The sequence below is a fragment of the Lolium rigidum genome, chromosome 6 (assembly GCF_022539505.1).
Source record: "Lolium rigidum isolate FL_2022 chromosome 6, APGP_CSIRO_Lrig_0.1, whole genome shotgun sequence".
NCBI classification, from domain to species: Eukaryota; Viridiplantae; Streptophyta; class Magnoliopsida; order Poales; family Poaceae; genus Lolium; species Lolium rigidum.
The window spans coordinates 7,296,938-7,441,116 of record NC_061513.1 but is presented as its reverse complement, the minus strand read 5'-3'; the positions used below and the strand labels follow the sequence as shown (position 1 = coordinate 7,441,116).

Genomic DNA, 144,179 nt, shown 5'->3' with positions numbered 1-144,179 from the left:
TGTCAATCTCACCGGCTTGCTGTAACAAAGGATTAGATGTATAGTGTGGATGATGATTGTTTGCAGAAAACAGTAGAACAAGTATTGCAGTAGATTGTATTCAATTAAAAGAATGGAGCGGGGTCCACAGTTCACTAGAGGTGTCTCTCCCATAAGAATAAGCATGTTGGGTGAACAAATTACAGTTGGGCAATTGACAAATAGAGAGGAAATGACCATGCACATACATGATATGATGAGTATAGTGAGATTTAATTGGGCATTACGACAAAGTACATAGACCGCTATCCAGCATGCATCTATGCCTAAAAAGTCCACCTTCAGGTTATCATCCGAACCCCTTCCAGTATTAAGTTGCAAACAACGGACAATTGCATTAAGTATGGTGCGTAATGTAATCAACAACTACATCCTCGGACATAGCATCGATGTTTTATCCCTAGTGGCAACAAGCACATCCACAACCTTAGAACTTTCTCGTCACTCGTCCCAGCATTTAATGGAGGCATGAACCCACTATCGAGCATAAATACTCCCTCTTGGAGTTACTAGCAAAAACTTGGCCGAGCCTCTACTAACAACGGAGAGCATGCAAGATCATAAACAACACATAGATATAAATTGATAATCAACATAACATAGTATTCTCTATCCATCGGATCCCAACAAACACAACATATAGCATTACGGATAGATGATCTTGATCATGTTAGGCAGCTCACAAGACCCGACAATGAAGCACAATTAGGAGAAGACGACCATCTAGCTACTCGCTATGGACCCATAGTCCAGGGGTGAACTACTCACTCATCACTCCGGAGGCGACAATGGTGGTGAAGAGTCCTCCGGGAGATGATTCCCCTCTCCGGCAGGGTGCCGGAGGCGATCTCCTGAATCCCCCGAGATGGGATTGGCGGCGGCGGTGTCTCTGGATGGTTTTCCGTATCGTGGCTCTCGGTACTGGGGGTTTCGCGACGAAGGCTATAAGTAGGCGGAGGAGATAGGTCAGGGGGCCACACGAGGGCCCCACACGACAGGCCGGCGTGGCCAAGGCTTGGGCCGCGCCGACCTGGTGTGTGGCCACCTCGTGGCCCCACTTCGTGACTCCTTCGGTCTTCTGGAAGCTTCGTGTGAAAATAGGCCCCTGGGCGTTGATTTCGTCCAATTCCGAGAATATTTCCTTACTAGGATTTCTGAAACCAAAAACAGCAGAAAACAAGAATCGGCTCTTCGGCATCTCGTTAATAGGTTAGTGCCGGAAAATGCATAAATATGACATAAAGTATGCATAAAACATGTAGGTATCATCAATAATGTGGCATGGAACATAAGAAATTATCGATACGTCGGAGACGTATCAGCATCCCCAAGCTTAGTTCCTACTCGTCCCGAGTAGGTAAACGATAACAAAGATAATTTCTAGAGTGACATGCCATCATAACTTCTATCATACTATTGTAAGCATATGTAATGAATGCAGCGATCAAAGCAATGGTAAATGACATGAGTAAACAAATGAATCATATAACAAAGACTTTTCATGAATAGTACTTTCAAGACAAGCATCAATAAGTCTTGCATGAGAGTTAACTCATAAAGCAATAAATCAAAGTAGAGGTATTGAAGCAACACAAAGGAAGATTAAGTTTCAGCGGTTGCTTTCAACTTATAACATGTATATCTCATGGATAGTTGTCAATGCAAAGTAATATAACAAGTGCAATATGCAAGTATGTAGGAATCAATGCACAGTTCACACAAGTGTTTGCTTCTTGAGGTGGAGAGAAATAGGTGAAATGACTCAACATAAAAGTAAAAGAAAGGCCCTTCGCAGAGGGAAGCATTGATTGCTATATTTGTGCTAGAGCTTTGGTTTTGAAAACAAGAAACAATTTTGTCAACGGTAGTAATAAAGCATATGTATCATGTAAATTATATCTTACAAGTTGCAAGCCTCATGCATAGTATACTAATAGTGCCCGCACCTTGTCCTAATTAGCTCGGATTACCAGGATTATCATCGCAATACATATGTTTTAACCAAGTGTCACAAAGGGGTACCTCTATGCCGCTCGTACAAAGGTCTAAGGAGAAAGCTCGCATTGGATTTCTTGCTTTTGATTATTCTCAACTTAGACATCCATACCGGGACAACATAGACAACAGATAATGGACTCCTCTTTAATGCATAAGCATGTAGCAACAATTAATGTTCTCATAGGAGATTGAGGATATTTGTCCAAAACTGAAACTTCCACCATGGATCATGGCTTTAGTTAGCGGCCCAATGTTCTTCTCTAACATTATGCATGCTCTAACCATTGAATAAGTGGTAAATCTCCCTTACTTCAGACAAGACGGACATGCATAGCAACTCACATGATATTCAACAAAGAGTAGTTGATGGCGTCCCCAGGAACATGGTTATCGCACAACAAGCAACTTAATAAGAGATAAAGTGCATAAGTACATATTCAATACCACAATAGTTTTTAGGCTATTTGTCCCATGAGCTATATATTGTAAAGGTAGAGGATAGAAATTTTAAAGGTAGCACTCAAGCAATTTACTTTGGAATGGCGGAGAAATACCATGTAGTAGGTAGGTATGGTGGACACAAATGGCATAGTGGTTGGCTCAAGGATTTTGGATGCATGAGAAGTATTCCCTCTCGATACAAGGTTTTGGGCTAGCAAGGTTATTTGAAACAAACACAAGGATGAACCGGTGCAGCAAAACTCACATAAAAGACATATTGTAAACATTATAAGACTCTACACCGTCTTCCTTGTTGTTCAATCCTTACTAGGAATTATCTAGACCTTAGAGAGACCAATTATGCAAACCAAATTTTAGCAAGCTCTATGTATTTCTTCATTAATAGGTGCTAAGTATATGATGCAAGAGCTTAAACATGAGCACAACAATTTCCAAGTATCAAATTATCCAAGACCTTTTACCAATTACTACATGTAGCATTTCCCGTTTCCAACCATATAACAATTTAACGAAGAAGATTCAACCTTCGCCATGAATACTATGAGTAAAGCCTAAGGACATATTTGTCCATATGCAACAGCGGAGCGTGTCTCTCTCCCACACAATGAATGCTAGGATCCATTTTATTCAAACAAAACAAAAAACAAAAACAAACCGACGCTCCAAGCAAAGTGCATAAGATGTGATGGAATAAAAATATAGTTTCACTAGAGGAACCTGATAATGTTGTCGATGAAGAAGGGGATGCCTTGGGCATCCCCAAGCTTAGACGCTTGAGTCTTCTTGAAATATGCAGGGGTGAACCACCGGGGCATCCCCAAGCTTAGAGCTTTCACTCTCCTTGATCATATTGTATCATCCTCCTCTCTTGATCCTTGAAAACTTCCTCCACACCAAACTCAAAACAACTCATTAGAGGGTTAGTGCACAATCAAAATTTACATGTTCAGAGGTGACATAATCATTCTTAACACTTCTGGACATTGCACAAAGCTACTGAAAGTTAATGGAATCGAAAGATCCATCAAGCATAGCAAAACAGGCAATGCGAAATAAAAGGCAGAATCTGTCAAAACAGAACAGTTCGTAAAGACGAATTTCTAAGAGGCACCAGACTTGCTCAAATGAAAATTCTCAAATTTAATGAAAGTTGCGTACATATCTGAGAATCACTCACGTAAATTGGCATAATTTTCTGAGTTACCTACAGAGAATTCTGCCCAAATTCGTGACAGCAAAGAAATCTGTTTCTGCGCAGTAATCCAAATCTAGTATGAACCTTACTATCAACGACTTTACTTGGCACAACAATGCAACAAACTAAGATAAGGAGAGGTTGCTACAGTAGTAACAACTTCCAAGACTCAAATATAAAATAAAAGTGCAGTAGTAAAATCATGGGTTGTCTCCCATAAGCGCTTTTCTTTAACGCCTTTCAGCTAGGCGCAGAAAGTGTGTATCAAGTGTTATCAAGAGACGAAGCACCAACATTATTTTCACAATTTATCCCATTAGGTATCTTAGATGCTCCCTTATCTATAGTGGTTTTAAGAGCTTTATCAATTTTAGGCATATAATAGTTTTTTGGTTTAGGCACCTTAGAGACATACATGAACTTTTGCTCCTTACCCACATAAGCTTTCTCTCTAAACTTTATAGATGAAAAGGTTGAACCCAATGTTCCCATAGCCTCTTCAAGTTCACTAATCCTTTGGGTTTGATTATCATTAATAGCACAAGATTCTAAGATGGAAATTCTCTCATTAATTCCTCCTAAAGATTTATCAAGTTTATTAGTGATATCAAGTAATGCTCCCAAATTAGTATTAATACTTGGAAGGTTTTGCTCTATGGTTTCCAACTTTTTCATGACATCTTCAAGAGAGGTTTCAATTTTAACTTCATTAACAGGTGGTATTCCAAATAGACTCTCAAAAATGCAACTAGATTCTAAAGCAGGAGCTCCTAGGAAGTTACCTCCCGCGAGACGATCAAGAACATACCTATTCCAGCTAGAGATACCAACATAAAAATTCCTGAGTAGGATAGTGGTGGAGTGTTTCTTAGTGCACCTATTATGGGCATCACTAATTCTATACCAAGCATCTTTTAAACATTCTCCCCCTTGTTGCTTAAACGAACGAACTTCAACTTCAGGATTACTCGCTTTAGCAATAGTAAATAAAGCAAACTAGATAAAGTAAATGCAAGTAACTAATTTTTTTGTGTTTTTAATATAGCAACCAAGACAGTAAATAAAGTAAAGCTAGCAACTAATTTTTTTGTGTTTTGATATAATGCAGCAAACAAAGTAGTACATAAAATAAAGCAAGACAAAAACAAAGTAAAGAGATTGGATGTGGAGACTCCCCTTGCAGCGTGTCTTGATCTCCCCGGCAACGGCGCCAGAAAATCTGCTTGATACGCGTACAGCACGCGACCGTTGGGAACCCCAAGAGGAAGGTGTGATGCGTACAGCGGCAAGTTTTCCCTCAGTAAGAAACCAAGGTTTATCGAACCAGTAGGAGCCAAGAAGCACGTTGAAGGTTGATGGCGGCGGAGTGTAGTGCGGCGCAACACCAGGGATTACGGCGCCAACGTGGAACCTGCACAACACAACCAAATTACTTTGCCCCAACGTAACAGTGAGGTTGTCAATCTCACCGGCTTGCTGTAATAAAGGATTAGATGTATAGTGTGGATGATGATTGTTTGCAGAAAACAGTAGAACAAGTATTACAGTACATTGTATTCAATTAAAAGAATGGACCGGGGTCCACAGTTCACTAGAGGTGTCTCTCCCATAAGAATAAGCATGTTGGGTGAACAAATTACAGTTGGGCAATTGACAAATAGCACTACAAGAAAAGTTGCCATGGCCGACGAAGTTGAAGTCGCGCCGTGGTTGCTGGTGTACCATGGCCGACGATTTTGGGTCTGTCCGTTGTGCATGTCAAAACATTTTTTTTCTCATTTTTGAGGCCACCTAGCCCGACGAAACCGGCCAAAACGTTGCGTATGGTGGCCCGGGACGTGGTGCATCTCGAATTCTCGGGTTCGCCGGCCGAGTCAACGCAAATCCGCACCGCCGAGGGATGTAGGGCCCGGATGGCAGCCTCTCCGGCATTGTTTTTTTTCTCGATCGCGCCATCTCGTTCAACGCTCTCCGATCGAGCCGTTTACGATGCGGGATCATGGGTCCCGCATGTCATCCTCTATGAACCAAAATTCTTTCTATTCTTGGATTTTTTTTGACCCCCGATTTCTGGCTACTTCCTTTTTCTTTTGATCCCTTGCCGCCTTGGAAACGTTGACACCGCCGCCGCTAATTGGGACCCGCATGTCATCCTCTATGAGCAATCAACTTTCTTTTCTTGGAGTTTTTTTGGCACCTCAAATTTGGTCACTTGCCTTTTTCTTTCGATCCCCTGCCGCCTCTCAAACGGTGATACCGCTGCTGCTAAATGGGACCCGCATGTCATCCTCTATGTACTATAAAACTTTCTTTTCTTGGATTTTTTTGGCACCTCATATTTGGTCACTTGCCTTTTTCTTTCGATCCCCTGCCGCCTCTCAAACGGTGATACCGCTGCTGCTAAATGGGACCCGCATGTCATCCTCTATGTACTATAAAACTTTCTTTTCTTGGATTTTTTGGCACCTCATATTTGGTCACTTACCTTTTTCTTTCGATCCCCTGCCGCCTCTCAAACGGTGAGACCGCTGCTGCTAAATGGGACCCGCATGTCATCCTCTATGTACTATAAAACTTTCTTTTCTAGGATTTTTTTTTGAACCTCATATTTGGTCACTTGCCTTTTTCTTTCGATCCCGTGCAGCCTCTCAAACGGTGATACCGCTGTCGCTAAATGGGACCCGCATGTCATCCTCTATGTACAATCAAGTTTCTTTTCTTGAATTATTTTTGGCTCCCGATATTTGGTCACTTGCATTTTTCTTTCGATCTCATGCCACGTTGAGGACCCCGCAGGCTCATGGGACCCGCATGTCATCCTCTATGTACAATAAAATTTCTTTTCTTGGATTATTTTTGGCTCTCGATATTTGGTCACTTGCGTTTTTCTTTCGATCCCGTGCAGCCTCTCAAACGGTGATACCGCCGTCGCTAAATGGGACCCGCATGTCATCCTCTATGTACACTCAAGTTTCTTTTCTTGAATTATTTTTGGCTCCCGATATTTGGTCACTTGCCTTTTTCTTTCGATCTCATGCCACGTTTGAAACGTTGAGGAACCCGCTCGGCTCATGGGACCCGCATGTCATCCTCTATGTGCTATAAAAGTTTATTTTCTTGGGTTTTTTTCACCCTCTGATTTTTGGCTATTTCCTTTTTTCTTTTGATCCCCTGCCGCCTTGGAAACGTTGAGTAAGCTGCTGACTCATGGGACCCGCATGTCATCCTCTATGTACAATCAACTTTCTTTTTCTTTTGATATCAAGCCGCATTTGAAACGTTGAGACCGCTGCTGCTAATTGGGACCCGCATGTCATCCTCTATGTACAATAAAGTTTTTTTCTTGGATTATCTTTGGCTCCTGATATTTTGTCACTTGCCTTTTTCTTTCGATCTCATGCCGCCTTTGAAACGTTGAGTAAGCTGCTGGCTCATGGGTCCCGCATGTCATCCTCTAAGAACAATAAAAGTTTCCTTTCTTGGAGTTATTTTTGACCCATAATTTCTGGCTATTTGCCTTTTTCTTTTGATCTCCTGCCCCCTTTGAAACGATGACGACGCAGCATGGCAGTGTCGGTCCCACATGTCATCCTCTCGTGAACAATAAAAGTTTCCTTTGATGGATTTATTTTGAACCCCTAATTAATTTCGGGATATTTCCTTTTTTCCTTTGATCCCCTGCCGCCTTGGAATCGTTGAGGATGCCGCTGCCTCATGGGTCCCGCATGTCATCCTCTCGTAACGGTAAATGTTTCTTTTCTTGGATTTTGTTGACCAAACGATTTTTGGCTTATTTTTTCTTTCGATCTCCCGCAGCCTTTAAAACGTTCGTGGCGCCGCCGGCTCACGGGTCCCACATGTCAACCTCTATGAACAATAAACGCCGAGGATGCTCGCTCATGGTCCGCATGTCATCCTCTCGTAACGAAAATGTTTCTTTTCTTGTATTTTTTACCAACAGATTTTTGGTTTATTTTTTCTTTCCATCCCCTGCCGCCTTTAAAACGTTGACGACGCTGCTGGCTCATGGGTCCCCGATGTCAGCCTCCACGTACAAGAAACATGTGATATCTTGATTATTTTGCAGACAATAAACATTGTATTTCGCTCTGAGCTATTGCAAATAGATAAATTAAATCTTTATTTTTACATAAACAAACTTATATGTTGAATCTCCTTGTTTTGTGTTTTTGTGAAGCATAGGACTTTCCTGTTTTTTTTAGAAAAATCCGAACTTTCCTGTTTTGGAGTGGGCTGAAATTGTACGAGTCAAAAGGCCCAGCAGGATAGTTCGAAGGCCCAGATGTCCAGATGCAGCCCAATTGAAATCTTTCTTTTCTTGGATTTTTTTCACCCCCTGATTTCTGGCTACTTCATTTTTCTTTTGGTGCTGTGCCGCCTTGGAAATGTTGAGACCGCTGCTGCAAAATGGGACCCGCATGTCATCCTCTATGTACAATAAAATTTCTTTTCTTGGATTATTTTTGGCTCCCTATATTTGGTCACTTGCCTTTTTCTTTCAATCTCATGCCGACTTTGAAACGTTGAGGAAGCCGTCGGCTCATGGGTCCCGCATGTCATCCTCTATGAACAATAAAAGTTTCCTTTGTTGGATTTATTTTTTACCCCTAATTTCTGGTTATTTGCCTTTTTCTTTTGATCCCCGCCCCTTTGAAACCATGACGACGCAGATGGCAGTGTCGGTCCCACATGTCATCCTCTATGAACAATAAAGGTTTCCTTTGATAGATTTATTTTTTACCCTAATTAATTTCTCGGCTATTTCCTATTTTTATTTTGATCCCCCGCCACCTTGGAATAGTTGAGGATGCCGCTGCCTCATGGGTCCCGCATGTCATCCTCTCGTAAAGGTAAAAGTTTCATTTCTTGGATTTTGTTTACCAACCGATTTTTGGCTTTTTTTTTGTTTCGATCTCCCGCCGCCTTTAAAACGTTGACGACGCCGTCGGCTCATGGGTCCCCAATGTCAGCCTCCCGCATCGCAAATCCTCTTTCTACAAAGGTTGTATTTCTAGCTAGATAGCTAAGGTGGATTCGACCGCCGTGGTTCAGTGCAGCTCAGTAAGCCTTCTTGCACTGATTAATGGAACTAGTGTATAGCAAGGTCAAGACATGTGGCTTGGTATAATGAATCTATTTGAATCATGTTGTGGATTCAATCTGATAGTTCTCTAACAGGTCAGCCAAAATAGAAATTAAGTTTTTTTCTAAAATAGAAATGCAAATTAAGATGAACACAAACATTAGTTATCATAATAGTTGATCATACATACATACTTGCTAAGAGCAAAAGCTTGCCAGAGTTTTACCACCCATACAATTAATTAGCAGTTCAGATAAGATAATCTTATATAAGTATAACTACAAATGCATTTGCTAAGGGCTCATGGGACAATAGAACTAGACAACCGCAAACTTGATGACCAGCATGTCACAGCAGCATCGAAAGATCTTGACCTTCAACTTTGATCCAATGCGAAGTTTGGCACCGTCAATGAACTTTTTCCACTCGGAAGTAACAGCCTAAGCGGCCATCTGTGGGACTGACGGAGTACCGTCCCTCCACGGTGAGACCTTCACTCTCCATGATGAGGGAAATCTTGCCCCTTCGGCCAGCATTGAGATCCTTGGCGATACTTTTAGGCAATTTCTGATTCAAAGCAAGAGATACCAACAAAAATTAGTCAATGGCACCAATGCACTGAAGACTGAACCATGTGTGAGACTTTGAGCAGAGAAGACATCAAGATAAGAGCAGTTATGCTGTCATATACTCACGAACATAGCCTTCGGATGCGTCCCGGTCACCACACGGGTGGCCACAAGCAATGAGCCGAGACCTCGGTGATCCGGCCGGGGCAGGTGCAGGAGCCTCGGGCTGGTACACGAGCCGGTGCCGATGCAGGAGACCGCCGGGCAGGTGCAATAAACGGTGCCTCTAGAGGAACCGGTGCCGATGCAAGAGACTCGTTGGGCAGGTGCAGTAAACGGTGCAGCTAGAGGAACCAAGTGCCGATGCAGTGAGCCCGCCGGGCAGGTGTAGTATATGGGGCCTCTACAGGAACCAATGCCGATGTAGGGGCCTCGCTGGGTAGATGCAATAAACGGTGCCGGTACAGGAACCGGTGCCGATGCAGGAGAGTGGGAAGCCGGTGCCGGTGCCGGTGTGGGTGCCCTTTGTGACATCCGCTCCTGTTCCATCGTGGGATCTGCAGCTTTGATCATGTTAAACCCAGCAAGCTAGAACAGAGGGAATGGTTTAGAACAACTGCTCGTAATGCAGTAATCAAAGGATATGAGTACAAAAAAGTTACATATTATATATTTGGAAGTGTCTCCAACTCGTAAGCAGCTACGTATATCCGCCCGTTTGAGTTTCGATCCTCGCCTCGTCGCCCTTCTTCAAACCGTAGTCAAAAGCAAACTTTCTCCAATCATGTCCATACAAATATGTGATGGCCTCGCGTCTTGTAGACATACACCTCATAGACCGTGTAGGTGTTCATCAATTTGCCATTGCCATGCATAGTGAAAGACCCTTCATGCGGACACATCCGGTTAATCATTGGACGAAGTTCACAAGGTACAATCTGCAGTGAAAATTGATACTAATGTAAGAAGCAGGAAGACTAAAAACAAGACTTTACTATATGCCAATTCATGCTAAACCACCGAGAATACATACCTGTAACTCTGTGAAGGAGTTATTAGAAAGGTAGATAGAGCCATAGGAGGTGTTATATGCGGGGTATGTACATGGGCCCGCCATATTCCCGCAAGCTCGGCATCGGGATGGTGAAGGAAACATGGGAGGTACTACCGGTGCGTAGCGCTGAATGTAAGTGGAAGAATTAGGTTGTGTAAAGTGCATAGTTCAGTAGCAATGCAAATGTTGACAAGCGAGTGCATAACACTATGTTACAAACCGAACAGTCAAAATTTAGTGTATGATGAATATAAGCATGCTAATTTGGCATTTCCGAATTCCAAGAAGCATGAGACGAGCCGGTGATAATATCGTAAATAAATCATGGCATGTATATGTGGCTTAAGAAAATATACCCGAACCCTTGGATGGTTACGGCCCGGCTGGTCCTTGGACTTGAGCTTATATAAGCATCCGTAAGGTGGGGCCGACAAGAACTTGGTGGCAGCCTCTGCAGATGCCTCATCAGCAGCTAGCTTGCAATCCTTTTGACCAATGAAGGCTTAGCAGCTTCAGTCCGCATATGAAAATTGATGAGCAAATGTACATCAGCAAGTGATATATAAAATGAATCTATGAGACACCGATGCATATAGTGCTGGATGTAAGTGGAAGAATAGGGTTGTGTGTGTTTCGAACTATTGGTAAGCATAATTAGACAAAGCCGGCAATAAACAGTATAAATCAAATCATGTATGAGGATTAAGAAAATATACCCGCTTAAAAAGGATACCACCCAACTGGCCCGTGGCCTTGTGCTTGAGGAGGTTTTCGAAGATGGTGGCGGCACCATCATCTTCACAAGCAGCCTCATCAGATCATTTTTTATCCATTTGAGTAGAGGCACGTAAGCTTCATCCCGCATATGAATAGCAACAGAACTCATCATTGATATTTAATAAATCTATGAGATGGACTGATGCAAAAAGTGCGGATGTAAGTGGAAGAATAGGGTTGTGCATAGACAACAGCTTGACAACAATGCAAATGATTACAAAAGAAGCCAACGGAACTCAACAGCTTATATACTGGATGAGACAGATCGAAAAGTGAAAAATTAGTGTATGATGATTGTAAGCAAACGCAAGTTGTTTCGAACTTTTGGTAAGCATTAGGCAAAGCCAACAGTAATTAAACAGATAATAATAAAATCATGTATGTGGATTAAGAAAATATACCAGTATTCATTAAAAGGTCACCACCCAACTGGCCCATGGCCTCGTGCTTGTAGAGGTTTTCGGATGATGGTGCCGGCACCATCGTCCTCACAAGCAGCCTCATCAGCCTCATTTTGCATCCACTTGAGTAAAGGCGCAGCAGCTTCAGCCTGCATAAGAATGGGAACAGATCTCAAGCAGTGATATTGAATGACTCCGAGACAGCATCGATGCATATAGTGCCGGATGTAAGTGGAAGGGTATGGCTGTGTATGGACAACAGTTCACAACAATGCAAGGGTGTGTTCGGTTCGAAACAGACGTGGAATGGAATGGAATGGTTCCATTTCGGAGGAATGGAATGGTTACATTTTTTCGGTTGGGAAAAATGGAGAGCGGAACAGATCAAGGTTAAACTAATCATTTGCCTCAAAATTGTAATTAGCAATTGCAAATGACATTTAATCTCAAAATCGTAATTAACAAGCGCCTAATGGTGCTCTTTTAATCTAAAAATCGTAATTAACATCATTTTTTGTTGGGTTAGGGAACTGGAGAGTAGATGAACATTACCGTATGATGATTGTAAGCAAACGAATTTGGTGTTTCTAAACTTTTGGCTTCGAGATCTTATGGGCTTCAACTATAGCCTACCCCAACTTGTTTGGGACTGAAAGGCTTGGTTGTTGTTGTTGTTGTTGTTGTAAACTTTTGGCAAGCATTAGAAAAAACCGACAATAAACAGACAAATATCAAGGCATGTTTTGTGGATTAAGAAAATATACCATATTCATTAAAAGATCACCACCCAGCGGGCGCGTGGCCTTGTGCTTGTAGAGGCATTTAGAAGATGGGGGCGGCATCAACATACTGGCAGCCCGATCAGCCGCAGTTTTGATCTTCCTTTTGAGTAAAGGCCCTAAAGTTTCAGTCCGCATATGAATAGCAAAACAAAAGGCAGACCTCAAGCAAGTGATATTGAATTACCGTATGAGATAGACCGATGCATATAGTGGATGCTCTTAGCCTTTTGCACCATGAACACTAGCTATGGACAGACAAAAAAACTACTCCAGCTTGACTCAGCTTTGTCTAGATACCTCCATCCCAAAGCTTAAGGCTTATTTATTTTTGAGAAATCAAAACAAGTAAAGTTTGACCAAAATTTTAGAACATTCTATCAACAAATATAATATTGTGTAGATACCGTAGGAAAATATATTTCACAACCTATTTAATGATATTAATTTTGTATTTTGCATGTTAATGATTTTTGGTAAAAGCTTAGTCAAACATGGTATAGTTTGACTTTCTAAAAATAATATAATCCCTAAGCTTTGGGATGGAGGTAGTAGTATCTAGAGCTAAAAACACATCTAGATACATCCGTATCTACAGTATAGTTGAGTCAATTAATTTGGATCCGAGGGAGTATCGATTCAGACTACATCATGGTAAGTTGGTTAAAAAAATTACCCTCGGCGGTCCCCGCCCAGCTCGGCAAGGGCATTTCGCTTCTTGTGCCGCAGATCGGGCCATGCTCCCGCAGCAGGTGGGGCGCTATTCTCGTTCCCCATAGCCTCAAGCACGGAACCCGGAGGTACCAACCCGATACGTAGAATATAGAGCATGGTGTCACAGTAGGCTTTATGCACAAACAACTGAAGACATGTGCTACTTTAAGCATCTTCCGCAACAGGAACAGATTGAGGATGCGTACGTACGTAGTGGATAAGCAAACGGAGTACCCGCTTTGTGGGCCGGGGACGCAGCTCGTGCTCAGCCTAACCGCCCACATGCGTGGTGGCCTTACGCTCCATTGCCCCCCCCACCACCACCGAGGTATTTCCTTTCCCGTACAAGCCGACAAAAGATACATTGAGGATCCGCAGTAAACTACAAAGGTTGCAAATGTCGACAAATAAAGGAAGAACACCCCAATCCAAGCAAAGGTAGCCCCCGCCCCCACCCCCATCAATCACTCCCAGCCGCGAGGGTGACCAGTAAAGACACCCCTTCGCCCGTAATAGGAAATAGTAGATGCGCAAGATATCGAGGTGAGGAAAAAAGAACCGATCTCGAGAAAGGAAAGAGCATTACTAGTACTACCTAATCCGCTTGGTCTAGATGCAGCTTGCCCCTCCAAGCTGGATGCCTGGACGGTGGAGGCGAAAGGAGGGGATCGAGCTAGCGGCTTGCATCCGTCGGCTGTCGGCACTCGATCGGGAGAGACAAAGGGGGCTACATAAAGGGGAGGGGTAACATATTTTATTACACAGTGAACTTACTGATGTGACTAGTCATTACATGTCTCACTGAAACTGGGGCCCATAGTGTGCCACCCCAAATTCACTTGAACCTGCACGGCGGGACGCATTGGCGCGTCAAGAAAACCCCCGAATTGTAGCGGGGAAATGAAACATTTCACAAAAATTCGAAATTCAAGCACACTGCCACGCGCCAAGCACGCGGGCTGTTCCTTCCTCTTCCTCGGTTCCTCCTCCCCTATCCGAAAAACCCCAAATCCCAAGCTCAAACAACAACAACAAAAAAAAACCCTGGCCGCCATGCATGTCCTCGTTAACCCGCTGGAGATCGTTCCCGACGAGGCGGACCCCCGCCCCGAGATCCCGAGTTCGTCCGTTCCGTCCACCTCGAGGCACCGCGTGCTGTCTCGCAGCCGGCGGCTTGAGGGCGCCGCAGAGGAAGTTCCGCCGGAAAGTGCTCATGGCAACCGTGCAAGCTCACCGGCGTGCCGTATCCCGAGAGGAACTGGTCAAAGCTTTGCTATTCGCAAAAAAAGCGGGCCAAGATCTGGTCAAAGCTTCGTCGATGGCTTGCCGCGAGAGGCTTGGAGTCCAGAGTCAATAAACTAGCCGCTCGGAGGACTTAGGCGAAGTTACACCGATTCATATTAACCGACTCAAGTTTGTTAGTCTAGTTAACAAATGCATCTAGATACATCCATATCTAGACAAAATTGAGTCAATTAATATGAATCGTAGGGGAGTGCCCGAAAGTGTTTCATGCTACCAATTAATGCGCCGGCAGGACCGGCTGTAGAAGTAATTGTGCTACTACTCATACGATGAACCGATTGTGTGGGTGTCAAATTTTGCAACGCGATCATCCACCGAATGCTTAATTATAGTTCTAGCGCCAAAGGCGTACAAATCATAACAAAGATAGTACATACTACAAGCACCGTAACATAAGAGTACGAATCATAAAGTAGCTCAACATTTTGCATCGTGGCTAGGTGGTCCCGAGACTACCGGGACGCCCCGATGATCTCCGGCGTGCATCCGCTTCAACGCAAAGCTGTGTACTCGGTCCACGGCCTCCTTCTGTAGGCTGGATAATCTCAGGTGCAGGACCTTCGTCTATGAAAGGCTCGTCATCGCACTCATCCACAGTGTGCATCAGTGGCTGGGTGGTCTTGAGACTACCCGGACGCCACCGATGATCTCTCGGGCGTGCATCCACTTCAACGCAAAGCCGTGTACTCGGTCCACGGCCTCCTTCTCGTAGGCTGGATAATCTCAGGTGCAGGACCTTCGTCTATGAAAGGCCCGTCATCGCACTCATCCACAGTGCATCAAACCGAGATTCATCTTCAAATCTCCCATCAAACCGAGAGACCTCTTCAACTCTATGCTTCGCAATTAGTACATCAACAGATTAGACAAACATCTAAGGGATGCAACCCGAACAAATGCCGTTTTACATATTTACCTTCTCATCCGGCACAAGCACATGTCCCGCAGCTGAAACCCGGTTCCCGAAGCAAGCGCTTTTTCTCTCCTTCCCGTCCATCCATCTCGCAACAAGTTAAATTTGAGTACGTAACTTGCACAAAGAATGCAAACTATTGATCGAAACAACGGCAAGCATCAATATAAATAATTAACTACATATGCCAAGACACATACAAGGTGAGCAAGATCTCGCTTCTCCCGCTGAAGGATCATTATGTGGTTCACCATGATAAACCCACCTAACATATGTGCGGTCCATCCCAAAAATGTGTAAATGATCTTCCACTACATGGTGAGGCCTCTTCTCACCATTCATACATGTGCAGCGCGGGCAATACACGTCCATGTCGTGACCTTCATGAGCTCTAATAAACCCCATAAAGGGTTGAACACCATTTATATATGAAGGGGAACATAAGTGTCCATGCAAGTATCCAAGTTCTGTCCATCTCGTTTAATTATGAGATACAATGGTTGGTGATTAATTTAAGGCGAAGTAGGAAATGTATATCCATCGAGTACAAAACTATACTAGTACATGATTATGCATTTCAGCAATCATGTCGAGTACAAAACAAAAAATGCCCATCGACATTTTAGCAAACAGATCGTGTACAAATCTCTGCCATGGCATTTCAGCAAATTAACTGGATCGAGTGCAGAACCGACTCTATATGCCCACGCAAATGAACAAATTGATCGAGGACAAATCGAGCGGAAAACTATAAAGTGCCAATTAGTTCGAGCATACCGACGATTTTTTTAGCAAGCATCAAGAAAATATAAATCGTTAGGCCGTCTTGCCCGATGCATGATTGAGCTAGAGATAGCAACCCTACCGTGGATCAACTTGACCGCCGGTGCGTCTCGAGAAGAACGACGGGGAGGGGAAGCTTCTTCTTCGCACGGACGGGACGGGGAGGGGAAGCTCTTCGCACGGACGGGGATAAGTTGTGTAGCGGTGGGTGGGGGTCATGCGGCCGGGCCGCCCGGTAGGTGGTGTTTAATGGAGTTGCGTGTGTAATTTGCCGTGCACAAGGTTGAGGAATAGGCGGTTCCCTTTGCCGCGCGCACAATTCAAACTATCCCGCCCATGTAGTTTAAATTCGCCCTATTTTCGTTAAATCGACATAAAGTCATGTGAGTGGGTGGAAATTAGCAAAGTTGCTTGAAAAATAGTAAAACTCTGGAATTATCCTTTAAATATGCTCTACTTCCCGTGAAAATCGGGGTGTGGAGGCATGTTGAGCTGTTTTATTTGTACCTTCTTCATTAAAACTCCCATTTTATGCACTTTGGATGGAAAGAAATCATTTGTACATAAATTTTGACAACGCCATTTGCAAACATTAATTGTTTTACATGCCAAGATGCACCCATCCACCAAATATGGGGCAAAAGTTTATCACAATCTAGATATATATGTATAATTAGTGAGGGACCCTTTTGATTTTGTGCAATTTCCACTAATTAGCTAGAGAGAAGGGGTCAGCTTAATTAGGCCATGTTAGGGGCTATGTGTTTTAGATTAGGGTTGTGTGGATTCAAATACAACTTCTATATTTGTGTGCTATGATTAATCAAAACTAGACCGATCGACTGCGCACACATTATTAGAGGCACATGCCTTTGCGCACAAAGTGCATGTGTGTGTTGTTGGCCACCAACGAGAGATCGGCGAGAGAGCGATTGAAATCTCCAAATTAAACACATATATAAGCATACATGGTTAGGCCATGCATGCATATTTATTATATATATTGTGAGGCAAATAAATTAAAGTACATGTGTATATATATAAGTGTGTTTCTTGGCCACCAACGATATATAGATCGAGAGAGAGAGATTGAAATATATATATCCCCAAGAATATCTTCAAACATGTATTGAAATATATGCACGAATGATATGCAAGGTATGCCATGCGCACATGCACACTAATTATATATATTATGAGACAACTTAATCAAATGTGTTTTCATTGGAGATCGAGAACTTGTCAAAAATCAAGTTAATTAATTTATCAGCGCTAATTAGTTAATTGGTCGCCTACTTGATGAGCAATTAAGTGTCGTTGGCCTATATATATATATGTAGGGTTTAATTAGGGTTTAGGGTTTAGGGTTAGCTAGCTAGGGTTTTAGGGTTAGGGTTTACGGTCTAGGGTTTAGGGTCTAGGGTTTAGGGTTTAGTGTTTAGGGTGTTTAGGGTGTACATTTAGGGTTTATGGTCTAGGGTTTAGGGTCTAGTGTTTAGGGTGTTTAGGGTGTACGTTTAGGGTATAATTAGGGATTAGAGATTAGGGTTTTAGGGTTTAAGGTTTAGGGATCAACGATCGAGTGCACACACACATTATTAGAGGCACCCGCGCCTTTGCGCATAAAGTGCATGCGTATATATATAAGTGTGTTTCTTGGCCACCAACGATATATAGATCGAGATAACGAGAGATTTAAATATATATATATCCCCAAGAATATGTTCAAAAATATATTGAAATATATGCATGAATCAAGTTAATTAATTTATCAGCGCTAATTAGTTGGTCGCCTGCTTGATGCGCAATTAAGTGTCGTTGGCCTATATATGTAGGGTTTAGGGTTTAGGGTTAGCTAGGGGTTAGGGTTAGGGTTAGGGTTTAGGGTTTAGGGTCTAGTTTTTAGGGTTTAGGGTTTAGGGCTTTAGGGTTTAGGGTTTAGTGTTTAGGGTGTTTAGGGGTGTATGTTTAGGGTATAATTAGGGATTAGGGATAGGGTTTTAGGGTTTAAGATTTAGGGATCATCGATCGAGTGCACACACACATTATTAGAGAGGCACCCGCGCCTTTGCGCATAAAGTGCATGCGTATATATAAGTGTGTTTTTTGGCCACCAACGATATATATATAGATCGAGAGAGAAAGAGATTGAACTATATATATTTAACCCCAAGAATATGTTCAGATATATATTGAAATATATGCACGAACGATATGTGCAAGGTATGCCATGCGCTCATGCACACTAATTATATATATATTATGAGGCAACTTAATCAAATGTGTTTTCATTCGAGAGAACTTATCAAGATTCAAGTTAATTAATTTATCAGCGCTAATTAGTTGGTCGCTTGCTTGATGCGCAATTAAGTGTCGTTGGCCTATATATATATATATATGTAGGGTTTAATTAGCTAGGGTTTAGGGTTTAGGATTAGCTAGCTAGGGTTTTAGGGTTAGGGTTAGGGTTAAGGTTAATTAATTAGGGTTTAGGGTCTAGGGTTTAGGGTTTAGGGTTTGGGGTTTGGGGTTTAGTGTTTAGGGTTTAGGGTCTAGGGTTAGGGTTTAGGGTTTAGGGTTTAGGGTGTAGGGTTTAGGGTTTAGGGTTTAGGGTTTAGGGTTTAGTGTTTAGGGTGTTAATTTAGGGTGTACGTTTAGGGTATAATTAGGGATTAGGGATTAGGGTTTTAGGGTTTTAGGTTTAGGGATCATCGATCGAGTGCACACACACATTATTAGAGGCACTCGCGCCTTTGCGCATAAAGTGCATGCGTATATATATATGTGTGTTTTTTGGCCACCAACGATATATATATAGATCGAGAGAGAAAGATTGAAATATATATATTTATCCCAAAGAAATATGTTCAGATATATATTGAAATATATGCACAAATGATATGTGCAAGGTACGTATGCCATGCGCGCATGCACACTAATTGTATATATATTATGAGGCAACTTAATCAAATGTGTTTTCATTCGAGAGAACTTGTCAAAATTCAAGTTAATTAATTTATCAGCACGCTAGCTAATTAGTTGGTCGCCTGCTTGAGGCGCAATTAATTAAGTGTCGTTGGCCTATATATATATATATATATGTAGGGTTTAATTAGAGTTTAGGGTTTAGGGTTAGCTAGCTAGGGTTTTAGGGTTAGGGTTAAGGTTAATTAATTGGGGGTTAGGGCCTAGGGTTTAGGGTTTAGCAGGGTTTGGGGTTGGGGTTTAGGGTTAGGGTTTAGGGTTTAGGGTGTAGTGTTTAGGGTTTAGGGTCTAGGGGTTTAGGGTTTAGTGTTTAGGGAGTTAATTTATGGTGTACGTTTAGGGTATAATTAGGGATTAGGGATTAGGATTTTAGGGTTTAAGGTTTAGGGATCATCGATCGAGTGCACACACACATTATTAGAGGCACCCGCGCCTTTGAGCATAAAGTGCATGCGTATATATAAGTGTGTTTTTTGGCCACCTACGATATATATATATATATAGATCGAGAGAGAAAGATTGAAATATATATATTTATCCCCAAGTATATGTTCAGATATATATTGAAATATATGCACGAATGATCATATGTGCAAGGTATGCCATGCGCGCATGCACACTAATTGTATATATATTATGAGGCAACTTAATCAAATGTGTTTTCATTCGAGAGAACTTGTCAAGATTCAACAAGTTAATTAATTTATTAGCGCTAATTAGTTCGTCGCCTGGTTGATGCGCAATTTAGTGTCGTTGGCCTATATATATATATGTAGGGTTTAATTAGGGTTTAGGGTTTAGGATTAGCTAGCTAGGGTTTTAGGGTTAGGGTTAGGGTTAAGGTTAATTAATTAGGGTTTAGGGTCTAGGGTTTAGGGTTTAGGGTTTGGGGTTTGGGGTTTAGTGTTTAATTAGGGTTTAGGGTCTAGGGTTAGGGTTTAGGGTTTAGGGTGTAGTGTTTAGGGTTTAGGGTCTAGTGTTTAGGGTGTTTAGGGTGTACGTTTAGGGTATAATTAGGGATTAGGGTTTTAGGGTTTAAGGTTTAGGGATCATCGATCGAGTGCACACACACATTATTAGAGGCACGCGCGCCTTTGCGCATAAAGTGCATGCGTATATATAAGTGTGTTTTTTGGCCACCAATGATATATATATAGATCGAGAGAGAAAGATTGAAATATATATATTTATCCCCAAGAATATGTTCAGATATATATTGAAATATATGCACGAATGATATGTGCAAGGTATGCCATGCGCGCATGCACACTAATTGTATATATATTATGAGGCAACTTAATCAAATGTGTTTTCATTCGAGAGAACTTGTCAAGATTCAACAAAGTTAATTAATTTATTAGCGCTAATTAGTTGGTCGCTCGCTTGATGCGCAATTTAGTGTCATTGGCCTATATATATATGTAGGGTTTAATTAGGGTTTAGGGTTTAGGATTAGCTAGCTAGGGTTTTAGGGTTAGGGTTAGGGTTAAGGTTAATTAATTAGGGTTTAGGGTCTAGGGTTTAGGGTTTAGGGTTTGGGGTTTGGGGTTTAGTGTTTAATTAGGGTTTAGGGTCTAGGGTTAGGGTTTAGGGTTTAGGGTGTTGTTATCACTAGAATTTAACCTGATCAGAAGGTGGGCCGTGATTTAAACGGGCTTGAAAGCTATGTATGTAAAACGGTCATGAATCGGCCTTGTACGAGAATTTGGGCCAAGTGGCCCGTGTATCTGTAAATTATAGTAGATTCCGTGTCGGTTAGGATTGAGACAGAGTTTAGCTCGTGCACGGTTGGGATTATTCCCAAATTAGAAAGTCTACGGACTATAAATATGTATCTAGGGTTATTCGAGAAGGAGGACGATCACGCTCACAACAAATCAATCTAGGCGCATCGCCACCCCTTGTTTCGAGGGTTTCTCCCGGGTAAGCAACATGCTGCCTAGATCGCATTGTGCGATCTAGGCAGTATCGGTTTATTCGTTCTTGGTGTTGCTCGTGCTGAAGCCTTTTTGATGGCGAGCAACACCCTTATCTCAGGTGTTTTGGGGTTGACGTCGATGCTTTCACGATGTACTTGTTTAGCTACGCTATCCCTCAATATATGGCTGCCCTTACACCTATACTAGGTGTAAGGGCAGCATCCTGCTTGTTCTTTAGCTAGTAGATCTAGTCTGTTATAGTTGCTCCTTGTTCTTCAAGGATTGGTTTGATATCCGTATAGTTTGGCCTTATAAACGGGTTGAACGATCCGGTAGCGCGTAAGGTGTGGTTAATGAAGTCCTAAAGGGATTGTTCCGGGGATCAACTTCATGTTGGTTTTTAGGCCTCTTTAGGGCTAGTTTTCCTATCATCTTACGTATCTGCTAGGCTCAACTACGCATAGGATGTTCCGGTTATGCGGTGAAAACCCTAGACTGTCGTAGATTAGTTTAACTTGATTTTGATTAAGCAGGATCCCCATGTTAATGTAAAATCTAACGTGTTCCATGGGGCAATCGGCTCTTAGAGCCGATCCACAGAGTAACCTAAGAGCCGATCGGGGTTCGTATTTAATGTTTACGTGTTTGCCATGCAGGAAACTAAGTCGAAGCAATCCATCACCTTCCTGACCAGGTATAGGTCAGGTGGCACGCCCTTGCATCAGCATCGGACGTGCGTACCAGGAGCATTGCGGGCCGTCGCCCGAGGGACCAGGGCCAACCGCAGTCCTGGGAGCCTCCCGGCTCTACGGTGTTGCTCGTCGCTGCTCGCCGGCGGGTTTCTGACGGTAACACATTCTGGCATGCCCGGTGGGACAGTCAACAACAACGGCATCGACATCTTCCTCTGAGATGGCGGACGAGCCAGTCAAGTACGAAGAACTACCTGAGGATCACAAGAAGAAGTATGACGAGATCAAAGCCATCTTTGAAGCCGATCTCATCAGCTCTTTCACAAAGACCCGTTCACATGGCATCAGGTGGAAAGGGTTCTCACCCGATGGTCCTCTCGATGGAGTAGATCTGTCTACCCCTTCAGAGGAGCGCACCAGAGCTCTGCGCCAAGAAGTTAATTACATGGCAGCTCATTCTCTTCACCGGCACTCTGAAAGCCTGGTGAACACTTTGGAGCGCATCGCGGTCCGCGTGGTTCAGGAAATAATGAAGCACCAATACTCCCCGTCAGGCCCGGTCCTAGGGACTCACCAGGGAGAACTGCCGTTCCAGACCAGACCGCCGCTACCGTTCGCGCTCGCCGCTCCAGAGCCACGGGGTTCGCCGGCTTTCGTCGTCCACAAGATTGGAGGCAATCCTGCTGATTACCAGTTCATGTTGGAACCACCTAAGGAAATCCCGCACGGATACACATGCATGTATGTGCCAGATTGCAATAATTTGGCGCGCACGAACCAGTTTACAGCAGGAGCAATTTCTGGAGTCACAGGAGGAATTACTGGAGGGGACGCCGATAAACAGGCGTGGCTAGCCAAGTACGCCACTGCAGCAGATCAGCAAAGTTCATCCCCTGCAGCTCCTACGGTGGACCAGATCAGTGCGATCTTGAGAGACCAGTTCGGCATGGTGCCAAAGAGAAGGGCAATCGGCTATTCCAAGCCGTATCCTAATGAGTATGATCTAATACCACTGCCACCTAAATATCGGCTCCCGCAGTTCTCAAAGTTCAGTGGGTCAGAAGGCTCTAGCTCAATCGAACACGTGAGCCGATATTTGGCACAGTTGGGTATGATCTCAGCATCAGACCAGCTACGCGTGAGATTTTTCGCGCAGTCTCTCACATGATCGGCTTTTGGGTGGTACACCTCGCTGCCCCCAGACTCAATCCGAACGTGGAAGCAGATGGAAGAACAGTTCCACATACAATATCACTCAGATGCTTCCGAAGCTGGCATTGCCGATTTGGCACAAGTGCGACAGAGGCGTGGAGAGACAGTGTCAGAGTACATTCATCGCATCAGGACTGTGAGGAACCGATGCTATTCGGCTCATTTGAATGAGAAAGAAGCCGTTGATCTGGCAGTGGTAGGTCTTGCGTCGCCAATCAAAGACATAGCTTCTCAGGCGGAGTATACCTCCCTGGCGCATATGGTGCAGAAATTATCATTATATGAACAGCGCCATCCAGAATTGTACCAGGACAAGTTCAAACGCCCAGTAAGCCTGATCGAGGTGGAAGAAGATGAAGATTCGGCAGGAGATCAGGAAGTGGCTGTAGCTGAATGGACTCGGGGGGCAAACCCCGTGTCCTGCAAGTGGGTTAAACCACAAGGGCCTGCAAAAGGGTTCGACTTCGACGTGAGCAAAGCTGAGCAGATTTTCGATCTCTTGCTTAAAGAGAAGCAGCTGAAGTTACCCGAAGGCCATAGAGTCCCTACGGCCCAAGAAATGAACGGAAAGCCATACCGCAAGTGGCATCATTCGTTCACACATACCACCGACGACCGCAAAGTGTTGCGTCGGCGAGATCCAAATGGCGATAGAACAAGGCCGTCCGATTTTCAGCCACTATGCCATGAAAGTGGACACGCAACCGTTCCCTGCTCGTCAACATGGTGGAGTATAGTTACCCCACGAGGCGTCGGCCAGATTTCTCGTTCGGTGTCAACATGGCGGGGCTCGTATACCACTACGGCAAGGACAAAGAAGAGAGCAGTCGTTCTCGTGGCAAGGACAAAGAGGAGGCCGGTTCACGCGATCGGCCCCGATACGATGACAAACGGTACGTGACCGAGGATCAAGTGAGAAGCGTGCGGTACCAGCGACCACTCTCAGAACACCTTCTTAACAAATATGAACATCAGCATGATCAACGCCGACGGTATGATACAGCCGAAGACATAGCTCATCGGCCTAACGTAAATGACAGAAAGTATCGTCGGTATAATAGAGATGACGAAAGATATGAGCGCCGTACCAGGGGAAGGTCAAAAGAGCAAGAAGACATGGACCGTCACTGGGACTGCCCGTTCTTCAAACACTGCTGGGATTCAGGAATGAGCCGATTGCCGACAATCGAAAGCTGCCCAGAGTGTAGATCAAAGAAGAAGGACGCGGCAGATGTGTCAGTGTTCAAACGTCTAGGACCTCTCCCGCGTCGGAACAAACAAGCTGAGTCCTCTCGAGAGGAAGATCTCGAGGAGTTAGACGACGATGAAGAAGAAGAAGATAGATACCACCGGCCAAGGTGGTGCCCTGACGGACTCAGTCATTCTCAGAAACGCAGGGTACAGCGGCTACGTAGCTTGGAGGACGCCGAGAGGTTATACCTGCACACGTTGAGGAAGGCACGGCCCGATCTGGCCGCGAAAATTCAGCAAACTTTGGACGAGGAGGGCCGCCCACAGAAGCAAGAATGGCGTCCCAAACCGAAGAAAGCCGATGATAAGACATCGGCTGGCGCCAACATGGTGTTCATACTTCCGTCAGAGTTTTGCGCTCCAAGATCAGAGGAGGCATCTGTGGCACAATTTGACTACGGCCCACGGCCAGTTGTCTTTGAAAAGCCGCGAGAAAGAAGCTACAGGCATTTGAAGGCTTTGTACGTGAAAGGATATATCAACGGGCAGCCTGTCAACAAGATGCTGGTTGACACGGGAGCGGCAGTCAACATAATGCCGTACTCCATGCTACGTCGCCTGGGACGCTCTAGCGCGGATTTGATCAAAACTAACGTCACATTGAGTGACTTCAACGGCCAAGCATCAGAAGCGCAAGGCGTTCTAAGTGTGGATCTGACAGTAGGCCGAAAAACCATCCCTACGTCATTCTTCATCGTCGATAGCAAGAGCACCTACGCCGTCCTGCTAGGGAGAGATTGGATTCACGCCAATTGCTGCATTCCATCCACAATGCACCAATGCTTGATACAGTGGGATGGCGATGAGGTGGAGGTCGTCCATGCAGATGACAAAGCCGAAATTTCAACGGCTGGCATGAACATTTGGGACGCGGTGGACCAAGAGCCGCTCTCTGGAGTCAGTCTGGACGGTTGTGAGCGCATTGAGGTTACAAAAAACGGGGTGAGGCTGGTCTTATCCACTGGCCTGACAGTGTAACCACACCAAGGTCACTAGACATGTGTAGCAAGGCCGATCCCTGCGATCGGCCCCAAAAAATAAAAATAAGTTGTAAATCCGTATTAAGCAGTGCAATGAAAAAGGAGGCCGATTCAGGCAATCGGCCCATATTACCCTTATCATATATTTTGCCTGTGTTCAGCATTGATCTAGCAGGTGATGGAAAGCTAGGGTATGGGTTTACATCGGCTGATGAGCTAGAAGAGATCGACATTGGTCCTGGGGATAAGCCACGACCAACATTTATCAGCAAGAAGTTGGATCCACATCTGAGGAGTCTGATGATAGCTCTGTTGAAAGAATACCCAGATTGTTTTGCCTGGGATTATACAGAGATGCCCGGGTTAGACAGGAGCATCATCGAGCATCGGCTCCCTCTTAAGAAAGGATTTCGGCCGTTCCAGCAACGAGCACGACAGATGAAGGCCGAAGTCTTAGAAGAAGTCAAAAAGGAGATCGAGAAAATGTTGGCTGCAGGGTTTATCAGGCCATGCAGGTATGCTGAGTGGATTTCCAGTGTCGTACCTGTGGAGAAAAAAGACGGCCGAATGCGCGTCGCCATAGATTTTCGGGATCTCAACAGAGCCACTCCAAAGGATGAGTATCCTATGCCGGTAGCAGAAACGTTGATCAACGCAGCTGCTGGTCATAAAGTGTTGAGTTTCATGGATGGCAACGCCGGTTACAACCAGATTTTTATGGCCCCAGAAGATATACATAAGACTGCATTCAGAGTACCAGGATCAGTGGGCTTGTTTGAATATGTGGTCATGACTTTTGGATTGAAGAACGCCGGCGCAACGTATCAAAGAGCCATGAATTACATCTTTCATGATCTGATCGGCAAATTGGTGGAAATCTACATCGACGATGTGGTAGTCAAGTCTGTCTCGATAGAAGGACACTTGGAGGATTTGCGACGTATTTTGGACCGAACTAGGAAGTTCAGACTAAGAATGAATCCCAAGAAGTGTGCTTTTGGTGTGACGGCCGGTCAATTCCTGGGCTTCTTGGTTCATGAACGAGGAATCGAGATCGGCCTGAACAGTCAGGAGGCAGTGCGCACAATGAAACCGCCTACCACGAAGAAGGAACTGCAATGTCTCATCGGCAAAATCAACTTTGTCATAAGGTTCATCTCCAACTTGTCGGGACGGATCGAGCCGTTCATGGGATTGGTGAAAATCAAAGCCGATGAGGAATTTCACTGGGGGACAGAGCAACAGCAAGCGTTCGACGAGATTAAGGAGTATCTGACGAAGCCACCTGTGTTGGTGCTGCCCCAGCAAGACAAACCATTCTTTATTTATCTGTCAGTAGCCGATACTTCTATCGCCTCAGTAGTGGTGCAAGTCTACGATGGTCTGGAGAGAGTCGCGTTCTACCTCAGCAGAAGGATGTTGGATGCAGAAACCAGGTACCCTGAGATTGAAAAGTTGTGCCTCTGCCTGTTCTTTACCTGCACCAAGCTTCGCCACGTTCTGCTGAACGCAGAAATTATCATCATATGCAAATCAGATGTCATCAAACACATGTTGTCGGCTCCTGTGTTAAAAGGCCGACTCGGCAAATGGATGTTTGCATTGTCAGAGTTTGATCTCCGGTATCAGCCTGCGAAGGCAGTCAAAGGACAAGCATTGGCCGATTTAATTGCTGAACGAATCAACACTGACATAGCCGCACTATCTGTACGTGCATGGGCCATGTTCTTCGACGGATCGGCTTGTAGTGATGGTTGTGGCATCGGCATTCTACTCGTGTCGCCTCGGGGGGCAACCTACTCCTTCTCCATCAGGTTACCCACCCCTTGCACCAATAATGTCGCTGAGTATGAGGCAATATGCAAGGGAATGGAGTTGCTTTTGGAAGCCGGGGCAGAAGCGGTGGAAATCTTTGGAGATTCAAAGTTGGTGATTTCCCAGCTCACAGAGGAATACAAGTGCGAAAGTGAATCACTCTTTCCATTATGGGTGCAATGCCGTGAGCTGATGGCACAGTTTAGGAACATAAACTTTAATTGGATCCCAAGGTCACAAAACATCGAGGCCAACAACCTTGCACAGGTAGCATCAGGCTACAAGGACGTGACAGATGAAGACGATGTACAAGTGCAGTTCCTGGAGCAGGATGATTGGAGAGCCGATATCTTCAATTACTTGAGAGATTCGGCTCGGGGGGCACCTAAACGGATAAGGTACAAGGCCATGAAATATGTCCTTATAGGAGACGACATGTTCTACATGACTTTGGAGGGATTACTTCTCAAATGCTTGGGACCAACCGAGTCGAATCGGCTCTTACACGAAGTACATGAAGGCACCTGTGGAACTCACCAATCGGCTCATAAGATGAAGTGGCTAATCAGACGATCAGGGTTTTACTGGCCCACCATGCTTGAGGACTGCTTCAGGTACTATAAGGGATGCCAAGCGTGTCAGATGTTTGGTAAGATGCAGATGGTGCCCGCATCAGCAATGAACCCCATCATCAAGCCTTGGCCATTTAGAGGTTGGGGCATGGATATGATCGGCAAAATACATCCTGCATCAAGCAGAGGCCACGAGTGGATTTTGGCCATTACAGATTACTTCACTAAGTGGGTGGAGGCCGTCCCTATGAAGAAGGTAAAATCGGAAGATGTTGTCAATTTTGTGAAAGAACATGTCATTCATAGATTCGGAATTCCCCAGACTATTATGACCGATGGAGGTTCGGTCTTTATTTCTAAAGAGTTCAGAAAGTTCTATGACAACATGGGAATTAAGTTGATCCGATCGTCTCCATACTATGCTCAAGCAAATGGGCAAGCTGAAGCGTCCAACCAGAGCCTCATCAAGTTGATTAAGAGAAAAGTTGACGAGCACCCTAGATGATGGCATGAAATATTGTCAGAAGCTTTGTGGGCTTATCGTATGTCATGTCATGGGGCTATAAGAACTTTGCCATACCAACTAGTTTATGGACAAGAAGCCGTATTGCCTTGGGAAATTACGGCTGAATCGAGACGTGTTACGTTTCAGAATGACCTAACATCTGAAGAATATGCGGCCCTGATGAGTGATACTATTGAGGATTTAACGGAACTAAGACTTTGGTCATTGGAGAAGATTAAAGAGAATAAAGCCAAGGTGGCTCGCGCATATAATAAGAAGGTGAGACCAAAGGAGTTTCAGGTTGGTGATCTAGTATGGGAAGCTGTGTTGCCATTAGGAACTAAGGATAAAGCATATGGCAAATGGTCTCCTAATTGGCACGGTCCGTACAGGGTCGACCAGATCTTGAAGGGTAATGCATACATGCTCGAGCAGTTGGACGGAGTTCAATTCCCGGTAGCTATCAATGGACAACATCTCAAGAAATATTTCCCAAGCATGTGGGATGACGGAGAGTGAAATATGAGGGCCGATGCATAAAATCGGCCGGTTAAAAAAAAATTTAGTCGATGCACGGACATCGACTTCAGACTAAAAAGCCGATGCGCAGCCATCGACTCTAGAGGAACAAGCGCAACAGATTCTGTTCAGACCAGAGACCGTGGCATTGGGATGATTCTCCCATTCAAATTCGTGGAGGGGTTGGATCTATGCGTTTGAGATTTAAAGTTTGCACGGTCGCGAATTGGACCTGTTCAAACACGATTTGAGGGATCTGAGTTTATTTTCTCAAACGGAGGTTGCAGATTATCGTGAGAATAAGCAACTGGATCGGCAAGTTGGCCTGAATCACGTGTTATGAGAAAAGCCGATGCGCTGCCATCGGCTCTTTTCACATTCACTTACTTGGGCAATCGGCGCAATTGATGAAAGCAGACTCGATATAGGAACATTTTCTTCATTAATAAAGGGATTCCTTACAGGGGAAGAGCCGATTGCTCGAGGGAGGAAGAACAAAAGGAAGGACTATTGACCAAACTACTACTACTACTAGTCCTATACTAGTAAGGGTACGTTGATAGCGTGTATACACACGTCCGTTGGGAACCCCAAGAGGAAGGTGTGATGCGTACAGCAGCAAGTTTTCCCTCAGTAAGAAACCAAGGTTTATCGAACCAGTAGGAGCCAAGAAGCACGTTGAAGGTTGATGGCGGCGAGATGTAGTGCGGCGCAACACCGGGGATTCGGCGCCAACGTGGAACCCGCACAACACAACCAAAGTACTTTGCCCCAACGAAACGAAGTGAGGTTGTCAATCTCACCGGCTTGCTCGTAACAAAGGATTAGATGTATAGTGTGGATGATGATTGTTTGCGAGAAAATAGTAGAACAAGTATTGCGGTAGATTGTATTCGATGTAAAAGAATGGACCGGGGTCCACAGTTCACTAGAGGTGTCTCTCCCATAAGATAAATAGCATGTTGGGTGAACAAATTACAGTTGGGCAATTGACAAATAGAGAGGGCATGACAATGCACATACATGATATGATGAATATTGTGAGATTCAATTGGGCATTACAACAAAGTACATAGACCGCTATCCAGCATGCATCTATGCCTAAAAAGTCCACTTTTAGGTTATCATCCGAACCCCTTCCGGTATTAAGTTGCAAGCAACAGACAATTGCATTAAGTATGGTGCGTAATGTAAGCAATAACTATATCCTCGAACATAGCATCAATGTTTTATCCCTAGTGGCAACAGCACATCCACAACCTTAGAACTTTATGTCACTGTCCCAGATTTAATGGAGGCATGAACCCACTATCGAGCATAAATACTCCCTCTTGGAGTTACTAGCAAAAACTTGGCCGAGCCTCTACTAACAACGGAGAGCATGCAAGATCATAAACAACACATAGGTAATAGATTGATAATCAACATAACATAGTATTCTCTATCCATCGGATCCCAACAAACACAACATATAGCATTACGGATAGATGATCTTGATCATGTTAGGCAGCTCACAAGATCCGACAATGAAGCACATGAGGAGAAGACAACCATCTAGCTATCGCTATGGACCCATAGTCCAGGGGTGAACTACTCACTCATCAATCCGGAGGCGACCATGGCGGTGTAGAGTCCTCCGGGAGATGAATCCCCTCTCCGGCAGGGTGCCGGAGGCGATCTCCTGAATCCCCCGAGATGGGATTGGCGGCGGCGGCATCTCAGTAAGGTTTTCCGTATCGTGGCTCTCGGTGCTGGGGGTTTCGCGACGGAGGCTTTAAGTAGGCGGAAGGGCAACGCGGGGGGCCACACGAGGGCCCCACACGCCGAGGCCGTGCGGCCTAGGGCCGGGCCGCGCCGCCCTGTTGTGGCGGCGCCTCGTGGCCCCACTTCCTTTCCCCTCGGTCTTCCGGAAGCTTCGTGCAAAAATAGGACCCCGGGCTTTGATTTCGTCCAATTCCGAGAATATTTCCTTACTAGGATTTCGAAACCAAAAACAAGCAGACAAAGAATCGGCTCTTCGGCATCTCGTTAATAGGTTAGTGCCGGAAAATGCATAATAATGACATATAAAGTGTATAAAACATGTGAGTATCATCAAAAAAGTAGCATGGAACATAAGAAATTATAGATACGTTTGAGACGTATCAAGCATCCCCAAGCTTAGTTCCTACTCGTCCCGAGTAGGTAAACGATAACAAAGATAATTTCTTAGTGACAATGCTACCAACATAATCTTGATCAATACTATTGTAAGCACATGTAATGAATGCAGCGATTTGAAACAATGGTAAATGACATGAGTAAACAATTGAATTATAAAGCAAAGACTTTTCATAAATAGTACTTAAAGACAAGCATCAATAAGTCTTGCATAAGAGTTAACTCATAAAGCAATAATTCAAAGTAAAGGTATTGAAGCAACACAAAGGAAGATAAAGTTTCAGCGGTTGCTTTCAACTTGTAACATGTATATCTCATGGATATTGTCAACATAGAGTAATATAACAAGTGCAATATGCAAGTATGTAGGAATCAATGCACAGTTCACACAAGTGTTTGCTTCTTGAGGTGGAGAGAAATAGGTGAACTGACTCAACAATAAAAGTAAAGAAGGGTCCTTCAAAGAGGAAAGCATCGATTGCTATATTTGTGCTAGAGCTTTGGTTTTGAAAACAAGAAACAATTTTGTCAACGGTAGTAATAAAGCATATGAGTTATGTAATTTATATCTTACAAGTTGCAAGCCTCATGCATAGTATACTAATAGTGCCCGCACCTTGTCCTAATTAGCTTGGATTACCGGGATTATCATCGCAATACACATGTTTTGACCAAGTGTCACAAAGGGGTACCTCTATGCCGCCTGTACAAAGGTCTAAGGAGAAAGCTCGCATTGGATTTCTCGCTTTTGGTTATTCTCAACTTAGACATCCATACCGGGACAACATAGACAACGAGATAATGGACTCCTCTTTTATGCATAAGCATGTAGCAACAATTAATGTTCTCATATGAGATTGAGGATATATGTCCAAAATCGAAACTTCCACCATGATTCATGGCTTTAGTTAGCGGCCCAATGTTCTTCTCTAACAATATGCATGCTCTAACCATTAAATGAGTGGTAAATCTCCCTTACTTCGGACAAGACGGACATGCATAGCAACTCACATGATATTCAACAAAGAGTAGTTGATGGCGTCCCAGAAACATGGTTATCGCTCAACAAGCAACTTAATAAGAGATAAAGTGCATAAGTACATATTCAATACCACAATAGTTTTTAAGCTATTTGTCCCATGAGCTATATATTGTAAAGGTAAAGAATGGAAATTTTAAAGGTAGCACTCAAGCAATTTACTTTGGAATGGCGGAGAAATACCATGTGGTAGGTAGGTATGGTGGACACAAATGGCATAGTGGTTGGCTCAAGGATTTTGGATGCATGAGAAGTATTCCCTCTCGATACAAGGTTTAGGCTAGCAAGGTTATTTGAAACAAACACAAGGATGAAGCGGTGCAGCAGAAACTCACATAAAAGACATATTGTAAACATTATAAGACTCTATACCGTCTTCCTTGTTGTTCAAACTCAATACTAGAAATTATCTAGACCTTAGAGAAACCAAACATGCAAATCAGATTTTAGCATGCTCTATGTATTTCTTCATTAATAAGTGCAAAGTATATGATGCAAGAGCTTAAACATGAGCACAACAATTGCCAAGTATCACATTATTCAAGATATTATACCAATTACCACATATATCATTTTCCGATTCCAACCGTATAACAATTTAACGAAGAAGAAACTTTCGCCATGAATACTATGAGTAAAGCCTAAGGACATATTTGTCCATATGCAACAGCGGAGCGTGTCTCTCTCCCACACAATGAATGCTAGGATCCAACTTTATTCAAACAAAACAAAAATAAAAACAAACCGACGCTCCAAGTAAAGTACATAAGATGTGATGGAATAAAAATATAGTTTCAGGGGAGGAACCTGATAATGTTGTCGATGAAGAAGGGGATGCCTTGGGCATCTGTGACGCCCCAAAACCGGTACCATGAGGATCCCAGCGAACCCGCCGAAATCCGCACGATATCGATTTTAGGAGACGCACCACCAAGCGCCCCGTACACGCCGAAGCATGCACGCGATGCGGGTGGAATCAATCACGAGAGGTAACATTACAACGAGATTACAATAGAGCCCACAAGATACGGATATATTACAACAACGACTCCAACGAGTCAAGATACAAATATACAATACAAAGATCCAAATCATACGGAAGATCAAATACATCCGAGTACGGACAAGATACAAATTTGGACTAAGAGTCCCGAAGATAACCAGATGGCGTCCATAACCCCGCCTGATGCCAAGCCGGAAGGGTAACCTTGCTAGCGTCGTCTTCATCGAACATATCTTCATACCCGCCCGGTTATATCCCGTAGAAGCGCAATAAGTACGGGTTCGTACTTAACAAGACTTCAAGACGTATAAGCATTCGTCAACCGCTCGTCCTTTGTACTTGAGGCACGCAGGGGACTTAGAGGACGCAAGAGGAACGTCATAGGCAATATGGTGGGGTTAAGCGGCAGCGCGCAAGCACTAAAAACCTATAGAGACACTCTACAACAGTCGTCTATCAGAGAAGGTGAGAGAGCGCATAAACTAACAGTTCTATACTCTGCAAACATAACACAGCCGATGTGTTCCCCCCTCGCAAGGAAGTACTTACAAGGGCACTCACACGGTGGACAAGTTTTAACCATTTATTATTGGAGTTGTGCTAACTTACTACGCAAGTTATTATTAATAAACAACAGGTGTAAGTTGTCTATGGTCGAGTCATACAGCTCCAAGTCGTCCATAACCGCGGACGCGGCTTATCGATAAGATTTTACCTGCGAGGGGTGCCCAAATGTGCCCACACGCACGATCAACCCACTTGCGACGAGTGGATATCACGACTCGCACTCTCCTTCACGACAACAATGTCCAGGAAGCCACCTAACCAAGTTGAACCCGAATCGAAGTCCGGCCGTATCTCCGAAGCGGACCTAGCTGTTTGCGACAGCGTACTAGGTGGTTTAAACACTCACTGGGGCGATAAACCACTTCGCAGCGGCTCCGCGACCTATACGTGCATACCGTAAACAAGGGATACAAGGCACCCGGGGGCTTCCCAAAGTAAATAAGTAACAGTCGGCATGCACGCGAACAACAAAAGGTAAAATATTGCAAACTAGTTGTGGCCACTGGACAAAGCTGTAGATTCCGGCAGTGGTCGAGGGGAGACCCAGAAACATACCCACGTGTGGTTAGAGCGCTCAGTCTCGGAACAGATAACAAGAACTCGGGATCCTAAGATATTTAGGAAACACAAGTGAGCCGTCATAAAACGAGCAACTGATCCACCGATGTCTCCGCTAACAACTATTAACAAGTAACCATGATATCCACAACAGATATATCCATAAACCATGTGTCATGTTCCCCAACAGATAACCCGATAAGATAGCAGTATCGGTAACGAGATATAAACAGTACTAGCATTGCACTATGACTCGCAAGGCAGACCCGATAACCAAACAACAGCTGTAGGAGGTTGGTGGTTGGTGGTGGCAATATGGGCGGCTTGAAGTAACAAGTGGAAGGGACACGTGACAAGAACGCAACTTAAGGATAGCATGAGGGAGAAGGCAAAATAAAATAGGTGAGCGACTTCGCAGGGGCGGGAGTATAGGGGAAATGCTTGCCTGTTAAAGCTTGCCGAGGGACATCCGAAGAACTCGTCGTATCTCACCGCACCACTTCGTGATCCTATCCGGGAAGAAGCAAATGCTGGAACAAACAATGGGTGCAAATCTTACTACTACGGATAAAGAAGATCCAGCATGATCAAGATGATATGCATGACATGGCAAAGATGATGCGATGCAATTTATCCAAATTAAGCGGGATCGGAACCCGGACAAACAAATTATTAAGTTTGAATTGCATTTCCTACCGACAAGTTAAGTGTTGATAAGCATGGCATATCATGGCAGGGGTGCGCTACTTCAATATTAACCGGAGCGGGGAAACCTTAGTCGGTATCCGAAATACTCCGCATTTAGGTTAGGTGATCATGCATAACTATCACGGTTCGACATGATACGAGATGCAAACAGGTGAATGGATGGCATATTCATGTTCCTTATGTTTTTCTGATCAATATTGATATAAAACTCATTTTGATCCGAGTAACGGTTCAGAAAATATAACATTTGCAAGATTTGATCACTTTCAGCAGTTTTCAGAAATCAGAGAAAGAAAAACAAAACGTGGGACTGTTCTCACCATGTGGTGGAAACTAGTCTGGGCAGCTAGCCAGCGGAACCTGAACATCTTTCACCAGAGAAAGAGCCAGCCTGAGCGCTACTTACGAGATCGGTCCACCTGTCAGCGTTTCAAAATTAAATACAGCAAAAGAGATTGATTTGCTCTGTTCGGGATTTGACCATAGGACCTGATGGATTGAAGATCGACCTGCTGGACTACGCTGCGGTTCTTGTCAAGGTAGAGCAGCGTGGATTTTTTTGAACGAGATCACACGGGACCTGGAGGTCGTCGGTGCGGACGTACACGAGGAAGACGTGCATGGCGATACTGCCGCCGGAGGTACGCGGAGAAGGTGCAGAGCAGGCGGGTGGAGGCACGACCACGAGCAGACGAGGCCGGCGGCCGTCCAAGCCGGAGAAGACGGAGAACGGCCGGGAACTTGGACCACGTCCGACAAGGCCGGGCGCAGCTGCATGCATAGGACGTGAACACGGCGACGGCGTTAGCGCATGAAAGTGACCGGGAAGAACAGGGATGGAACGAGGACTCACAGCAGAGGAGATTAGCGCACTCGTGCGTTGATGGAGGAGGCCGGGCGCTCGCGTCGGGGGCGGAGGCAGAAGCGGACGGAGGAGACAGCTGATGTGGCGCGCGGAGCAGAGCTTGGCCAGGACGCGGGCGCGAGAACGTGCTGGTAGCAGTGGTCGACGACGAGGCCGCGAGCGAGCGGAACGGATGCAGACTGCTCGCGGTCGAAGAGAGGCATGCGGGAGTTTGGCTGCTGCGCGCGGAGACGGACGGCCGGTGCAGACGAAGATGAGAAGAACAGCGAGGAGTGCTGCCGGCGAACGACGACCTTGGCGGAGGCGGACGAAAAGAGGACGCTCGCGCGTCGACGACCTTGGCAACGAGACGGAGGAGAGCGACAGTCACCGAGAGGTGAAGGTTCTCGCTTGCGGCGGAAATCGAGCGCCGCGGCCGGTTGCAAGAGGAGAAGCGAGCGGGCGGAGTGGCGGCGCTTGCTGGAGCAAAGAAAAAAATGAGAGAGTGGCGGCGGGGAGGAAGTAGATGGAGACTAGGGTTCTGCAGGGGAATTTTATAGGAAGGATGGCGATGCATGGTGGCCGTCCCATCGACTTGACAGCGACTTGCCGAGGCACGGATGCTCAGCCGTACGTAGGAAGAAGAAGGACGCAGAGAGGAGGTGGGCTAATAGACTTGGACCTAGTGGATTCAGGAATGGGCTTCTTCGTTGGAGGGAGTTGGGCTTGAGAGAGGATTGAAAAGAAAATAAGGACCAGGCAGCATTTGGTGGCAAAATGGAGCGATCTGGTTGCTCTCTCTTCTTTCTTCTTTTCTTGCTGAATCTTCCAGGGCAAAGGACAAGATGTGAGGAAGGTTTTGAAATATTTTGAAAAATTAGATTTGGGTTTTTGGATCATTTTGCGAAGTGCCAAAATATTTGTTTTGGTTTAATTAAAATAAGAGAAAGGACAAGGAGGTTTTATTAACCCATATGAGAAAGAAAATAATTAGCTAGGATTTATAAAATAATTTTATGATGTTAAATAAAACATGAATGATATGATGCATATGTCATGATGATGCACAAAAGAAAAGAAAAACAAACAAATCTACTAGGGGTATTTTCTTGGGCCGCTACAATCGACACCACTAACAAGGGATCGCGCCCCGAGATCCCACGTCATGGTACGGGGAAGAGAGGTGAACTATCGGATCTTCAGGCGACGTGTCGATCTCCTCGACACCAGTAACAAGAATTCTTGCTCCATGTAGATCGGTCGACACCACTAAGAAGGAGTTGTTGTTCCGCTGTCGATGATGCGCTTTCGTCGGGACCTCCGAAGATCGGACCTAATAGGTGAGGGGCAAAGATCGTCCAACCCACGTCGGAACCTAAGACTCGGAAAACTCAGATAAGAGAGAAGACTCAAAACTCGCAAAGGTAAGATGAGAAAGAATATAGGTAAGAAGAAAAATCAGAGCTAGTCAGAACTATCCAACGAGTTTTAGAAAATAGTTTGGACTCTCTAAACTCAACAACCATTGGCAAGGTTATCCTACAGACTGGACTAGTGGGGTATCGACAACCTATTGCTCTGATACCAACTTGTGACGCCCCAAAACCGGTACCATGAGGATCCCAGCGAACCCGCCGAAATCCGCACGATATCGATTTTAGGAGACGCACCACCAAGCGCCCCGTACACGCCGAAGCATGCACGCGATGCGGGTGGAATCAATCACGAGAGGTAACATTACAACAGGATTACAATAGAGCCCACAAGATACAGATATATTACAACAACGACTCCAACGAGTCAAGATACAAATATACAATACAAAGATCCAAATCATACAGAAGATCAAATACATCCGAGTACGGACAAGATACAAATTTGGACTAAGAGTCCTGAAGATAACCGATGGCGTCCATAACCCCGCCTGAGGCCAAGCCGGAAGGGTAACCTTGCTAGCGTCGTCTTCATCGAACATATCTTCATACCTGCCCGGTTATATCCCGTAGAAGCGACAATAAGTACGGGTTCGTACTTAACAAGACTTCAAGACGTATAAGCATTCGTCAACCGGTCGTCCTTTGTACTTGAGGCACGCAGGGGACTTAGAGGACGCAAGAGGAACGTCATAGGCAATATGGTGGGGTTAAGCGGCAGCGCGCAAGCACTAAAAACCTATAGAGACACTCTACAACGGTCGTCTATCGGAGAAGGTGAGAGAGCGCATAAACTAACGGTTCTATACTCGCAAACATAACACAGTCGATGTGTTCCCCTCGCAAGGAAGTACTTACAAGGGCACTCACACGGTGGACAAGTTTTAACCATTTATTATTGGAGTTGTGCTAACTTACTACGCAAGTTATTATTAATAAACAACGAGTGTAAGTTGTCTATGGTCGAGTCATACGACTCCAAGTCGTCCATAACCGCGGACGCGGCTTATCGATAAGATTTTACCTGCGGGGGTGCCCAAATGTGCCCACACGCACGATCAACCCACTTGCGACAGGTGGATATCACGACTCGCACTCTCCTTCACGACAACAATGTCCAGGAAGCCACCTAACCAAGTTGAACCCGAATCGAAGTCCGCCGTATCTCCGAAGCGGACCTAGCCGTTTGCGACGGCGTACTAGGTGGTTTAAACACTCACTGGGGCGATAAACCACTTCGCAGCGGCTCCGCGACCTATACGTGCATACCGTAAACAAGGGATACAAGGCACCCGGGGGCTTCCCAAAGTAAATAAGTAACAGGTGGCATGCACGCGAACAACAAAAGGTAAAATATTGCAAACTAGTTGTGGCCACTCGGACAAAGCTCGTAGATTCCGGCAGTGGTCGAGGGAGACCCGAAACATACCCACGTGTGGTTAGAGCGCTCGGTCTCGGAACGGATAACAAGAACTCGGGATCCTAAGATATTTAGGAAACACAAGTGAGCCGTCATAAAACGAGCAACTGATCCACCGATGTCTCCGCTAACAACTATTAACAAGTAACCATGATATCCACAACAGATATATCCATAAACCATGTGTCATGTTCCCCAACAGATAACCCGATAAGATAGCAGTATCGGTAACGAGATATAAACAGTACTAGCATTGCACTATGACTCGCAAGGCGGAACTCGATAACCAAACAACAGCTGTAGGAGGTTGGTGGTTGGTGGTGGCAATATGGGCGGCTTGAAGTAACAAGTGGAAGGGACACGTGACAAGAACGCAACTTAAGGATAGCATGAGGGAGAAGGCAAAATAAAATAGGTGAGCGACTTCTGCAGGGGCAGGAGTATAGGGGAAAATGCTTGCCTGTTAAAGGTTACCGAGGGACATCCGGAGAACTTGTCGTACCTCACCACACCACTTCGTGATCCTATCCGGGAAGAAGCAAATGCTGGACAAACAACGGATGCAAATCTTACTACTACGGATAAAGAAGATCCAGCATGATCAAGATGATATGCATGACATGGCAAAGATGATGCGATGCAATTTATCCAAATTAAGCGGGATCGGAACCCGGACAAACAAATTATTAAGTTTGAATTGCATTTCCTACCGACAAGTTAAGTGTTGATAAGCATGGCATATCATGGCAGGGGTGCGCTACTTCAATATTAACCGGAGCGGGGAAACCTTAGTCGGTATCCGAAATACTCCGCATTTAGGTTAGGTGATCATGCATAACTATCACGGTTCGACATGATACGAGATGCAAACAGGTGAATGGATGGCATATTCATGTTCCTTATGTTTTTCTGATCAATATTGATATAAAACTCATTTTGATCCGAGTAACGGTTCAGAAAATATAACATTTGCAAGATTTGATCACTTTCAGCAGTTTTCAGAAATCAGAGAAAGAAAAACAAAACGTGGGACTGTTCTCACCATGTGGTGGAAACTAGTCTGGGCAGCTAGCCAGCGGAACCTGAACATCTTTCACCAGAGAAAGAGCCAGCCTGAGCGCTACTTACGAGATCGGTCCACCTGTCAGCGTTTCAAAATTAAATACAGCAAAAGAGATTGATTTGCTCTGTTCGGGATTTGACCATAGGACCTGATGGATTGAAGATCGACCTGCTGGACTACGCTGCGGTTCTTGTCAAGGTAGAGCAGCGTGGATTTTTTTTTGAACGAGATCACACGGGACCTGGAGGTCGTCGGTGCGGACGTACACGAGGAAGACGTGCATGGCGATACTGCCGCCGGAGGTACGCGGAGAAGGTGCAGAGCAGGCGGGTGGAGGCACGACCACGAGCAGACGAGGCCGGCGGCCGTCCAAGCCGGAGAAGACGGAGAACGGCCGGGAACTTGGACCACGTCCGACAAGGCCGGGCGCAGCTGCATGCATAGGACGTGAACACGGCGACGGCGTTAGCGCATGAAAGTGACCGGGAAGAACAGGGATGGAACGAGGACTCACAGCAGAGGAGATTAGCGCACTCGTGCGTTGATGGAGGAGGCCGGGCGCTCGCGTCGGGGGCGGAGGCAGAAGCGGACGGAGGAGACAGCTGATGTGGCGCGCGGAGCAGAGCTTGGCCAGGACGCGGGCGCGAGAACGTGCTGGTAGCAGTGGTCGACGACGAGGCCGCGAGCGAGCGGAACGGATGCAGACTGCTCGCGGTCGAAGAGAGGCATGCGGGAGTTTGGCTGCTGCGCGCGGAGACGGACGGCCGGTGCAGACGAAGATGAGAAGAACAGCGAGGAGTGCTGCCGGCGAACGACGACCTTGGCGGAGGCGGACGAAAAGAGGACGCTCGCGCGTCGACGACCTTGGCAACGAGACGGAGGAGAGCGACAGTCACCGAGAGGTGAAGGTTCTCGCTTGCGGCGGAAATCGAGCGCCGCGGCCGGTTGCAAGAGGAGAAGCGAGCGGGCGGAGTGGCGGCGCTTGCTGGAGCAAAGAAAAAAAAATGAGAGAGTGGCGGCGGGGAGGAAGTAGATGGAGACTAGGGTTCTGCAGGGGATTTTTATAGGGAGGATGGCGATGCATGGTGGCCGTCCCATCGACTTGACAGCGACTTGCCGAGCCACGGATGCTCAGCCGTACGTACGAAGAAGAAGGACACAGAGAGGAGGTGGGCTGATAGACTTGGACCTAGTGGATTCAGGAATGGGCTTCTTCGTTGGAGGGAGTTGGGCTTGAGAGAGGATTGAAAAGAAAATAAGGACCAGGCAGCATTTGGTGGCAAAATGGAGCGATCTGGTTGCTCTCTCTTCTTTCTTCTTTTCTTGCTGAATCTTCCAGGGCAAAGGACAAGATGTGAGGAAGGTTTTGAAATATTTTGAAAAATTAGATTTGGGTTTTTGGATCATTTTGCGAAGTGCCAAAATATTTGTTTTGGTTTAATTAAAATAAGAGAAAGGACAAGGAGGTTTTATTAACCCATATGAGAAAGAAAATAATTAGCTAGGATTTATAAAATAATTTTATGATGTTAAATAAAACATGAATGATATGATGCATATGTCATGATGATGCACAAAAGAAAAGAAAAACAAACAAATCTACTAGGGGTATTTTCTTGGGCCGCTACAGCATCCCCAAGCTTAGACGCTTGAGTCTTCTTGATGTATGCAGGGGTGAACCACCGGGACATCCCCAAGCTTAGAGCTTTCACTCTCCTTGATCATAGTGTATATCATCCTCCTCTCTTGATCCTTGAAAACTTCCTCCACACCAAACTCGAAACAAACTCATTAGAGGATTAGTGCATAATCAAAATTCACATATTCAGAGGTGACACAATCATTCTTTATACTTCTGGACATTGCACAAAGCTACTGAAAGTCAATGGAACAAAGAAATCCATCTAACATACCAAAACGAGGCAATGCAAAATAAAAGGCAGAATCTGTCAAAACAGAACAGTTCGTAAAGACGAATTTTTATCAGGCACCAGACTTGCTCAAATGAGAAAACTTAAAACTAATTAAAGTTGCGTACATATCTGAGGATCACTCACGTAAATTGGCATAATTTTATGAGTTTCCTACAGAGAATTAGACCCAGATACGTGACAGCAAAGAAAACTCATTTACGCGCAGTAATCCAAATCTAGTATCATACTTCTATTAGAGACTTTACTTGGCACAACAATGCAATAAAACTAAGATAAGGAGAGGTTGCTACAGTAGTAAACAACTTCCAAGACTCAAATATAAAACAAAAATACTGTAGTAAAAATATGGGTTGTCTCCCATAAGCGCTTTTCTTTAACGCCTTTCAGCTAGGCGCAGAAAGTGTATATCAAGTATTATCAAGAGATGAAGCATCAACATCATAATTTATTCTAATAATAGAATCAAAAGGTAACTTCATTCTCTTTCTAGGGAAGTGTTCCATACCTTTCTTGAGAGGAAATTGATATTTAATATTACCTTCCTTCATATCCATGATAGCACCAACAGTTCGAAGAAAAGGTCTTCCCAATATAATGGGACAAGATGCATTGCATTCAATATCCAAGACAACAAAATCAACGGGGACAAGGTTATTGTTAACGGTAATGCGAACATTATCAACTCTCCCCAAAGGTTTCTTTGTAGAGTTATCAGCAAGGTTAACATCCAAATAACAATTTTTCAATGGTGGCAAGTCAAGCATATTATAAATTCTCTTCGGCATAACGGAAATATTTGCACCAAGATCACATAAAGCATTACAATCAAAGTCATTGACCTTCATCTTAATGATGGGCTTCCAACCATCCTCTAGCTTCCTAGGAATAGAAGCTTCGCGATTTAGTTTCTCTTCTCTAGCTTTTATGAGAGCTTTTGTAATATGTTTCGTGAAAGCCAAATTTATAGCACTAGCATTAGGACTCTTAGCAAGTTTTTGTAAGAACTTTATAACTTCAGAGATGTGGCAATCATCAAAATCTAAACCATTATGATCTAAAGCAATGGGATCATTGTTCCCAATGTTGGAAAAAATTTCAGCAGTTTTAGCAGTTTCAGGCAGTTTTTCGCGCTTTGCATTAGAAGTGGAACCATTGCTAACACCAATTCTTTTACCATTATTAGTAGGAGGTGCAGCAACATGTGGAGCATTAGCATTACTAGTGGTAGTAATAGTCCAAACTTTAGCTACATTATTCTCTTTAGCTAGTTTTTCATTTTCTTCTCTTTCCCACCTAGCATGCAGTTCAGCCATTAATCTTATATTCTCATTAATTCTAACTTGGATGGCATTTGCTGTAGTAACAATTTTATTTTCATTATCCCTATTAGGCATAACTTTCAGTTTCAAAAGATCAACATCAGCAGCAAGACTATCAACTTTAGAAGCAAGTATATCAATTTTCCCAAGCTTTTCTTCAACAGATTTGTTAAAAGCGGTTTGTGTACTAATAAATTCTTTAAGCATGGCTTCAAGTCCAGGGGGTGTATTCCTATTATTGTTGTAAGAATTCCCATAAGAATTACCATAGCCGTTGCCATTATTATAAGGATATGGCCTATAGTTGTTACTAGAATTGTTCCGGTAAGCATTGTTGTTGAAATTATTATTTTTAATGTAGTTTACATCAACATGTTCTTCTTGAGCAACCAATGAAGCTAATGGAACATTATTAGGATCAACATTTGTCCTATCATTCACAAGCATAGACATAATAGCATCAATCTTATCACTCAAGGAAGAGGTTTCTTCGACAGAATTTACCTTCTTACCTTGTGGAGCTCTTTCCGTGTGCCATTCGAGTAATTAATCATCATATTATCAAGAAGCTTTGTTGCTTCACCAAGAGTGATGGACATAAAGGTACCTCCAGCAGCTGAATCCAATAGGTTCCGTGAAGAAAAATTCAGTCCTGCATAAAAGGTTTGGATGATCATCCAAGTAGTCAGTCCATGGGTCATGGCCCCACTTCCTTTCCCCCTCGGTCTTCTGGAAGCTTCGTGCAAAAATAGGACCCTGGGCTTTGATTTCGTCCAATTCCGAGAATATTTCCTTACTAGGATTTCTGAAACCAAAAACAGCAGAAAACAAGCAATCGGCTCTTCGGCATCTCGTTAATAGGTTAGTGCCGGAAAATGCATAATAATGACATATAAAGTGTATAAAACATGTGAGTATCATCATAAAAGTAGCATGGAACATAAGAAATTATAGATACGTTTGAGACGTATCAGCCGTCGCTGCCCTCGTCGTCGTTGTCGAAGCTCTCGTCAGCACTACTGCCGGCGGGCTCCTCGTCGCTGCTGCTGTAGCCCTTGGCGGGGGCTCCGTACTCCTCCTCCTCGTCGTCGTCGTCCGACCCGGCGCGGAAGCGCTTCGCCGGCGGGTAGTCCTCGAGGGAGTCGTCCTCCTCCTCCTCTTCTGCCTCCTCGTCGGAGGAGGTGAAGTCGTCCCAGGAGAAGCGATCGTCCTCGCTCTCCGCCTCCAACTCCCCTTCGGCAAGGAATTGGAGGTCGTCCTCTCCATCGGTCAAGGATTTGTTATCCTCGGACCAGATGGAGGAGTCATGGGACTCTTTGTCCCATTCCTCTGGGGCTTCAATGTCGTACGCCGCCATCCAATCCCATTCCGGCGTAGGCGCGCGGGAGGAGGAAGAGGAAGACTGGAAGGAGAGGCCCGATGAAGCGGAGGAGGAGGAGGAGGAAGACATGGCTACAGAAGAAGGGGGTTTTTTGGGCCGATGGCTAGTACAGAGCAAGGGGATGAAGAGGCGAACTGTTCGGCGCGGTTAAATAAAGGGGATATAGTGGAGATTTAATGCCACAGCAATTTCCGAGGAAGTGGTGCCAAAAAACTGTCAAATCGTGCAGAGAAGTTGAGAAGGCAAGGCATCATGATGAAGGATACTGCAACGGTTCTGCTCTGCCACGACATGACCCGACGAAAAAACCAGAGTGGTTTTGGAATTACCATTGCCAAAACCAGGGGGCATGTGTTATCACCAGAATTTAACCGGATCAGAAGGTGGGCCGTGATTTAAACGGGCTTGGAAGCTATGTATGTAAAACGGTCATGAATCGGCCTTGTACGAGAATTTGGGCCAAGTGGCCCGTGTATCTGTAAATTATAGTAGATTCCGTGTCGGTTAGGATTGAGACAGAGTTTAGCTCGTGCACGGTTGGGATTATTCCCAAATTAGAAAGTCTACGGACTATAAATATGTATCTAGGGTTATTCGAGAAGGAGGACGATCACGTTCACAACAAATCAATCTAGGCGCATCGCCACCCCTTGTTTCGAGGGTTTCTCCCGGGTAAGCAACATGCTGCCTAGATCGCATTGTGCGATATAGGCAGTATCGGTTTATTCGTTCTTGGTGTTGCTCGTGCTGAAGCCTTTTTGATGGCGAGCAACACCCTTATCTCAGGTGTTTTGGGGTTGACGTCGATGCTTTCACGATGTACTTGTTTAGCTACGCTATCCCTCAATATCTGGCTGCCCTTACACCTATACTAGGTGTAAGGGCAGCATCCTGCTTGTTCTTTAGCTAGTAGATCTAGTCTGTTATAGTTGCTCCTTGTTCTTCAAGGATTGGTTTGATATCCGTATAGTTAGGCCTTATAAACGGGTTGAACGATCCGGTAGCGCGTAAGGTGTGGTTAATGAAGTCCTAAAGGGATTGTTCCGGGGATCAACTTCATGCTGGTTTTTAGGCCTCTTTAGGGCTAGTTTTCCTATCATCTTACGTATCTGCTAGGCTCAACTACGCATAGGATGTTTCGGTTATGCGGTGAAAACCCTAGACTATCGTAGATTAGTTTAACTTTATTTTGATTAAGCATGATCCCCATGTTAATGTAAAATCTAACGTGTTCCATGGGGCAATCGGCTCTTAGAGCCGATCCACAGAGTAACCTAAGAGCCGATCGGGGCTCGTATTTAATGCTTACGTGTTTGCCATGCAGGAAACTAAGTCGAAGCAATCCATCACCTTCCTGACCAGGTATAGGTCAGGTGGCACTCCCTTGCATCATCATCGGACGTGCGTACCAGGAGCATTGCGGGCCGTCGCCCGAGGGACCAGGGCCAACCGCAGTCCTGGGAGCCTCCCGGCTCTACGGTGTTGCTCGTCGCTGCTCACCGGTGGGTTTCTGACGGTAACAGGTGTAGTGTTTAGGGTTTAGGGTCTAGGGTTTAGGGTTTAGTGTTTAGGGTGTTTAGGGTGTACGTTTAGGGTATAATTAGGGATTAGGGTTTTAGGGTTTAAGGTTTAGGGATCATCGATCGAGTGCACACACACATTATTAGAGGCACCCGCGCCTTTGCGCATAAAGTGCATGCGTATATATAAGTGTGTTTTTTGGCCACCAACGATATATATATAGATCGAGAGAGAAAGATTGAAATATATATATTTATCCCCAAGAATATGTTCGGATATATATTGAAATATATGCACAAATGATATGTGCAAGGTATGCCATGCGCGCATGCACACTAATTGTATATATATTATGAGGCAACTTAATCAAATGTGTTTTCATTCGAGAGAACTTGTCAAGATTCAAGTTAATTAATTTAGCAGCGCTAATTAGTTGGTCGCTTGCTTGATGCGCAATTTAGTGTCGTTGGCCTATATATATGTAGGGTTTAATTAGGGTTTAGGATTTAGGATTAGCTAGCTAGGATTTTAGGGGTAGGGTTAGGGTTAAGGTTAATTAATTAGGGTTTAGGGTTTAGGGTTTAGGGTTTGGGGTTTGGGGTTTGGGGTTTGGGGTTTAGGGTTTAGGGTCTAGGGTTTAGGGTTTAGTGTTTAGGGTGTTTAGGGTGTACGTTTAAGGTATAATTAGGGATCATGGATTAGGGTTTTAGGGTTTAAGGTTTAGGGATCATCGATCGAGCTAGTGCACAGACACATTATTAGAGGCACCCGCGCCTTTGCGCATAAAGTGCATGTGTATATATATAATAAGTGTGTTTCTTGGCCACCAACGATATATATAGATCGAGAGAGAGATTGAAATATATATATATATCCCCAAGAATATGCTCAGATATATATTGAGATATATATATGCACGAATGATATGTCCATGGTATGCCATGCGCGCATGCACACTAATTGTATATATATTATGAGGCAACTTAATCAAATGTGTTTTCATTCGAGAGAACTTGTCAAGATTCAAGTTAATTAATTTATCATCGCTAATTATTTGGTCGCCTGCTTGATGCGCAATTAAGTGTCGTTGTCCTATATATATATGTAGTGTTTAATTAGGGTTTAGGTTTTAGAGTTAGCTAGCTAGGGTTTTAGGGTTAGGGTTAGGGTTAATTAGGGTTTAGGGTCTAGGGTTTAGGGTTTAGGGTTTAGTACGTGTTTAGGGTTTAGGGTCTAGGGTTAGGGTTTAGGGTTTAGTGTTTAGGGTTTAGGGTTTAAGGTCTAGGGTTTAGGGTTTAGTGTTTAGGGTGTTTAGGGTGTACGGTTAGGGTATAATTAGGGATTAGGGTTTTTGGGTTTAAGGTTTAGGGATCATCGATCGAGTGCACACACACATTAATTATTAGAGGCACCCACGCCTTTGCGCATAAAGTGCATGCGTATATATATATAAGTAAGTTTCTTGGCCAAAGATATATAGATCTAGAGAGAGATTGAAATATATTTAGGGTTTCTGGTTTAGGGTTTAGGGTTCAGTGTCAAGGGTTGGGGTTTAGGGTTTAGGGTCTAGTGTTTAGGGTTTAGGGTATATGGAGTAGTGTTTAGGGTTTAGGGTCTAGGGTTTAGTGTTTAGGGTGTTTAGGGTGTATGTTTAGGGTATAATTAGGGATTAGGGTTTTAGGGTTTAAGGTTTAGGGATCATCGATCGAGTGCACACACACATTATTAGAGGCACCCGCGCCTTTGCGCATAAAGTGCATGCGTATATATATAAGTGTGTTTCTTGTCCACCAACGATATATATATAGATCGAGAGAGAAAGATTGAAATATATATATTTATCCCCAAGAATATGTTCAGATATATATTGAAATATATGCACAAATGATATGTGCAAGGTGAAGGAGATATGCCCAAGAGGCAATAATAAAAGTGGTTATTATATATCTTTATGTTTATGATAAATGTTTATATATCATGCTATAATTGTATTAACCGAAACATTAGTACATGTGTGATATGTAGACAACAAAGAGTCCCTAGTATGCCTCTTAACTAGCTTGTTGATTAATGGATGATTAGTTTCATAATCATGAACATTGGATGTTATTAATAACAAGGTTATATCATTGTATGAATGATGTAATGGACACACCCAATTAAGCATAGCATAAGATCACGTCATTAAGTTATTTGCTATAAGCTTTCGATACATAGTTACCTAGTCCTTATGACCATGAGATCATGTAAATCACTTATGCCGAAAAGGTACTTTGATTACACCAAACGCCACCGCGTAAATGGGTGGTTATAAAGGTGGGATTAAGTATCCGGAAAGTATGAGTTGAGGCATATGGATCAACGATGGGATTTGTCCATCCCGATGACGGATAGATATACTCTGGGCCCTCTCGGTGGAATGTCGTCTAATGTCTTGGAAGCATATGAATAAGTTCATAAGAGACCACATACCACGGTACGAGTAAAGAGTACTTGTCAGGAGACGAGGTTGAACAAGGTATAGAGTGATACCGATGATCAAACCTCGGACAAGTAAAATATCGCGTGACAAAGGAAATTGGTATCGTATGTGAATGGTTCATTCGATCACTGAAGTCATCGTTGAATATGTGGGAGCCATTATGGATCTCCGGATCCCGCTATTGGTTATTGGTCGGAGTGAGTACTCAACCATGTCCGCATAGTTCGCGAACCGTAGGGTGACACACTTAAGGTTTGATGTTGAAATGGTAGAACTTGAATATGGAATGGAGTTCGAATATTTGTTCGGAGTCCGGATGAGATCCCGGACATCACGAGGAGTTCGGAATGGTCCGGAGAATAAGATTCATATATAGGAAGTCATATTCCAAGTTTGGAAATGATCCGGTGCATTTATGGCAGGTTCTAGAAGGTTCTAGAAAAGTCCGGAAGAAATCACCATGGAAAGTAGAGTCCCGGAGGGACTCCACCTTGCATGACCAGCCAACCCTAAAGGGGAGGAGTCCAAGGTGGACTCCCCTAGGGTGGCCGGCCAACCCACCTCAAGGAAAGGTGGGAGTCCCACCTTGGGTAGGACTCCCTCCTTGAGTAGGTTTCCCACATATGGGAGGTTTTAGTGTTGGGGTCTTATTCGAAGACTTGGACTAGAACTCTTGGGGCTTCCACCTATATAATGAGGGGCATAGGAGAGAGGGCTGACCACTTCAAGCCTCAGCCTCGGCCGCACCCCTTAGAGGGCCGGCGCCCAACCCCCTCTCTCCCCAAACCCTAGCGGTCTCTCTCCTCCACCACATCCCGCACGCTTAAGCGAAGCTCCGCCGGATTTCTCCACCACCACCGACACCACGCCGTCGTGCCGTCGGATTCAAGAGGAGCTACTACTTCCGCTGCCCGCTGGAACGGGGAGGTGGACATCGTCTTCATCAACAACCGAACGTGTGACCGAGTACGGAGGTGCTGCCCGTTCGTGGCGCCGGAAGCGATCGTGATCAAGATCTTCTACGCGCTTTTGCAAGCGGCAAGTGAACGTCTACCGCAGCAACAAGAGCCTACTCTTGTAGGCTTTGGAATCTCTTCAAGGGTGAGACTCGATAAACCCCTCGTTGCTACCGTCTTCTAGATTGCATCTTGGCTTGGATTGCGTGTTCGCGGTAGGAAAATTTTTGTTTTCTATGCAACGTTATCCTACAGTGGTATCAGAACCGTGTCTATGCATAGATGGTTGCACGAGTAGAACACAATGGTTTGTGGGCGTTGATGCTTATGTTATCTTTAGTTTGAGTACTTTGCATCTTTGTGGCATAGTGGGATGAAGCGGCTCGGGCTAACTTTACATGACCGCGTTCATGAGATTTGCTCCACGCTCGACATGCAACTTGTATTGCATAAGTGGCTTTGCGGGTGTCTGTCTCTCCTACTATAGTGAAGATTCAATTTACTCTTCTATTGACAACACTAGTATCACCGTTGTGGTTCATGTTCGTAGGTAGATTAGATCTCTCTCGAAAACCCTAAACCACGTAAAATATGCAAACCAAATTAGAGACGTCTAACTTGTTTTTGCAGGGTTTGGTGATGTGATATGGCCATAATGTGATGATGAATATGTATGAGATGATCATTATTGTATTGTGGCAACCGGCAGGAGCCTTATGGTTGTCTTTAAATTTCATGTTAAGTAGTATTTCAAAGTAGTTGTAATAGTTGCTACATGAGGTGAACAACCATGAAGACGGCGCCATGAACCTTGACGCTGCGCCGACGATGATGGAGATCATGCCCGTTGATGATGGAGATCATGTCCGTGCTTTGAAGATGAAGATCGAAGGCACAAAGACTAAAGGGCCATATCATATCACATATGAATTGCATGTGATGTTAATCCTTTATGCATCTTATTTTGCTTAGATCGCGACGGTAGCATTATAAGATGATCCCTCACATTAATATCAAGATAATAAAGGATTCTCCCCTCGTATGCACCGTTGTACAGTTCGTCGTTTCGAAGCATCTCGTGATGATCGGATGTGATAGACTCAACGTTCACATACAACGGGTGTAAGCAATGTTGCACACGCGGAATACTTGGGTTTGCTTGACGAGCCTAGCATGTACAGACATGGCCTCGGGACAACGGAAACCGAAAGGTTGAACACGAGTCATATGGATGATATGATCAACATGTTGATGTTCACCATTGAAGCTACATCATCTCACGTGATGATCGGTTTTGGTGTAGTGGATTTGGATCGTGTACCACTTAACAACTATGAGGGATGTTGTATTAAGTGGGAGTTCATTAGTAATTAGATTAAAACATGAACTAATTATCATAAACATAGTCTAAGTAGTATTTTGAATTAATTTTGTAGTATTGGCATCCGTTTACTACTATGCGCTAGTCTTGTTATTGAGATAGAAATACTGTTAAAATCTGATAAGAAACTTTACGGATTAGTACCGTATTGTTAAAGAATCAAGAATTGATTAAGTCCTATTGCAAACTTTTAGTAATCCTCACATTGTTGATTCAAAGAGTTGTGGTTTCAATTAATACCTAAAGTTATCTTGTCTCCGTGAAACTTGAAGTTCAAATCTGTTTGAAAAGTAAGGAGCTGAAAATTTAGTTTTCAGAAATAATCAAGGTATGAGATATATGTGATATCTAAGACCTTATTGCAAGATGATAGAATATAAATTTGGTGAGACTACATAAACTCATAAGTTTTATGGGAATGTATGAAGGTTGAAGACGCCAGGGCGTCACAATCCTCCAACTATTGGGGCACTAATAATATTCGCATATCCATGAAGTTATCATCCTTAGTATGCACCGTTGCTAAGACTCGTCGTTTCGAAGCATCACGTGATGATCGGGTGTGATAGATTCTACGTGTGCATACAACGGGTGCAAGCCAGATTTGCACATGCGAATACCAAGGTTAAAACTTTACGAGCCTAGCATGTACAGACATGGTCTCAGAAAGTCATCATGATACAATGGATAAAATTATGAGTGAAATTGTTCATCATATTACAAGGTTACTAATAGTGAAATCCGGAACACTTGACATATGATGGTCAACTTCAAAGACAGAACCTCAAGGTTATTGGTATTTGACCAACAAACCGAGAAGTTATTGAAGTTGATGTGTTTTTCTGAATAATGAGGAAAGGTAAAAGAGAAACTAAAAAAAGATTATTGGCAGAAAGAAAGAAAAGACTAGAAAGTCTAGCTCAGGTGTATATAAATGATATACATGTTATGGTTGTATTCCTAGTTAAGTCACACTATGAAATTCTTGGGTATTAGTACTATATTGGTTGGTATGAAGTGGCATACAAAACAACGCAATACAAGAATACAAATGGCCTAAGTGACTGATAAGGAATATGATAGGAATGCACGTCTGGAACAAAAATAAAGTGTTATTATGTTCATCGTTGGCATTCTATCTAGCCCTTAGAATTTATAATAAAGAACTTAATAATTGTTATTTTTCTCTTGTCAAATAAAAACAATGAGTTGTTCAAATTATGACATTACTCCATGAACGATGGATAAGTTATTATAAATTTTAATGGTGAAACACACACACATAATACTGACGCTAAAATGCCATAAGGTAAATGATTTGAATTCCATTTATTTGTGGAACCGCCATTTAGGTCATATTAGAAAGGAATGCATGAAGGAACTCCATGCAAATGGATTATTGGAGTCATTTGATTTATGAATCATTTGGCGCTTGCAAATCTCTTCTAAAAGGAATGACTGAAATACCATTCATAGGCCAAGTTTTGAACGGGCAACTAACTTAGTGGAAACATACATGATGATGTATATGGTTCACTGGGCATAGTTGTGTGCGGGAGATTCTTCTACTTCATGAAAACTTCAAACAATGAATTGAGTATATATATGTGGATATATTCGATAAGGAAGAAGTTTAAAATATTTGAATGGATTCAAATAAATTTCAGCATGAAGTGGAAATTATCGTAATAGAAAAGTCAAATATCTATGATTGGATCATAGTGGAAATATTTGAATTACGAGTTTTAGCGAACATCTAAGAGAGTTATGAAATTGTTCTACAACTCACGTTTCTTGGAGTATCATAATGATGATATAGTATCCGAGAGATGTATCCAAACCTTGTTGGACCAATGATAAGATAAAATATTGATGCCATTATATTTTGTGGATTATGCTTTAGTGACTACCGCTTTTACACTTAATAGAGCATCATCATGATCCGTAGAAATGACACCATACGAGTTATGGCATGGGTATAAACCCTAATCGTCGTTTCTTTAAATTTTGGTCTAAGAGTTTACAACCAAAATCGGATGAATGTCTTTGTTGGTTATCCCAAAGAATTGATTGGGAATTCTTTCCACTATGAAGTAAAAGACAAAAGTGTTTGTCAATGTTACTTGCTTATTTCAAAGAAATTGTTTTCTAGCGAAATATTTGAGTGGGAGGACAATAGAACTTGATAAGGTTTATGAACCTGAGCATAATGATCAAAGTAGCGCAGCATCGGAAATTGGTTCCGGAAGCGGCCACGACGATCATGGCTTCCATGACTACACAGTGTTTTAGCCATGGAGATCGAAGTACTTATTGAACCTTGTAGGCATGGTTTACTTTGTGATCAAATAAATGATTTGTGGACAAAGGATTGATTTTGAACAATGATAAAACAACTACAAACGAAGAAGTTGTGATGGGCCCTGACTCCGTTAAAATGGCCATGCGCCATGAAATCCATAATAGATGAATACTTTTTGAAAGTAAATGGATCTATAAATTGATGGACTTGGATGGAATATCCTTGAAGAAGCTCGACTTGTTGAAAAGATGTTTACGACAAAGTTCAAAGAGTTGACTATGATAAAGATTAGATCTTCCGTAGCAATGCTTATAGTCTATTTGGATTATTCTAGTAATCGATACATATTTCTTTTATGAGATATGTTATTAGGATGGCAAAATACATTACTTATCAGAAGTATGTATTAAAGGTGTATACAAGATACTACCAAGAGTTTTGCTGGTCCGTGGAATACTAGATAGGTATACAAACTTCAATTGGATGAAGTGAGTATCGCGGAGTTGGAATCTTCACCGGATGAAATTAAGTGGGAGCGCTAAGACATATTTGTAATACTTTATGTAGATGACATATCGTTGATTATAAATAATGTAATTATATAATTGATTAAAAGGTTTCATTGATAATTAACTTCAATGAAAGGATATGAACTGAAACATATTTAGTGTCAAGATCTATGAAGATAGATTGAAACACATAATAAGTTTAAGTTAAAAGTACATAGAATGAATATTGAAGTAGTTCAATATAAAATATTAAGAAGGTGTTCTTTTCAAGGTTTAACAAGGCTTGAGTGTATTTGACACTCAATGAGTAAAACCACATGAGTGATTTTAGATCACGAATAATATGTACAAAATCAGATGTCCTGTGCTCTAAAGAGTTATGAGCATATACCAGAATGATTCATGTGATGATCATTGGATAACAGTAAGAATATCCTTGAGTACTTTAGAAGAACCAAGGATATATATATAATTTTGTATGGGGTAATGACAAACAAATCGATGTAATGTGTTGCACCGATATTAGTTTGGTCACATATAAAAATAAATTTCAATCTCATTTAGGCTAAGTGTTGTTTAAGAGGTAGCACAATGAGCTAGAATAAGTCTATGCTAAATTTAGATGTGTTCTAAATATTGTGACGGATTCTACAGAAGAAGGCAGAGTATATCATTGTTTTGACAATGATTAAGGATGTTAAGTCAAGAAGTTCTTTGAGAACTTGGTGTAGTTCCGACAGAGTCAGAACTTTGAAGCTATATTGTGTGTGACAATATTAGTAACATATTTCAGACCGCGGAATTAAGGTTCCACCAGAAGACCAAACATATTTAATGCCGACTCATTTGGAAATGAGTGATGCGTTGAGATGCAAATGATTTACAAAATACATACGTTTCTGAGCATGTCAGATCCGTTGACTAAAACCTCTCCCGTGAGCAAAACATGATAAAACACCAGAAGGCCAAGGTGTTATATCTTTACAAATGTAAACTAGATTATTGACTCTAGTGCAAGTGGGAGACTGAAGGAGATATGCCCAAGAGGCAATAATAAAAGTGGTTATTATATATATTTATGTTTATGATAAATGTTTATATATCATGCTATAATTGTATTAACCGAAACATTAGTACATGTGTGATATGTAGACAACAAAGAGTCCCTAGTATGCCTCTTAACTAGCTTGTTGATTAATGGATGATTAGTTTCATAATCATGAACATTGGATGTTATTAATAACAAGGTTATATCATTGTATGAATGATGTAATGGACACACCCAATTAAGCATAGCATAAGATCACGTCATTAAGTTATTTGCTATAAGCTTTCGATACATAGTTACCTAGTCCTTATGACCATGAGATCATGTAAATCACTTATGCCGGAAAGGTACTTTGATTACACCAAACGCCATCTGCGTAAATGGGTGGTTATAAAGGTGGGATTAAGTATCCGGAAAGTATGAGTTGAGGCATATGGATCAACAGTGGGATTTGTCCATCCCGATGACGGATAGATATACTCCGGGCCCTCTCGGTGGAATGTCGTCTAATGTCTTGCAAGCATATGAATAAGTTCATAAGAGACCACATACCACGGTACGAGTAAAGAGTACTTGTCGGAGACGAGGTTGAACAAGGTATAGAGTGATACCGATGATCAAACCTCGGACAAGTAAAATATCGCGTGACAAAGGGAATTGGTATCGTATGTGAATGGTTCATTCGATCACTGAAGTCATCGTTGAATATGTGGGAGCCATTATGGATCTCCAGATCTCGCTATTGGTTATTGGTCGGAGTGAGTACTCAACCATGTCCGCATAGTTCGCGAACCGTAGGGTGACACACTTAAGGTTTGATGTTGAAATGGTAGAACTTGAATATGGAATGGAGTTCGAATATTTGTTCGGAGTCCCGGATGAGATCCCGGACATCACGAGGAGTTCCGGAATGGTCCGGAGAATAAGATTCATATATAGGAAGTCATATTCCAAGTTTGGAAATGATCCGGTGCATTTATGGTAGGTTCTAGAAGGTTCTAGAAAAGTCCGGAAGAAATCACCATGGAAAGTAGAGTCCCGGAGGGACTCCACCTTGCATGACCAGCCAACCCTAAAGGGGAGGAGTCCAAGGTGGACTCCCCTAGGGTGGCCGGCCAACCCACCTCAAGGAAAGGTGGGAGTCCCTCCTTGAGTAGGTTTCCCACATATGGGAGGTTTTAGTGTTGGGGTCTTATTCGAAGACTTGGACTAGAACTCTTGGGGCTTCCACCTATATAATGAGGGGCATAGGAGAGAGGGCTGACCACTTCAAGCCTCAGCCTCGGCCGCACCCCTTAGAGGGCCGGCGCCCAACCCCCTCTCTCCCCAAACCCTAGCGGTCTCTCTCCTCCACCACATCCCGCACGCTTAAGCGAAGCTCCGCCGGATTTCTCCACCACCACCGACACCACGCCGTCGTGCCGTCGGATTCAAGAGGAGCTACTACTTCCGCTGCCCGCTGGAACGGGGAGGTGGACGTCGTCTTCATCAACAACCGAACGTGTGACCGAGTACGGAGGTGCTGCCCGTTCGTGGCGCCGAAGCGATCGTGATCAAGATCTTCTACGCGCTTTTGCAAGCGGCAAGTGAACGTCTACCGCAGCAACAAGAGCCTACTCTTGTAGGCTTTGGAATCTCTTCAAGGGTGAGACTCGATAAACCCCTCGTTGCTACCGTCTTCTAGATTGCATCTTGGCTTGGATTGCGTGTTCGCGGTAGGAAATTTTTTGTTTTCTATGCAACGTTATCCTACACAAGGTATGCCATGCGCGCATGCACACTAATTGTATATATATTATGAGGCAACTTAATCAAATGTGTTTTCATTCGAGAGAACTTGTCAAGATTCAAGTTAATTAATTTAGCAGCGCTAATTAGTTGGTCGCCTGCTTGATGCGCAATTTAGTGTCGTTGGCCTATATATATGTAGGGTTTAATTAGGGTTTAGGATTTAGGATTAGCTAGCTAGGGTTTTAGGGGTATGGTTAGGGTTAAGGTTAATTAATTAGGGTTTAGGGTTTAGGGTTTAGGGTTTAGGGTTTGGGGTTTGGGGTTTGGGGTTTAGGGTTTAGGGTCTAGGGTTTTGGGTTTAGTGTTTAGGGTGTTTAGGGTGTACATTTAAGGTATAATTAGGGATCATGGATTAGGGTTTTAGGGTTTAAGGTTTAGGGATCATCGATCGAGCTAGTGCACAGACACATTATTAGAGGCACCCGCACCTTTGCGCATAAAGTGCATGCGTATATATATAATAAGTGTGTGTCTTGGCCACCAACGATATATATAGATCGAGAGAGAGATTGAAATATATATATATATATCCCCAAGAATATGTTCGGATATATATTGAGATATATATATGCACGAATGATATGTCCATGGTATGCCATGCGCGCATGCACACTAATTGTATATATATTATGAGGCAACTTAATCAAATGTGTTTTCATTCGAGAGAACTTGTCAAGATTCAAGTTAATTAATTTATCAGCGCTACTTATTTGGTCGCCTGCTTGATGCGCAATTAAGTGTCGTTGGCCTATATATATATGTAGTGTTTAATTAGGGTTTAGGTTTTAGGGTTAGCTAGCTAGGGTTTTAGGGTTAGGGTTAGGGTTAATTAGGGTTTAGGGTCTAGGGTTTAGGGTTTAGTACGTGTTTAGGGTTTAGGGTCTAGGGTTAGGGTTTAGGGTTTAGTGTTTAGGGTTTAGGGTTTAAGGTCTAGGGTTTAGGGTTTAGTGTTTAGGGTGTTTAGGGTGTACGGTTAGGGTATAATTAGGGATTAGGGTTTTAGGGTTTAAGGTTTAGGGATCATCGATCGAGTGCACACACACATTAATTATTAGAGGCACCCACGCCTTTGCGCATAAAGTGCATGCGTATATATATATAAGTAAGTTTCTTGGCCACCAAAGATATATAGATCTAGAGAGAGATTGAAATATATTTAGGGTTTATGGTTTAGGGTTTAGGGTTCAGGGTCAAGGGTTGGGGTTTAGGGTTTAGGGTCTAGTGTTTAGGGTTTAGGGTATATGGAGTAGTGTTTAGGGTTTAGGGTCTAGGGTTTAGTGTTTAGGGTGTTTAGGGTGTATGTTTAGGGTATAATTAGGGATTAGGGTTTTAGGGTTTAAGGTTTAGGGATCATCGATCGAGTGCACACTCACATTATTAGAGGCACCCGCGCCTTTGCGCATAAAGTGCATGCGTATATATATATGTGTGTTTCTTGTCCACCAACGATATATAGATCGAGAGATAGAGATTGAAATCCCCAAGAATATGTTCAAATATATGCACACACATGAATTATTAGAGGCACCCGCGCCTTTGCGCATAAAGTGCATGCATATGTGTGTTGTTCTGGCCACCAACGATAGATCGAGAGAGATAGATAGATTGAAATCCCCAAGAATTAGAGGACCCCTTGCACAAGTGTTGGCCATCTATATATAATATGAATCCCAATAATGTTCATACATGATAGGGCATATGTGTGAAGCAAATTTTTTTCGAGAACTTGTAAAGATTCAAATTTATCAGTGCTAATGGAAACTAGTGCACATTAGAGGACCCCCTCTTACACGCGTTGGCCATCTATGTATAGTTTGAATCCAAATAACGTTCATACATGATAGGCTATATTTGAATCAATTTTTTCTTCGAAGAACTTGTCAAGATTCAAATTTATCGGTGCTAATGGAAACTAGTGCGCACTAGACGAGCCCCTTGCGCAAGTGCTGGCCATTACATATAGTTTAAAACTCAAGAATGTTCATACATGATAGGCCATATGTGCAAAGGAATTTTTTTCCCGTGAACTTGTCAAAATTCAAGTTTATCGGTGCAAATGGAAACTAGTCCAAAAAATTACATAGAGGTCCAAGAGAACTAGACAATAACTAATAGGACCTACAACTTTACAAAAAGGACCCCAAAACATATAGAAGAAAATCAATCGAGTCCTTCCGGACCGCACATCAGATCTCTGGCTCCGCATCCTTTCCAGCAACTCCGTCGCCGGGGACGCACCACTTGGGACGGTGTCGTCGGTAGTCGCCAGGACGAAGGAGAAGAAGGGCCTCAGCAACGGCACATTGGCTCTGAGAAGGGCCGCTGAAAGGCCAAGATGTTCACGGGCAAGACGGATGACGCCGTCGTATGCCCCGAGCTTGTGAACGTTAGCAGCTTGACTTCCCCATTGACTAGATCTGAAGCACTGACCAAAGCAAGCCTAACCATTAGCGCCATCACCTTGATGGCACCAGATCGGGGTTTGGCCGGCAAGATCCGCCAGATTCACCGTAGGCCAGATCTGAAGCCGATGACGAGATCCCCGACTCCATTGCGCCATTCTACTCATGGGAAACACTCGGATCTAAGCTTACAACAACATGAACTCCCTCGGATCCAAATTAACCGACTCAACTTTGCTTATCTAAATATGGATGTATCCACACATGTTTTTACTCGAGATACATACACGTCTAAGGAAAGTTGAATCAATTAATTTAGTTCGGAGGGTGTACGATATACAGAGAGAAGTCGGCCTCGTCTCCGGCCGGCGAGGCTACCGGAGAGAAGGGGGAGAGGAGCCAGGTGAGTGGGAGAGACTCGAGAGAGAAAGAGAAGAGGAAGAAATGAGAGCTCCATGGGGAAGAACATTATTTTTGTCGTTCTGCTCGTAGCTTGAAACTGAAAATTTCGGTCGCGCGCCAAATCATCCCGCCGCATCCATTCGAAAATCCCGTGACCAGTTTTACCCTTTTAACCCTGGTCCGGAAGCTACAACCCACCAACCATGGAGGGCTCATTCGGTAACAATGAAATATCTTGCCTAGATCCCGAACCCTCCCCACAGGCCCACACCCACCCACCAAAAATTCGCCCCATTAGCTCAAAAATACTCTCACAGGCCAAAGCTCTGACTCTCTACAGTACAAGATCTGCTTCGCCGCCGGCATACTCCTCCACAGCGTAGCCTTGATCGTGTTGGCTGTCCACCCACCGGATCCGCTCCCCCGCCGCCCTCGCCACCGACGGATCTGCTTCACCGCCGCCCTCGCCACCGACGGATCTGCTTCACCGCCGACCTCGCCACCGACGGATCTGCTTCACCGCCGACCTTGCCACCGACGGATCTGCTTCACCGCCGACCTCATCCACAGCGTAGCAATCAACGCCTTTCCTGTCGACGCACCGGATCCTCTCCAACGGAACCGTGTCTACTTCACCGCCCCCCTCCACGAAGCCGATCTATTCCACCGACTACCTCGGTGCGGCGGGCTGTATCAACTTCACCGAATCCCTTGCCGGCCAACCAGATCCGCTTCACTAACGCCCGCTTCTACCGAAACAGGGTCGACTCATCGTCTCCCGCGTTCGCCGCCGCCGGAATGCAAGTTGCCGCCCCCGTCCACCCCGCCGCAGCTTGGTTAGTACGCTGGCCCGTTAGATCGCGGTGTTTCTTTAGCCATGTTTTGTGTAGTTATTTGCGGATCTCATATGCCATTAAATTTCTTGATGTGTTACTTCGCATGAAGTTCGTTTAAATATTGTACGAGTACCAAAGCATTATCCGGTCGCTACCATCATGTTCATTCTACTGACACTCGTGTGCATCCACATATTTATAGGGGACCCATTCATTTGCTGCCAACTATTTTTGTACTGCATGCTATTCCTTTTATAGTCATGCTATGGGCATTTCCAATCTGGTTGTTCTTATACCACGTCATTAGCTCACCGCTAGCCGCTAGCTGTTTTCTCGTGTCTGCTATTCTTTTACTGCTTTTATAATCATGCTATGTGCATTTCCAATCTGCTTGCTCTTATACCTCGTCTTTAGCTTATAGCTATTTTTTTCCATGAATGCTCCTGTCGCACGGCTTGTATAGTTATTGCTGCGTGCATGTCCGGTCTTTGTATTATCGTAGACTAACTTGTCAATGTTATTTTTCCTAGGGATTGATCATGCGAACCACTTATTAGAATATCCAACATTAACAGCGGGGACGCTAGGGAAGGTTGGAATCTGAGTTCTTGGTTGGTAACTTTGGCAGCTTACTTCCGTTATTATCTATAACCTATATGCATTGTTCCTTATGCAAGAGATAAACACTTGGAACCCTGCCATAGCAATGCCATCCATGCTTTACTATGTTTCCGCCTATTTGATATGCTTGTCTTGGAGCAACTCGCGAAGGTGATTTGAACTCGACATTTGGTCATTCTTAATGCCGCTTACTTTATGTGGAAAACCTTGGCATTACCCTACTCTAAATCTGAATGTCCGAAATTCGTATCTCATGCAAAGCAACATCTAGTTGGTTTTAATCGATATCCGGTAAATATTGGCTTATTCATTTGGCAGTCTCAAGTTTTTTGTTATTTGAAACCAAGTGACTTGGTCTTAAATGTGATATCTAAACACGGATTAAGGACAATGGAGCAGGAGGATTAGCATTTCACTTGATGGCCGAACCTAAAATGACGAGCATGTCGACCACGACTAGTGCACGCAAGAGAAGGACTCGCAGCGAGCCGGTATGTTCTCGCTACATGCTCGTTATCCGATCTCTAAATTGCGTAATACATGTTTGAATAGTTAATTGTTGTAACTATTTTTGCAATATTACCGAATGCAGTTTTAGTGAAGCGATCATCATTAGAAGATAGTCGCCAAAGCGACCCTGTGCAACATTATGATGTAAGTCTGCGCTTAGTACAAGTTCCATACATTGTCTTATTTATGCAACTTGTTATTATCTTATATCTACATTGCATAATAAATGTTTGAATAGTTCACTGTTGTAACTATGTTTGCAATATTACTAGAATGCGGTTGTAATGAAGAAGTCCTTAGTAGAAGATAGAGCGCAAAAAAGGTTCCGGCGTGAGCCTATGCAACGATATAATGTAAGTCCGCGCTTAGTACTTGTGACTATCTCATATCGACAATGCTTAATACATGTTTGCATAGTTCATCGTTTAACTCTTTTTGCATTATTATCGAATGCAGTTCGATGAAGCAATCTTCATTAGAAGAGAGGCCCACAAAAAGTTCCGATCTTTGTTCCGATGCATCCTCTCATAGCCGTCAACCTAGACCATTCTTTTCATCAAACAGAGTGAACATCTCAAGGCCGTACTTTATAAAAGACATGGTATTGCTGATTTAAGGTCTGTAGCTGATATGTTGACCAAGAGTACACAAGATTCAATCAAGGCGATTGCCAAATGTCAACATGTTATTGATGATGCTAATAGAAGTCCTCAATGATTCTATGTAATTTTTTTTATTTGGGCACATTAATTGCCTTGTAATTTTCCTAGTTATTTTATTTGTGTATGTAATTGTGTGTATCATTGATATCAGATTTTAGGCTCACGTAATTTAATGCAAGTTGACTAGTCAAACAACCAGGGCCCTATAACAGATTGGGCCGGCCCATTAACAGTAGTGTGGGACCCACTTTCATTTTGGGCCGGCTCACTTACTTATTGGGCCGGCCCGTTAACAGGAAAGTGGGACCCACCTGTGCTTTTGGCCCGGCCCACTGTCTTGTTGGGCCGGCCCACTTGCTACATGACGGACCCCACATACTAAATGGGCCGGCCCTTTAAGAGGAAAGTGGGACCCACCTGCGTTTTTGGCCCGGCCCACTAGCGTGTTGGGCCGGCCCACTTGCTATATGGTGGACCCCACATACTAAATGGGCCGGCCCTTTAACTGGAAAGTGGGACCCACCTGTGCTTTTGGCCCAGCACACTAGCTTGTTGGGCCGGCCTACTTGCTATATGGTGGACCCCACATACTAAATGGGCCGGCCCTTTAACTGGAAAGTGGGACCCACCTGTGTTTTTGGCCCGACCCACTATCTTGTTGGGCCGGCCCACTTGCTATATGGTGGACCCCACATACTAAATGGGCTGGCCCATTAACAGGAAAGTGGGATCCACCTGTGCTTTTGGCCCGGCCCACCAAGCCTTTTGGCCCGGCCCACTGGCTTGGTGGGCCGGCCCATTTGATCTAATGTGGACCCCACGCACTAAATGGGCTGGCCCGATTAGCAGGAAAGTGGGACCCACGTGCTAATTGGGCCGGCCCAATAACTTCTTGGGCTGGCCCACTTGCTTTAAGGTGGACCCCACTTGGTAAATAGGTCGGCCCGATAACATGAAAGTGGGTCCCACATGTTTTGTGGGCCGGCCCTTTTGCCTGTTGACCGGTCAAATGAGTGCATTCGGCCCGGCCCACATGCTTAGTGGGCCGGCCCATTAATGTTTTGACTAGTCAACCTTAGAGGTTAGGCCCGGCCCACGTAACTAATGGACCAGCCCAGCTATATAGTTGACCGGTCAAACTAAGTCAGCTGGCTCGGCCCGCAAACTTAATGGGCCGGCCCGCATAAGACGTGGCAGGCCTCGTGTGGGCCTACCATCTACCACGGGGTTTCAGCGGTTAACGCCGTTAGCCGCGGCTAACGGCGTTTGCCACGTGTCAGTTTGCATTAAGTCAGCAGTCAACGGGCTCCCGGAAACACTTCTGCAACGGTCCGATTTTCCGTGGCGGAAGGGCACCCAAGCGCGACGGACCGGAAAAGGTAGGACTTTGCCTGACGCAGTTTCGACAACAGAACCCATATCGTCGGGTTAGGCCCATAGGCGACGAAAAACACCCCTTAGCGGACGATTTTGGGACGTTGCCTATCAGAACTTTTCTTGTAGTGTAGAGAGGGCATGACCATGCACATACATGATATGATGAGTATAGTGAGATTTAATTGGGCATTACGACAAAGTACATAGACCGCTATCCAGCATGCATCTATGCCTAAAAAGTCCACCTTCAGGTTATCATCCGAACCCCTTCCAGTATTAAGTTGCAAGCAACGAGACAATTGCATTAAGTATGGTGCGTAATGTAATCAACAACTACATCCTCGGACATAGCATCGATGTTTTATCCCTAGTGGCAACAAGCACATCCACAACCTTAGAACTTTCTCGTCATCGTCCTGCATTTAATGGAGGCATGAACCCACTATCGAGCATAAATACTCCCTCTTGGAGTTACTAGCAAAAACTTGGCCGAGCCTCTACTAACAACGGAGAGCATGCAAGATCATAAACAACACATAGATATAAATTGATAATCAACATAACATAGTATTCTCTATCCATCGGATCCCAACAAACACAACATATAGCATTACAGATAGATGATCTTGATCATGTTAGGCAGCTCACAAGACCCGACAATGAAGCACAATTAGGAGAAGACGACCATCTAGCTACTGCTATGGACCCATAGTCCAGGGGTGAACTACTCACTCATCACTCCGGAGGCGACCATGGCGGTGAAGAGTCCTCCGGGAGATGATTCCCCTCTCCGGCGGGTGCCGGAGGCGATCTCTGAATCCCCCGAGATGGGATTGGCGGCGGCGTCTCCGGAAGGTTTTCCGTATCGTGGCTCTCGGTGCATCGGGGGTTTCGCGACGAAGGCTATAAGTAGGCGGAGGAGATAGGTCAGGGGGCCACACGAGGGCCCCACACGACAGGCCGGCGCGGCCAAGGCTTGGGCCGCGCCGCCCTGGTGTGTGGCCACCTCGTGGCCCCACTTCGTGACTCCTTCGGTCTTCTGGAAGCTTTGTGTGAAAATAGGCCCCTGGGCGTTGATTTCGTCCAATTCCGAGAATATTTCCTTACTAGGATTTCTGAAACCAAAAACAGCAGAAAACAACAAGCGGCTCTTCGGCATCTCGTTAATAGGTTAGTGCCGGAAAATGCATAAATATGACATAAAGTATGCATAAAACATGTAGGTATCATCAATAATGTGTCATGGAACATAAGAAATTATCGATACGTCGGAGACGTATCAATGACACGCAAAGTCGTCGCAAGGGCAAAAAGGCCAAAAAGATCGAATATTACTGACCCCCCCCCCCGGCGTGCTTCACCGTAAGTCGAAGGAGATCGAGCGAGTTTTCGACTCGTCTCCTAGGAGTAAAACTTCCTTACGGTTACGCGGGGAAGATAAGCAGGTACCTAGACAAAGAGAAGCAGAGGTTCACCGGGATGAAGTCTCACGACTGTTACGTGCTGATGATGCAGATACTTCCGGTTGCAATCCGTGGGATCATGGACGCGCACGTTCGTGAAACGCTTTTTGGCCTATGCAACTTTTTTGATGTCATCTCTCAGAAGTCTGTTGGCGTGAGGCAACTTAGAAGGCTATAGGAAGAGATCGTGGTGATACTGTGCGAGCTTGAGATGTACTTCCTGCCCGCATTCTTCGACGTTATGGTGCATCTGCTGGTACATATCGTGGAGGATATCATCCAATCGGGGCCGACGTTCTCGCACAGCATGATGCCGTTCGAAAGGATGAATGGTGTCATCAAAGGGTACGTTCGCAATAGGTCACGTCCAGACGGAAGCATAGCCAAGGGCTTTCTGACCGAAGAGTGCATCTCCTTCTGCATGAGTTATCTAGAAATCGAGAATCCCGTCGGTCTGCCCGTAAACAAGCACCTCGGGAAGCTCGCTGGATGGGGTCACCGCGAGGGTAGCCGCGAAATGCATGCCGACTTCAAGGGTCGAATCGCCGACTTTGAAAGAGAAAACCTAGTCGCGCTACAACACATAGACGTGGTCGATCCTTGGGTGGTAGAGCACAAAACCTTCATCGCCACGACATACAATGATCAGGGCCAACAGAGGACGGACGGAGATATAATCAAAGAGCACAACTCAACCTTCACGCGGTGGTTCAAGGACAAGATGCTGACGTACCCTATAGACGAGGATTCTTCTGCGGAAGAAAAACTCATCTTCGCCTTGTCATAGGGCGCCGAACACAACCTCATGAAATTTCAGGCGTACAATATCAACGGCTACATATTCTACACCGAGGAAAAAGACATGAAGAGCGATTATCAGAACTCCGGGGTAACGATGGAGTCCTACACCGGTGACATCAAGCAGAGATACTACGGAAAGATCGAGGAGATCTGGGAGCTGAGCTACGCCGGAGAGAATGTGCCGATGTTCCGTGTCAGGTGGGCCAAGAACATCGTAAAAGAAGACCGACATTTCACCACCATGGTTATACCCAAAGCCAAATCCAAGACAGCGGGCGCAAAGGTCACCGCGAAATATGAGCCATGGGTACTAGCTTCCCAAGTGGACCAATGCTTCTTCATTACCGACCCGCAAAAGCCCAGCCGTATTGTCGTGAGGAGAGGCAAAAGGAGCATCATCGGAATGGATGGAGCCGCCAATGAGCTAGACTTTGACCAGTACGGCGATCCGAAGATGGAAGATGACGAAGACGATGATGAAGAACCATACACAACAAGAAGAAGCAGGATCACCCTACCTAAAGGCCATCAATTCAAGAGAAGAAGTCTAGGAGTTCCGGGGCTAAATTATTCAACCGCGAGAAAGAAGGGCAAGAAGATTGTGAAAAGATAATTATGTATCATTTTCTTGTATGAATAATGGATGTCATATTGTTAATCTACACATTGTACCGATCAAAATAGACATATAATTTATATTTTTGGATATTTTCTAGATTCTATAGTATTTTAAATATTCTACATAATTATAATTATTTATGCCTTTTATTTTGGTGTATTGTGCTATTTTGGATGTTTATTATAGTGTTAAATCAATTTAAAAAGAAAAGGAAAAAATTGGGGCCGCCAGGGTTCGAACCTGGCCTGCAGGGTTTGGCACAAACCAACCAGGGATAGAGCCAGTGCGGTACTAATCGGAATATGTCAAATCCCCACGCGTTTTTCTTTTGACCTAGACATAAAGTGGTAGTGGCGCACCCCTAGAGGTGCGCTATTGCTAAGCCTCATAGTGGCGCACCACTAGAGGTGCGCTATTGCTAAGGGTGTTTGGGACTTAGCCAAAAATCCCCCGGCCGTCCCGACCACATCCTCCATTCCCCATTCTTCCCCAGTACAATCTCGATCCACCGGCACCCCCTCTCCGACGCCGGCGGCCGCCCCTCCCCCGAGCGACGCGAGCGACCAGACCCCGGCGGCTCGCGCAGGTACCCCTCAATTCACTTCCCCGCCCGGCCGCCTCCCCCTCGATTCACCTCGATCCCCACCCGGCCGCCTCACGTTCTCTCCCCCACGCAGATCCTCTCAAGCTCGCTGCGGAGCAGGAGCAGCACGTCGGCGACCTCGTCTGCGACCTAGTCGGCGTCCTCGTCTGCGACCTCCTCGCCGCCTTCCTCGTCTGCGACCTCCTCTTCTGCGACCTCGTCGCCGCGGAGCAGGTTCCTCCTCGCTGCCTTCCTCGTCTGCTCCAAGATCACCGGCCGCCCCCGCCACGCACCGAACCACGCCGACACCGCTCGACGGCCTGCTCCAACCCCAATCTCGCAGGTGAATCCCGCTCAAACCGCTCAAAGGCTAGCATCTAGTGCAAATGACATTCTGATGATCCGATAAATGTGCACCTGTGTTGTCAAGATGCTTGAAGTGATAGTTTCAAATGACATTCTGTTGGATAGTAAACTAGTCTATGCACCTTATGCAAACCAAACGAGGAATTTTGATTTCACAAAAGGTGGTTCTCCTTCTGCTGAGAGCAAATGTAGTTCTTTGTAGTTCATTGGAGTTCATAGGAATGCTCTCTATAATTTTGACTTCACAAAAGGAGTTCATAGGAATGCTCTCTATAATTTTGACAATGAATATGAATATGTCTATGCTATGTCTCCTCTTCACGAAGCTGCACGAACGATACGAGTTCCCGGTGGACTGCTCAGAAAAATGTCTCATGCGGAACAAAGTGCACAATGCCGCCCTCACGAAGATGAGCACCGCCCTCGCTAGTTGGTGGAACCGAGTGAAGAAAATGATTCAGAAGGGCGAGAGTTACGAGAAGATCAAGGAGTCAAATCGAGAAAGTCTACGCTGATTTCAAGATCAAGTGCGAGAGCGAGTCAACGTCGGATTCTAGTCAGTGGGGGAAGGACATGTGGAAACAAAACTTAGGCACCCACAAACTTGGTCTGGCGGGTTTAGGGCGGCGCAACCGAAATGGGACGCCCAGGATAAGGAGCGTGTGAAGAACGGCCTCCAACCCCTCTTCTCACAATACAAAACAAGCAAACCAGGCAGTTCCTCCTGGCCCGGTACCATGTTGACCCAAAAACAAAGGAGCTCACCACCAATCCGGAGGTGAAGGAGTTTGAGGCTCTTCTGGTAAGGAGTGCACCCACTTAATTAGCTCCTTTATGGTTGCATTCGAATTGATGAATCCAAATTACTAAGTGGTTCATGCATGTTCCTCCTGTAGGATAAGGAGGAAGCTGCTAATAAGGAAGGCGAAAAGGAAGCTGAAATCAGTAGCGGCGCGGGGTCCACGAGCTCTTCGCAGTGTGCCCCTTGGGACAACCCTTTAAATAAGGCGTTGAATGCCCACAAGAAGAGGGATCCATTGAGTAAGCCGACGTCGGCTGGTCGTGTGGTCGGCGAAGGATGCTCTATGAAATGGTCGGATTACTACAAGTCGGGGAAAAAGGAGAAAAAGGCCACCATCGATGAGAAGGAGGTCGCACATCTCAAGGAACAAGTTGCGCAGATCCCGACATTGGTCAAGGAGCAAGTGCGACAACAAGTGCAACATATCATGGAGACCCAACAGCAAGTGGAGGACCAAGTGGGCAACACGCTTAGCTCTATCATCCCTACCTTGGTTGCTGGTCTGGACGCGTGGTATAGGGGAGGAAAAAAAGGGGCCTCCCCCGATTCCCAGTTTCACGAGCAGCAACTCACACAACGTGGAGCCATCGGTGAGTCCGCAGGCGACAACAATGGTGTCTCCGGCGGCGCAAACCTTGGTGGCTCCGGCGGCGCCAACATTGGTGGCTCCGGCGGCGCCAACCTTGGTGGCTCCCGCGACGCCAACCTTGGTGTCTCCCGCGGCGCCATTACTTCAGCTCAATGCACCCGTCGCTGCGGATAATACGCCGCCCGGCACCGCGCCAACAAGTGGCCACTCCATCAGTGGCACGCCCGCTGCCGGCGGTGCCGCGACCTTAGCCGAGCTGGACGCCATCACGGTAACCAACCCTCGTCTCCGATGACTTCCATATCCTTGCCTTTGACTAGCTAGCCATCCCTAACTCCCTACATGTTTTCCACAGGGTGCCGCCACCGACGTCCCATGCACTCTCCTGCATTTTGTGAACGGCGAGTTGATCGATGTTGCCAAGGCCAAAATCGTTCAACCGAGCAACCGCCAGTTACACGGTGTACCAATGGAACCCGACGTGTATAGGATTCAACTGGTTCGGGTGCTTAGTGGCTACGACGACGTGGTACCTCCCTTTCAACCCCATGGTGCCGATGAAGATGAGGTCCTTACCCTCCACCAATGCTTCAATTGGTCCATGGTTTGGCCAAAGAGCCAGATTCGTGGGTGGGAGAGGGACACCACCCCACAGACAGCACCCCAAGACGTGCCGGCGCCAAGCCATGGCAAGACCACCACAACGGTGCCACCATCAGCCGATGAGAACATGCATATGGCACAGGATCCTCACGATGGTCCGGACGAGGACAGCACGTTTTCCAACCTTGACTGCAACATCAATTTTGCGATGGACTATGATCTCATTGGCTAACCCTCTCAAGCTGCCGCCGAGGGGAAAACCTATTGCAACAAGAGGCGCCTATTCTATTTTCAGGAGACGCCTCCAGCTGCCGACTTCACCGAGACTCAGCCGATAGCCAAGGTGAGAAGTGTTATCAGTCCTAACATACTGAAGAAGGCTTGCGAAGAGGAGAATGCAGTCCCAATACATACGAAGCCGAAGGGACGGAAAAGAAAGAAGAAGGACGACAAGTCCGCCAGCCCGGCCGGCACCGATCCGTGCTCAGGACGGGCCACCAGTGCCCAAGGATATGGAGTCGAGGGTGCATGTGTCGGGTGAGCCGATGCTAATTAAAAGATTGTACGATGCTGCACCCGGTCCTATGCGATCTCTGGTGGACGGTGTTTGGCATATGGAGGAGCGGCGTCTCAAGGAGAAAGATAATGGATACTCGGTGTATGTGGCCAAGGTGCCCTCGGGCCATGGCTTTGTCGATAGCGGCTTCGCCCAGAAGATCTTCTTGCGGTATGATGACATCTTCGCCATGTTGAACAGTTATCCGCTGCACTACACCTTCGTTCGCCTATACTCGATCAGTAAGGCGATGCGGATCATTAGAGACAAGACCCCGGGCATCGCGATAGCCGACCCCTTCTACATGCGTGCCGTCCACTTGGCCAGCGCCGGTGACCGGAAAGTGGCGTCTGAGTACCTCAAAGGCTTCTTTCTAGCGAACCATAAGAAGTACAACCTCCTCCTGCCTGTATTTCCCGAGTAAGTCATCCCCTCACCGGTCTTAACACGTGATTTTTTTAGATTTCTATCGTCCTGTTCTTAAACATTATGTGTTCTATACGCAGAGAAAATACCCTCACACTCATCTCCATAACCCCGAAATATTCCATGGCCACATACTTTGATGCGGAGAGTAAGTCAAGCACGTACTACACGAATGTAAAGGTTGTACTTGATGATGCTCTCAATGGCTACGTCAAAGCTAAAGGCATCATGGAGAGGCCAAATCGTAGGTACGGGAAGCACGTGTTCAAGCACATAACAAATTTCCCCTACGTCAAGAAGCCGCCTTCTAGTAAGAAGGATGCCTACTACGACCTCCACCACATGGAGGTGTTCATACGGGACCAGCAGCAGCTTACGCTGCCTGAGCACCTCAGAGAATGGGGCAACGGCTTGTTGCGGATCCGGGACGACAACATCAAGCAAGAGTTCTTTCGCATCCAAGTAGAGTTTTGTGAAATCATCTTTCAAGATGTCATTAGAAGCGCGGGGGAGTTCTATGCCGGCTATCAGCCGTCAAACAGTGACATAGACACAATGCTCCAAATGCAGGGTGACGACTACCGCTCATGGATGTGATTGAAGAAAGGCAGCGGTTTTATCCACGCTCCATCGTCCGTTTAGCCGATTCTTGATGTGTGAGCCTAGTTATGTAGTTGTGAACTAAAGACGAGCTTGTGTTGTAATAAACTTTATCCAACACTTTACTTGCATGTCTGTTTAATTAGTTTTGATGGTTGTTGAACTTTTATGTAATCGATGCTATTAATTACTAGTTCGGCTATGTTTGTTTCATTTTGTTTGCATATGCCATTTAGTTGATATCACTTGGCTCTTTCTTCCATTTTAGTGCCGATGATTAGAATGTTCGGTCAACTATACACTCCGGGGTGACGCCAGTTAGCCTGGTGTGATGGCACAAATATCAATCTCTTGTGCATCCTACCTGGCCTCACTGACGCCATCCCGGAATTTTCATATTTGTTTCGACCAACAATGTATGAGGCCCTCGTCATTCCATTTGCTTTGGTTTTTCAGAATGCCGATGATTAGAATGTTTGGTCACCTATACACTTGGGGGAGGGGCCAGTGAACCTAGTGCGATGACACAAATATCAATCTCTTGTGCATCCTACTTGGTTTCACTTACCCCTTCTCTAAATGTTAATATTTGTTCCGACCAACAAAATATGAGGCATTCCATTTAGTTCATACTAGCTACTTGTCTCTTATTTGAGTTGGCACTTCTTAATTGCATTGGCCTTTCTTCCATTTTAGTGCCGATGATTAAATTTTGTGGTCACTACACTTGGGGGAGGCGTTAGCGAGCCTGGTGCGATGACACAAATATCAATCTCTTGTGCATCCTACTTGGTCTCGCTAACACCTTCCCTAAATGTTAATATTTGTTTGGACCAGCAATGTATGAGGCCCTTGTCATTCCATTTGCTTTGGTATCTCAAAATGCCGATGATTAGAATGTTTGGTCACCTATACACTTGGGGGAGGGGCCAGTGAACCTAGTGTGATGACACAAATATCAATCTCTTGTGCATCCTACTTGGTTTCGCTTACCCCTTCTCTAAATGTTAATATTTGTTCCGACCAACAAAATATGAGGCATTCCATTTAGTTCATAATAGCTACTTGTCTCTTATTTGAGTTGGCACTTCTTAATTGCATTGGCCTTTCTTCCATTTTAGTGCCGATGATTAGAATGTTTGGTCAACTGTACACTCCGGGGTGACGCCAGTGAGCCTGGTGTGATGGCACAAATATCAATATCTTGTGCATCCTACCTGGCCTCACTGACGCCATCCCGGAATGTTAATATTTGTTCCGACCAACAATGTATGAGGCATGCCTTTTTGTTCATACTACTTGGATCGTTTTTGAGTTTGCTCTTATTCGTTGCAAACATCTATGAGCGTGCACTAATGTTTCTTTGGCTTGTTCATATATGTGCAGATATGACATGGTATGTCGTGTACAAGGCCAAGGTTCCCGGAGTCTACAACGACTGGGAGGAGTGTCGGAGACAGGTTCACTGTTTTAGCCGTAACAGCTACAAAGGGTACACCACTAGAGCGGAGGCCGAAGACAGATACGCACGCTATCTGGCGGGAGAGAGGACGGAGCGGAGGAGGAACCGGATGAAGACCACTTTCATCGGAACGGTGCTAGTAGTGAATCTAGCTCTCTTCTATGTGATGGTAGTTTAGATGATCGACCTTGTGTAACCACTAGCTCATTTGTGACTTTGTAACCCCGTAACTTGCATTGTAACCTCGTAACTTCTCTAATGTGAAATCTTGTGAATCATGTGGGGCTAATGTGAAGAACTATGTATGGATAAGCTGTGTTGTTATTTATATGTTGTTATATATCCTGTATTGTGCTATTGTACTGTGATATACAACCTGTATAAATACCTGCCAGGATACAAAAAAAAATCGAAATTGTAGCAGTGGCGCACTAGTGCCCCATCAGTGGCGCACGGCCACTAAATAGCAGTGGCGCACTGCTCTGGATCCAGTGGCGCACTGCCCTGTGATCCCCTCCGAGTCTAGCAATGGCGCACCAGGCAACTCAGCAATGGCGCACGTCCTGGAGACAGCAGTGGCGCACGTCCACACGCGGCAGTGGCGCAACACCTCGCCGAAACAGTGGCGCACCCAATATAGTAGCAGTGGCGCACCTCGGCTATACAGTGGTGGCGCACTGCATCTGACTAACAGTGGCGCACTACTAGCCTGGTTAGCAGTGGCGCACCGCAGGACATGCTAATGGCACACCAGGCAGTGCGCCACTGCTAACCAGGCTAGTAGTGGCGTGATAGCAGTGGCGCACCACTGGTGCGCCACTGATGGGCATAAGTGGTGCGCCACTGATTGCCCTTTTCCTAGTAGTGGTGAATACATAACCGAACTGATACCAGATTATATCATCCATTACAGTACTGAATTAAAGATATTACAGAAGTCTTACATCATAGGCCAACAAGGCCGTAGTTCAACAAACAGCAGCGGAACTTATTTGAGTCCAAAGAGCGGTGGAACCCAAGTCAGGCCTTTACCCTATAGGCGGCTGACTGGGAGAGTGTCCTAGTTCGCGTCTTCGGTGTCGTATTCTTCTTCTCCGTAGTACTCCTCTTCAAAGTCTGGCCAAGTAAATAGCCAGGCCAACAATGCCAATGAGTATGTTTGAATGTACACGCAAACCACCTTAGAGAAAAATAAAGGATATGCAGTATGGCAGTAGCAAGGAACATGCACTACACTAGGGCGACAAGGAGCGAGAGGTGGTTCCTCTCGAGAGTATGACATCTCTTTATCTTTGTTGAAAAAGCATTTCTGTAAACCATTTTATTTGCAGACTAATAGGTAAGGGCGACCCGATTTCCTTTCCGGCCATGTCATATAGCCAACACAAATATTCCAGCTTTCCGCCGCAAGTCCCATGGTACATTCTCTACCAGGCCCGCTGGCAGCACTTTCCCATAACACTTTTATAAAACAAAACTCTTCAGGCTAAGCAACATCCTTCCCGACCGTCCATAACCACGGACACGGCTATTCGAATAGTTTACACTCTGCAGAGGTTGTAAACTTTCCCCAGAAGATCCAGGTACGTATCGTGTGCGTATCATCCCTGCATAACAACATATGCCACGACAAGTACCCAATCGTAGTTTTTCGCCTGCTCGCTTTAGCCTAAGACATGCCGAATGAGTTGTACCTCCCAACACTAGAGTCCGGGATGACGTTTACCTAGGAGTTGCAAAGTCCCCGACATACCCGACCCTCCGGAATGCCATCCAACCTCTTAGGCATCTTTGAATGGGAGCTCATAAGTTGTACCCCGCGTACCAGAACAGGCAAATGGGTTGCGTCTCGTCTCATGAGAAGAACCCCGGTCGAGGAGTCCATGGTCGGACTGCCACTACACTTGCAGGACTCAAACTAAGGCGAGACAAACTACTACGCTACGCCCCGTGCCCACTTTGGGGTAATGTGGTTGCACTGTCTTTCAGTCCGGGTGAGTACTTAGGCGCTAAAGTTTTCGAAAACATTTTATTTTCTCCACTTGCTTCCAGCAAATCTTCCTTCTATAAACATTTTTCCTTTAATAAACTCACACTTGGGCAGGGCTACCCCATTCCTAGGTTTTTAAAAAACTTCCTTTCAGGAAAACATTTTCATAACTATTTTTCCGGGGCTCCCAACCTATAGTCCAATTCTTCTTTGAAAAATGGTGACAAGGATGACAAGGTGATATCCACCATATCACTAATAGAGGTGTGGTCAATAGGCATCAATGAGGGCTGCACCCTGAGGGTGGATAAATAAAACTCCGGTGGTGCTAACCACTGACATAATAAATAATAGACATGCACTTTATAAAACCTGCAATAATGCAAGAGCAAGATATATAGGATCAGAGATGCATCAAGAGGTGGCTTGCCTTGATCAGCAAAGTGTCCATGGTCTTCCTCTTCAAATCCCCAAAAGTCACCTCCTCCTGCGTTTCCGGCGGCGTTCGATTCTATCGTCGCAAAAATAAAAGAAACAAGCCACACCAAATCAACCAACCACTCCAGAATAATTCACACAAAAATTTGAAAAAATACAGTATGTAAAGGTTCACAAATGCAAGCTACTGAAAGTGGTTTCACTAATTTATGGTTTTCAAAACAAAAGTTGTGATTTCTACTAATCCAGAAATGACTCGGGAACCATTTAAATGGTCTAAATCTTTCTGTAAGTCAAAAAAATGCATGCAGCATACCTACAGAAAGCTAACAACATGTAGAACACACATGCACAAGAATCACTTGCATATTAAGTTTTAATTAACCTTGACAAATTAAACAAGACAGAATCCAGAGAACATAAACAGCTAGGCACACCAGTATCAGAGCATCACAAACCAGAGCCAAGCATACCCATGGATAGCTAATACCAAATGTGAGCTAACCCCACTGGTTTGGTATTTTTCTGATTTGTAAATGATTTTACAAAAATCAGATACTGAAAAGGTATACTGTTTCAGTTATTAAATCCTTATAATTAAACTACTTCTCTGAAAAACATTTCCTTTTGCACAAAATTACCCTATAGATATATCTACTAGTAGCACTTGGATTTGCTTAAAAATCATTAGTTTTCAAATTAAAAATCATTTACTGTCTCTCTGGACAAATATTGTTTTGTAAGCCAACATAAATGCAGGAAGCTTCTGCATGCTATACTAGTGCCAAAATGAAGCTATTTACATATACTTCACAGAAAAATTAACCTCATGCAAAAAGGGTTTATAAATCTTACACCATAATTAAAATGCGCAATCAGTAACATTTTAGGTTCTTACTTATTAGAAGATATTCACAACACTAAATCCCATGCATGCAATTTTCTATGGTAGATATTTCATTTGTGAGCTCCTAGGAATTTGAATCAACAAATTTGAATCATCGAGCAATTTACAACATTTGAAAACCTACTGAGCTATTTACTGGAGGGAATTTGTCAGATTTAAACTTTAACTGGGAATGGGCCGGAAGAGAGGTGGTGGCCCAGTTTGGCTGCTGGCTAGCCCAGCAGTGGCAGACGCGTGGGAACCGGCGTTTGAACGCGGCCAGACGTGGAGGGCCACGCTGGCGTGCGGGCCCTGCGGGTTTCGGCATGCAGCCGTTGGATTAGATCCAACGGCCCATGCCTTTTCTTTCACCATGCGATGCGGATGGACGGCGACGGGAAGAACCCTAGCAACTACGGCTCCGTGTGCTCACCTCGGTTGACATAAATCGACGGGGACGGGCGTGTTGAATGCGGCGGAAGGAGAGCTTCCGCGTGGAGGCCGCGACGACGAAAACAGCGCCGATGTTTTCCGGTGGTCGACGGTGACTGGCCGCCGTGCTGTCCGGGAGCACGTCGCCTACGGGCCAACCTGAGGAGCAAGAGGTCGTGCGTTAGAGAGAGAGGGCCAGAGGAGCTTCCAGAGAGCTAGGTTAGAGGAGGAATGGCGACGATCCGCGACGACAACCTTCACCGGAAGCTAGCAGGAGTCGAGCTCGAGCAGGGAGGAGAGAAACTCCTCTCCACTGGGGAGATGAGCTGGTGGTGGGAGGGGGTTCTGGTGGCGAGAGGGTTTGGAGGGAGGAGCACTGGGCCGTTTTATATTATGCCGCGCGGTGCACGGTACACCCTGTCCGGCGAGTGCGAAGCAAGGGGGCGGCAGCGGGGGATTGGCGGAGAAGGGCGGTGGGCTACGTGTAGGCGTGACGGTGCCGCCGTTTGGACGCGAGCGCGCGTCGGTAGCGGCCAGGAGAAGGAGCGGTCGCGTCTGACTGCGTGGTGCTCGACGAAATGACCTGACTGGCATCGGCTTTGGCGTGCACGGAGAGGGAAGAGGCCGGTGGGGAATTTGTATCTGAGGCGCATGAGCACGCTGCCGTGCCCGTCAGCGAGAGGGTGAGGCGGCCACCGTGGCCGTGCACGGTGACCGCCGGTGGCTGTTGCGGCGCGTCTGAGAGGGAGTGAGATGTGCAGGGTCTCGTCGACAGCACGCTGTCTGCCTGTGCACGGGCAGCAGAGAGGAGGGAGCGAGCGGCTGTCTTCATGTGGTGGCCATGGTGGTGAGAGGACGGGAGAGGTGGTCTATGTCGATAGGGAAGGGACATGAGGGAGAAGTAGGGTGTGCAGGTGCTCCAGGTTTGGATGCATCTGGTTGGCATTCAAATGTTGGCAGCAAGTGCTCACCAAGTCCCGGCCTCACCTTCTCTCTTTTCCCTTCTCTCTCACTTGCCCGATGGGGAAATGGACATACATGCACATGTGTGTGTGGAGAGTGGGAGGGGGAAGATGGGGTCGAGTTTGGGATCAGATTTATCCACCATGCTGGTGGGTTGGAGAGTGGATTAGGGAAAGAGAGGGATAGAGAGAGAGATGGTGGTTTGGCAGCATGTGCTTGGAGCTAGCCAAAACCATGCATGCACACACCACCAAGCCTCCCGGCCATCCTCCTCTCTCAAAGCTTCTCTCACTCACACGATGAGGATTAATCATGCAGCACATGTGTGCAGGGTGTGGAGAGTGAGTGAGTTGAGAGAGAGATGGACATGCTAAAAAGAAAAGGAAGAAGAAGAGGGAGGGCAAAATTAATTAGTTCATGGTCTATGTGACCATTTCTCAATTTTGGCACAATTTCAATATTTTGGTATGACTAACCTCTTTTAATTTTTGTGACTTCAAGGGTAGTAGTAAGATGAGAGCAATATTACTGGACTAAAGAATTTTTCCAAACAATTTTTGGTTACGTAGAGAGAAAGAAAGGATGGAAGCAAATAAAGTAAAAAAGGTGATCTTGTAAGATCCACTTATGTAATAGGGGAAGTTCAAGTCCTAAGGTTTTAGTGAGAAAGGGAATTTTAATTTCACAAGCCAAGTAAAAAAAAAAGAGTGACATAGTTTGTGTCATGATTAAATTTAAGTAAAACTATAAATAAAAAGGGTTCAAATGAAGATAGGGATCTTTGGGGTTTACACACCAATGTAATTTTTTTTTCACAAGCACAAACACACACATTCTACAATCAAAAACAAGATCAACTATATGCATGCAAAGTTGGAAACTGAAAAAGTTTTTGTTGGCCCAAAATTTGCATTCCAAAATTTTAAATGAACGTGAAAAAGTTGGGTTGTTACAGTTCTGCCCCCTACATTTTAACGGTCCAGATTTAGAAGATAATGGGTAAAAAATATTTCGCTTAACAGGTACAAAATAAATCCATGTCACGTATATGCTCATATGCTATAAAAAAGTTACGCAACCGAGCTTAGCAGGAAAAAAAAACAATCTCATATGCTAACGTTAGGCGTCCAATTTTTCAGAGAGTGTGTCTTCATCACGTCTTAAAAGCTTTTTTTTTTTGTTGAGAAAATCACGTCTTAATAGCTACATGGCTTAAGTAGCATTGTTTATTTTAAGATACAGCTTCAGTTGGGAATATCCAATTTATCTCGCTGCAGCATATGGATATATTGTGTGTAAACATATTTAAAGTTTTAAAAATAATTTTAAATAACTTTTTACCCATATATCTCGATATTCTATGTTTGTACACAAGTTTTTTGAAAATATAGTATTTTTAGACTACATAAAATATTATTTTTCCACAAAAATTTATGTGCGAACATACACTGTCCGGATGTAAAAGCCAAAATATTATATCAAAAAAAATTGATACTTATTATTAAAAATGTTTATGTATTTTTATATACCTATGAGCTTAATATAAGCACCACTTCCCTCAAGTAGATTCAACAATAAGAGCCTTTGTATGTGTTGGACTAGCGTGTCAAAGGTATTTCCGGTGAAAGGTCCTTGCAATATTCGGTCGCATGCCAGATGTAGATATGCAAGTCTTCTACAAATGATCAATAGGCAATGTTTTCTCCTATTCAGAATATTACATAGTGTTGAACATGAACTCTTAAATAGGAAATACATGGACGTGACATGACAAGTACATGTAGGCTATAGAATAAAATTGGGATGTAGAAAAATATAAAAACGTAAATCTCCTACTTCTAACGTGGAGGACGGAGCGCAAGCGGAGTGGCGGACCCATGCTGGAGACCTTCAATCGTAAGCAGGGTTAGGTCGGGTGACCTTCACGGGAGCGTTTTAACAGCGAGCGGAGAGGCGGGCGGCGGAAAGGACAGGGCGGAGAAGATTTGAAAAGGATGGAAGCGGAGAAGACTTGAATTTGAAATTTTAACTTGTAGGCTAATTTGGTAACTTTTAAATGTATGAGCTGCTTCTATGTAAAAATATGCATCCCAAAGACAGATTATCTCAAACAGGACATGGCGGTATTGTTTTACAAAATACCATTGTAAACCCAATGAAGATATTCGTAAAGTGTTTATTTTACCCATGGAATTTATTAGCATATCATTTACCATGATTATGAAATTGTAGTAATAAATCCGTACACAATTTGTTTATATTCTCGGCTTAGTCAAAGTTAATAGCTAGTCTGTTTAAAAAGAATAAGGGTGAGAAAACATGATGACGTGGAAGGATGTGATTGGTCGAAGAGAGGTGGATGGCTTGCATGTTGAGAGAAATCAACTTAGTGGATTGCTCCTATTTAGATATTATATATAGATACCCCATGAGGATCACCATAATAAAAATGAAATAAAATGTTAGGGTTCTACAAATTTCTACATGGTATCAGAGCGGTTAGCCTCGCGGCGTTGATCCTAGGTCCTACCACCACTTTCACCCCATCAAAATCATAGATTAGATCAGTTCTTAGTTTAGATTAGATTCAAATTTCGAATTTCTAAATTCCACAGATTAGATCCGATTTAGCTAATAAAATCCCTAATTTTTTTGAGATGTCACAACCTCCTCCGGTGAAAATTGGTGCTGAAGGCGGCGCTCCATCAACCCAACGCATCACGTCATCATCGTCTCCAGAAGCACCACACCTAGCCAACACACGCGACAGCGACCAGTCCTGCATCTGCCGCACACCACCACCGCGGCTCCAGGAACCGGCCTCTCACAGCATCTACATCGACTTCAGTGCACGTGCCCATCTACGCCGACTTCTGGAATGTCGTCATGCCGCCAGATAGCACATGGCCGGCGGCCTGCCGGCCTATATCGGCCAACAGGGCCAGGCTCATCTATGTATCCGCCTTCAACATGTGCATTAGCGGCTCTCGCGATCTTCGCGGGAGTGCTGGACCCTGGTCCGATCCATGAGACCCCCACGCGCTGCCGATCACTTCCGACTGCTGCAGACCCGACGCACCAGACGGCAGACGCCAGCGCCAACGCCACCGGCCGGCCGAGCCTGCTCCAGCCACGTACGGCACATAACGGGAACGTACCTGTACATACATGTACATCAAATATGCACACATACGTGCATGTGGACTCCAGCCTGGTGCACACGCGGGCGGACACACCTCCAGCTACACGTCGTCGGTCCAGGCATTAACATCGTCGACGGCGATCCCACTGATCGTCTACACAGCAGCGGCACCGGAGCTGCACCGACACGGCAAGCGCCCTACGTCGACCTGCGCGCATGTACCTGACATCACCGAGCCGAGCCACGATGTCAGTTGTACAACTACAACATGCTACGAGTCAAGATCTTCGTCGAGTACATACACAAGACGCGATATCACCATCCACATGCCAGGTCGGTGTGGATTTATTGCCGACTTCTCACGGGAAATACGATATCAACATCATCGTCGCCGCGAGGGACGCCTCAAAGCCACACACCGTCGACACACCTTTTGCTCCAACATCGCCGAAACATCATCGCCAAGGTCTACCTCACCGTGGTCATCATCGACATCATCGTCAACACACTGCCGCCGCCACACAACATCGTTAAGGTTGCAAGTGGGATGGGCCTGCCTCCAGGTCCCGCCTCCCATCCCGACAGGAGAGCCAATTCAGTCTGTCGGTGGTATCCTGTTTAACCCTGGCGGGATTAACGCTTCCATCCCAGTAATCCCATTTATAGCCTCTGCCATAAGATAGGAAAGAGCAATCTCTTGCGGAAGAAGCGCGCTGGCGTGCCGCTGCCTGACTCTCCTAGTCTGGCGCGCCAGCCTAGGAATTAACGTGATGGATTAGTCAGCAGGTCCCACAGGACCCATCTATCCCATCACCCTAAATCCTGCTAATCCCGCCAGTCCCGACGGACCGCAAACGCGGGGGGTGGGATATCCCGTGACCGCGCCGTTTGAAACGTTAAACATCGTCCACATGATGGACACACAAGATAAAACTACGACGCCCTCTCAATTTACAACTACAAGGCACGACGATGGCATGACCCCGTCCATGACATCGACGACGGTATTGACCGTGTTCGACGGCTAAGACTGCACCGACACACCACAATCGCACACATGGTTCTGTCAAAACTGTGTGTGCTTGGTGGGCTTCCTCTAGTCCTGGCAAAACTGATGGTCTCACCTACGACCCCGTCCTCTGACATCTGCAAGACGCCCCGGACGGTACCTTTAGAAGGTGCAAAACGTCGGCCATGACAGCAGCACCGTCCAAAAAAAAACCACGCAATTTTTTGCGCCTCCGGCAAAAGCGGCTACACCACCTACGACGACTACATCATCGACCACGACTACCTGAACCACGGCTACATCATGTTCGGCTACCTCGACAAAGACATGGCGAAAACGTCTACAGCTACACATCGGCAACAACTCCCGTCGATAACGTCCACGTCGTCACTTACGTCCATGACACTCCCGCTGTGACTGCGGGAGGGAAGCGAAGGCACCAGAAGGGGACGCCGATGATTACAAGGAGGAGAAGAGGACATAAGCGCGGGACTTCAAATCCAATCGCAATCGTCTGCTTCACTCCCGCTCCGACTGAGGGGGGATGTTAGAATACATATACGTGTACGCGTTAGAGATAGACTAGGATTGTATATATCTTCTTGTACTTCAAGTCTCTCCCCTCCTTGTACTTCTATATATATACCCCATGAGGATCACTGGAATAAAAACGAAACAAAATATTAGGGTTCTACAAATTTCTACACACCGTACTATTAAGTATTAAGTATGCTTCTTTAGTTTTTTTTCTCTATCTAGAAGTGGAATGGAATAACCCGGTTAAAGGGTAATGATCATACGTCTGTAATACCTACATTGTATGTCATATAATAGGTCTTATTCTTCTGCCCTTTCTAGGTAGTCAATGGGACGAACCACCCTCCGAGGCGCCTATGCTTAGAATTGTTTCGTGCTTATTTTGATGACCTTATGGGTATATAATACAAGGGAGGTACTTGTAGTACAAGGCAGGAAGACTAGAGTTCTAGACAATCACATATACATACTCTAACATTTATCTATCCTCGGTCGTAGTGGAAGTGAAGCGAGCGACTGCAACTAGATTTAAAGTTTTGCCCTTCATGTTTTCTCAGCCTTGTCATCATCAATGCCCTATTTTGGTGTCTTATCTTTCCTCCCGTAGTCACAGCACGATTATAATGCGCGAAAATGATGATGAAGACGTTGTTGATTGGAATTGTTGCCGATATGTAGCTATAGCCATTGTCGTTGATGTCGATGTAGCCGAACATGATGTCGACGTGATGAATTTAGTAGTCGTCCTCAGTTAGTAGCATTCGCCTGAGACACAAAAAAGTTACGCGCTTTTCATTTCTAAGGTAAACAAACTGACCACGTTGCTAGATTCAGGATAAAGGTCACACGGAGGTTGAGATTTGCAAAGTAGTTTACCAATTTTCATATAGATCATCCTCCTCCGAGTCCATGGTTGTGGAGCCTAGTGCGCGTATTGTCTCGCTCAAACTACCTACTGAACTGCAACATAAAAAATAATATTTTCTTCGCTTCATTTCAAGTTCACAAGACTGATAAAGGAAAAAATGCCCCCCAGTGCAATATGCATGGCATGGGTGCTGAATGAAAAAAAAAAATCCATGAGATACTGATTTGTGTGTTCAGGTCAAGGGAGAAAAAAACATAAGCCGGCCTATTTGGTGGCATGAGTTCATTCCTCCTTTTTTTTGTAATCTTGTGCTTACAGCTGAGGTGGTGATGGACCAACTCATTCTGTTCTACCAACACAACGTGTGGGTTAGAATTGAATTTACAGCAAACAGCCCATTCACCATCCATTTATCAAGCAAAAGCAAATCCAGAATCTCCATATGGCAACGGCTTCAACATTGTTCAACATCACCAGATGAACCCTGCCGCTCTACATGTTCCAATACACTTCACATTGCCCCTTTTCTGCTCCAAGGAAGAAATCACCTATCGGTGCAGTAGAATGCGACTCAGCCTTCACACCACAGCTCATCATTCCTAGTTAGGAATGAAAGCTTATTGTGCTCTCAGCGGAAAGTTTGTACAGATTCAAGCCCGAGGACTTCTGCCACCACAATCCTTGCTGGCGACTCAAGGTTGATGCAGGACGTTCCAGAGTTCTCCGGCGGGAAGGTTCTCTCCATGTTCCCTCCAGAGTCTCCTGGCGTGTTGGCCACTGTGTGCAATTCTGGGCTGCGTGTGCATCAAAATTAAGAGGACTTGTTGGGAACAGATGGTGTCGTGAAATTTTCTTTTCTTCTGGGGTCTCATTTGTGAAGGCGGCATGTAACTGATTTTCACTGTTTTTATCCACAAGCTCGTCCCTAGTTGGCTTCTTATGGCCTTAAAAAAATAGAGCAAATCCCCAACAAAGTTTCTGGCGCTGGCCACGGCCAGACACCTTACCTTTTAAGAAACCTAAATGCAACCTAAGAAAAGATTTCAGGCCAGCCTTATTGTACAAGGTGTTCAGTGAATCTACCATTTTGTTTTAGATTTATAGTCAATCCGTTCTGCTAGAGAATGTTGTAGAATGTTGTTTGTAAGCTGTACTCTTAACGCCTTTCTTTGGCAGCTTCCAGTCTACCAGTGTACAGTCTTTCTTTGACGGTGTCTAATACTGTGCAATTGACACAATTTCTGCATGTGTTAAAGTTAATACATATTTGATGTCTCCTTTGTAAGAAAGAAGCCTATTAAGTTCTTCTCAACCTCCTAATTAATACTACCTCCGTCCCAAGGAATAAGACGCACGTGTATTCCAAGGCGAACTTTAACCATAAAAATTGAGCAACAAAATTTTGGTTATACTATATGTAATTAGTACCGTTGGATTCGTACTGAAAAACACTTTCTAATGATGTTAATTTCATACAAACAATATTTATAAAGTTGAAGTAATTCTTAGTCAAACGAAAAGCACGTAAAACGAGGGCGCCTTATTCCTTGAATCGGAGGTAGTACATATATTGGACATACATCAGGCTACTAAATCAATACTTTACATATGACATATTGTTGGACAAGATAACATATGTGCAACCGTAGACGTTTTGCATGAGTGGACTCTCTAAGAAATGCAAAACAGAACAGGTGTACTGTAAAAATAACTACAAAATATTAGTTTGTCAGGGTAAATACCTCGACCATATGAATTCATCTTCTACTTGTAGTCCAAGGGAGCGCAATAGTGTAGGGCAGTGCTGAATTGTCAAATATTCTACGCTGCTAAGTTCTTCCATTTGCTGTAAGGAAGATGACATGCATACGCACGCCCAGATTTCGAGTTCCTTGAGATGGGTGAGCTCTCCTAACCATGGAGGCAGCAAGATCAAGCTTCTGCAAGAGAACAAACGTAGCGACCGTAGCTGTGTGAGTTTCCTAATGTTCGCATTCAATTTCATTAGCGTCGGGTCTGCTATCTCAAGTTCCCGAAGAGATCTGAGTTCACCCAACCATTTGGGCTGTTCTGACTGACCATTGACTCCAAAGGTTACGGATTCAAGGGAGGAAAAAACCTTCATGATATCTGGTGAGCTGGTCAGATCACTGCAATTGGCAATAGTTAAACCAGTAAGGACAGGTTGGTGGTGAAGCAATCTCCATTGGTGCAGGGGCACGTTGCAGTGCTGAACCTGCATATAAGTTACCGCACTAGAAGAGGATGAAGAACCATTATGCCTCAAAGGTTCTCCCCATGATGACATCACATTATCACTATTTGAAATAAACAAAGACACAACTCTAGGTGGATGTGGCCGCATCTTCAAGTTCGGGCAGTCACTTATTCTCAAGATCTGAAGGTTGGGGAACATGAGCTCGTTCGCACCATCCTCTCCACTCGAAGATGTCGTGTTCCACTCCTCCAAACTCGCCATGCCGTTGAGAACTATCTTTTGTAGATTTGGCAGCTGGCCGAGTGGTGGTAGGTTGTTACATTTGGGCAAATTCCACATTGTAATACTCACAAGGTTAGGCAGATGATATCTGATACTCATTAGCCAGGCTGGAAAGCTGACACTATCATAACCGCGTACCACAAAATGCTTTAATGTGGTTGGTGGCACTAACTCTTGCAACACGTACAGATCTTCCATGAACCTCTTGGGATACTCTTGCAACATGTACACATCTTCCATGAACCTCTTGTGACACTCGCTCCACTCCAAATATAACTCTTTCATTCTCTGTTTTTCTATCAATTGAATACCCTTCACCTCTGATATGGTTCTCAGTTTTTCGAGACTGCTAATTCTCACTCCATCTGGATTCGCATGCTCAAGCTCCACAAGAGAACTGCCAGATCCGCAATCATTAGCGTGCACTACATATAGTGGCAAATGGGCACTTAGTTGCCTGGACGTTTTCAAAAAAAGGCATCCAATCACATTTAGAACCTTGAGATTACCAAGTTTAACCATACTTTCTGGAAGCTCATAAAGATGGAGGCAGTGCGACAAGTTTAGTGTGTGTAGCTTCCTCAGGCTGCCAATACATTCCGGCAAAGTCCAACCAAAATCATGGCAGGACAAGTCCAAATGCTCTAGATTGGAGATGGTACAGATACACTTAATGAATCCATCCACTGCTGAGCCATATAGAGAATTCATGCACCCTGACAGATTCAAATACCGAAGTTCTTTAAGATTGCTGATGACTTCTGGTAGATCTCTGGGACACGGGTTACTCAGTCGCGGACGTGATAAATTCAAATGTTGGAGTTTGGTAAGGCCACACAAAACATCCGGTATTCCATCAACTTGATAGCAGTGTGACAAATTCAGATTAACCAACTCTTTGAGATCCGCAAATGATCTTGGGAGTCTTCCACGTATGCTTGAACAATATGACAAATCAAGATGCATAAGGTTTACCATTTTACCAATTGACTCTGGTATTGCTGAGATATTGGAAGAGCCTCTCAGGTTAAGGTAATTTAATTTTAAGAGCTTTGTAATACACTTTGGAAACATCCCGTTTTCAATTCGTGGAGCATTGAGATACCTCAACTGCTTCAATTGCTCAACTGAATCTGGAAACTTCTTTATTGAACATTCACTTAAATCCAAGACACGCAAGTACTTCGCTGATAAAAAAGCAGCATCACACAGTTCACTTTTGCCACAGTCCACAAAACGTATCGCCCTTATTTTTATAGGAGAAATTGCAGTTAACTTCAACGACTTTCTGGAATCTGTAAGCAATGCATAGCGGCAGCTGCCACCCTCCATATTTTTCTGTTTGGAAGCATCCAGAATTTCATCCACCATGATTGATCTTGCGAGGTGATGTACCAAGTCATGCATAGTGAACAATATGACATCTTTGTCGTGCAACCCACCGATCTGCAGAAAAAAATTCATATTATATATTTAATTAATACTCCCTCTATTAAAAATCATAAATGTATTTTGACTTCCAAAATACAAGATTTTACTGTTAATTTCTTTAAAATATTTGTTAGAAAAGTCGGGTTTTTGAAAGTTCAGGGTCTAATATGCCACTGTTTATACCTCAAAGCTCAAGTCATGCAAATGGTTTATGATTCACAGTCAACATTTTGAAAATACTATGATAAAAAAAGTTAGTGGTCAAAAACATACCCGCGGCGTATAATTTTTTCAAACATATGTTATTTTTATGAAAATGATGCACTATGTGTGTTGCAACAACAAGATGTTGGAGAAATAAATAAAGAATTCAATTGCAGAGGTATGGAGAGGTATGGAGAACGCACCGAAGGTGATTGTGAACGTTGAAGGAAGGACATCGACAAAAGATGATTGATGTAGTTCTCACTAAGCTGCCTGGTGGACAGTATGGTATCCGGCTCGATGAAATCAAGCGAAATCCATTGGTATATTAGATCATCTTTAACAATATTATGACCTTTTGGAAAGATTGCACAATAAGCAAAACATAACTTCAAGTATGGATGCATACTGCTATAACTTAGCTTTAGAGATGAAAGAACATGAGACGAGGAAGATGCATCTTCTGGAGCAGATCCGTTCCAGACACCACTATCTCTAATTGATGCCCATTCATCTGACTTCATGGATTGTAACATGTATCCAAGGGATTGAGCTGCTAAAGCCACACCTCCACACTTTTTTGCAATATCCCTTCCTATTATCTCCAACAACTCTTTGTCCGGTCTAGTTTCAAATGAACTCTTTTGTTTTATGATTTCCCAGCACATTTCATTTGTCAAGGGTTCTACCTCATAAGAATCTCTGGTGCGAAGTTTCACTGCAATTCGTTGATCACGGGTCGTTACTACTACGACCACTTTTCCAGCATTTCCAACTGTTAGCATAGCCTTCAAATCCTCTAGTTGAGATGGATCCCTCTCCCATAAGTCATCTAAAACAATAAGAATATCTTTATGTATGAGTATTCTTCCAAGGCGATTATGTATCATCTGCCTTTGAGTCAGTTGGCTTTGTTCATCTGATACTTGTGATATTATAGAGTTACCAATTTCATTCAAATCAAACTTCTGGGACACATAAACCCACACTCGAGAGTAGTCTTTGAATTGGTTATCACTGAAAACCAACTTTGCCAATGTTGTTTTCCCAACGCCTCCAATACCATGTATGGGAACAATGGTGATCTGTTCCGGGATTCTCACAGATAAAATAGCTAGCATTTTTCGTTTGTCTACAGTCCTCCCAATGATAAGTGTCTCTTCCATAACCGATGATGTTTCCCGTACATCACTAACTTGCCTCACACTAGAGCTCCCGTCTGGCATTAAACTGAAATTTTGATGTTGTTTAGTGATGTTCTCAAGTTGCCCTCTCATTATGCTCATCTTATTAGCCATGACAATCTTAGGAACAAACTGAAGACAGCGGGATATGACTGGAATCTGTGAGAGATTAATTTTATTTGTTAGTTATTAAAGCAACTATGGTTGCTATTCATCTCACATGGAAAAAGAAACATTTTAACTCCAATGAAGAACTGGGAATGCCAAACATATGCAAGCTATTTATATTGCTTAATATGACGGCAAATTTTATTTGGTTTAGCTATTCCCTACATAATTATGTACATACCTTTTGTCCAGCCTGTACTTCAGTGTTGGTTTCGAAGTCATTAACCATGTCTGAGATGTCATACATGGCCTTCTTGAGCCGCTCCAGCCAAAGGCGAACCGCCGCGTCATCGATCGACCGCTTCTCGGCGTCCTTGAGCACCGCCTCCACGGACTCCAGCGTGCTCCTCATCTCCTCCATGTCTTTCTTAAAGTTCTTCTGCATCTTAATACTACTTCCGATGGTGGAACTCAGCTCTTGGACGACTATCTTGATAACGGCAGAGGCAAGCATGCTCCCGAATGCGGCCATGGCTGCTGCTGGCGTGCGCTTGTTGGTCAAAGATGTGGGAATGTGGAACCGAGCAGTATGGATGCACGGAGGTTCTGAAGTAGGCATAGATATTGGAGTCTGAGTGACACAAACAGATAAGATAGGAAGCCCTATGTTCGGGAGCTAAGGCAAATTTCTCACCTGTAAAGAACTCACTTGTATTGGGCACCAAAGAAACGTCTTTAATGTTCCCTAAAAAAAAGTACTACCTCTGTCTATTTTTAGATGTAAAAAATTTATCTAAATTCCAATGTATCTAGACATTTTTTAGGCATAGATACATCTAAATTTAGACGAACCACTGGATATCTATTAACGGACGGAGGGAGTATGTGATTTAGTTTCTTGTAAACAAGCCAGTTGGGTCATCTTCCTAATCTGTTTTGGATCAAGAACAGTATCAAAGCTTAGGTGAACTCATAGCCTCTGTGCAAAACACACATCAACGAGGAACCTTATGGAAGAGACGAACTTACCCTGGTCCCTGAGCGGTCGCGAAGCGCCTCACCAGCAGCACGCAGAGGCCACCGAAGACGGGAAGGTCGGGAGCACCTGGATGGGACCTAACCCTCCGCCTAGCAGGAGGAGGCGGTGAAAACCCCGGACTCCGCACATCCAGCGGCGGCGGATGGCGAGATCCTGGTGATGGGACTGACAGTACCCAGATCAATATTGGGAAGAACTCTGAATATTTTTGGTCTTTACGGGGGGATTTAAGGAAGGGGTGTGCTTTGAACCAACACTGAAGTACCGGATTACGTAAGCAAAACACAAGCCACGTAAAGGGTAATGAACTGATCTAAGGTGGAGATTAAAACTACGATCTAAAGGCAATGAACTGACCTGTTTACAGCATTTCTCACCTCGTCCTCCACGCCGGTCCTCCTGAGCCCGTGCGGCGGTACCGAAGTCATGGAACATGGAATTGTCGCGATTCGCGTTGTTTCTTCGGTGGCATCACCACCCGCATGGCCGCATCTCCCCATTGCTTCGGTTTTGCAGGAGGATGTTTTGATCCACTCTGATCAGTGGCAGGATCAGAATAATCCCTGAGAAAGAACTCTGTCCAGATCGTCAAGCTGGGTGCCTTTGATACCCCTAGACCTTTTGGCATGCATCCGGAGAGACCAAAATGGCTTATTTTTTCCCGACTTCCCGCCGTGTTGTATAAACTTGTTTTTAAAAGCACCCATGAACCTTAGGAAGAACCCTAAAGGCACCTGATTTTTTAGACCCCAAAGGACCAGGGCAATTGAAAGAAACACTAACCAAATCCAACAAGATTCGCTGGAGACAAACCTCCACATGTCATTTGACAATGCTAGGAGCATGGCCGATATGAGGGATAGACGGTAGGACCTTATTCAATCTTTAAGGAGTCGCCACCGCCACGTCTTCCTAGTAAAACAAAAACTCTAAACATACCGAGAAAAACATCAAAAAGCGAAACCCTCCCACCGACAAGTACCGAAATGTACTAGCCTCCATAGCCCTAAGGCCACAGGATGCTTGGTAGATCGGGTGGTGCCATCGACGGCAGGTAGGAAGCCCTATAGGTCTGGGTTGACGGGAAGATCTTTTTTTCTTAGGGGAACCCGCAGATGATCATGTGTAGGATGATTCTGCGGTAAGCATTCTTTAGGCCTTTCCGCTGAGTATAGAGCCCAAAAGCTCAACCTCAGTTGAATGGGGCGCTCCTATGCGCCGACCCGTCCGGCAGCTACGTGCTACCGCACACCTAGGCGTCCCGCGCGGCGGTCTATGAGCCGCGGCCCAACAAGACAAGTAGGTATTTTTCGGGAAAATATGCTACATGACACCGTTATTTTTGGGCATTTGTTAAAGCACCGCCCGATTGTGTCTTTAGAAGGTATCATTATAATTATGTGGCACATTTGCCAGAACACAACACCTGGCTGAAAACGGAAAGTTTGGCACTTTATCTTTAACAAAAACCAGTCATCCAAAGAAAAAGTGCGAAACTTTCCATTTCCTTTCTTAAAGTCTGAATATTTTCGAAAATAAATGAACATTTTTTCACAATGTGAACATTTTCATAACGTGAATACCTTTTATATTTGAGCAATTTTAAAAAATATGAATTTTTGAAATTTAATATATTTTTTAGATTGTATAATTTTTAATTAGAATTTTTTAAGTAAACATTTTTAAATGTAAACATATTTTGAGATTTTAGCATTTTCAAAAATTAAAAACATTTTTTAAAAATCTAAATATTTTCGAATATGAACATTTTCAAAAATCTCAATAATTTTAGAATTCATTTTTAAAAAAATATTAACATTTTTATCTAAAAAGAAACAGAAAAGGAAACCAAGAAAAGGGAATGGAAAACATGAAAAAAAAAACCACAAACTGGGTCGACCAGGCCGGTCCATACCGCAGTATTGGCTGCAGAAGACATCGAGAATCGGCCCTAGCTAGAGACATATCACTAACAGCCGACCTCAATGCCATATATATACGTGCAGTTCGTGTGCCCTAGCCACAGCGACAATCCATATGTGACAAAGCCCCCACGGATCGACGGATCAACGTGATCGCACCAAGCAATGGCTGCAGAAGACATCGAGAACCCCGGTTCCTCTGACGGCGACGACGGAAACCCTAACAAGCACGCAAAGTCTGCGGCGGTGAAGCCCTGCCAGTTGCCCACCCAGTTTCGCAGGCACCCTGGCAAGACTTGTGTCGCGGGCCTGGGCATGGCGATTGCCATCGTCGTTTACATAGCCTCCGCGTTTCTCTTCGATACAAACTACGATTCTCCGAGCCATCCCACGCGCGCTGCCGGGGTCGCCGTGGGGATCATTGGTGTTGTTTCTGCAGGCTGTCTGATGGTTATTTTCTTCGCCATATGCGATCATATATCCTATCTTCGAACAGCATATGCCATGCCTTCTCGTTTTCTAGGCCTCTTGCTCGATCAACCCGTATTCAAGGAGATTTATTATTAATTTGTGTGTCTCAAGAAGAAGCGCGTACATCTACGCGGTGAATGCCTATCCTCTTGAACTTGTGGATTCTACCATATCGATCCATAGGTCAGCATAGTTTGATTGGCCATTGTTCTTTGTATACGGCCTCAAATTTTGCTCTCTTTGCAAGTACTATTATCTCCGTCTATAAACAGATGTCCGTAGTTTGTTTAAATGTTGATGTATATAGCATCTAGATACATTCAGAGATAGACAAATGTCAGACGTCTATTTATAGATGGGACGGAGGTAGTATATAAGAAACTGGTTGCTCCGTAGCATCTATACCTAGCGGTGATAATTTTCCTTGGCAATGTCTATTGTCTAATATTGTGACGCGGGATACAGACTCTTGCATGGTCACGCCATGTTCTTCCTAGGTCATCCCAATCCTCTCGCCTCCTTCCCTCATGTCGCACCGCAAACAAGTCCGCACACTGCTCACATATGCCCTACACGCGCGACATCGCGGTTTGCCCGAGCAGCCTCCGTCCTCCACCGCATATCCAACAGATCCCACACCTTATTTTGCTTGCACCGTGCTGATGCTGCTGCCAAGGGTGACTGACGGTGCTTCGAAAGTAGGCATGTGCAACTATCACGTTAATCTTGTTAGTTAATATCCTTGATAGACTCCAAGTATTGGCATTGTACCCGCGCTATACACCCGCAGCCGCTCGGCTCGCATGTTGTGCGCCCCGACAACCATGTTTGCCGCCCCGTCTCTTCCACAGACATAATGTATGTCAGGCAATCTCAACCGTTCACTATGATACTCAGCACAAGAATTATATATATTTTTCCTTGCGCAAGTTGTTCCTCTCCTCCGGTCCATCTGCTCATGGGTTAAAAAATCAAAATTAGAAAATATTTAGATTTTAAAATGTTGCATTTGGAAAAAAATTAAAGTATTCAAATTTTATAAAATTTTCAAATTTAAGAAATATTCAAAACTTAAAAACGTTTAGATTTATAAACGAAAAATAAAATAAACAGAACATGAAGAAAAGAAACTTGATAACAGGAAAATGTTCACATTTTAAAAGTTCAGTTTTGAAAAATATTCAGATTTTAAAATATTCAAAAATGGTCAAATTTAAGACATTCAAATTTTAAAATGGTCATGATTGGAAAATGTTCAAATTTAAAATAAAAAGAAACAAAACAAAACAGGAAAAAAAAAAGCAAAAGATCAACGGAAAAAAAAACCAAAAGAACCTAACAAAACCGGATTAAATCAGGACACCACGGGATATGCTGTCCGGGCCGTTTAGAATGCTAGGCATGGAGGAGGTATGCCGATTCTGCGCTATACATTCTGTATCGGGCCGAGCATTTCTGCTGAACATAGGCCCGAAACTAGGTAAGCTGGACTAAATACGAGCGATCAAATCCTGGCCGGTCGACCTCGATCATGGCGTGCCATATATAAATATATACACGTACCGTACGTACGTGCGCCCTAGCCGCAACCACAATCCATATCAAGCAGATCGATCAACGTGTTCCCTCCGAGCAATGGCTGCACAAGACGTCGAGAACCCCGGCTCTGCTGCTGATGGCGTCGGCAGAAACCCCGAGGACGTAAAGGCTGCGGCGGCGAAGCGCTGGCACCCTGCCATGACTTTCATCTCGTGCCTCGGCTTGGCGATAGCCTTCATCGTCTATGTTGCCTCCGTGATTCTCGTCGGGTTCATCTACGATTCTCCGAGCAATTTTACGCGCACTCTCGGGATTGTCGTGGGCGCCATTGGCATGGCTAGCGGATGGTGTCTCACGATCCTTTTCATGGCTGTATTTCATCTGTCCTATGTTTAAACAGCATATGTCAAGCGTTTGTTTTTCTTTTAGGCCTCTTCCTCGACTCTTTACCTGTATGCAGATCGATTATACAAAACAGTTGTTCTCGAGTTTAAGGCGGTTTATTTATTTATTCGGTTTTGCTGAAAATCAGGCGCCTGAGCAACTATAATAACTAAATTGAGCAACCACTAAAAGTATTTCTCTTAACATGCAAGCTATCCACCTCACCAAGCTTCTTAAGCAATCCTAACATGCCATGTGTCATGCTAGCCTCCCACATCATGCACCACGTCATAATTTTCAGATCAAGTCATTAATTTTCTTCTAACAAAATCATGCACCATCTTCTCCACAATGCCTTTCATCTCCTCCTTTATTGCCCTTCTCTTCATCTCTATACCACTCACATACCACTCACCCAGCAGCATCAAGGCATCGATTGTTTTCCTTTTGCCAATTCATGTTCTTCATGGGAGAGTAACCGCTGCATTACATCATCTAATATCTCCTTAAAACAGTATATATATATATATATAATTTGACAGCTGGGGTCGAATTTGACCGCTACATTACTATATATATATAGTTTCTCTCCATGGCCGCTGGGGTCGAATTTATAATTTGCCACATATTAGTCATCTCATGTATTATTTATACCGTTTGACAGTATATCAAACAAACTTTCTAATTGACATATCAATGTATTATCAATATAATTGTAGTTGACACGTTGCCAACTGTTTTTTCAATGAATATAATGTCTAATTGCATAGTTAATTTAAAATATTTTATATAATCTATATTTAAATTCCGCAGCAACATGCGGGGTATCATCTAGTTTCCTTTGTTGTTAGATCCGTAATCTAGAAATTCCCCCGGGTGACTCATTCCCCCGATGCAGCCTAATTTGGCACAGCGGCACTGTACGCGGATAAGTGTGTTGTGGGGTTTTCTTATCTTTGCCAGGCCGGCCAAGAGTTTTCCAACTAGCCATGAATCGTCCCATTCGTTCAGGTGGTGTGGGAATTCATTCTTGGTCCCGGCCCCTTGCTCACTAATTTAATGGTTATCTCTAGTGCAACGTGCTCAAGCAGTCTATGAGTACAAAAGTGTACCTCTCTAGCTAGTGATTTTTATCTCTGTATGTTCATATTGTATCTTAGTTTTTTTAAAAAGATTTACATGCGTAATTCTATCACAGCCGCGCATGGTGTGATATCCCAGTTGCAGTTGTGTTGTAATTGTATTGCATATAAGTTGCAATTGAGATTTGAAGTTGCATATAGGTTGCAACTATTTTTTTCCAGTTGCATATATGTTGTAACTAGGATCTTTTCAGTTGCATATGAGTTGCAACTGAGAATGTTTTAGTTCCACGTGAGTTGCAACTGAATTTTTTCCAGTTACATATGGGTTATAACTGAGATTTTCCTAGTTGCACATGCATTGTAACTTAGATTTTCCAATTGCACATGAGTTGTAACTCAACAAAAAAAAATCATTGCTTATGAGTTGCAATTGAGATTTTCTAAAGTTGCACATGAATTCCAACTGGGATTTTTCAGTTACACATGGGCTGCAACTAAGATTGTTCCACTTACAATTCTCTAGTTACACATGATTTGCAACTAATTTTTTTCTAATGTAACATGTACAGCCGAGGATGAAAGATATAAAAATATTCCTTGGTCATACACGATATTACACTCTTACTTTATTTTGTTTTATAAATACATGGAAACATAACAGACCTCACGTGATTTATATCACAAGAAAAAAACCAAATGAACATGTTGCATAAACAATATGATTTATGGTTGAATTACATATGACTTATGTGCCTGTTGATTTTATTGTCATGGACATGGGGAGCAATAGCTCTAGTCCTATAATTATTAGAAGACCCTTTTTAAGAACTCCAGGTGGAATCATTGACTCAAAAGAAGGGAATGTGAAGTTTTAATTCATACACAAGAAGTGTATGAAAAACTTTACAAGGAAGAAGAAGGTAGCACCAAGATTCAAGTTACCACATGATTTCCATATCACTTAAAGCAAGTAAGTAAGCCTAACTTTATGGCTCTAAAAAAGCGCTTTATGGGAGGCAATCCGAGATGTTTTTATTTTTTGGTTTTTTCTTTTCCATTATTGTAGTTTCAAGAAAAACAATCTCAGACTTTTAGTTATGCTAGAATGCTTTAGTTGTGAATTGAATTGCCACTATCGTGTTATCCAAATCTAGTAAGTCAGGTGACTACCCTTCTGGGAAAATGTGTAGGTCTTCTTTGGTTTTAGGGTAGGGTTTTTTTTCATTTATGTAGGGATTAGCAGGGGTTACATACAGGCTTCTGATGCGGGAAATTTGTTGTCTGATGAGATTTAGTACAGTCGCTGCCTTCTGCACCTTGGATTGCAACTATGATCTGAATTGTCAGAATTTCCTCATTGGTACTTCTATACTTCTTTGTTCACTGTGTTCGCTAATCTCTTGAATGGCTAGAATGCACATATTTTCACTCTGAAGCTGTGATGGAAACTTGCAAGAGCCATATATTGTTTCATGATGCATTTGGATGCCTAAGCCATAGCAAATAGCTGTTCATTCCTTGCTTGGTGTCTATTATCATAATGTATACGATATATTCTAAAGGTGTTTTGGCTAGTTATATAAAATACTCACTAGCTTACTTATTACTTTCAGTTGCCTCACATTTCCAAAGATCAAGCGTGATCAAAATGTGGGGAATCTCTTGTGCTCGCCATTGTAGTTCACCTGGCCAAACATTGTGGCATTCATTTTCTATGCGACAAACAAGGAGAACTGGTTGGTGGTCTGCATAAATGGCGTCGCAGCGCTGGCCGAGACCTATTACTGTGTCCGGTACTACCTCTACTCAACTGGCTGGAGGAGGACCGTGGCATGGGTGATGGGGATCGTGCAGATTGCATTTCTCATCACCCTGCTCATACTCCAGTTCACGGTCTTCAAGGACGGGAAAAACTCCAACGTTGTGCCAAAAAGAAGGCACATACCAACACATGGCTTTGGTCATGCATGTGCAGTTCGCACAACGTAGCAACTCCGTTGAAATCGTCAAAAAAGGGAAAAACTCCAACGTTAGGGACAATGTCTATGGCGTCATTGGAGCTATTACAGCCTTTCTCATGTACACCTCCACCTTCAACCAAGTTGTAATTACTGGTTAAACTGCTAAGCATTTATCTGATGTAATGCTTTTATTCTTAACTCACTTGCAATGCAGGTGTCTGCGTTCACTACATATGATGTGGCTGGTCTTGAGCTCGCATGGGGATTCCTTGCAAATGCGGTGATATGGACATTGTACTCAAGGCTGAGCCCTATGGACCTTTTCCTCCTTGTAAGTAGTCTCATATTCTTAAATATGTATGTCCAGCTCATTATTACCATCTCAGAATATTCAACTGCTGCTATATTTTAGTTTGAGGTGGAAAACTGAATCTTTACTTTTGCCGCTGAACTGGGACCATAACAATTATCAGTATGGTTGTGCTATATATGTATTATTATTTTTCATCTATTTTGTACCATCAAAGTATTTTTTTGTCCATCAATTCTTGAATTGCTTTGCTAGCTTGCTTGAATGGTTCAGATGTATGGCCCTCTTTTTTATCCAGCTTTGCGTATGTAAATGTGTTGTTGTGACAGATCGCAAATGCAATAGGGGTGGCCTCTACTATCTTCCAGTGTGGAGTTTGGCTCACGTTCCGCAACCGCCAGCCCCAAGCCCCGCCGCCACGAGACGGTCAGCCATGAGACAGTCAGCATCAGCATCAATTCTCTGTGAGGGAATAGACAAGAGACCACAGTTTTCGTGCCTAATTTATTTACTCATTTCGGAAACATGTGAATTTGAAGAGATCAAACCTGAGTCATTTGTTTATGGATAGGCAGAGAGACCTCTTTAAAAATTGGTAGGAGTTCCGCGTACCCGGCACTTGGAAGTGTTTATGTATTATTATGCACTGAGTGTTGGAGGCAACATGCTATCTGGCTTATTTTAAACATGGAGATAATTCCCAGAACCACCAAAAACACAAAGGCATTATAATCCACACAAATAAAATGTGTGAAAGCTTCCCATAAGGAAATATAAGCCAATAGCCGAACCACATGGTTCATCACGTAATTTGACATGGAGAAGCCAAACACATCTACTCAGTATATGTGCGAATACCAGCAATCTGAAAAAAGTCACAAAGTAGCTAGACTGCTAATTGAGCAAAGAGTAAACACAAATGGAAGCCCACGGCCAGTAGCTAGTGAACATGTTAAGTGTCGCTTCCTTCTTGAAGGCATCGTCGTCGCAGTCTGCGGTTACTCACTCGTGCTGCTCCGGGAGAAACCCAAGATTCAGCCTGGATCGGACGATGACGGTGCTCCCTGCGTCGCGCTACCTCTTGGGGCATCGTTTTTGGAGCAGCGGCTGGATAGAGGTGGCTCTTGGTAGAGTGGTGTTCATCTACCACGTTATCGTCGATGATTCTCAGCGGCGTGGAGCTGCGGGGTATCGAAGACGGGCGAGGACTGTTGGACGCGTGCAGGATGGTGGAGCTGTCAGGCGTCATGGTGACATCGACGGCAGGGCTAGCGCGGTCAATGCGTTGATCTCACTTGGAGATGGGTTCGAGATACATGGCGGTTGCGAACTTTGCGACGTGTGCAATGGCACACCCTCATGGTTTTGCTTTTTGGATGATGTGTGTTGGTGTACCGTCAGGGAGTATGACCTTGTTCTTGGTCACCCCCTTCATCGTAGGTATAACGAGTTATCGCTAGGAAGGTGACTTCAAGTCGATCATTGTATTCTCCTTGTAAGGCATTGCGAATAATTTAATAAAGCAGAGAGTTGTGTGCATCCCTTGGATGCAGAGACTGGGGCTATGCTCGTTTATCAAAAAAAGCTACTAGGTAATCTAATGTAACAATTAGCAGAGAATATACACAACTAAATTAACCGATTGCCTGTATATGTTTTCACAAAACAAACTAACAACTAGTAATAATTGACTACTACTAGCAATTAGCATTGCACATAAAACCACGAATAGAAGGGATTGAAATTTCTCACAAATCAACGGTACACAAAACCATTAAGCAGCGTGGTGAAGCACGACGAAGTCGTTGTCCCAAAGAACAATTACACCCCGTCCAGCCGCGGGATCCTAAGCGTGTGTTCTCGGAGATACGAGACCACTTGCCCGTAGATCGTGGCGAGCCGATCGACGAACTTGAGGCCCAGGAGATGCAGCTCAGTGCCACCGAGGGAATGCAAGAGCAGGCCAAGCCCTCGCACGCGCACGTAAGAAAAATTCACCGGATTGACCGCAGCGAGCACCACTTCAGGAGGACGGCGCCGCAGCCTTCCGGATGTTGCGTTGCTGCGGCACTGCAGTCGCCGAGGCCCACGCTGCAGCCAACGAGATGCGCCACCGATGCGCTGCTGGAGTTTCTCCGTATCAGCTCTGGAGGGGAATTGCTTTTTTTTTTAACAGGAAAGGTCCCGAAGGATGTAGGGCTTCATATTATCAGCGGCGAGGTACATTTTACAGATAAGGTCTGAAAGAACTGGGAAATTACAACCTAGCCCATAGAAATTACACTGAGGACCTCGAAATAAAACGCTAAACGCGATCAGGTCCAGCTCCTTCTTCACCGCGACAAATATCACCGGAGTCAACCTCTGCGCCGCCGGGGACGAGACCACTTGGGACGCTGAGGTGGGAGCCAACTCTAACGAAACTGTAGATCCTCCGAGCCGGCAAAGGCGGCTTGCGAAGGTTGTTGTTGCCTTGAGGATGGCCTCTCGCCGCCACACGAGGATGGAGAGGCCGCCCTTCGGCTATGGAATACGGCGACAGAGGCGCCGTGGTAGTCCTCCGATGGAGGGGCTGCCTTTTAGCCATAGAATACGGCGACAGCGACGCCGTGGAGATCCTCCGAGAAGAAGCCGACGAGCTTCCTGCTGCAGATCCGACGACCAAACGAAACAACGAAGCAAGAACTCCTCCCTCTCGCCACCTCGACGAGGAAGAAGAAGCAGCTTGCCGTTGTATCCGTGGCCACCGGATCCGCCGCCAGTACCAGCCTTATTTATGGAGATCCTCATCTCCCTCCGCCGCCAAACCTTCGGCTCCGACCGCCGGAGCTCCATGAGGTCGAGGAAGAAGACGCTGCGGTGCCAGATCCGGCTGCTCGAATCCGCCACCTCTCTCCCAGCATCGACGCCATACGCCACTAAGGGACCAAACCTAAACCTAATACTAGTAATATACACTCCGGCGCCATCTCCTCTCCATCTCCGGCCGGCTATCATGTCGGAGAGGAGGAGGGAGAGGCCCGGCGAGGAGGAGAAAGGGGGCAGGAACTGTAGCTAGTCTAGAGCGGTCGGGGGGGGGGGGGGAATGAGAGCGGTTGGAGGGGAATTGCTGAATCGCTCTGTAGCCAAAGTTGTCCGTCATTTTTTTCCTGTCAAAGCAAGCCCCTCTTAAGGGCTTGTTTGCTACTAGAGTTTTAGTAGAAATTAGCGGGGATAATTCGCTCTAAACTTCAAATCTCCACTTAATCTCAATACATGTTTGTGCTAGAGTATGAGCGAGTTTAATCCCCACTTATTCTCACTTTTCCCGCTAATTTCTACGGAGGGGCAGATTTCTAGCTGAGTGTGTTTTCCTTCCCTAAAGTAGATCATGATATAAGGAATGGATTTTTTTCTAGACCATCCAGTACATTCTTCCACCTTTGATACATATTCGCAGTAGGCTTTGTAGTTTCAAAAAGAGATCCATATGAAGCAAAGATTTTAAAAAGTCAGCATGATGTGAGATGATTTAGCACAAGCGAACACACATACAAAATCAAGTTACTAAATCAATGCTCTTACTCAAAATATTTGGGTTAGTAGAAAACATAAAGTTGCATACATACTTGCAATCAATTATCTCAATCACCGTGACACCTAGGGTGGTTCTAATATCCATTTATTTAAACACAAACTTAAGAGATACATAAATCCGAATTAAGCACATAATTGTGAAACCTCACCATGTTCATGGCCAACCAGTAAATTAGGGAAATCAAACACATAAAGAAGTTTTCTTTCCATACCCCCAAAACCGACCTAGATGAGAGGTGACATTGTTTATGTTTAGTTAACAACATATGGTATAGCTTAAAAGTTAATCATTTAATCTGCATATTTATCCTGACAAGTTGAAAACAAAGAGTTGTATTTTGTTCTACGTTCTGGAAGGTGATCTACATGAACTACTGTTCAGTTGAAAAAACTTGATAATACCTTCATGCCAATAGCAACCATCAAAAAACGAAACACATGCATCCTAGCTTATGCTTCTGCACTTATCTCTTTTGCCTAGACATAGGAAATGGCAGCACAAAGAGATCAAAACCTCGGCCATAATTTTCAGTTAACAGCCATGGAAAATCCTGCATATGGTTATAGCTGTATGATTTTGAACATAAATTGTAGAAGACATGAGCTGCATGTGGATGCAACTCGTTTTGAATGTTTTGTATATCGAAGGCAGTATATGCCAATGGAGCCCAACATTATACCCAAACGGACGAGCAGTTTTAGAAACTTAAAGAACACTAAGAGATTAGTCCGCCAGATCCACAACTTAGCATATAAGCACACATACAAAGCTCACACCTTATTTCATTTGACCATTAATACTTGACAGATTGGAAGACTAAGAGATTACTGCTTTTACCTGATGAACTCTATGGCCAGTTTCCAACTCATGTGATCGATGCAGAAAGAACTCAGGGTAAGATGCATTTGGGTTCAAGGAGACCTTTTGGACAGGCAAGAAATCCATCAAGCACTTCTTGAAACCTGGTCATGAATACAGTGATAATTCTCATGGTAGCCGACAGGTTCAGTTTATCTTCAAATTGATGCTTCAAGAAAGAATACTCACAAACTTCTTAGCTCAAAAACGAGCTGCATACCTGTAAGATTACAATAAATAAATTTTAGTATCATGCATTGTGAAAACTATTTAGACGAGGAAATTTTAGTTAGGATATTAGGCCATTCGGTATTCATAGATGTTAAAGGAAGCTTGTAATATTTTTAGTGGAAAACTATTTCTACTCAACTGACAGGCTAAGAAACAAGGTAGTTTTCATCAAATAACTTCTCGACAATCATCTGCATTATAGATTTTGGAAGCACGTATGTTTGAAAAGTTCATTACTACGTAACCGATGGAAATATGATGAAGAGTATTCACTAAGAAATCCGAAGTGGCGATATTCACTCCAGAAGTACCTATCAAATGATCATGACGAAATTAGACTTAGAGTTAGAGATATAAAACTGGTAGGAAGATATCAAGACGATGCCAAACATATTTGTTTCAGAAAAAAGGTCTCTAATAGACACCTACAGGAGTACTCAAAATCAACATAGGAAGGAAATTACTATAGTGAAACAGAAATAAAATTTACCCATTTTCAATACATGCAAGTGCAGACTATCTAAACACACTTGGACATGTTAAATGATCACTGATAGTAACTAACTGATAACATGAGAGGACATGTTAAATGATCACTGATGACAACTAAGACAAACTGAACAACATTGTAGCCTAGTAACCAAAGCCGGTTGGACGAATAGGCAGCTCCGTAAATTGCGAACCACCTCGCCAGCATGAATTACCCTACCTTCAACTCTAGCCAACAGTATAAGCGACCCCATCCGAATTCTCTACGTGGACTGCACCTTCTTGGCATGCACTTTCTCCGGTATATTTAGTTTACCCCAAATCGACAACCCAACACGAAATCTCTCTCTCACACGCCAGCGCAGGGGCGCATGCCTCCTACACTATGGTGAAGCCTCTCTGACCTGCGCTCACCGACAATTCACCCTCACCACCGCGTTCCTCGAACTTGCGAGTCACTCCTCCTCATCACTTCAGTACAATATTTTTTACCTAAGACGGAAGCTCTATACATAGATGCTTTCATCTTGCATGCCTTTGAATTTCTTCCATTGTCGCTGGTTTGTAGTTTTGTACTGTGCATTTTTTTTTAGTTATAATGCAACATTCAAAACAAATTGAAAGCAGTTTTTGTTTGACATTTCCGAGCACATATATAATTTAGTAATATATATTAGAACTGCAAGTGTTGATAATCCTTGTAAAAAATTTGGTAAGAGAGTGCACTTAAGTTATGACATACATACATTTATACTTTTCTGATGATTGAGGTCGGTTTAACAATTTACAAAAATAATGATGGTTATACTGGATATAAAGACTAAAAATAATAGGGAATGCAAACTGTGATTACCAGCATATGATTCTGGTCCTTCGAGATAACTGCAGTACTGATATTCGCTCATCTTCAGAATACATGGATTTAAATTATAGCATTTGTCGTCTTGAAAGAAAAGAGAAATTCTGAACTGAATGAAATTAATTCTACATTAAAGAATCAGTAATCTAAGTAAAATAATTGACGGAAATAAATTTCGAAAATTGGATATGAGTAATAAATAGAGATACAAATGGCAATTTATATCAGCAATCGTCTACATTATATACTGGATTCAGCAGCACCTGGATACCCATCACGAATTGCTCATCCACGTCTGTTTTCAGATACTCGTCACCGTTAATCTCCACAGCTGAACAGATCTTAACAATATTTATCAACTCTTGGCTTTGGTTATTTGTCTAGCAATGTAATAACTAACAAATTCTGTGGAACAACCGAACAAGGTAATCCCTAAAAAATTACGAAGAAGGTTAACAGAACCAGAAAAGCTAGCTTGTCCTAAACACAGGCAACTGGAGAAGACAGGGCGGATATCGTCAAAAGAACTTGCTGACCTTTGGCTTCCATTCCATGACGGAGAAAAAAAGGATCTGTCTCAAAACGGGTGGTCGCATGAGCGCCGGAAGTTGGGCTAACAATCTTGCTGCCTTCAGGCCACGTCGCGGACATTCACGAGAGGAGATGCAGTGCGGCCCCGATCCCCGGCTTGCCGCCGCCCGTGTCCAAGGAGATCTGCGCGAAGAGGGGACGGTCGAGGCGGCGACGTCGGTTCTCTCAAGCTTGGAGTGATGGGGGCGAGTCTGGGCATGGTTAAGATCTGAAGCGGGCAAGGTGGTTCCAGAAATCGGGGAGATCTGAAGCGCGCCAGTTTTCTTTCGCGGATCGGGTCGATTTTTTTTCCCTACCTCTAGACATTTAATATAGTAGAGATCAGCAGCGATGTGACTAACTGTTAAGAAGTTTAGAGTTTTTTTTTTTGCGGGTAAAGAAGTTTAGAGTTAGATCTAGGAAAAAATATATATGTTACACATGGCAACAACGAAAATGACGCGTGTCGTTTTTTCAAACCGTGTTAGGATGAAATGAAGAGGCGGAGCGAGCCTATTCAGCTAGTAAGATAGTAGTGGGGATGAACTTCATAGTTATATATCACCGGTTAATGAGATTTACACAAAGCTACGAGAGCTGAAGTAGTGAAGTCATGTGTGTGGGCTGTTGCAACCAGGTCCGTTTGCGAACCCAGCAACGCCTAAATTTTTAGATATTCCTACACAAGGGTGAATCTAATAGCTTATCTTCCTCTCATTCTCAAAACCTTGAATGGTAAAATTCATACTACGTATTCAACCATATTTATAGGCTCTCGAGCCATATATATTAATGGTAGATACGCATGCAATTGATCCAGAATATTGGATTCTTGATAGGCATAAAAGCACCCTATTAAATTGCATAAGATATGATGCAGATACTTAAATTCTTGTCACTTATTACATAAATCTCAAGGTTTTAATGTCCTATAAGATATTAAGAATTTAATAAGAATAAATATTCATTCTTGTCGATACTTCAATGATCTAAATACACCTGTAGTCCCAATAGTTATTATACCCTATATAAAAGGCAAACAAGTTTGCCATCCCACGATTATTTAGATACTGTTGATGGACATTTATTACCATTCAGGTGAGTCCACGTACCCTTTTCTCAGTCAACATCAAGCCTTACAATTTATTTCTTAATTTTTTTTTTACTTTGTTGCTCCAAATTACCGGCTACCTTCCGGTTGCCTCCAGGCCAGTCCAACTTACCTTGCTAACAGCGATGGTTTTAAGCCAAAAAAAAAAAAAATAGAAAAACAATCATGAATTTATCAGCTGCCCACATCTAGAAAATTCTGCCTGTATGCGTGGCGCATAAGTGACCGGCCAAAATAAACCGGTACTCCTTCTTCATTAAGATTTGTCTTCCTCTACCTTCGATCTGGTCTTTTCTGGTCACTTCCTCGCTTCCGTCGGCATCCTACCTATCAGTCAGTGGGTCCATCTCTACCTCGGGCGCACATCTCCGACGAGAAGATGGTGGTGGGCCGCTCCAGCAGCCACCCTCCGCCCTAGGATTCTCTCCTTCCATGGCCATCAATCCATCATGCTGCCTCCCGAGGTGGCCATCCACGCAGATGGCAGCGCGGTGGAAGAGCTCGGCGCTCTCCTCTTCTCCCATGCGGCTGGCGACGGGGAGGGTGATCCGGGCGTTCTTCCCTTTCCTTGTGGTCCGCAGGTCCTCTAGGACAAAGCTGTGGCTTCCCGATGTTCGCCCACTAGGTCTCCTTTTCGTCGGAGATGCACGTGCAGTGCAGCGCCCCATCGGAGAAGGTCGGGAGACTGGGCTAGGAGAGGAGGCGGTGCGGTTGCAGCAGGTTCAAGCGGGCAGGCTCTGCAACGGTGGCGGCATGAGCTCCGACACTGTGAGAATCGAGGACTAGGTGAGCCGCAGTCGCCCTGGCGAGGATCGAAATCAGGCCAGTGTCCACGGCTCAGCCTTCTTCTCCTTTCCCGTTTCATTTTAGCTTTAATTTCTATCTCTTGAGCCAAGTCATTGTTCAGCGAGGAAGGATTTCTAGAGGTAATTCAACTTTGTTTTCCCCGAATAAACTTCTGATTGATGTTAAAATCACTGTTTTGGCCGTGGAGAAGGAAACAACGAGTACGTTCCTTATCCCCGTGTCATGATTTTTTGGCCATCTATAGAGTTTGTTCGTACATACAGGTTTGTTGATGATGATGCATAGATGTTAGCTGTTCTGTCACGACTGACGGCACGCCTTAGAGGAGAAGGGCGCCACCGTGTGTACCAAAGGCTGTGTGGTGGTGGCGCCAGCGTGTGTGTGTGTGCTAAATTAAGAGTGGCCCACTGGGCGGTGTGTGTGTGTCGTGTGTGGGTCAGCTGGGAGAGGCTACAAAGGTGTAGCAGCTGTAACCGAACAAACCAAGTGGAAAGAATAGAAACAAAGTCGATTCGCAAAAAAAAAAAAAAATAGAAACAAAGTCTGAACTCTACTCTTGCTCTGGTCTCTTTCCCCTTTCTCACGAAACCATAGTTTCCGATCTAAATTCTCACGCTGGCAATCATACCAGCAAGGGGAATATTACACTTGGTATCAGATTTGGGCGATTGTTGGGCGCGTTCGCTGTGATTGTTTGCGAAATTCCTCTCTAGATCTTGAACTGTAATTCCGTGGTCGGGTTGTGAATTGGGGAATTCGATTCTGATCGAATTCTTCGATTTGCGGTAAATCCTCGCTCCGGTCGGATCGATCTAGCAGACGGAGCATCACGGCGCCGTCCAAACCATCCCCTCAGACCCAGTTCATCCTGGAGGCGATGGGGGAGGCGGCGGAACGGACGGCCGCGACTCTCGTGCAACTCCAGTCGAGCCTGGACCTCCTCCATGGAGTGGTCGCGGGCGTCGATACGGCGCAGCAGCAGATGCGCACCCAACTGGAGCACCAAGCGGCGGCCATCTCCGACAGCACGAGCAAGCACAACGACACCGCGCGCATCCTGGCGGCGCTGCTGGAGCGTCTGCAACTCGTGGAGCACGGTGAGTCAAATCGACCACCACCAGAGGAGGTGGAGCCGGACCCAGCTGCGGAGTTCGGCAAGGGCCACGCCTACACCCAGCCGGCGCAGCCTCACTGGAGGGGCAACACAGCGGGCGCTTCGTCGAGCGCGGCTGGCCACGGGACGGGAAATCACATTGACTTGGACGCCAACAGCGCAGGTCTCCTGGGAGGTGCTAGCGACAGTGGTCGTAGAGGCGCTGGTGGGGGCGGTGTTGGAGGTGTGGGCGGTGGTGGTCTCGGAGGCGCTGGTGGTGGCGGTCTTGGAGGCGCTGGCGGCGGTTGTCTCGGTGGCCTAGGTGGCAGTAGACCAGGAACATCCGGAGCCGATGCTGGAGGGCGCGCACCAATGCCAAAGATGTCCTTCCCTCGTTTCGACGGCGAGCACCCTCGCATCTGGCGCGACAAGTGCTACGACTATTTTCGCGCGTTCAACATCAGTCCGGCGTTGTGGCTCACCACAGCCACTCTTCACATGGATGGCAATGCAGCAATCTGGTTACAATCATACAAGCAACGCCATGAGTTACGGTTGTGGCCTCAGTTTATCTCTGCTGTTGAAGCAGAATTTCGTGCAGATGACCAACGCAAGTGTCTGAAGGCTTTGCTAGCCTTGAAACAAGTGGGCACAGTTGAGGAATATCATAAAGAGTTTCAGACTCTGGTTTACCAGGTATCGATGTATAACCCTCACTATGACGAGCAGTTCTTTATTTCCCAGTTCATCAAAGGACTCAAACTGGAGATTCGTGGCATGGTTGAGTCCCAAGTTCCCCAAAATCTGGAACGAGCAATTCTGCTAGCTCGTGTTCAGCAAGAGGTGATGGAGGATGCGCGTCCTCGCGGTCAGCGACATGTTCCAGTACATCGTCTGGAAGGAGCACCGGCTCGCACTGAGGCACCAAAACCTGCAGTTAAGCTGGCAACAGGGGAATATTGGAAAGAAAGGCAGCTCAGAGATTACAGAAGGAACAATGGGGAATGCTTTAAATGCGGAGAAAAATATGATCCAACCCATGTGTGCAAGCAGAAACTAGCGGGAACTCTAAATGTCATTGGTACGAACGAGGATCCCATCCAGTTGTCGGAAGAAATCCTTAATATAATGGAACTGCAAGACATTGCTACAGCAGAGCAGCTCAGCTTATCCATCAATGCCATGGCTGGATCTGAAGGAGATGATTGCTTGAGGCTACGTGCGTTGGTTGGGAATCAAGTTATGATCATCCTAGTTGATTCTGGGAGCAGCAACTGTTTCCTAAATGCAGCTATGCTCGATCGCATACAGTGCACGGTTAAGGAGGTGCCACCAATGGCTGTGAAAGTTGCTAATGGAGAATATATGTACAGTAGTAAATGTGTACCTGAACTGTCTTGGTGGTCACACGGCGCAACATTCACCACCTCAATGCGTGTTGTCGATCTGGGGGGCTATGACGCAATCCTAGGCATGGATGGGCTTAAACAACACAGTCCGATGACAACTGATTGGAAGAAGAAGTTCCTATCATTTCCATATAAAGGACAACAAGTGACTCTTCACGGCGTGCAACCAGTTTCTGCAACTGCGATTCGTGAGATTCCGGTAGAACAGCTAGCAAAATGGGCGAAGGGAAATGAAGTCTGGGCGCTGGCAGTTGTCCATCCTGATGCACGAGCTAGCAGGGAAAGAGTTCAGCCCGACACACCACCAGAAGTGCAAAGCCTGCTAACTGAATTCAATCAGGTGTTTGCTGAGCCTACTGCTCTGCCACCTCCGCGTCAGTACGATCACACTATTTCCCTCAAGCCAGACGCTGCACCATTTAACTCCAGACCTTACCGATACTCTCTGGCACACAAAGATGAGATCGAAAGACAGGTCGCTACCATGCTGGCTGCTGGACTTATTGTGCCCAGCATGTCTCCCTTCACTTCCCCAGTTCTTCTAGTTCAGAAGAAAGACGGGACATGGAGATTCTGTGTGGACTACCGCAGATTGAATGAGCTAACCATCAAGAACGTCTTTCCTATGCCGGTGATCGACGAGCTCCTCGATGAACTGGCCGGAGCATGCATTTTCTCCAAGCTGGACTTGCGAGCAGGTTACCACCAAATCCGGGTGCTGCCAGCAGACGAACACAAAACAGCATTCAAGACGCATCAAGGCCATTATCAGTTCCGCGTCATGCCATTCGGTTTGTGCAACGCCCCAGCAACCTTCCAATGCGTGATGAACACAGTTCTTCGCCCGTGCTTGCGCCGTTCCGTCCTAGTGTTCATGGACGACATTCTGGTTTATAGCAAGTCCCTTGACGAACACATTCAACACCTGCGTGAAGTTCTGTCCATCCTCCAGGAAGAGCAGCTCTTCGTCAAGCAGTCCAAGTGCTCGTTCGCCTGCGACAAGCTCGAGTACTTGGGCCACATTGTCTCTGCCAAGGGCGTCGCGACAGACCCACGCAAGACACAGGCCATGATAGCCTGGCCGCAACCCACTACCACAACTGAGCTGCGGGGCTTCCTGGGCCTCACCGGTTACTACCGGAAGTTCGTCAAGAACTACGGCATCATCGCCAAGCCTTTGACCTCGCTACTGAAAAAGAAAGCCTTCGAATGGACGGAGCAGGCCACAACAGCGTTTGAGGCCCTCAAGCTTGCCATGATCTCCACACCGGTTCTCCAATTACCAAATTTCCAGAAGCAATTCGTCGTGGAGACAGACGCTTGCGACTCTGGCATAGGGGCGGTGCTGATGCAGGAAGATCATCCAATTGCGTTTCTCAGCAAAGCACTTAGCGAGGCACACCGTCAATTGTCCATCTATGAGAAGGAGTTCCTTGCACTCTTGATGGCTGTTGATCGTTGGAGATCCTATCTGCAACGCGGGGAGTTCATCATCAAAACGGACCACCACAGCTTGTGTTACCTCGAGGATCAGCAATTACAGTCGCCATTGCAGAAGAAAGCCATGGCTCGACTCATGGGGCTCGAATTCAAGATCGTTTATAGGCAGGGGTCGGAGAATCATGCCGCGGACGACTTGTCGCGTGTGGGGCACCTAATGACTATCCAATCGCGATCAGAAATACAGCCTACATGGATGCAGGAAGTAATCAATTCCTATGTGAGCGATCCTGATGCACAACGTCGCTTGGCGGAGTTGGCAATCTCCAGCCCTGATGAGCATGGTTATGATCTGAAGCAAGGGTTGATTCGATTCCAAGGGCGCATCTGGTTGGGCGCGAACACCGCGCTGCAAACAAAACTGATTTCAGCCTTGCACTCTAGTGCGGTTGGTGGCCATTCTGGCATTCAGGCCACGTATCAGCGTATCAAACGCCTATTCGCGTGGCACGGCATGAAGGTTTCAGTGACTGAATTTGTGCAGCAATGCAAGGTGTGTCAACATGCCAAGCACCTAAACACCCACCCAGCCGGGCTTCTTCAGCCATTGCCAGTACCTGAGGGAGCATGGCGCGACATCACCATGGACTTTGTCGAGGGCCTGCCTTGCTCCGAAGGTTACAATGCTATCTTGGTCGTGGTTGATCGATTCACCAAGTTTTCACACTTTGTTCCTCTTCGACACCGTTCACTGCACCTCAAGTGGCCAGAATTTTCGTGGATTCAGTCGTTAAGTTACACGGTATGCCTCATTCTATCACATCTGACCGTGACAAGATATTTACAAGCAATTTCTGGAAGCTATTGTTCCAATCTCTGGGTACCAAATTACAATTCACTACTGCCTATCATCCTCAAACGGACGGGCAGAGCGAACGTGTAAACCAGTGCCTCGAGATGTTCCTGCGGTGCATGGTCCAGGAGGCAATGGCGCCGCTGGCTGCCAATGGCAGAATTTTGGTACAACTCGACGTTTCATTCTTCCCTAGGCTGCACTCCCTTTAAAGCTTTGTACGGACATGATCCCAATTTGGGAGCCTTGCCTGCGGTTGAGGAAGATTCTCCAGTGGCTGGTGTGTTAACTGACAGAGCTGCCCAAATTGAGAAGCTCAAACACCACCTGACTGAAGCCCAGAATCGCATGAAGATTTATGCTGACAGCAAGCGCACAGAACGCTCCTATGAGGTGGGTGACAAGGTGTTACTAAAGCTTCAGCCGTACGCGCAAGCAACCGTGGTCAATCGACCATTTCCAAAGCTAGCTTACAAGTTCTTCGGACCCTATACAATCTTGGAGCGTATTGGGAATGCAGCTTACCGTCTGGAGTTGCCTGTGGGGTGTCAAGTGCACAACGTGTTCCATGTCTCCCAGCTCAAGGACTACAGGTCTGACTACTCCCCTATTTTTGCTGATCTTCCAAACATTCCTGCATTGGATACTCTGGACACAGAACCTGACAAAGTATTGGATCGGCGGCTGATGAAAAAGGGAAATGCTGCACTACCACAAGTTTTGATCAAATGGACCAATTTGCCTGAAGATAGGACTGGGAAACTCTGAAAGCTCGTTTTCCTATCGTAAGTTCTTGGGGGCAAGCAACTTCTTCTGCGGGAGGACCTGTCACGACTGACGGCACGCCTTAGAGGAGAAGGGCGCCACCGTGTGTACCAAAGGCTGTGTGGTGGTGGCGCCAGCGTGTGTGTGTGTGCTAAATTAAGAGTGGCCCACTGGGCGGTGTGTGTGTGTCGTGTGTGGGTCAGCTGGGAGAGGCTACAAAGGTGTAGCAGCTGTAACCGAACAAACCAAGTGGAAAGAATAGAAACAAAGTCTGAACTCTACTCTTGCTCTGGTCTCTTTCCCCTTCCTCACGAAACCATAGTTTCCGATCTAAATTCTCACGCTGGCAATCATACCAGCAAGGGGAATATTACATGTTCACAACTTCACATACGTTTTACCTGGGTGGTAAAGGAAAGCATTAATTGATAAATTTTCCAACACATTTTTGTAGGTAGTGCAGTCATCTTATTTTCAGTCACAACTTCAGATGCATTTAATATCTTCAGGAATGAGCATCGACGGTAACGAATAAAGTGTTCAGGTTGGTACAATGAGATTGTTCCCACATTTTGTAGGTGCTACAGTCCTCTTATTTTCAGTCACGGCCTGAGATGCATTTTATATATCTTCAGGGATGAGCATCGACAGTAAGGAATGAATGGTAGAATGATATTGTGCCCTGTACTACACGATCCTCGGGCCCCAAGCTCGCTGTCCGGTAGCTCGGTCTGGAGAACAGTTCAGAGAGAGGTGTTTCTGTCACGGCAGGCATGATGGATTTCTAGAGAACAAATTGTATGTTCATATCAGCAGATAAAAACATGCCAGAATCTCAAAACTTTTGATGGAGACTCAATTATGAGAGTAGGACAGTAAATGAAAGGGGTCCGCACTGGATTGTGATCATGTATGTGATATATTTCTTTGCGGCTGCAGATTGCAACAGGCAGTGGTTTTGGATGTCATGGTGCCATGGTTTCAACCCATATTGACAACTGAAACATGCTTTTCAGCTCTCACCTATACTTATTTATAGCTGCTGTGATCATATTTTTGGGTTCCTTTGGGTGAGGACAATATCGCTGAATCCAACTGGATAGACTTTCCAGTTCAGCAAGTGGTTTTACACCACACTATTGCTATTGCAATCTACTTTTCAGTTTTGCTTTTGCTTGCCACCATTGGCTGCTTAGTGCCTATGAGTTCTCTAAAGTGTGATTTCTCGGTCTCTTCAACAACAATATATGAGTCATGTCGGTTGTATCAGGTCGCTCAGTTTATTGTCATTTCCAGAGTGTTCATCTTCAGGTGCTATGTCAGGTAATTTGTTTTTACATCTACTTTCTTTTCTGATTTTAGATGCTACTTATTGTTTGCGACTTTGTATCAAATGTGAGCGTTCTTATTTGCAAGTCATTACATACATCCTTTGCTGGATTCAGTTCTGCACCACCATTTGGAATTCCGAGGATGCAGAAAATACATAATTCTTTGCTTTCAGGTAACCATTCTAGAGTCTGGACACAATTTACTGCTCATTTTGTATGAAATTATACTTATGCTATCATGCTCCGCATCTAAAAGTTAACATCATATCTATGGAAAATAAGATGTAGGGTTGATAAAAACACTAAAAAATGTGATTGCAACAAAAATCAACCAGGTGCCAAGCAGGCATATTGATATTACTTGCCCGAGATGAATTTCATAGAAAAAGCTAGAATTAACAAGATGCACTATACAGTTTTATTGCCATTGCCACTGTGATGCTAATCACACTGATCAAACACTCAATTGTCACAATATTGGGAAGAACATGATGAAAATTTGCTTTACCTCTCCACAGAGGTTCATCCCAAGATACTATAATTGTACTCTTTAACAGAGTGACATGTTTCTCAGTTTTCAGGTTTCCCATTATTTCTGTTCCTGAATTGCATGAGGCACATGCGAGTGTTACGATTTCGTTTCTTCTTTGTAGAGCTATATGCTTGGCAGTAATGAACCCTTCGTAAGTCTGAGTAGACGACCTTTTGATGTACAAACCAGTGAAAAAATATATATTGCACAAGTTGTTCAAGGAAAGAGAACATCAAGGTCTATTTGATTTAGTGATTTGGTCCGGTCCTTCCAGATTAGTATCGGTTAATGTCTCTATCTCTATCTGCTCCTTCCAGGCAATGGTGGAGTACTTACATTGTTGCCTGGTGGTTAGCAGTTCTCTGGAATAGTGGGCTGATCCATCTTTGTGTTCACAAGTTTTATCAAGCAATGGACTATGCTTGGCCGCTTAAGATATCTATGGTATGTATCCTTCCTAATTTAATTATGTAACGATCTCAGACGACATATGAAACTGAAGATGCCTATGTTGTGAACTTGACGAAGAAAACACAGGAACATTTATACTCTATCTCTTACACATTTGACTACAGTTGAGAAAAAAAAACATGCAGATACATAGGTTACAGAACCACAATATTTAGGTATGTTTTTTTATATATTTTTCCCTGGATACCTGAGGAGATGTAGATAGGTTGATGTTGAACATAAACAAAAGCACAATCAGTTTCATGGTGTAAAAAATATTACCAAGTTGCATCTTCTATTTTTTATTTTTTTGAGAGGTTGGCGTCTATTTGCCGAAACTTGCTTTTTCTCTCATGGGCAGCTGTATGGTGCCATCTCAAGGATAATTTCTAGGAGAGGGCTAAAGATCCTTGCGCTTGATGAAAATGGAGAAACAAGAGACATAGTGGTGTACCAAGAGGTGTTTCATAATCTCTAGAAGATATATGTCAATGCGTTAAAGGTACCTTCTTTGGTGTTGTTCTCTCCGCTGAATGTTGTTGTACATGGTTGTAGTCAACAAGTATATCTGAAGCCTCCCTTTATATTTCTTGCTTTTTATGTTGGTTCTTATTGTTCCAGAAAAGTTTCTTTATAGTATGCTTTAGAGTGCTATGGTTGTTCTTTTCCTCTAACTGTTGCTCCTTGATTTACTTGCTGTCACAAATTTAGTTCCTATGGTGTCATATACCAACGACTGCATAACCCAGCATATACTGGCCAATTCAGATGCCCTCCGCACGCCTTCTCCAACAAAGAGACGATTCAGACCCAGCGCCACGCTGATGCTACCCGTTCCAGACGGCCAGGCTATCCGCATCGCCAGCACCACACGCCGCTTCACCGCTGACCTCGGCAGAGCCGACAAGAACCCAGCGCCATCATTGAGCTCTCATCAGCTGAAGAGGATGGCGATGCTGAAGATCTCCAGACGTTACAATGAGACGTTAAAGGCCATCAGCCGAATAGCTAGCAGGCCTTTAGTATCTGCTGTAAATATTATGTAATGTAATAATGTTTTTTCTCAAAAAAAAATTGTAATGTAATAATGTACCATGGGTGATCTGCTGTATAAAGGTTCCTCCTGAGACACTAGCTATTTATCTTCTACGATTAGGTCACCACCAACAATACTTACATCATAGTCTTCTGCTTACCGAATGTCGCTAATTCAAGTTAATAACCTCTTCAAGGAATAAAGAGTCACGGGCGTGGCGTGCCGCCGCGCCAATGCCTCCTAGTTGTTCATGATGTGCAAATTAGTCCTGCTACTTGTAAAATGGGACCAGGTGGTCCAAGAGTTGCTACACCGTGCAAAGATAGTCCCAACATGTGGCATCGGTATTTTTCCAAAATTATCCTTATTAATGTGGGGATGAGCTTCTTAGTTATATAGAATTATAGCATCGGTTAATGAGATTTACAGAAAGCTACGCCAACCTCTAGTAGTAAAGTCATGTGTGTAGGCTGCTGCGACAAGGTCCTGTTTTCGAACCCTGCAACTCCTTAAGTTTTAGATATTCTCTTTCCTCCTTTTCCGACTGCTGGGCCCCACATTGGTATGTCATATGTACTATATGAAAAATTAATAAGGTTAATTTTGCAAAAATACCAATGCCACATGTTGGTACCGGAAGCATTTGGGACTAGCTTTGCACGGTGTAGCAACTCTTGGAACCACCTGGCCCCATTTTACAAGTAGAGGGACTAATTTGAACATTATGAACAACTATTGGGACTGCGGGTGTATTTAGCTCATTGAAGTATCAACAAGCAAGAATATTTATTCTTATTAAATACTTAATATCTTATAGGACATTAACACCTTGAGATTTATGTAATAAGTGACAGGAATTTAAGTATTTGTATCATATCTTATGCAATTTAATAGGTTGCTCTTATATACATATCAAGAATTCAATATTTTGGATTAATTGCATGAATGGCTGCCATTAATATATGTGGCTCGAAATCCTATAAATATGGTTGAATACAGAGTATGAATATTTTCCATTCGAGGTTTTGAGAATGAGAGGAAGACATGCTATTAGAGCCGCCCTTGTATTTTCATATCTTTTTGTAGTTAGCATAGGAAAAGATGCAAGAACTATAAAACAACAAACAAGTACTAGCCAGATCCTCATGTATCAACAAGACAATAAAACCATATTGGTAAGAACATTATATATATATATATATGTGTGTGTGTGTGTGTGCGTGTGTGTGTGTGTGTGTGTGTGTGTGTGTGTGTGTGTGTGTGTGTGTGTGTGTGTGTGTGTGTGTGTGTGTGTGTGTGTGTGTGTGTGTTATTTTATTTATTGTGCATTGTTTTATTTGGCTAACATTTAAATAAAACATCAAACTAGATGGAAGGCGGAGATACATATGACTGCATTCATGTGAATTTGCAGCCAGCTCTTAACCATCCACTGTTGAAATATCATAAAATCCAGGTAAATTACTTTTGCTCAAACTGACACCGATTTGTGTTTTGGGACATAACTATATTTTATATGTTCCCAGATACATGAATATTAGAGAGCAACCTATTGTGCAATGGATCTAGAGTTTTGGGATAATTCCGTGTTTTGAATTAAATAGTTTATTGGATAGCTTTGTCTGCCCGTTAATTTTGAATTATAATTTTAATTTAAATAGCTAAGCATTACGATATATGTGCCTCATCATTGATGAATAAAGTTAGAAAAAGATATACATGCCACTATTTATGGGGAACATACAAATCCCTATGACCATGTTTTTCCTCTCAAACAGATGGAACCAAGTTCTGTTCCGATTGGGTCGAATGTAAGATCTCAGTCTGAACATGTTGTTTTAGAAACACACATGCCTATCGTGGAATGTCCACCAGGAATGGTTCCTATACTGCGCAATAGTCGAAGGGGACAAATGGTGGTACATAATACTGGTCAAATTATTAAAAAAGATGATCAAATAGGGGTGAGTTTTCTTTATATATGTTTAGTTTGATTCTGCAATTAGGATGAGTTCTTGCATGCCTCCCAAATGTATAACACAGTTGCGTAAAGTTTTTTGCGATGTAATCCTTTTTAATTTTACAAGATTACTCAAGTGCTAAGTCATGTTTGTAAGCTTACATTTAATCCCTAAATGACTATTGTAGGATGAAATATATGTTTGTTCGTTACCGCTAAGAAGACCAGTCAATTTTACTCCCTCTTTTTTTTCAGAATATAAGGTGTATTGTGTTGCACCACTTGTCTTGGCCATTTTAAGGGAATAGTTTACGTTTCCTTATCTTATGCAAAATCCTCTATTTTCTCACAACAATTGTTCAGTGCAGTCTCGTCCAATCCTCGTGTAGTTTCCCGCAATGTGTGTTCTTTAATTTCCTTAACAAAAATTATATGGCTTATATCAAGGAAGGTAGTAGTATAACATCATAATTTAAAACATATACAAAGGTCTTTTAAATTTGAAATTTTGAGTAGTTAGAATGTAATTTTATACCTTCAAATAGTTGTTTCAACCAAACAAAAAGCTTTCTATTTATGTTCTTTCGATCGTACATGAATGAAATTTATTTGTAGTACCATTTATCTGCAATAATTTCTTGAATGTTTGGTATGTACGGGTCACTCGACGTTGACAATACTTAGTTATAGTAATTTATGCCATAGGACATATGTAATTGAAATTATCTCTATATAGTTAATATTCATTGATCACATTAATTATTTTGGTTTGTAGGTGGCAGGAATCAGATATTATAATGATTTATATGGGGTACGTGCTGTAATAAATGTTTATGAGCCAAAGGTGAAGAAAAATAGCAATGATCTAAGTCAAACAGGGATTGAAATTAATAACGGGCCAAAGGGCCTAGTAGACAGTATAGTTGCTTGCTATTCGGTATCTCCAAGCTCATATGGCGATAGCTTTGCAAGGTTTCATGTTGTTTGGGTAATACATTATGTTTCACCGGATACATTATGCTATCAAGTATTTAAATATCATAATGTGAGGTTAAAACATAATTTGATATAGTTTTCATTTACTTTTATATTAACTTGGGTAACAGAGCAACGGCATGCTAAACACGTCATGTGTTGATCACGATTGTCCTGGTTTCGTGCAAACAAGCCACAATGTTGGTCTTGGAGGAAGGGTTCAACCTGTTTCCGTCTACAATGGACCGCAATATGTAATAACCATTTTTATTTTCAAGGTATTTCCTTCTTTATCAAATTTATGATTTTTTATATATGTTGTATATGCGGTGCGTGTACTTATATTTACTTATTTGAATTATTTGATGTGCATAACCAATTTTGGTAGTCCGCTATAATATTACTTAATAAAGAAAAACATTTGAGTATAAAGCATCCACACATACTTTTACTCCATTTACATCCCGTATTTAGGAAAGAGGTTAGAAAAATAATATCATACTCTATATATCCAGCTGAACTGAAACAAGTGCATGCTGGAGTGTGGATTTCAAATGTGGGCATTTTACATCCTCCTATGTGTTGAAAAGGCTTTCATTGACATTTTTATTTATTTTAGGATCCAAAGACAAAAAATTGGTGGTTGGCGTATGGTGAAAATAATACACCAATTGGATATTGGCCAAACTCACTGTTCTCTACCTTTGGTGATAAAGGTAAATTTTCATTCTGGGGTGGCCAAGCTTATGGCTCAACAGCTTCATCAGACTCACCACAAATTGGTAGTGGCCATTTTGCCTCCGAAGGATATGGGAAAGCATCTTTTATGAGAAACATCCAAATTGTTGATCAGAACAACAATCTTGTTACTCCAAATGAAAACAAAGGCTTTTCTGTCACCACTGATAAGAGGAAGTATACTGTTGATGGTTATAAAATCAATAAATCTGGTATGCATATGTACTATGGTGGACCGGGTAATTTAGTATGAGAAATGTTCTGCAAATTACAATAAAGTTGGCATTATGTTTCTGAGTTCTTTTCTTATATATTTACTAGATTTATCCAGCATTGACGTATTTCTAGTGGTGGTAGTGGTGGTGGTCGGGAGTAATCAAGAGCCCTAACTACCTAAGGGGATGCTAAATGAGAAAATACATGTGGAAAGCACATCTAAGAGTCACACATGCAAAAAAAATGTTTATCACGGATAATTTGTAGGATCTTACTTGACAATCAATATCATATAGGTACTAAAGAAACTTGTGGTGATTGCAAATGAAGTAAACAAGAAAATATTTGAGATCTTCAAACTCTTTAATCTTTTATGATACAATCTTGTACTTTTATGAAAACAAACGAACACGAAGATACAAAATCACTGACCTATACACATTGACGAATTGGGGATAGAGTTTTGTGGAATTGGGTGACAGCAGAGATTCACTAAATACTCTAGAGTATTATCTCCATTAATTCCCACTAAAACACTAATACCAAACAAGGACGGGGCTTGCCCGCCCAACTTAGGGCCACTTCTTTTGGGCTTGTGGAGGTGCTTCTAGGTTCCAAACAGGTGAAGCCCAAAAGAACTCTCAGGCTTATGATGAGCTTAATTCCACCGAGAAGCAACGCCGTAGTGCAAATCTAGAAACTGCCCAGACCCAGTTTCCCGAGCTTCTCCTTTAGTTGGCCGAATCGGTATGTCAACTTGGCCCCAGAATTGAGAGCATTTTACAGGAGATGCCACCCCGAAGTGCCGGTCACTGAATAACAAAAAGAAAAAAAGCAAAAGAAAACGAAAAACAGATCTCTCCCCATCGTCCCGAGCAAAAATCGGGAGAAGCCCCCGTTCGCTAGGGTTCCGCCGCCGGACCCGCCGCTCCACCGCCGCCGGACCAGCCGCTCCACCGCCGGCCTCTCCGCTCGCATCCGCCCCGTCCAGCGACGCTACCGGACCTGCCCCTCCGTCGCCACCACTGCTGGCCCGCCGTCGCCATCGTAGCCGGCCCCGCCGCTCCACCGCCGCCGGCCCCGCCGCCGGCCTCTCCGCTCGCATCCGCCCCGTACATCGCCGCTACCGGACCTGCCCCTCCGTCGCCACCACCGCTGGCCCGCCGTCGCCATCGTAGCCGGCCCCGCCCCCGCGCCCCTGCAAGCCCGGCAAGCAAGGTCGTCGATCCACCTCCGCATGGTAATGCCATCGCATATGAAGTATATACAAGAAATATTATGTTGTGAATAATTTATTGAAAGTTTTGACATCATTTAAACATGCAGGAAAATACTATCTTGTCGACTCTGGATATCCAAATAGAACAGGTTATCTTGCTCCATTCAAAGAGCAACGGTACCATGTTCCAGACTTCCAAGGAGCCCCTCCACAGAACATGGAGGAAAAATTCAACCATCTTCATTCATGTTTACGAAATGCCATTGAAAGAGCATTTGGTGTTCTAAAAATGAAGTGGCGCATTCTTCTTTCCATTCCACATTTCCACGATCCTCTGACGCAAACGAAGATCATCACCGCATGCATGTGTTTGCACAACTTCATTCGCGACAGTAAGCTACATGATGCCCATTTTAGGATCGAGCGGGCCTCATATATCCATGAGGATAGCGCATCTTTTACCAGTGGACACACTTCCTCTTCTGCTGATGGCGCCATGGCACAACTACGCAAGGACATTGCTGAGAGTTTAGTTGCGTGAGAAGTTCTTGTATTGTAGTTATGAATTCACTATGACATTTGTTTTATTTTGGATTGTACTAAATTATACTACGACACCGTATTCTAATTATTATTAGTCTTTCTTTAATTTTCTTCATTCATTTATAGCTAATTTTTTACTAACATGACAGGATTGTACTAAATTATACTACGACACCGTATTCTAATTATTATTAGTCTTTCTTTAATTTTCTTCATTCATTTATAGCTAATTTTTTACTAACATGACCATATCTATGGTATTATAAGTTATTTCGAACACATATCCAATTTAGGGACATTACAGGCATTTCACAACTCAACACCTCAAATAAGCAAAATTCCTAGAAGCCCAAAAGAATGAAGGAACTTGCTTCTAGGAGCTTCTTCCCACCACAGTTTCTCTCCACCATTTCCTATAAGCTGGCTTCTGCATAAGCAGGAGCCCAAAAGAAGTGGCCCTTATGCGCCCATCAGTGCGCCCGGACACGCGGCAACCATCGGGCGGGTTCCCACGGCCGCTTGCTTTTTCGTCTGAAAAAAAAACAAACGAAATTACGGTACGCATACGAGTCCTCTCGTACCGTCGTACGACGCCTTGCTTTTCTCCTGTCAGAAACTGGAGCTGGAGCAGAGCATGGAGGCGGACGCCGGAGAGATGAAGTCGCCACGCTGACCTCCGCCGCGCCCCCGTTTAGCTCTCGCGGACTGCTCGCCGCATGCTCAGCAGGTCCCCGCTGGCGCTTCAGGACCTGCAGAAGCTGAATCTCGGGTGGACGCAGTTGCTTCTCAATCGGCTCGCGCGCGGCTTCCTGGACTACTTCTCTTCGAGAGCGCAGCATGGACCTGGAGGAGGCTGTTCCTGGGCGTCCTGCTTAAATCGTTTCCAGCGCGGCAGCCGTAAGATCCTCGATCAAGTGGTCGCGTGTTTATCGTTCACCGGCGAGGTAGCCGCTCGGCGACAACCTGCAGTTCGTTGACCCAGGCTTCCGCTCGGCGCAAAAATATGAAGCCCCTTCAGGTAAAGCAGGTGTTGGGATGCTGGTGTGGAAGGAGATTCTTTGAATGTCCCTCGTAAATCCAGCCAAAGCAGAACGACGGAGGAGTTGCCGCCCGCGCGATAGAGAAAAGGGGCGGGGGGACGGGGGCGTGGCGGGGCGTCTCCACCCCCTCCGCCCGGCGTGCTCTGCTCCAGCTCTGCATTCCGACGAGAGAAGATGGAGGGCGGCGCGGCTTATACGAGTCGATTCATATACGGTCTGTATTTCCGAATTGCTTTTCTTTTCACTTTGTAGATAAACCAAGCGCTAAGGGGAAGCGTCGGATGTGGGACAGGTAAGCGGGCGCATTAGTTGGGCGCAGGCAAGCCCTGTCCACCAAACAAGGCCTAAAGGATAAGCCACTGGTTGTTGAGGCCTTGGAATTAGGATTTGGCGACCAGGTCCAGGTCCTTCTAAACGTTGCAGCTAGCAACTCATTTGGTCTTATCCCTTTAGCTAGCACAGATGACAAGTACGACTGTCTCTTCTCCTCTAGCTTCTATTTCCAATTTATTTTTCAGAAATAGAAACCCAACAATTAGAAATTTAATGATTTTTTTTACACAGAAAATTCTAACACTAAGAGCTATGAGAAGTTTTCTGTATTATCATGCACTGAGAGCTATGATGCCAGAATGTCCTTTTGCGGTGCAATCTACTACAGTATTGATTATTATTTTAACCAAGGAAATCTGGTTACATGAAGCATGCACACGGATCTCTGCACTGAATACAGATACAAGTGACAGCAAAACAATGTTCTGTGATAGTGAGCATGTCACATTAAAACATTCTTCAGAAAAACACCCTCTCTGGTCTGCTGACGAGGCTCATTTTTGTTTGCACATGTATAAATGTTGTTCTGGGCCAAACGATCGCCTAAACTTATATATGTTTAAGTTTTCCGATATCTGAAATGATCACACGAGTAAGAAAATATGTTTGAGGAGAACTTTTCCAATTGCAGCATATAGACAATACTTGCACAGCAGAACATAGTTTTTGAGATATCAGAAATACAGAGGTTGTGTAACTCCATCCCAGCTAGCCCAGGAAACAGGACAGCCTACGCAGTACAAAAATTTCTGAACATTGCATACAAAAAAGAAAAACTAAGAAACCATACTTAACCACGATACAAATAAACCCAGATATTACCACTCTTCGAAAATGACAAGAGTAGGAGATGTCTAAACTCTTATCCAACCTTGCTGAATACCTAAGATCATAACCTATACAGGCTCAGCAACATTGGCCGGGAGCATCCTCGGTGGCAATGCTGTACATGGAACTTCTGGATGTCGAACAGCGTCCTCTCGATGCCGCGGGTGACAAACCTGATGGCAACTCCCTATCTCCAAAATCTGCCAGTGCGATGGAGGTGTTTCTCAGGCTGAGTCGGCAGGTCGTAGTTGATGACGGTAGAGACTTGCTGGACACCGATACCACAAGCCATCCGGTCAGTGGCGACGAGCACACGAAAAGACCCAGATCTGAACTCCCTGATGTCCCTGGTGTTCTGGCCCATGTGTCCGTGTGTAGCAGAGACTGTGGTCCCTTCCCCTCATCTTGTTGTCCACCTTGCGTTGGGAGTTCACTAAGATGACACTCTGGGTAATAGCCAAGGTATGTACAGACCACAGAGGGTAATCCAGCTTCAACTCTTCCTTCTCCACATTGACATAGAATTGCTAGATACACTGAAGGGTAAGCTCGTCTTCCTTAACAAGAATCCTCACGGGCTTGCGGGTTATCTCAAGGGCTTCAGGGGGCATGGTAGCACGGAAGCTGAAAATTTTCAGGAGGCATGGTAGCACAGAACACCGCAACCTAAACTTTTTATGGAAGAAGCTGGAAAATATCATAGATCTGCACAAAGTAAAGACTTAAGTAAGTTCAACCTATGCAAAAACAATCTGAACGGTTAACAATGTCAGTGAAGATGGATGTCAACAACACTCTATCTGATAAAGTAAGATAACTTATGATACTTTAGCAGAGATGCAAATTGCGACAATTGTTAAGATCAGTTGCAAGGTGCAAGTTACTCCCTCCGTCCCAAAATATAAGGCGTCTAAGGATTAGTTAAAAGTCAATGTTTTTAAAGTTTGACCAAGTTTATACACAAAAATATAAATATTTACAATACTAAATCATTATCAATAGATTCACCCTAAAGTATATTTTCTTAATATGTCAATTTGATATTGTAGATGTCAATATTTTTTTCTAAATATTTGGTCAAAGTTTGTAAGGTTTGACTTTTGACCAATCCTTAGACGCCTTACATTTTGGGACGGAGGGAGTACTTTTTAGCATTAGCAGGAGATCACACATTGCACCATGAGAAAACAATCTCAAATTGAGAAACAGGGTAGGAAAATTTACAGGAGACCCCACATGAAACCGATTGGCCAAAGCCATGCAGAAACCAGAAAGTAGATATTACAACTGATGAGTAAATAAAAGAACACTTCAGACAAAAAAAGGTCTTCCGAACAGACCAAAACACAAGTGAAGTAACTACAAACACAACTCCATTCATGTGGTACTACTACATCATTGCTTTAACATCCAAGAGAGTACTACCACAATTACAAGAATGCAAATTTATGCAGGGAAAAACAAAACTCACCGCAAGACGGTGAATGGAACAGTGAATGTTCCTCCCCACCAGGACCCTTCACTGCAAAGCACGCCGTGTGCACATTCCTCCCCACCAGGATCCTCCTCTTACTCTTCTCTCCGCCTCCAGCGGCAGCACCTATGCACCACCCAAATCAGGAAGCACACTGAACACACTATGATTAAGAAACAGCACAGTGAACACACTTGTATCAAGCAGTTCAACGACATGCAGCACGAGGTTGGTGCCATTTCAGACAGCGTGTGGTGGGGCGGAAATGTTTTCTTGTGAACCGACATAACATCACTATACAATCGCGTCCTAGTCAACCATGCGAACATTGTACTTCAGATATACCCTCGCTCTGTTCCCCTGCCACCATTTTGCTGCCTGTGTCTCACTGAATCTCTTCCGGCTGCATCCACAAAAGCGAATATTGGAATGCTGAACCAAGTCAACATGAATGGATGACAAAGATGAAAAGGTCCAAGTCTAGCTATACAAGTTTCCTTTTAAATAGAATTCAAAGGCATTTACCTGAACCGAACCCGCTTGAGGTCTCTGGCCCCTCCAGGCAAAGCAGTGAGAGTAATAAAAACACCTGGTTCATCTTGCTCTACCCATTCAGCCTCATTTTGGGATTCTGAATCCTGTGGTATACTCCCATTATTGGTCATTTCTGGATGGCTTGCCTTGTTCCTAACAGAACTTGGTCCATTAGAAGCAAACAATCCATTACTACCATCTGAAATTTGTTCTTGTTCTCCGGAACTTACTGGGCTGCCCAAACTTTCAGCAACCATGGCATGTATATCACTTGGCACAGAAATTCCAGAAAGGGGTGGTAACTTCCCGTTCTTGACTGCTCCTCCAGGTAACCTCTCTGCCATCTCCTTCAACTATTATGGAATAGAATATGGCAACACTTAGACAACAGCCATAAACATGTGGCATGAGTGACAATAGCTCTTTCTTTTTGTTTACCAATGCAGGCTAATAGAGACTTGGATAATGTGAAATTTTGACTTTTAATTGGTTCTAAATTACTAGATTTTCCACTATATCAAAACCATTTAATTCCGGTTTTGTCTTGGCTGAGCATACACAACATCAGATATGAGCTAGATATGGATCACAGTTGCACATATTTCCCTCATCCATAAGATTCATAATATAATACATAATAGTAGAGGAATCGATTCAGCATGCACATAAAATTCTCGTGAATGAGATAAATAATAATGTTAAATTGATTATATGGCCTTGTACGTATATAATTTTTGTGCATACAAACAGAATAGGCAATCTTACTTGTGCAGTCAGTGACTTGATTACTTCCTTCGCTGCGTTGCACTTTGCGGTTTCCTCCCCTGCAATGGCAACAACTTCCTTCAATTGCTTGGTAGTTCTCTCCAACTCAACTTCGAGATGTTGAGACTTCCTAGTAAGATTGTCCACCTGGCAGTGAAGAGCTTTACTATATCAGCAAAGAAATCATCACTTCTAAGAAAGATACTTGCATGATCGTACTTGAAGAGATAACATGCAGTGTACATAAGTTGTGCTTAGAAATGCCTCCATATTTAAGCAGATCAGTAGCTAGTAAGTACTGAGTTATCTGGTATGGTTGAAGGAGTAATACTATCATATTACTATTACAGAACTGCTCCGTGTTAACACTAGAAATCGACAGATCTCTGTAACAAGCTAATATAATACTTCCGATCATTGGGTTGGACAACAACGGAGAAAATGCAGAAAAATGTGTACCTGGGACCTCAAATTTAGAACTTCTTGAGTCCGGCTATCATTTGTTGGCTTGGCGCCACTGAGGACACCTCCAGAAGTTAGACCCCCAAAGTAGGTGTTGGTGTTGTAGAACGTGGAGGACTCGACCTTCTTGAAACAGGTGATGTGGCCCTAGAAATGATTCTGGATCCAGGAACAGATGCTGAGAGAAACTTTTTGAAGACCCAAATACAGGATTGAAGGATCTTGAAATGTTGAGTCCACTCCAGTGTGAACCGCTGTTTGGAATGGGGGAAACACGGGTGCTATTAAAATCAAACTTCTTGTTTTTCTTTGAATATCTACTATCCATGTTCTTATACGATTCCATTGAAGACATTCTTGATAGTTTAGCGTTTGACCTTGTTTCCAGCTCATCCTCAACCGTGTTGCTAAATCCCTGTACAACAACAGCTCCCTGCTTAGCTGAAGAGTACATGTCTGTTTCGAGTGGCTTGGTCAGTTTGCTGTAGCAGCTATCACAAACACGATAAGGTTTGCTAGGATTTGGTGCCAATGAAGCCCTCAGAGATTTTTTACTGCTGCAGGAATGGCAAAATATCAGAGCACAATTGTAGCAATTATGACGTTTTCTCCTCAAGGTAAAAGGCTGACGGCATCCTGAGCACATTGACTGATCAACTCCAGATACCCATTTATGAATGCATACTGCTGCAGTGAAATTAGTTCCACAAACAACACTCCTGACTTGCTTATCTTTTAGTGCTTCAACCAATGTAGGAGTATTCTTATCATCAGTATTCCCGTGACCTAACCGACCATTTGCACCTTTACCCCATGTGTAGACCTCAGTCCTAGAGGTCAAAACAGCCACATGATAAGCACCACAAGAGATCTCCTCAACAAAGTTTTTGTGGAGCTTCCCTTCAACACGTACAGGAAGCATACCATCTGCTTGTGGATTTCCAAGTTGGCCAAAACCAGCACTCCCCATTGTATACACATGTCCTGATGTTGTAAGAGCCACTGTCAAGAAATGACCACAAGCAACCTGGCAAAAATTGGGCTCCACCAAAGAAGCAACACATGTTGGGACAAGCCTCGATTCCTTGTCACCATGTCCTAAATGGCCTTTATCACCATCGCCCCACGTAAATATCTTTCCAGATGAACAATTGCTAGAACTTGAATTCCCAACCATTACTTCTACAACTGCAGCAGTGTGCCAAACACCACAAGCAGCCCGCACCGTCCGAAGCCCTTTGAGAGATTCCACTTCCTTGGGGACAGAGAGACTCTCGCGGTCTCCGTGGCCTAGAACTCCAAAAGAGCCATCTCCAAATGTGAACAGCTGCCCAGCGGAAGTTACTATGGCTGTATGCCAAGGGCCACAAGAAATTGATGATACATGTATACCCTCCAATGGCCCATGCAGCTTTTTTGGTACCCAGTGACTGACGTCATTGCCATGGCCCAAAAGCCCAAATTTGAAGGTGCCATCCCCCCATGTATACAAATCTCCAGATAGTGTAACAGCACAAGTGTGGTATTCACCGCAGGATACCTGCTCAATGTTCATATGAGTTAGAGCATCAATGAGCTTTGGATGTGCGACATCACAATCAACACCATGACCAAGCCGCCCACCAGATTCCTCGCCCCAGGAGTAGATCTCGCCTTGTTTACTGACAAGTGCAGCATGCCTTCCTCCACAAGATATGTTCTGCACATCAAGTCGCACAGCAAACTCTAATGATTTAGGTACAAGACAATCCATCTTTGCACCTGAGGAGCTTCCAGTCCTCGAGCTACCACCACCAAGAATTCCTTCCCCAATTCCTTTTCCCCATATTAAAACATCACCTAAAGCATCACCATCGTCATAGCCAGAACCGTGACTTGATGAGCTAACAACACTTGAATAACTGACCCGGAAAGCATCCATTGGGATGCCTCTCGAGTGCCCATTTGTGTTATCTGATTGTCCAGATGACATAGAGTGGACCGATCCTGCATTAGAATCTGATGGTAAGAAGCCCTTGGGAGGAGCTGCATATAACGCAGCATCTGAAAAGGCCTTCTCCAAGCCATTCTTTGGTGGACTCCCATATGGACTACGAAGGCGGTAGTTTTCATTGAAATCCTGTTGTAAAACATCTATCAGAACTCATCTTCATAAAGTATTACCAACATGATGAAAAGTATCATTTCGTACATTAAAAAAAGATCATTCGAATTCCCCTATTCAGGCAAGAACAGTAGTTAGATACATGCGACTCTAGAAAAATCTGCGTCAATTAATTTGGAACGGAGGGAGTACCTTATTGACATAGTCATTTCTGTTGAAAAGAGAGCTCAATGGAGAGCTCGGTCGCGTGCAAGTCCTTGGACTAGTTGCAGCAGAGGAAACGCTATCACTTCTCGAGTCAGTTCTCCATTTTCTTTGATGACTACGTGAAATCAAAGTTTTCAGCCCAGCAAACCACACTTCCGCCTCATCTTTGTCCTTACATATCTGGCACAATTGTGTAAATCATATTACCATGTATAGACTGATACTTATGTAAACAGAGAAGCAAAAGAAAACAAAAATTAGAAAGAGAATAGAGAGACATGAACATGAAATGTGTACTGCAAACTTACAATGTCCAGTGACCTGTCATGCGAAATAAGAGAAAATGACTGACATTCCTTCTCAGGTCGTGGATACCTTTGAAATATTGCCTAGATTTCACAAAAATTGAAAGAATGAAGGTCCAGTTAGTAAAATTACATGGCAACTACAATACAAGGGGATAATTATGAGTTATGACCAAGATCGAGTATCTCATCACAAAAATGAAACAATGCCATGATAAGGCAGTTTACAAATAACTTTCCCCAGCAGAATGATCAACTTAGAAAGTTTTATATTAATGGAAAAATTATATATTGAACCAAATAATAATAAATGAAGCATTTATCAGACTTATTCAAATGCAACATCAAGTATTGTCCAACCTCAGAAGTTTGATAAAGCTGAAACCTAACTCATCAAAGCTGAAACCTAACTCTCATCAAAGCTGAAACCTAACTTGTCTAGTTGCAGAACATCCGGAGAAGCTATTCAACTGTGCAAATCAGTTTACCACATAACACGCACAACATGATGCAAGCTTTTGTCCCCACTCCCCAGTTGTGATTGCATCCATATGCCAGAAGTTCGCTAAAAGGTTTGCTTTTTTTCAGAATAGAAGTGCATCATAAAGAGTTCGCAAGAAAACACCAACAGCGAGCCAGGAGAATTTTCAAATGCCTCTTGATCAAAAAAATTGTCACGAAATGTACAAATGCTGATAGGATCAACTTGTAGAAATTTCATTGTTAGGAAAATAAACTTACAGTCCGTTGGCCAGGCATTATCCTGGACACATGGCTCAGCTTTAGATGTTTCTCTTCTTTTGCTGAAAACCATATCAATGCGGACTCGTCCTGTAGAAACCAAGAACACTCCATACAGGTGAGACAAACGCGAAGGACTTGAGAGATTCAAAGCTAGGGAGTGGAAATAATCTCACATTGGATAACCTAAATGGACAAAATTTTGGCTTCCCTCTACGCCCATATTTCAACAAGTAGGCTCCTTTCTTGAGAACGGTTATAGCCTGACAAAAACCAATTCAACCAGAAAACCAGTGGTATCAGTCCTCCTCTAGCATTTCAATATTAAACAAAAATAATATAGTGATCAAGAACATCCAAGTTTCAGATGCCAAATGGGAAAGTAAAATAGCATGCCATAACCATGAAAAAGTTTCGAAGTCATGCAAGCGTTCTTCAAAACAAATACAGCCTTCATAAGTAATTTAACGGGATTCTTAGTTTAGATCTCATGAGCTGTCAGAAGCAACAAAAGGGTACATGTGCCCTCTTGAACGTGTAACCCTGAGAAGCTGATATCTGGGGTATATGACCTTCAGGGCAGATCTTCAGTTACCGGAGAAAAGTTAAATGAACGAACAAAACGCACAAGGCATAACCCAACAAACTGTTGAGCAAATAGAACACCCTAACGACTGATGTCTGAGATAACAGAAACGACTGGTTGCTAGTTCTTGAGATTGACAGTTTTTCACAAAGCAACAGAAAACAGTCCCTCTCTTTGACCAACCTATTCCGCGTCCCACTGAACCTGAATCCCCTCGAGAGCCTCGACTCCACAAAACATGGTAGGAGATGAGAATATGGCACTTATGGTTCCACCTCACATGCTAAGCGTAACACGGCAAGCTATTGAGCATATAGAACGGCAGACGGCATCCGAATAACCGAGGTCTGAGATGATAGAAAATTCTGGCTTCTAGTTTTTTCAAACTGAAAATTTTTCACTACGTAACAGAGAACAGTCCCTTTCTCTGTGCTGATTTTACTTTCCATTTGGATGCCATCTGGTCCAACGTTCCATCCCAAAATCAAGAGGAGTTAGAAATTGCAGGAGCAACACAATATACATTCGAAGAAGCTTTCCACAACAATACGAGAGCAACTGTAATAGTAACTACATAATAACCACACAAACTGCCCGTCGTCAGTCAGTCAGCCACCACCGACAAATTCCCCGTCCTAACACGATCGTCCACTGAAGCTGAAGCTGAACCCTCCTGAGCCTCGACTCCCCGTAAAAAAAGAAGTGTAGGAAATGAGAGTAGAGCACCTACGGATCGACCTCGCGGGGTAAACACCAGCAGATTCTACCAAGCAAGCGGCGCTGAACCAAAACCGCCACTCCGTCGCAGGTCCACTCCGCCGCACAGAAAGAGGGTTTTTAACATCCAGAAATTCCGCCGCCATTCCCGGTGCACCCGCTAGCAGGCCAAATTAGCAGGAGCGGGAGAAGGCAGCCGCAGAGACCCCGAGGAAAAACATTCTCGGCGAACGCGCCCTTGAGAGACGAAGACAGAACAGGTGTCGCGTCGGCCGAATTGAGCGGGAGGGGACGCGCACCTGCTCGACGTCGCGCTCGACGGGCGGGCCGGCCCGGACGCCGCCGAGAACCGAGGACGTGTCCGACATCGGCGCGAGCCCGCCGTATCAGCAGCGCCCCATCGCGGTCGGTCGGTGGTGAGGCGCGCGCCAATGGGGGCTCGCCGGCGACCTAGAGAGGGCTCCTTGGCGTCGCCGGGGTTGGGATCGAGGCGTGGGCGGGGTGAACGGGGTTTGGGCTAGGCTCGGCAGCGGAGCTACGGAGGGGAGAGAGATCGCGACTGGGCGGAGATGGAGGGAGGAGAGGAACAGGGGAGAGAGAGAGAGAGATGAAAGAATTTAAGCTTTTCTGGGTTTTTTTTGTTAGGCTCGCTCGGGGTACAGCTTTTTGGCTCTGCTTGGGTTTGGCCGTATGGATATAGTGGAGTGGGGATTTGGTTGGGTTCGGCTTGGGATCTGACTCTGACTAGGGCTGGCCTCGCTTCTGCTGTGGATCTATCCTGTCGCTCCAATCATGGACGGGAGGCGGTGGTGCGAGCATCTCCACCGGCCGTCCCCCAATAGACGCTGGCGGGGAAGTATCGGGCTGTTCTGCGTGTTGGTTGGCTGGCTTCGCTTGATCGCGGCGTCATGTGTGCCCGCCGCTCGGCGTATGAAGGCGCGCGTGTTCGATCCAGCCGACGATTGTGGCACGGCGTAGCTGGCGTTGGAGAGGGGTCACCCGTGCAGCAGCTTGAACTGTTGCGGCACTGGGATGCGCTGCCAGCAGAGAAAGTCAGCCTCGTCGTAGCTCGAGGTGGTGGTGTGGTGGTGGGTGTGTCGCGCAGCGTGTGAGAGAGTGGTGGCGGCGGCTAGGGTTGGACGACGGGGGAGAAGAGCAGTGCGTCGGTGTGGTTTTAAGGGCGGCGGCGGACGTGCATTGAATGCACGTGGGGGAATGTGGGTGGATGATGCGTGGCCAGTCGCCTCCTCATCAACATCGTTGTCCTCGTCGCCGCCTCCATTGCCTAGTGATGCAATTGACGCCGACGATCGTCCAATACGCGTCATTTTTAATGCGACCCATCGCCTCTTGTCACTGCCAAGGAGGTCCCACCCAAAAAAAAACTCTGTGGCGCGAGGCGCCAGTGCGTCCGATTCACGCCCTTTGCGAAGGGCCGACACGAGGTTGTCGGCGCTTCTATTGGGCACGACAAGGCGTCGAAGCTTTATTGGGTGTATCGGTGGGAGCCCAAAAACATAGCCGACCCCCCAAATAGTTATCGCGGCCGTCGGTGAAGATGCTCTGAGTATGCCAACGCCGTCACGGAAGGGCGCCAGCGAACCCAACGGTAGATGCTTGTGGGCCCCGGTTGCCAGTGGGCTAGATTCTGCCTCCTCCACGATCGAGCTGCCTCTTTCTCGAATTTAGATAAATTTTCGACATCTTTTCATGAATGGAAGGAGTATTACTTATTTCTCGATTTTCAAAAGTAAAAAAGATATACGGAGTACTTGTTTCTCGGTCTACCACTTCTAGATAGAGCTCCTTGGCGTCGCCGGGGGTGGGATCGAGGCGTGGGCCGGCGGGGTGAACGGTGGAGGAGTGGTTCGGGCTAGGCTCGGCAGCGGAGCTGCATAGGGGAAAGAGATCGCGACTGGGCGGAGATGGAGGGACGAGGAGGAGAGGAACAAGGGAGAGAGAAAAGAATTCGGAAATACTTTTGTACACCCACGCATGGGTGTGGGTGTTTCTATCACCGTTCATTTATTCCTCGAGATTCGTGCCCACCATGGTAGATAGAAAGATTCCTTTCTCTCTCCTCTTTTTATCCGAATCTTAAAGCACAATGAACGGTGACGGAAACACCCACACCCATACGTGGGTGTACAAAATCCACTCTCGAGAATTTAAACTTTTCTGTTTTGTTTTTTTTTTGGCTCGCTCGGGGTACAGCTTTTGGTTGTGCCTGGGTTTGGCCCTGGGGTTGGATATAGTGGACTGGGGATTTGGTTCGGTTCGGCTTGTGATCTGGCTCTGACTCTGGCGCTTAGGGCATGTACAATGGTGATATCTTAGCGGTGCCACGTAGGATAAATGCTTAGGTGGAGGAAAGAGAAAGATAAAAAAGACTTTGCCTTCTCTTAGCCAAGAGATCATCTCTTAGCACAATCTCTCTTACCATAAATTTAGGATGTCTCGCTAAAAAAGATAAGAATAAAAAACAACCCATTGTACATCATGTTTTATTGTTATATCTAGATTACGTGGCAGTATTAAGATAAGACAGTCTTATTAACCATTGTACATGCCCTTATGTTGTGGATCTATCCTGTCGCTGGAATCATGGGCCTGTTTGGTTTGTGGTCCCCAGCTCACCCTACCCAAAAATTGGTCATGCCAAGTAGCCTACCATATGTTTCCTTCACTAGTTTATTGCCAATTACTTAGCTGCCCATGGACTACTTGTTGTTTCCTTTACTACCTCTAGCCAAAATTTTGGCAGCCCATAGGCAGCAGTATCCCACGCCAAAAAATTGGCTAACCAATTTTGGTAGGGCTGTTGTAGGCATAATCCAAACGCACCCCATGGCTGATGATGCTGCGGCAATTGATGGACGGGAGGCGGTGATGATCCCCAAGCCAAACCCTATTGGAACAAATTTTGAATCTCAACAAAATTTGAATTTGCTGACGCCATCATGCATGCCTTGGATGAGAGGTAATATGAGACAGAGGGAGTATATGAATCATTGCAACATTTAATTCCCCCAAAGGAAACAATTTATTTACAATAGGGTTCATTACAAAATGTGCAACAAAAATGCAACATTTCTTGACTGGCACAACATACCAATCTAGAAGATGATGATGAAGCGATGCCGTGGAAGATCACCACATATGGTTTGGCCAAACGTCTAGAGAAAAACTCACTCAAGCTGGTGGAAGATAGACTAATGTTGAAGGTGTCCGACAACGAATGGTCCTAACATCAGATGCACAAGTTCAGAAACCTTGTTGATGTAGCTCTAGTACACTGAGACTAGCCGGATGGTCAGGTGGTCAGCTTGAGTTGATGGATACCTTGCAAACCTCGAGTCTCTTCATTCGTGGGTTTGCAGCTTATAGTTTCCCATGTAAGAATATACCCTGGGTGCAAGTGTCCATGGCGATCATTTTGTTGTTGTAGCTCTAGTAGACTAGTACACTAATTAGCCTTACTGCAAATGGTGGTGCCGCTTATTTCGTTTTGCCACTTAAGATGTTTTTGGACAATGCTTTGTCGCTCCTCGATTTCTAGTTCTACAAGAATGATGTAAGACTTTGTTTTGTTTAATGGAACTGGGGTGTGGCTCTTTCCTCTAAAAACTGCAACACTTCAAACATATGCCTATGTAGATTTTTTTTAAGAATTTGGGAGAGATTTTAATATATTTTTAAACTAAACTATTGTTTTTTTGCGAGACGTAGACACTCACAGATACGTATATACGCTCACTCCTATGAACCCATGCACACCTACCTTTGTGAGCACCTTCGAGAGATTGGGTCTAAGAAACTGATATGGGTGGTCTTGAGATTGACGAAATCATTCTCGTTGTCAACGGGAATGTTGCCTCTTACAGAAAGAATATTCAACCTTTTATGAGACATCAAAATGTGTCAAACCTAGGATTTAAACTCTTGTGAGCCACTGTTTTAACTAATTCATGATGGTCCCAGTTTCGAGCTAATAGTGATTTTAGATCGAGTATATTGTTCGTCAAAGGTGCGCTTTCGTACGTTCGAGATCCACCTCTCGTTGATTGTGTTGAATCGGCTTAAAAAGCTACTTCTGTTTTGTTTTAAAATATAAATCTTTTTAACTAATTTAACTTTTTTAAGGAGCGGAGCTAATACTATATTGAGACGAATGAGTATTTCGCATGTCTGTTTCGGCTGATACAGCAAGCTCATATACTTAAGGTACACTCCATGCTCTTTACATATGTTAACATGATGTAGACGTCGTTAGATATCAGCTAAAATGATGTGACTAGCTAGAAAGCTCTGCCTACGCTCAACTAACCCATGCTCTTCACATATACCGCCTCTGGCTTTCTCAGCGTACGTGCGGTGCATGCGTACGTGTGCGGCGTTGTATATATACAAGTCACCATCGCGATTCGATCGGACATTTTTAAAGTTGAGCAATTGGCAAAGTTAGAGTTCTGCCTACTCATTCTTTTCCGACCGACCGACGGACCGGCGGTTGGTCGAAAACATCACACATGCATGCATGAAGTCAGGATGAGTTGATCATCACCTCCGGCGAAAGAGACATGCACAGTCCAAACTCCAACAGATTGAGATAGCTGCATGCAACTAATTTCGTGAACCCTCTCGGTGGAACAGACCCCGGCCGACAGGTCCTACCGTAGGAGCTAACGTGCACGAATTTGTTCGTTGGAGGATCGATCACGAGCGTGACAAGTATATATGATCTATCTGTAGCACATTGGCCAGTGGGGAGCTAGGTGGAGGAGGAAGAGGAAACTAATGGACGATTTGTGGGGTTGCATCACCGTATGTTCGCCGTTGCTAGGACGTATGCTTAATTGGTCGGCTTGGTGGTACTAGCTAGTAAGGTTAACAACTACTAGTAGTACTGACTACTGAGCAGTACTTTGCACCGTCAGAAAATGAAAGCACATGCATCCACTTTCATGTTTCCACATCAAAATCACCGGCGCAGAGAAAGCGCGCGCGAGGTCAGGTTTGTGATGCAACCATTCTAGCTAGTGGCCACACTCAACCTCGCACTGTTTGAGTGCATCCCCTGGTGTCCTGTTGACACGCCACTAATCGCCCACTGTAGACTGTACGCACACACCAAAAGGATAACATTCGTGCAGGACCGACTGGGCGCATGCATGCATGGAACCCGGCCAGCACTAGGCCACCAGTAATCCAGCAACAGTGTCGAGCTGAAACCGACCTCCCAATCATGCCCACAATCTACCGCCGCGTCGTTGTGCATTGCTAAAGCGCGCCAAAGGTAAAGCCAACGCAAAGTTAATTTGCCCTACCATATATTTGTGTCCATGCCCGTCGATGTGACAATTCATGTTGTACTACCGAAAGTGCGCGTCGAGTTCTTTCGCTCAAATCAAAGCGCATCATCGTGTGAAATTAGAAAAGGTCTATTTAAAAAAATGAAACCGTGTCTAGGAGGAACTAGACACTTTTTGATATAGTAGAAACGGGATTTGGCGTGACAATTCCGAAATTCGTCCCTGACAGGAATCGAACTCCGGTCATTAGGGTATGCCACTGCGATCCCAACCACTAGGCTAAGCCCACGTCGAAAAAAAAGTCTATTTTAAGCTGTAAACTTCTAAGAGCTCATTTGATTCATAGAATTTGCATAGAAATAGTGTAGAATTTTGATCCCATGAGAATTTTTTCTATGCTAGTTGTTTGATTCATAGGAATATATCTCATAGAAACTAATCCTAACGGTGTAAATCCTACGAAAAGAAAACATTAGGGTATACCTCATGGAAAATTCATTTAGTACAATCAATTTCTCTTCACATAGGATTCAACTAGGCATGCCATCTCTAATCCTATGATTTTCCTATTCCTAATGGTAGTCTAACTATACAATTCCACTTTACATCTCTTTCATCAAGCTGTCGCCACCACCATACTAAATCCCCAAAATGCATCGTGGGCGGTGGTACGTTGGTACCACCGCCCAGCCACGTGGCCGATAGATCAGGTGAATTTCTCTTTCATGTGTTGTGGATCTCTTGTCTCGTCTACCGAAATCAATCTCGGTGCACCACCTTGCCCTACCTCCCACGCCAGCGCCGCCCTTCAGCTACCTCTAGCTGTGCACCTCCCAACCTACCTCCTATGTTTTTGCCGCCACTCCACTACCTCTTGTTCCTGTGCGCGAGCAGCACGTGGAGCGGTGCCCTGTTCCCCGCGTTCGAGCAGCGCCGGGTGCGGCGACCATGATGGCCCCCACGTGTACCTACTTTTTTTAGATCTGTGGGAGAGTGCTATGTAGGAATAGATAGATGAATATGACATATGGGCCCATTTTGTCAGTGAGACAATGGGTATTATCTAAACAAGTTAAGGCTGTTACATTCCGTGCGTTCTCAGCGATTGGACGGCGCCGAACGTCACCGTGTGGGCCAGGTCGGTGCGTGTGCCGCTGTATGGGCCTGGCCCGCTTCTGCATGCCCGCCGCGTGTTGAGTTGGGGTACTCTTTCCATCGGTGCCTGGTGAGTAGGCTGTTTGACCGAGCGCATTAGATCGATTTCTCCTGGTGTTCTTCCTGGCCGACGGCGGCTGTGTTCTTCGATTCCGGCCGCTCCTCTCTCTCCGCTGTTAGATCTTGCCTGCTCTCGATTTTGGCCGGTCCTCTCTCTCCGCTGGGGGATCTTGCCTGTTGCCGTACTATGGTTCTTGCTTCTGCGATTTGGTCTGGACGGGGCGTTTCTCCGGCGGGTTTTCTTCGCATGTTCGTTCGGCCGGCAGGGTTATCCGTGGTGTGTTAATTCTTCCTGATCTTTCCCCTTTCTGCATTTGTTTGTTTTTTCCCTTTTCTCCTTTATCTCCTCATCTTCACCCGAACTGGTGACGGTCTCTCAGCAGGGGCCAGGACGGACCATTAGCGCGCTCAGGCTGGAGCTTGATCTACACCGGCGCGTCTTTGATTCCATGGAGAGCGGCGTGCGGCAGTACCTTGACTCTTTGGGGCGCCGACTCAGGATGCAGCTAGGCCGCTGCGCTCGTGGGCGGTGGCGCTCGGCCGGGTCTTGCGTGCAGTGTCGCGGGGCGCCGATGGGGGGAGTTGAACTGTGGGATTCGAGGCTGGACGGGCGTTGTTGAGTTGTTGAGGAGTGCACTACCACCTACGAGGGGATGTAGTCCACCGTGGACATCCCTTGGCTCACTTTGAAGTGCACCATGTCGAGTTGCCGTTGCATATGGTGCCTGCTTGCTCCATGTCACCTGCAAGCCGGAGCGTGTGGATCTAATAGATGATGTCACCGCTGGTACATGCCTGTGGGGTGGAGTGAAGCGGACGGAGCCTCCGGTTATTTGGTCTTCTTCCAGTGTTGTTGGTCCCTAAAGAGCTGGTTGTTCTATGCCGGATTTACTCATAAACCATGTTTTGAGTTGCAGGTTCTTGTGTTTCTAGCTACGAGTCGCGAGTCCCACGAATCTTGCAAAGAGAATGGCCGAACACTTCTTCATCTATGATTCATTCTTCTCTCTTTTAAGTTTCTGAATTTTCTGAAAGTGGCCATTGTTTGTTTCTAACTGTTCAGTATGCTTCAGCCATATAGATACATGCGAGTCAGAAATATAAAAGTAAAAAAGCAGGTACATAATGTTACTTTAGTATGATGTGTTGTAGCTCACATACAGGAAAACGTTATAAATTCAAGGTTTCATCTAGACTCTGTTACTTGAATGGATGGTTTAATGCAGATTCTCGGATGTGCAATTCATTTTCAGTGTAACTGTCTGATGAAGTATTATTGTGATACCAGTATATGCCATCTGTCCAGTTCTTACATGGTTTGATGTATTTTCACCTCAAGATTCCTTGGGCAGATATTACATGCATTTTATGTGGACATATACATGCACTTTGTTTTTTATTATTGTAGTCTACCTCTGATTTTTATTATTCTTAAATGCCCACACTACATTATTATTGGCATATAACAGTGGCTACAAGTGTTACTTAGCTTTTCTGTACCAGTAGGAATTGAAGGAAAAAAGCACGGATTTAAATTTCTGCGCTGGTGGCATTTTACTGAGACATTGCTAAGTGACTGAAGCTAGAAAGTAATATTTCATGTATTTATTACGAAATACACAAAAGAAGCATGGATGAAGGTTATCTTTCGAGATTATATTGATCCTTTGCCCCTTCTAACACTCATGACAACAATTTTGTGTGAGTTCTACTCCTTTGGTCAGCATGAAAATAATTTTGTTATTTTCCTTTTGGTCAGCATGATTTCTTATTGATCATTATAAACAGCCTATTTCCATCATGCCGGTATTTAAGGTTGATATGTGAGTGGTACTTCACATGTGTGATTGTTTTAAGTTATTCCAGAGCAGCTCCAACTAATCACGTTCCTGTGAAGTGATATATTGTCAAGTACAAATCCTCATCTTCAGCAAAAAAAGAGCGCATCAGTAGTATGTATAGATGATTTTGTTATGTCATCTTATCTCTGTTAAACATGTTATTACATGTCTAACCATTCAGATCAACAGCCGGTGGCATGTTTCTGATTTTTAAGCAACCGGTTTTATTAGTTTTGCAATTATGAATTTCTGAAGTTCGATAATTTCCGTTACAGGATTATCAAACCTTCAAACCTTTCTGCTGGTGTTGCACCTGCTTTAATTGCTGATGGAGTATACTATTTCAGTTCTTACTGGAGATATGGATAAACAAGCTTGCAATCATATAACCAATCTATTCCATCCTCTTATGTCCAAAATGCATGGTTCTAAGGGAGTTTCGGTGGAAGGTTCTTTCTTCCGATCCACTTTTGTTGTCTTTCCAAAAGAACTTGTTGTACTAGATTCTTTTCGTGCGGGGGTACATTGGACACCGGTTGTATTTGCTGATGTGATTTTTTTATTTAATATTCTGATCCATTTTATTGAATATTATGAATTCTTAAACTATATTTGCTGATGTGATTTTTTATTTAATATTCTGATACATTTGATTAAATATTGTGAATTCTTCAACTATATTTGTTGATGTGATTTTTTTTTTCACTTGCTAGGTTCTTGCACATGCTCGAAACAAAGTGTCGATGTTTTTCTTCACAAGTTGAGTAATATCTAGGTCACAATCATCAATATAACAAGACTAACACTGCCCCATTCATTCTAATCTGTCTTTTAGTTATCCAGCTGGAAGGAATGGAGACATGGAGTGCGGTCATTGACAGTGTCACTAACATTGTCTGGCTGTGACACAAATTAAAGCGCTCCCAACTATAACAAAAAAAAAATGAATTAGTGCTACGAGGAATTAGACACTAAATAATATCGTAGAAGCGGGACCTCGGCGTGAGAATTCCAGAAATTCTCTCCTGACAGGATTCAAACTCTGGTCGTTGGGGTGCACCACTACGACCCCAACCACTGGACTATGCCCACATCCTCAAGCGCTCCCAACTATAACGCTATTAACTAGCGTCATGCAGGCGGCGATGCGAAGCTCGCCTATCATCTAGTTCTTTGTCAGGATCATTTTGTTTCAATCTGCCAAAAAGCTTTTGGGTTTGATTTAGATCTAGATTAAATTAAATAGTTTAAGGTGCAAACGATAACAGGAATTTGAAGTTGAGGGTTCAATTCGCCGAATCGCTAAGAGTTCCAGGATTTGGAGTTGAGGAATTTCCCTTCATTAATTCTGGATGATTGATGGGGCGTTCCAAGCTCAGATGTACACTCGATTTTGTGCGTGCGTACCGCGGCGAACCCTGTGGCGCTCCTTGTCCTAGGCCGCCAAGCCGGCAGCAACCGTGCAAAGGCGAAAAGCTCCAACGCTGCACGTACAACACGGAGCTTTCGATAGGAAGTGGAGAAAGTAGGCACTGTTTGGTCGCTTTTGCAGGTGCGGCTTTTCTTTTTGTGCAATCGTTGTCACTGCACATTGGCTCCTGCAACAAGATCGAGTAAGATGATCGGTGTGTGGGTGTGTGGCGATGGGAGAGGGCGTAACGGCGGCGGCGGCGGTCTGGCGCGCATAACAACTCGAGTGAAAGCCGATCGGCATCGTAGCTAGCATGCTGCGTGCTGCGCTCTGCAGAAACATGACAACGATGAAGCTACCAAAGCTTCGATCGATCACGATTAATTGATCTCTCGTTCGGGGTTGCAGCTTGCAGGTCTGGTCTCATGTGCCACTGAGACATCTAAAGGGAAGCCATGTTGCTCGTTAGGTCGCTGATCGATCGGCCAGGGCTAGCCACCTAAGCGCATTAAGTGAGATTTAGATCAGTGGCATGCAGTCACTGCTAGCACGATGCATGCATGAGATGGATCGAGGAAGTACTCTGTCTGTCCCGCTAGCCGAACTCATGAATAATGTACAGTTCAACGGGCCGCAGATGCACATGCGTGCTACTCTTCCTACTTGTGCTAGTTTGGGGCTGTCTTTCGGCAATACGCGTGCTGCTGTCTTGCACTGCTTCCTGACGTCCACACTAGCTGCACGCGCGTGGATACTGTGTTGCATTCGTTATTGTTTGGCCCCCCGCATCGATCGTGTTGCATGCACCAACCTGTCGGCGTTTCTGGCCAACGCCATACGTGGTTCACCATGGCGAAAAGAAAATGAAAAAAATGTGTCATCCTGACTTGGGACACGGATCAGGTGACATGCACCTTTTGCATGTCACCGTGTGACATGCGGCCTAAATCTAAAGGGAAGCCATGTTGCTCGTTAGGTCATGTCACCTTTTGCATTCGTTATTGTTTGGCCCCCGCATCGATCGTGTTGCATGCACCAACCTGTCGGCGTTTCTGGCCAACGCCATGCGTGCTTCATCGTGGCGAAAAGAAAAGGAAAAAATTGCGTCGTCCTGACATGATCATGGTTCATATGAAAAGGGAAGAGGGAGAAGAAAAATAATGAAGGATATCGTTTCTCTTGCTGTGAAAATAATGAAGGGCCTTTTTACTTCATACGATTGTCATATCGCATGAATGAACTGATCGAACAGACACGAGAATAAGGTAGAAAACTTATGCAATACATAGGACCCAAAACACACAACAATGTGGTAGCTATGTGATCCGGTTCACAAAATCAGGAAAGAAATTTGTACATGAATCGTAATAAACACGGTCAAATCAGATTTAACCACATCTAAAGTTACTTTTTTCCGCTTGGAAACAAAGATCAAATAGAAATTCCCTATTGCTCCGTTCATTGATCAAATATATACTCCCTTTTTAAATGATTTTTCCATTTGCCCCTTTTTTTGTACCAAACAGATTAATGTGGCCACCAAAAGAAATTTTCCTACTCATCTGCTTCTCATGTGCTTTCTTATTAAGATGGCAAATGATTGAGATTTTTTTTAATCTACAACCCGATTGCGGAAGAAGAACACACATTCACCTCTTCTACTATGGTATTTCTTATAGATATTGAAAAATTGATGTGTGAAAGGATTGTGCTTACCTTCCACACCGCCCCCCTCCTCTCCCTCGCTCGCCCACACACCTCTGTGGTTCTCATTTGCCTTGCTACATCACCCTCCTTGCCGTGGAACCAACAATGTGGTGATCCGTCAAGACGATAATTAACTCAAGATATGGAGGTCGTCATCTTGCCGCGCTTGCCTGAGCTCCCGACGGAGCGATTAGAAATTCGGAAGCGAAATGTCTATCATAATTTGCCGTTGAATCAATAGTTAACTCCATCGTATTAGTTGTATGTGTATATGTGTTGAATGGGTTAAACCATTTATTTTTCGTTATTATTAGCGCGCAGTGATTGTTTGGTTTCCAAATCTTTTGTATTAATGTGAGTTCCATATGTGAACATGATGTATTTTCTCTAGTTTATAAAAAGGAATTGAATGAAAGGGATCTCTCCCAGATTTCTGTTAAGAAAAACCATATCACAGTCTCACCTCCAAAATGCCTCCATAACCAATGTTTAGCAAACCCAGGAAGAATACAAACTTGAAACAAAAAATTATCCTGACATAACCATTTTCCCTATATAATCGATCTACTTCCACATGCAGACAACCCAACCGCAGACTAAGAAAAGCTTGTAAAAAATATGGCAGATACGTTTGCCAACGGATCAATTGATACTATTAAATTTTATGTAATTATACTTACCCAATAATAAACTAGAATGTCTACTAAGATATTTTTTATGTACGTTTTGGTGATCTAGATCATGATATATAAGGATATCTAAATACATGGCCACACATACATAGACATGAATAATATGCATACACCATATAATTTATGTAACTAAAAAATAGTTCATGGGGAGCTTCTATCACAATACACATTTTAAATGCAGCATAAGCAAACTTTTTATTGATATATGTTGCGACTATAAAACAAAGAACACTATAAATAATGTTATGAAACATTTTTATGTGGTTAACTATGTCACCTAAGTAATAAAAACATATTCATTAAGACTATAATATGATACAAAAATTGTAAGAAGTGTAAAATATTAGTATAAATATATCAGTTTCAAAGACAAAAGAACATGACTAGTGCTCACCCTAAAATATGGCTGTCATTTGTACTTGTTCTTGACCTTGGGAGGTGTGCTCTTCGACCGTGGCTTGATCATTTCGCCTCTGATCTCTCTAAATCCAAACAACTCCTGCTGGAAGTAGAAAGAAAAAGTCTTCATTGATCGCATGTATGTGTTCCAGATAACTCTTCTGCTCATGATGCAAACATTCTAATTGATAACTTGTCTATGCCACATGGGTTAAAAATCCCCGATGCTAAGGTCTACCTAGAGGATGTTGAATATGCATGCCGATCTGAGATTCTACCAACTTTCTAGAAAACAAGGTACCATCTCAATGAGTTGAGTTCTAAGAACAGACTCAATCTCAGACACTCAAGTCGAGTCACCATCGAGAGGGCATTTGCTTCTTCGAATAATAGGTTCAATATCCTTGACCAGAAACCCTTCCACACTTATGAGCCCCAAGTCAAGATGGTACTTGCTTACTGCGTAATTCACAACTAGATCTTAGCTTGGGACGAAGATGACTACTTCCTAAAAACAATTGTGCATGATGAAGTTGAGACCGGCCATGTCGTGGACCAAGGCAACAATAAAGCCTGGCAAGAGGCTGGAGTGGGAAAATGCAATATGGGAGGACCGAGGTAATGCCACCATCTAAGAAATTTCCGTTCGACTCCAGAAGCTCCCCTAAATGGAGCAACATATATGGGCATATTCCTATATATTGCTAATTTTTAGTAGCTAAAAGTTATGGCACAATATGCTTCACCAAAATGATTAGGTTGTTACTTTTCAAGTAAATATGCGATAGTTTTAGTCAGTCAATCCCTTTGTGCATATCTGTCGATGGACCAATTCATGAATTGTGACAATATAATATTATATCATTGATATCACAATGGTACTAGAGTTGATGTTGTTGTTGAATTCATCGCCATCGGTGGCGTCCACCGAACTCGAGGTGAATAGTGCTAGATCTGATGACGCTTCACTTCTAGACCCGGAGGAGACACGTCAAAAAGATCGGCAAGACCCCCTAAACTTATTTACAAATTACAATGGGCTAAGATCCACCGAGCCTACTCTAGAGAGTCAATAAAAAAACCCATCCTGCTTTCTCCGTCTCGGTTTAACATGCACACACCTAATTTAAGGAATTGCTTTGACCATTAGTTTAGTCAATAAAATATAAAATATATGACACAAAAATTATATCGTTGGAAAGCTTTTTTGCATACGAATCTAGTGATATAGATTTTATAGACATAAAATTTATATTTTATTGACCAAATCAATGATTAAAGTTTGTCTTAAATTGCGTGCGTGCCTGTTAAACCGAGACGGAGGAAGTAACAAAGATGCCTGCCCTAGTTCCCCGTGATCGGCACCGCACCGTCCCCCATCAAACGCCGCCGAGATGCACCTTCCTTGCCCATCGATGATTCGACCGGATGGGCGCCGCCATCACCGCCAGCGTCGGCGGCAACATCGATCAGGAGATCAGCGTTGGAGGGCCTTAGGGTTGGGGCTTGGAGAACCTCCGGAGTCGCTCGGGAGGGGAGAGCCTTGGGAGTGTAGGGCATTTTCTCGTCGATGTACAACAATCGAGCACGCACACGGGCGTCAGTTTAATTAATTGGATACTGCTGGCATATGCACGCACGTGCTCGCTAGGCCACCGGCATCGTTTTAACATGGCATTAATCTGGAAAAAAACTTAACAATGACGAAGCTTCGATCGCTCGCTCGTTTTGCGTTGCTCATTCGGTCGCACGTGAGACATTAATCTGGCTCTTGTGATCTGGCCATGCAGATGCAGCAGGCCGGCGCCACGAGAAGCCATGTTACGTTGCTCGTTAGGTCGTCAGTCGGTGATCCACCAAACCGCATTAAGTCATTTAGACCAGTAGCGTTCAGTCGCTGTTAGAATGATGCAGGAGATCGAGGAAGTACCCTGCTCCGCTAGCTGACTGAACAATGTCCAGTTCAATAGCGGCGGATGCACAATTGCACAAGTACTAGTTTGGGGCCGTCTTTCGGGGACGCGCGCGTGTGCTGTTTTGCTCTGCTTCTTCCTGTGTTGCATTGATTATCTATTTATCTCCGCCCCGGCCGCCTGCGTGTTGCATGCACGAACTAGTGCCTCGCCAGGGCCAAAGTGTCGGTAGAAATTTGACTGTATTTTGAGCTAAAAAAACTGGCTTTATGTAAAACTATAAAGCTCCTTTTTATATAAAAAAATATTTTATTTTGTGTGACCTAAAATACAATGTACTACCTCCGTTTCAGGGAATAAGCCACACGCGTATTATATTGAGCAACAAAATCTTGATTATATTGTATGTAATTAGTATCGTTAGATTCGTATTGAAAGGACATTTTCAATGATACTAATTTCATACAAATAATGTTTATCTATTTA

The 144,179-nt window shown here is 44.3% G+C and overlaps 3 protein-coding genes and 1 pseudogene across 3 annotated transcripts; 2 read left to right on the top strand and 2 right to left on the bottom strand.

The window, feature by feature from the left end:
* Window positions 1–43,886: 43,886 nt before the first annotated feature.
* Window positions 43,887–74,731, top strand: LOC124662115. Its single transcript, XM_047199999.1, has 7 exons — window positions 43,887–44,058; window positions 66,333–66,581; window positions 68,841–68,941; window positions 69,087–69,574; window positions 69,661–70,042; window positions 74,626–74,636; window positions 74,719–74,731. Exons 1-7 carry the CDS (start codon window positions 43,887–43,889, stop codon window positions 74,729–74,731), a joined length of 1,416 nt encoding a protein of 471 aa, XP_047055955.1.
* Window positions 74,732–82,535: 7,804 nt separating this feature from the next.
* Window positions 82,536–87,866, bottom strand: LOC124662114 (disease resistance protein RGA2-like). The gene is made up of 5 exons (XM_047199998.1): window positions 87,576–87,866; window positions 86,246–87,385; window positions 84,033–85,853; window positions 83,650–83,894; window positions 82,536–82,701 (listed from the first exon to the last, which is right to left on the bottom strand). The coding sequence occupies exons 1-5, from the start codon at window positions 87,864–87,866 to the stop codon at window positions 82,536–82,538; spliced, it is 3,663 nt and encodes a 1,220-aa protein (XP_047055954.1).
* Window positions 87,867–113,367: 25,501 nt separating this feature from the next.
* LOC124662113 lies at window positions 113,368–117,382 on the top strand. The gene is made up of 4 exons (XM_047199997.1): window positions 113,368–113,451; window positions 116,192–116,404; window positions 116,523–116,669; window positions 117,011–117,382. Exons 1-4 carry the CDS (start codon window positions 113,368–113,370, stop codon window positions 117,380–117,382), a joined length of 816 nt encoding a protein of 271 aa, XP_047055953.1.
* Window positions 117,383–121,073: 3,691 nt separating this feature from the next.
* On the bottom strand, window positions 121,074–129,571 carry LOC124660374 (annotated as a pseudogene).
* Between the last annotated feature and the right edge of the window lie 14,608 nt (window positions 129,572–144,179).

Coding starts and splice junctions, on each gene's coding strand:
- LOC124662115 (XM_047199999.1), top strand. CDS start 43,887: ATGGAGGAGTCATGGGACTCTTTGTCCCATTCCTCTGGGGCTTCAATG. Junction 66,582..68,840: donor CTCCAACCCCAATCTCGCAG/GTGAATCCCGCT, acceptor AACCCTCTCAAG/CTGCCGCCGAGGGGAAAACC. Junction 69,575..69,660: donor CTCCTGCCTGTATTTCCCGA/GTAAGTCATCCC, acceptor TTCTATACGCAG/AGAAAATACCCTCACACTCA.
- LOC124662114 (XM_047199998.1), bottom strand. CDS start 87,866: ATGGCCGCATTCGGGAGCATGCTTGCCTCTGCCGTTATCAAGATAGTC. Junction 83,895..84,032: donor TGACCAGCTCACCAGATATC/ATGAAGGTTTTT, acceptor TTGAATGCGAAC/ATTAGGAAACTCACACAGCT. Junction 82,702..83,649: donor GATGAATTCATATGGTCGAG/GTATTTACCCTG, acceptor ATGCACACGCAG/CCCAGAATTGCACACAGTGG.
- LOC124662113 (XM_047199997.1), top strand. CDS start 113,368: ATGGCGATGCTGAAGATCTCCAGACGTTACAATGAGACGTTAAAGGCC. Junction 116,405..116,522: donor CAAGGTTTCATGTTGTTTGG/GTAATACATTAT, acceptor CTTGGGTAACAG/AGCAACGGCATGCTAAACAC. Junction 116,670..117,010: donor TAACCATTTTTATTTTCAAG/GTATTTCCTTCT, acceptor TATTTATTTTAG/GATCCAAAGACAAAAAATTG.